Genomic DNA, 124,775 nt, shown 5'->3' with positions numbered 1-124,775 from the left:
GCATACATTTGGCCACCAGGTGGCGCTTCTCACCAGCCCTATAGAGTATCATTGGTGGTAGAACCTTTCAATTTCATATGTATTATATATATATATTATATATCAATAATATTGTAACAAAAGAAGATGTTTTGTTTGCATTTTATTTTAACCCCTTAATGGCAAAACTCAAAATGCATTGTTTTTAATGGGTTTAAGGACAACGCATTCTCCTTAAGGGGTTAATAACTATGGTTCTGTTTGCTGTGCTCGTTTCCGGATCCAGTATGCATTTTCTTTCATCTTCTTTATTTTCTTTACTAAGTTTGCAATTAAGTTAAAATGTCTGTTTACGGAGCGCTGATCTCCTGGCTGGCTCCCTGCAGCCGATATTAAAATCTATTTTCAGATCGCAACAACAACAACAAGAATGATTATTTCATAAAGAGAGCGTAATACGGTAAGAAAATGGAAAAAAAATCTGATATTTTATACAATCACGGGGCTATCTGTGTGCACAAGAGGAATTAACATTGACCTAAAGCTACCCAAAGGCTGCCAATTGGCCAGTGAGAACGGGACATCTGTGGTTTCTATGTTCTATATCACGTGTGATAGTTTTGCATGAAATGGCATAAATATCTCAATTTGACATGGGGTTCAGTTTTAACTCCCTGATTTTACTACCCTGTATGAAGGGCAAATCCCAGTAGGCATCTAATGAGGTTCTTGGTAAGCCTCTGCTTGTGCCTGCCTTTCCCAAGTTCCCCTACCTTCGATCTCCCCAGCTTCTCCATCTATTTACCCCTCTAGGACCAGTTTCTGTGCTCTTCGGAGAAGCCCTTGGACCCCCGGTTTCATTGTTTTACTAATAAAATAATAAATAATTGACATATTTGTGACCTGAACTTTGTGTTTATCTGAGTCCTGTCAGCTTTTCTTCTCGGAGAAGCCTGTTAAGACTGACCCTCAATAATTCAATGAGTTAAACTCTCCTGGAAGCTTTGGCTTTAGTAGATAAGCCCCAAATGTTAGCCACCAACACATGGGCCAACTTTAGCTAGAAATGTCTTAAAATAACAGCTGGCTGCACATCTGTTCTGAGGTTTAATCATTGGCCCCCTTGGATGAGAAGATCTGTTGTTGAGAATTTGCAGCTGTTGGTGAAACTTCATCATCTAGATCCAGTGGTTATCATGATGGACAAGGCTGACATTTCCATGGAATTTGGAAAGCCATACTCTTGGGTCTCTGCAGAAACCCAACCTAAAATCATGATGTCCATCCTGAAATCACGCCTAGACCTGGTTCCCCTCACTGGCCTTTCTCCCGATCTTGGCTTATTTTCCATAGATGATGGTGGCCACACTGTGGCGTCTATCCATAAGACTCACAGGCGCCACTGAATTTATTAAAGTTTTCAAACCATCCAGCAGAAGACACGGAATTGGCCGATACAATCGCTGCTGATGTGCCGTAGAGGTTTGTGTTTTTTCCAGCATACGTCTGTGAATGAAAGTCTAGTCTAGGCCAGATCGGTCAAGTTTTTAACTTGTCTTCTCCACTCATAGTGCCCAAGGCGTCCTCGCGGTGACGTACAATCCGATTACCCTTCACTCCATTCTGCTAAATCATTCGGTTTTCTATTTCCCATCTTGAAAAATAGTATAGAAGGAGTTTCTCCGATAACTTTGGAGGAAAGTTGATCATTCCATCGCCTTAACATCACCATGTGTTATGGAAGACCAGCCTCAAAGAGCGTCCTCTTCAAGAAGGTTTGGTCCTCCATGATACAAAGTTAATAATTTTCCATATAAGCTTAAATGTATTTCTTATATAATAATCGATGGACTTTTTTGGGTTATATGATCATAGAACAGGCATTTAGGACCCTGTTCATGAATTTAAATCATGCTTCGATGACCATGTTCACTCAACAAAGAAAAGCACATATATATCTATAAAAAAAGAATCTAAAGAATCTTCACGGCTCCATTTAATGTATAGAATGAGTACCAATTCTGCATCAATAAAGGACCCTGCTGAATATCTTGTGGACATGTTCCTAAGATCTTATTCTAATTTATTATTAAAACCTAAATATACAAGAACATTTATTCATCTTTTTGAGGTTTTTGTTACATTACTATATTTTATCTTTAACCCTGGCTCCATAGACAGCCCTGATATGTTCTCCTTTTCTGATCGTATTCCGTCTTACATTGTAACTATGTCAAATAGAGACATGCCTTCTCTGCTGAGAGACCTTTCCCAATGTATTTCTAATGCTCAGTTACATATTTTCAGGAGCTAAAATGTTTATTAATGTTGATCACATGGTTCTTAAAAGCCCCTATAAGCCTCAGACTCCTTTTCCAACTTCATTGATAAAAAAAAAAAAAAAAAACACAAAACTTTACCAAACTTTAAATACTGTGTATTTTCTAAAAAAATAAATAAAAAAAATTAAATAATAATAATAATATGTTTTGGACAGTAATTAAGGGCATCCTATACTGTATTGAGGCCAATATAATATATCAACATTTAATAATTACGTAAGTTAACATTTTATTGGTTTATATATTTTTTTCTGTATAACTGTATAAAACACATTTACTTTTTTATTTTTTTACACAAGTTAATTTTTTTTTTTTTTAGTAAATAGGGGATTTTTGCTCATAAATAATTGAGCGCAGATGTTATGGGGTAAGTGGCTGCTTCAGGACAATAAAATGTAGGGGTCCAGTGGCAAACACTGAATATCATTATGACCAAATAGGAAGACAATGTATTATTATTATTATTATTATTATTATTATCATCATCATCATTATTATTATTATTATCATCATTATTATTATTTTTGTTTTTTTATTGTTATTACTATTATTCATAGTAGCAATAATAATAATAATAATATTTATAAATATATTATAAATATAATATATTTTATATTTTTTTAATATATTTTTTTTTATATATATTATATTATGTCTTTGTTAATAACACACTGATATAACAGTATGATAAGTCTTTTAAATACTCATAGGTCTCTCCCTTCCATCCTCTGACGGGGTCCAATAGAAATGGGGGCTCCAAAAAAACTTTTAAAACTTTTTTTATCCCAAGAATGGGATTTTCTATCTATCTATCTATCTATCTATCTATCTATCTATCTATCTATCTATCATGTATCATCTATCTATCTATCTATCTATCTATCTATCTATCTATCTATCATGTATCATCTATCTATCTATCTATCTATCTATCTATCATGTATCATCTATCTATCTATCTATCTATCTATCTATCTATCTATCTATCTATCTATCTATCATGTATTATCTATCTATCTATCTATCTATCTATCTATCTATCTATCTATCTATCTATCGGTGACCCATTTTGCTGTGGATGACCGGTGCATGGCTCACGTATTATAAATGCATTACCCGGTGGACCGCATTTTGATTATAAATATTTGTTTGGATGATCCATGGGAGGTTCACATTTTAGGCACATATTTTCCAGTGACCGACATTTTTCTTAAATATGAGCCAGCGGCAGTTATTAACAAATTATGTTTGAGTAACGCATACTTCAGTGGTGAAATCCATTAACATAATAATTATTTCATGTGAACCCAGGAACTCTGAGAGGAAGGAGCTCCTGCAATTCAACTCTCTGACCTGGTTCAGTATCATATTGGTTTTAAATGATATGTTGGCATCAGAAGCATGGAGCAGCTGCAATTAATAAAGGGAGGGGAGCGGAGGTTCCTGGAGACAATTTCCAATTAACAAATCACATAAATAAAACTTGGGTTTCTATATACAGAAAAATAATAAAAAAAAATAAAGATTTTAATGGTTCTAAAATTAGAAAGCTTTTAGTAAAATTAGGGAAACAGAATCAGTTAAAGTGATTTGCAGAACGTTGGAGAATCGATGTCCTGAAAGTCACCCAGGGTTCCGTCGCAGTATTGTGTGGCTTTAACCTTTACCTTTATTGAGCCTCAACGTCTTGATGAATGATCAAATTCAGGAGGACTTTCATGTGTTTGCTAAACCCCAACTGTTTGGATCCCAAAGCTCTGGGGTGAGTCTCGGACACTTGGATCTCTGCAAATGAACTATTGTAAGTATTTTTTCCCCCAGCCAAGATTTCTAAAATGAAATCCCCTTTTGGTTCAGTGAGGACCTGGCTGATGGCCTCAGTCTAGATATCTCCATGTCGAGGTACTGGGGGAAGCATCGTCGCTTTGTGCTTGAGCTTATCAGGGTCCTAAGATGTCGGCAGGTTCATTCATACACACAAGCTTGGAACGTCAGTCTATCCCAATTTTTATGTTATTACATATATATATATATATATATATATATATATATATATTTAGATAGATTATAAATAATAATAATAACTATATATATATATATATATATATATTATAAATAATTATAATAAATATTATTATAAATAATATATATACCGGTATTATAAAAAATAATATATATATATATATATTGGAAAAAATAACCTTACCTGTCATGAGTAAAATAACATATGAGTAAAAAGAGTAAAGGCAAATTATGGTTCAACAAATAAATAGTATACATTTAAAAATAAATAAAAAAAAAGGTCTTTGGGATACAAAATAGCCTTGTATATATATATATAGGAAATACTAATAACAATAATAAATATATATTAAAAATAATAACAATAAATATATATATATTATAAATAACAAAAAATAAAATATATTTCAGTAAAGTAAATAATAATAAATAAGAGTACATTTGCAAAATGGCAAATTATGGTTCAACAAATAAACAGTATACATTTCAAAATAAAAAAAAAAAGGTCTTTGGGATACAAAAAAGCCTTGCTAGGCCTGGTCATGAAGGTTTTATATCAGATTTTTCAAGGTGAGATGAAAGCAACTTTATGGATCCATATAAATGGCAAATGTAAGGCTACAGACTGACGGTGCTATAAAAATAAAAACGTTTATTGACATGGACGCTTATTGATCGGTTGATGTCTTTTTGTCTCTGTGAGCCGCGCATGGATTATTATGGCTTTACATCGAGTGCTGCCAGAAAGGGCCTTTTGCCAAATAACTAGAATGTTAATATCTTCTTCTGAAAAAAGAAAAAAAATGGCAAAAGAAGGGATTTAAAAAAAAAATTACAAAGTGACAATAAATTGTAAATTAAACATTTTATTTACATTTAATAAACTCATTATAATTCTTATTTATAAAATCCTTACATGTCCTTTAAAATGTAAAATTGCTTTAAGAATTGAATTAGATTGGAGTTCATAATTCTAATAATAAATACTATTATTAATACTAATACTTATATAATTAGTAAGGAGTAGTCATCATTAATATATAATATTATTATAATATATAAAACAAAATACAATATTTTTCAGCCAATGACAGGAATAAGAAGGGTATCTTGATGGTAACGGGCAGCGATATATAAATATATATATTACAGGAAGCTAAACTCGTTTAGGGAATTTTTGTTTAAAGACAAACAGGATGATACGTTTATTTATAATCGATCCTTTTTAAAAATAACAAAGTCCATTAAGTATTTAAGTGCCTTTTTGTGAATTCTGTGTAAAGCTGTATATTTTCCTGCCCGGGATAATTTTATTGTCCATCACGATGTGATATAATGTAGTAAATTAATAGAATTATTGATGTTTGCTGCTGCTTCATACATTGCCTCGAGAGATTTTGGTGTACCCTGTTCTTTAAGCCAAGATACTCCCTAAAATTAACCAAACTTGGCAACGTGGTTTTATTGCACATAAAAAAACAAAACACAAATGACTCAAATCTGGCTTTTAAGTTTTTCTGCATATAATGGTAGTATTATATATGTAGCATATACAATATATATATATAATATATTTGTACATATATGTATATATATTTAAATATATAGTATATATAATATATATATATATAATATATATATATATAATATATATATATTATATATATATATATAATATATATATTATATATATATATTATATATATAAACTATATATAGTATATATATAATATATGATATATATATATAATTATGTGTGTATATGTATAACATATAAAATATAATCTATTTCTATAATTTATATATTCCATGTGAAAATTTTATCAACGTATCTTTCAAAAATCGAGTCATTTCTACCTATTATGTTATTTCCCCGAATATACAGAAAACTATTTATAGAAGATGAATATTATGATAATATTATATAAGATAATACCTGTCTGGTCTGCTGTAAAGACTCAAACCTTAAACCTTGGTCTTGTCTTAGATTAAGGAGCCAATATATGTGTTAGCCTCTACCACTTCTGCTGTGAGGCTGTTCCACTTATCTACCACACTCTCGGTAACGTAAAACCTCCTTCCATTACTTTTAGGCTTCTCATCACAAGTATATATATAATGCTGCTTGTACGCCAGACACCTTCCAGAGTTCCCAAACATGCACCAAAAAGTTTCCCTTAAAGATAAAAACACCTCTATCAATACATAGTCCTTAATATTACCTTTTTATTTTCCAACAGAACAATTTTCCCCCAGTTGGATGAAGCTCCTTCTTACTTCCGAAGCAATAGTAGTTGATAAAGGTCATATAGCCAAAGGTCTTGATTTCTTCGCAGACCACCAAAGCACTTATATCTACAGTTAGGGCCGTGAAGAATAAACTCTGCTTCTTCCAGGTATGACATCATCAGTTGATAAAGAAAAACTCTATATTACCATTATCTATTCCTTTGAAGTTTGTTGGACACTCTTGAAATCGTTGTATTTAAGAGTTACTTGCAGGATAGAATTTCTGAGCCTTTAGGGGTTTAAGATTCCTTCCCTCAGCGAGGCTTTTCTGAATTGGACCGGTCTATTCTGCAACAACTTAGTATTCAATGTCTACTAGGAATTCTTTATACCGTATAACCTGTTCTGGAGCAGAGAACACCCCGTCTCATCAATAAACGCAAATATATCTTTGGGTACATCTACAATGTCCATTCCTAATCAATTCAACAATTCACAGATTGTTTTATAGACGACGTCCTTTAAGAAGGTTTGCTGGACATCTTAGATTCCCACTGGCCACTGAGGCTTGTAAAAACACTGGAAGTGTTACCATTAATGAAACATTGTTTATATGTTAATCAAAAAATAGAAACCCATTAAAAAGTGAGTACACCCTTCACATTTTTGTAAATATGTTATTATATCTTTTCATGTGATAACACTGAAGAAATGACGCTCTGCGAGAATGTAAAGTAGTGTACAGTCCAGGGCCGGTCCGACAATGGAGCCGAGTGGGGGAACCCCTCCAGGCGGCACTTTTGAAGGGAGCGGCACTTTGCCGCCCCAAGCCCTTTTTTTTTTAAAAGCAAAAGAGAGAGAAAGGGGCGCCGAGTGGTTTTCGCTTACCAAGCTGTCAGTACCTGCTCGGCGCCCCTCTCTCTCTCTCGCGGCGAGTCTTCCTGTTCGGTCTCGGTGCCGGCTTCGGCTTGTAATGCTGAGTGCCGGAAGATTTCCGGCGCTCAGCATTACAAGCCGGTACCGAGACCGAACAGGGAGACGGAGGGAGAGGAAGGGTAGATAAGGGGGGGGGGCGGCATTTTAAAATTCGCCCCAGGTGGCATTTTGCCTTGGGCCGGCCCTGGTACAGTCTGTATAACAGAGTAATATTACTGTCCCCTCAAATATGACTCAACACACAGCCATTAATGTCTAAACCACGGCAACAAAAGTGAGTACACCCCTAAGTGGAAATGTCCAAATTGGGCCCAAAGTGTCAAAATTTTGTGTGGCCAGCACTGCCTTAACCCTCTTGGGCATGGAGTTCACCAGAGCTTCACAGGTTTCCACTGGAGTCCTCTTCCACTCCTCCATGACGACATCACGGAGCTGGTGGATGTTAGAGACCTTGCGCTCCCCCACCTTCCTTTGGAGGATGCCCCACAGATGATCAATTGGGTTTAGGTCTGGAGACATGCTTGGCCAGTCCATCACCTTTACCCTCAGTTTCTTTAGCAAGGCAATGGTCGTCTTGGAGGGGTGTTTGGGGTCGTTATCATGTTGGAATACTGCCTTGCGGCCCAGTCTCCGAAAAGAGGGGATTATGCTCTGCTTCAGTATGTCACAGTACATGTTGGCATTCATGGTTCCCTCAATGAACTTTAGCTCCCCAGTGCCGGCAGCACTTATGCAGGCCCAGACCATGACGTTCCCACCACCATGCTTGACAACATGGAACGACAGCCATGCAGGCCAATTGGATGCAGTGTGCGGCGTATGGTCTGAGAACTGACAGGCTGACCCCCCACCCCTTCAACCTCTGCAGTAATGCTGGCAGCACTCATATGACTATTTCCCAGAGACAACCTCTGGATATGACGCTGAGCACGTGCACTCAACTTCTTTGGTCGACCATGGAGAGGCCTGTTTTGAGTGGAACCTGTCCTGTGAAACCGCTGTATGGTCTTGCCCACCGTGTTGCAGTTACATTTCAGGGTCTTGGCAATCTTCTTCTGGTGGTCTATTCCAGGTGTCTACCCCTTCGGTAACTTGAATTTTATCACATCACCACTCTGTCTTCCACGTTCCAAACCAGAGCCCCAGCACCCATCTTTTTATCAGAAAATGCTTATCTCTTGGAATTTAAACCGTCCACTTACTATCGTGTCTCCCATCTACCGTCTAGTGTTTACATCTTTAGGTTTCTAAGTCTGCCCTGGTACCACCTTGTACCTTATACCATTCTTCTTGTATCTCTACATGTTGAAAAACGCAATTAAATAATTGCAAAACCTCCTGCTGTGAACACAAACCCACAACTCTAATTAAAAATTGTGGCCAAACAGTTTTGGTCGCTGATGGATTATAGGCACAGAATCTCTGGGTCCTATAGGCAATAGTAACAGAACTTGGCAGCAAACAGAATGTAAATTGGTTATGAGGGGTACCGTGACCTCCTGCCCTCTGCTCTTTCCGCTGTCCTAGTCCGTTTCTAGACCTAGACTTAAAACACGTTGACTGGTCTTCTCCTACCAGTCCCCAACCAGGGACTTCAGATAATGAAGGGGGGAATAGGTTGTTTCAAACTATGACAAGTTTGGAACAAGTAGAATAGGTGAAGGCTGGCCAAATTCAGTATAAAATCTTGGGTCACATACCCAGGGCAGGTAGAGGTCATGATCAAGTCCAGGTCACGGTGTACGCAGCTGCACACTAATAAGAGATATATGAAACCAATAAGACGAAGAGGTTAAGAGAGACCCAAGAATGAGCTGAAAAAATATCAGAGAAGGAGAAACAGAGCTCTTTAAACCGCAATGATCTCTAAGAGGTCTCTAAGAATTGAAATAGGTATAGAAGCAGAACGTTCTGGCGTGTACAGGAATCAGAAAAAAAAAATTTTTAAGGTAGAAATGAGATGCGTAACAAGTATATTTAGAATGACAGAATAATGCAGGGAGGGACAGAAGCCTGAATTTCAAGCTCTCTCTGCTGCTCCGTTCCAGCTCCTTTCACCAGCCTTTGCTAGAATGACCGTATTCATCTTTTTCAAGCATCCTCTTCAAAGAATGTCACCAGATTGTACCAGAACACACAGATCTTACACTGGTTTCTACAACATACTAGAGTCTCTCCTACTGGAAGGCACATAGCAAACCTACCTCAACCATATGTATACTGGAAGAAATGTATAAGTGAGCTGTGACATATATAATGGTTAGATATGGAACATAAATACTGATTGCTCCATCCTAAATATTTGTGACAAGCCTTTTTCGGAATGTTGCGAAAGTCCCCGGTGTTACATTTTCATTTCTTTATGTGCAAGAAACATATAATGTGTCGGTTTTCATTTTTAGCCTAAATGTTTCTTGACCCTGAATGATCCATATGTAAAACTTTTATTCCTAACAGATGGGTTTTAGTGTATAACACAAGTCCCTTAATCTTAAAATATCTTGCTTTTCATTGATGGACTCGATCGTCTCCCCAGGCAGACTATATGGGCAGAGCCATAATCTCAACGTTTGGGTCTGGTGTCTCGGCTGATCTACGTATCTTCGTATAGAGGACCTACGCTTCATGCTTTGGGAGTCCTTCCAAAGTCCATATGGATTGGTATTGAAATCTACTATGAACATGGAGACTAAATCTTTGATATCACATTTTTATTATTGAGATGGAGAAGAATTCTGCCCGATTTACCAGAAGATCCCTGCCGTCTTCTTTAACGATGCTGGCACCTTTTGTCGTCATCATGTGTCATATCATAACATCATTTTACTGTAAGCCTTTAACATTATTGGGTTAATGTATATAGATAGAGGCTCGTTTACTTTCGCAAACTGTGGCTTTTTACCCAATTGTAATTCTATGGACCTTCTGAAGTTCTCCAGAACTTGCTTTTACAAGGCCTTCATACAGGACAGACCCAAAATATATCTTCTATTATGTAATAATATATTTATAGATAATTTTTTTTATTTTATTTCCATTTTTTTAAGCATCTGATTATTCTAGTGACAAATTATAGTGTTCTAACATCTTCGGTTTTGCTCTCGTACTTATGTCCTCCTAGTCTGTCCTCCATTCTTCACCTTTGTCTTCTCACCATCTATCACTCTCCTGGCTTTTTTTTTTTTTCTTTCTTTTGACGTTCACCCGGCGGAGCGATGACTTGCTGTTCGTATTATACTTCTGACTGGCCAACACAAAACCAGAACCGGCGTTCGCCAGCTGAAGAGTCTATTGTGAGCTTCACCAGAACAACCAGTCTCTTGTCTTTCGCCCCGGGGCGGGAGGCGAGATTGTTAAGCAATTGATGAGCATTTATAGAAAACCAGATATAAGTAGTACAATCTGTACAGCTTCTAACCCAGTATCTATACAAATACCTGGAAACACTTAGGAAGTTAGACTCGAGTCTCAGCACTTTCACACCTGTATTAAGGTCTTAAGGTAAAAGTAAGGGGTTTGTATAGGTTTTATGGACTAAATTATTATTTATCCAGTAAGGAAAATATGTTGTTCTCGTAAACTGGCTGGAACCCTATCGGAGATCAGAATACATCACACGCATCACACGTAATGCTTTGATCGATGACATCATTAACTGTCCTTCTGGCTTCACGTATGGTGCGTCTGAGGTCAGCTCAGGCTGGTACCGGTCCTTGGTGTCTGAAATCCAGCTAGGAACGGTGGGCTCTATTTTGAGGAACACTGGATTCAAACATTGTCTTTATTTTGCATGCATTATCTTAAAATGTTATGTTGACGAAACCAACCTGCCTTCCTAGCAAACCGCGGACCATATGAGAAGACAGATTTGTGCCGGCAGAAGTAGGGATGCTTCTTGGGCTCAAGGCTGGAGGGGCCACCGACCCCAAATGCTCTCCTATTTTTATTAGCGAGTGTCAGAGACACAGTTTGCCTACGCAAACCATAAGGTTCGCCCACACACTCATGCTAACCTAGCAAGAATAATAAAATAAGGCATATAAAAATATAGAAATATATTAATGCCTACTATGCACGTCTTAACCGTCCTACAAAGATGTATAGCAAGGTGTTTACCAGATATATGGATTATTAATCTTTTTCTCTTGCTCTAGGAAGACAATCGTGAATCTTCCTTCTGTGCAACAAAGTAATTAGTAGCTTGATTGGATGTTGTTAAAAGTAGACACTGGTTCAACTGGAAGGATCCTGGTGAATCCAGCACACAGATGCACAGAAATCCTATACTTGTGGTGTAGGTGGAGTCAGAGGGAGTGGTGTAATGTATATATATACTGGATGTGGCTGTATAGAGTCCAGCAGCTTTTGGCAATCACATGCAGGATTAGTCCTGATGTGCCTCTGCTCACAAACTTCCATCTCCTACCTCCTTGTGCCTCTGCCCACAAACTTCCATCCTCTACCCCCTTGTGCCTCTGCCCATAAACTTCCATCCCCTACCTCCTTGTGCCTCTGCTCACAAACTTCCATCCCCTACCTCCTTGTGCCTCTGCCCACAAACTTCCATCCTCTACCTTCTTGTGCCTCTTCTCATAGAGTTTCATCTCTTATCATCCTGCGCCTCTACTCATAGAGTTCCATCTCCTACCTTATTGTGCCTCCGCTCATAGACTCCCACTTTCTGTCCCCTTGCTAATAGTACATTATATCCTGATGTGTTTTGTCTCCAGAGGCTCTTTATTCTATCCCGATGTTCCTCTTCCTATAGAGTGCCATCTGCTCTACCCATTTAGCAGTCTTGCAGAATTTTTCCACTTTTTCTGCTCTTAGACTGTTATTTTGTTGCTCTGCCTGCGCTCAGTGTTATCGCCGTCCAGCTGCCACAAGAGATCTGTAGCGGCTGCCTACAGAGGTTGGACTTTTCATAGAAGCATCCGCAGTATAACAATGCCTCCACAGGTAAGGGGAAAACCGTGCATCTGATAGCATTCTGTCTGCCTGTAGTACCAATTGGTTTCATGTACATTTTATTGCATTGCTCGGGATAAACCTTTAGAGCTTAAAATGTGATATCCCTAGATCCCATCGGTCTTCACGCTTACATCTGAGTCCAGTAGACTGAGTAGACATGCAAGTACCCTCTGGTGGTTTTTGTTACCAAAAAGCTCACGTTTCCCTTTGAATGGCTGCCTTTTGTGGCTTCTGTAAAACCTACAAAAGAACTTAATCTCTGGACATTGTTATTCATATAAACCGTTTCTCCGCACCTTTCCAACTGGCAGGAGCCTCCTGATATATACAGCATCAGCATGGATGAGAAAAAACCCAAAACCGAAGAGAAAAAGAAGAAAAGCATTTTTAACAGAAAGTCAGAGAAAAAAGTGGAAAGCCTGAAGAAAGAACTGGAGATTGTAAGTAAACAGAGAGGAACGGGCAAAGGCGAGGGTCAAAATGGCTTAGTTGGTACAATAGTCTACATGTCATGGGAGGTTGACTTATCAGTACAGATTCGAGGACCGATTGCTAGACAATACTGTTTTAGATTAGTAATAAAATAATGTAACAATTAGTTTTCATCATAGAGGAGTTGGAACAAGTAAAAGGCAGTGTGATACAATGTTGTAGAAACCATCATTCCAGAATACAGTATCAGTGTTGATATCGGTAGGATCTGGATAACGATAAGTAATAGTTTCCGTATTCGTCCGGTAGGGTAACCTGTTTGGCAGGATCTACAGAGATAGTAAAAGAAAAGATGTGAAAGAGAAGCTCGAGGTATCCAAGAAAGTCAATGTTCTATTCATTTCTTACAGAGGGACCATACTTTAACCATACAGGAACTGGAAAATAAATATACAGTGGATGTTACGAAGGTAAGCCAAGATAATGTAATTGTCCTCATAAGGGTGATGACCTTCCACCCTATTTATTACTTAAATGTTCTACTTCTCAACACGTATCATTGTCACGTATTAACAGTATCATTCACGTTGTTCGCAATGCGGTATACATTGTCTGTTCTCCCAGAGTTGTTTGTTAACGTTTTTCAATGCGGGAATATAAGTCGGTTATGATGTTCTGTATGATGACTTCTCTTTAGGGTCTGGGTCCTGAGGATGCCCAGCAACGTCTTAACCGAGATGGACTCAATAAACTGACTCCTCCAAAGGGCACTCCGGAAATCGTAAAGTTCCTGAAGCTGATGGCCGGGGGCTTTTCCATTGTCTTCTGGATTGGGTCAATATTGTGCTTCCTTGCCTATGGTCTTCAGGCTGCACAGGACCCCACCGTGTCTAAGGATAATGTAAGAAAGACCGATTTACCCTATACATTTTCAGCTTCTACCCATTCCAAATGATCACTTTTGGAGAATATCACCATTGTCCATACATTGTATCAAATACACCATCCGTATTAAGACTTAAAACCCAAAGCATCACACATTGGCTGTCTATCCACATTTACCTTTAAATACTATTTTTAGTCTTTAGTTCAGACCATTTATCGCGCCAACATAGTTATATATAGTTATATAGTTATATAGAGTGTACAGAATACTGATTTTGCTGCCTTGTAACTCTTGATATCTCCGTGTTTCCAGCTATGGTTGGCAATCATCCTGATCGCAGTTGTGGTGGTGACAGCCCTTTTCGCGTATTATCAGGAAGCTAAAAGCACAAACATTATGGCCGGCTTCAAAAACATGGTCCCACAGGTAAGAGGAACGTCCTCCAGAGGAATATTTATCATAGGATTGTAGGTAACTGTTGTTTCTGTTGTGCCACAGCAAGCACTGGTTCTGCGTGGTGGGAAGCGTATTGAGGTCATTGCGGAGAAGCTGGTGATCGGAGACATTGTATACATTAAAGGGGGAGACAAAATCCCTGCCGATGTACGTTTCTTTGAGATCCAAGGCTGCAAGGTGAGGAACAGGCGGGAAAGGTCAACTGGGTCTTTGGTTGCCAGTGGCACATAGTGGCAAATCTAGTGTCTATTTCCAAAATAGGGAGACTTAAAAGAAAGATATTCCTAAACGATAAGTATTATTATTAAGCAACGTAACATTGTGACACATTCCATTCAATCCCATCCAGGTGGACAACTCATCTCTGACAGGTGAGTCGGAACCACAGCCTCGATCCACAGAATGCACCGACGAGAATCCTTTGGAGACCAAGAATCTGGGGTTCTATTCCACTACGTGCTTAGAAGGTATGTTTTAATCTATAACACCAAGGTAATATAGCGTGACCATAGCTGACTATTCTAACTAATAAGGAACGCCTTCACTGTAACGTTTTTCATCTTCAATCCCAGGAGCCGCTTGCGGAATTGTAATCAGCACAGGAGACCGAACAGTGATCGGACGCATTGCATCGCTAGCCTCGCAAGTCGGAGATCAAAAGACCCCCATCGCCTTGGAGATTGAACACTTTGTACAGATGATCAGTGGCCTTGCGGTGGGAGTTGGAGTTGTCTTCTTCATCATCTCCATCTCTATGGGATACACTGCCCTTAATGCCATTATATTCTGTATTGGCATTGTAGTGGCGTACGTGCCCGAGGGATTGTTGGCCACCGTCACCGTAAGTTTCCGTCATATCTTTGCCGCGTCCGTCCTTAACACCCACCCAGTGACTATTTTTGAAACTGTTCATAAATGTTCCAAGAAGGTTGATCGCTTCGTATATTTGACAGTAATACATCCGTGTCCCATTTTAACCATCACATGTCTCATGAAATGGGATTGGTCCCTCAAGATCCTTTACAACAGAAAGCGTTATTGACAATATCTTCATGCCATGACATGTAGCTCCATCCGTAGGTCTGCCTCTCCCTCACCGCCAAGCGCATGGCCAAGAAGAACTGTCTTGTGAAGAACTTGGAGGCTGTGGAGACTCTTGGATCTACCTCTGTCATCTGCTCCGACAAGACCGGCACTCTTACCCAGAACCGCATGACGGTGGCGCACATGTGGTTCGATAACATCATTCACAATGCAGACACCTCTGAAGATCAAACAGGTGAGACCCCATGACTGCGTATTAAAGAACCTCAGTGTGATTACGCTATAAAATGGGACACCAAAAAACAAATTCAGCACATTTCTTTAAATTGTGAATATAGAACGCATTTTGTTTCGCTATTGAATACTTTTTTTGCCCCTTACAAGCAGTAGATTGTCAGCTCTTCTCCCTCAGAATACGGAAGCAGAATTTCTCACGCTGCCCTGAAAACCTTGTTTAATTTAAGTGTGCTCAGGAGCATACGGTTTAGTGTTGTTGTGAAGGGTTATGACGGACTGGTTCTTAATTAACTGGTTCATGCTAGGACGGCACATGCTGGTGTACTACGTACAGGGCACAGGGACCCGTAATCTATTGTCTCTTGCTTTTTAGGTGACTTGTTTGATCAGAGCTCCCCCACCTGGCAGTCACTGGTCATGATCGCTACATTGTGCAACCGTGCCGAATTCAGCTCAGACCAGGAGGATATCCCCATTAGTAAGGTATAGTACATATATATATCATCTTCATACACAGTCGCAATCTGGCTCACTATTTGGCTTTTTTAAGGGGTCGGAATTCCTAGGGAGGTCTTTGAATGGTTGCTGTGTCTGTCTTTACAGAGACAAGTCAACGGAGATGCCTCAGAAGCAGCTCTATTAAAATTTACAGAGCAGCTTTTGGGGGGCGTTATGGAGCTGAGACAACGGAACAAGAAAGTCCTAGAGATCCCATTCAATTCAAGCAACAAATACCAGGTAAGTGGTATCTCAATGCTACCCTTCCCTCATTCCCTCTGTGCCACAGATACCATGTCCTCTCCAGCCGAATGATCATGGTGTCGTAATAATCACCACCTACATCTACCCTCTTCAATCTTCTTATTGTGTGCTGGATTCCATTCCAAAGACTTTCTGCCCTTGCTTACATCCTTTGTTCTTCTAAATCTTCTAATTCCGACCCAAACGTCACCAGGTCTCCATCCATGTGCCAGAAGACTCCTCCAAGAATGGATATCTGCTGGTGATGAAGGGAGCCCCAGAGAGGATATTGGATCGATGTGACACCATCATGATAGGGGGCCAAGAATGGCCTCTTGATGATGAAATGAAGGATAACTTTCAGAAAGCCTACTTATGCCTAGGCAGTCTTGGGGAGAGAGTTTTGGGTAAGAGTTAATCTTCAAATGCTATTTTCCTACTGATACAGTATTCGCATTACCCCACTCATGAAACAGTATACTATCGTCTCTCTCCATACAGGCTTCTGCCAGCTACAGCTCCCTGCTTCCACCTATGGGCCTGGTTACCCATTCGATGCCGATAACTTGAATTTTCCACTGAGCGGGTTGTGCTTCGTGGGGCTTATCTCCATGATTGACCCACCTCGTTCCAGTGTTCCAGATGCAGTCATGAAGTGCCGTAGCTCCGGCATCAAGGTAAGTCGCCAGAAGCCATCAGTGATACTAGAAGATTAATGAACCAAACACATCCTAGCCACTTCATCCTAAATATACAGGTCTAGGAATAATCCTCAAGGTGACAATCATGGTCTAACCCTTGACCATGGAGTTAAATAGAGGGCACTAGTGTGGTGTTTCAATGATGAGAATGCCCAATTCCAATTCCAGTTATTGCTATTGTAATGATAATGAGGAGTGTTGGTGGCGAATAAAAAAGTGGCACGAAATAATGTAGGTTTGGGAAATCTTAATTAGAGAACCATGATAATCAATAATCAGAATATACTGTAAATGATAAGAATCTCATAGATTGGGGGCTACAAGCAGTGTGGCAATGTTTTTATTTTGTGATGATGGTCTCTGGCAGATTATCATGGTCACTGGGGACCACCCGATTACTGCAAAGGCAATCGCACGGAGCGTGGGAATCATTTCAAGTGGAAGCGAAACAGTAGAAGACATCACAGAAAGACTAAAGATTCCCATTGGAAGTGTCAACCCCAGGTTAGTGCCTCTTAATTATCAAATCCTTTCTCCTCTCTCCCTTTTACTAAGATTTTGTTCCTAATCTTTGTCCCAAGCGATGTTAATGGGTCAATCCGAACATATTGCCACCTCAACCGATTTTCTCCCCTTTTTCTGCCATGTATTTGTTGTTCTTCACAGGGATGCAAAAGCCATTGTGGTGAATGGTGCTGAGATCGCTGACATGACCTCGGATCAGTTGGACGATATCCTACAACATCATCTGGAAATAGTGTTCGCCAGGACGTCGCCGCAGCAGAAATTACTGATTGTTGAGGGATGCCAAAGGCTGGTGAGTAGAAGAGGTAGTAGGAGGTCAATAAAGAGCTACCATCGTCTCATAATACGAGGTCCGTTGGGTAGGGCTTGGCTGGTGTTATCTCGGGTGGAGTGTTCCTGGTCATCTTTCTTGGTTCCTACTATTATGACAAAAAAAGAAATGGGAAAATAATATTATTATTGAAATTAAAATGTCTTATAGTTACACAAGGTCCCCCTTTCCCTGTAGGGATCAATTGTGGCTGTCACCGGAGACGGAGTCAATGACTCTCCGGCCCTGAAGAAAGCTGATATTGGAGTAGCCATGGGAATTGCTGGATCAGACGCAGCCAAACACGCAGCAGACATGATTTTGCTGGATGATAACTTTGCCTCAATCGTCACAGGCGTGGAAGAGGGTGAGTGGTCTATTTCTGGTGGGAATTTCCAAGATGTCCCCCAAAGAGCCTCTTCCTCCCACCACATGGACTCTATCATTTAAAAAAAACATATTTCAAGAGAAGACAACATTCTTGAACGTAGTCTACAAAGCACCATAACCACAACATACAAAACTCCATATAATAACACAAAAAATCTAATTTTCTATCCCCATGGTGGCCTTGTTTGATCCATCACCTCCAATACTATGCCTAAATATATACATTGTTTTCCATGCAGGTCGCCTGATATTTGATAACTTGAAGAAGTCCATTGGATACACCGTGACCAAGAACATCCCTGAAATGATCCCCTTTATGGTCTACGTTATCATCAGTTGCCCCCTACCCCTGGGCACCATCACTATCCTCTTCATAGAACTGGGCACTGATATTGTAAGTACATATGGCAGGGCACATGGGTTATAGGAGGGTAAGGTTGAAAGGTATATAAAATACATAAAACATACAGGTCTTAAGGACACCATGTCTCCAACAGATAAGTATGAAAACTTGGAGTCTGATTTGCTCATTGAGAACATTATATCGGACTATTCCATTGGTTGCTATGGTGATACGACCATTTTTCAAACAAATTTTATTTCAAACTCACTATTTTATTGAAAGCAGCTTAAAATGTTTTTTTCCAGGTTTTTTTTTATTTTTTATAAATACAGGCCAATCATTCATTTTTTCAACCTTAGCCATGGTAAACATGGCCTATACCTTACTTCCCATTACTACGTCTCATTTTGTTTTTCTAAAACCCTTCGTTTTTCTATATTCTCTCCCATTGTATTTAGATCCCCTCCATCGCTTTAGCGTATGAAAAAGCAGAGAATGACATCATGACTCGAAAACCCCGCCATCCTAAGAAAGACCGCCTGGTGAATCAGCAGTTGCTGGCGTATTCCTATTTCAACATAGGTAAGGATCAACCCATCTGTACCTGCGTTATACTTGAAAAGGGTCCCTGGATACCACGTCTCATCCCCCTTAACTAGACAGTCAGGACGCTCTAAAGTTTCTATGTACATCTGCTCCCCGTAACCACTAAATAACCCCTTTGCCTCTCCACAGCTGCCATAGAATCTTTTGCCGGCTTCATGAATTACTTCACCGTCATGGCTCAACAGGGCTTCCTTCCAGGAACCCTGTTAGGACTCCGAGCTCCTTGGGAGGACAAAAATACCCAGGAACTGGAAGACAGTTATGGACAGGAATGGGTGAGGGACCTTTCAAAAAAAATCCAAAGCTTCCAAACTCGTGTTTGATGTTCTAAGATGTTCAGTGTAAGAAAGATGTCACCATTTAGACGGAATGTTCTGAAACGGACTGGTGGACATGGGGTCTTCAAAGTAGCCTTCTTATTGATCACTCCTTTATCACACAATGTGTACCAATGTATATTTATCAATATATTTTCACATCTTACATCTCTAATATTTGTTCCTCAACCGTGACCACTTTAAGTAAACCATGAGTAAAGACACCCGACCCTCCTGTCTGTCCCCTCCAGACATATACCCAGCGGTTATACCAGGAGTGGTACTGTTACTCTGCCTTCTTTATTGGCATCGTCAGCTGCCAGATGATGAATACTGTGATCCGTAAGACGAGGAGGAACACGATCTTAAACTGTAATTTCTTCAGGTAACAGCCACACCGCGGAGATATTTCACATATTTTTTTCACATATAGAATTTGCAAGGCGGCAAGTGGGAAACCATATGTATCGGCATCAAAGCTTCGGATTATATGCACTTAGGAAAGAAAATTGCGTTTACTTTCTTGGGGGGGGGGACGCATAGAGTCACCCAGTAACCACCACTGTATAAGTAAACACATAATCTCAACGTATTGTCAATGTATAGAACTATCATTAATTTTCATATAATTATCCCAACATTAAAAAGTATATAGGAAAGAGTAGTTCTAAATAATAATAATAATAATAATAATAGTAAAGGCTATCATTACAAAGGAGGCGTTAAAAGGTTGTCCTACTGGCCATAATCAGTATTGCAACAGCTCCCTTTATCCTTCTTTTAGCTAATTATGCAAATATATATATATATATATATATTTTGTTGTTTTTATTTCTTTTTCCTACACATTTAGTCAATAATCTTCATGCTTAAAATTCTATTCCTTCCCACGCAGAAATAAGATCATCTTCTTGGGGGTGCTGTCACAAATTGCTATCGGTGTTTTCCTTTGTTATTGCCCCGGGATGGATGAAGCGCTACATTTTATGCCCTTAAGGTGAGTATTTGATACGGTAGGCATATACCACGTCTAGCCATCTGCATCTCAGTCATGAAAAGGACCCCAACATGTTAGCCAACATACTTATGACTGTCTACACATTACTAGATGTACACAGTTCAATCCCCAATTTAAACACTAGGGGGCAATAGAGCACAAGAGCATTGTAAGAGCGATGTAAGAGCATAAACCAATAGAAATCCATACAAAAAACCCTTTTACTGTGGTTTTTGTACTCTCATTTTCCACATCTTGGTAAATTCTTTAAGGGCAAAAAAAACCTAACCTTATTCTTCTAGAATTCTTCTTCTTTAAATTTTTTTTTTTCTTCAACTCCCATTTTCACGATTTCAGTCCTTAAACCCTGAGGGGTCACAGGACAAAAAACCTACACCATCCTGAGGCTTCTTTTTTTTCTTTCAGGGTCGAGTACTGGTTTGTGACCATAGAGTACACCATCCTCGTACTGGTCTACGATGAACTAAGGAAACTTCTCATCCGAAAATTCCCTGGCTGTAAGTTTTTTGTAAATGTACTAAAGTAACAATGTGCAAGAATGATACCCCAAAGAGCCACATCACGAAACTAAAAGACGCTACGGAGCCACAGAAGAAAAAAAAACACATACACTGGTGTGACAAAAAAATAAAATGAAACTACATATATATATTTAGCTGTATATGTAAACATGTTTACATGTATGTAAAGATATATCTGTAAACTTATTTACATATATGTAAACAACTGTATACACACACACATAAATATAAAAATATTTATAAATATAAATATATATCTGTGAACAACTGTATACACAACACATAAATGTAAATATATATTTGTAAACTTATTTACATATATGTAAACAACTGTATACACACATAAATGTAAATATCTATTTGTAAACTTATTTACATAGATGTAAACAACTGTATACACACACATATACATACATTTAATTTTTTACACATACATTTATATATAAATATATTTAATTTCATTTTTTTTACAAGTTTACATATATATATATATATTTTACAAGTTTACATATATAAATAGATAGATATATGTGTAAAGTTTTTAAAAGCCAGTATTTTATATTATGTTTTCATACCAGATGAACTTGAAGATTAATAGATTTTTCTTTTCATATTTTTTGTTAGTTGCAAACCTTGATATGCGTTTATATATTTTTTTATTTTCTTATAAACTACATTCTTACATATATATATATATATATATTTATAATATATATATATATATATATATATATATTATAAATATGAATTACTGGTAAACACTTAATACTTTTGTGTTTTTGCAGCTTGGGTGGACAGAGAACTTTACTATTAAAGACTGTTTGTACCCAAGAGGTTGAACTGCTGGAAAACTTTCTCTGAAAGAAAAAAATACTTAAAAGCCTCTACTGTCATCTTTATGTATATTTTGTATAATTGTATTTAAAACTGTAATTAAAAAAAGCTAATATTGCATGTTGTTTAATAGCTGAATAATAGGAATTTACAATAAATTGAAATCCGTCGGGTGATACTCTGAACTCTTTCAGAATCTTGTATCAATGTGAGAGGCTGTGTGTATGGAGAGGTGAGAGGCTGTGCGTATGTGTGGTAATATTGATTATGGCCACAAGATGGTGCAATTGAGTATATGTTTTTATGTATTAATGCATTTATTCGCCGGTTGTCAAAAATTGTTGGGTTATGCACTAAAAACTATTCAGCTTTGGCAATTCAGTGTTAAATGAACTACCACTTAGAATGTGTACCATTACATAAGTTATGGTGGGTAAAAGGTGATGGAAACCCTTCCACTTAAATTTAAGGGGTAGTAGAAGTATTATTAAACACTCATCTACAGACACCAGACAAGCCAGAAGGCTTGTTTTTCCCTCAGAAAACTCATGATGCTTTGACAACCACAAGGGATTCTGGGTAGGCACATGCAAATAAGGTTAACAATTATCACCTTTGCCTCTATATCCACTTTATACATGGATCCCTTGAAAATAATTGCCCGCTGTACAAGACAGCCTTTAGACAAAACTCGGGAAGAGGTACAATAGCCAGATCACCACTCATGGACAGCTGTTTCGTCCTTCATGGGACTCGTCAGCATGACTCCTCTATGTATATATATATATATGTGTGTGTGTGTGTGTGTGAGACGTATATATTTACCCAATGGACTCACGAGATATGTTACTTCTTATTCCTTACCCGCTTATGTCTGTTAATTTATACACGGCACACAGCTGGAACTGTATGAGCCGGAGAGTTCCACCAACATACATCTGTTTCAATCTTGTTAGATCTCATCAGTGCGAGAGAACAGCAGCTCTGATCCTTACTGGTAAACCAGCAACGGTAGACAGCCACAGATTCAGTACCATCAAGTGGAACTTTACGTACGATTAACCATTAACGCTCAATCCATTTTAATATGAGAAACTAGGCTACAAAACAAACAAACATATACACACACATACACATGCATACTACAGATTATGGATAAAGTGTCTCAAGTAGCTTTAAAGTGCAAGGAGCAGTTTTGGATACTTAGAAATGAGCAGTCCCATTTAAAGTGACAGGTAAAGAGTTAAAAGGTTTCTAAATTTAATACCAAGGCTATTTTCGTCTCCTCGATTACAAATATTTTTATGCTCGGATGAAAAAAAAATAATAATAATAATAATCGTCACTCATCTGACCCCCAGAACTGTTGGATTGTCGCTGGGGCTGGCTAGCGGAGAGTATACCACATGGGCCCAGGTAGCGGGAGATGTCTTCAGCTGAACACAAGAGGGGCAGGGGAAGGGGTTAATGCATAGGTTGGGATTTGGCAGAATACCCCCATACACATTCTAGGGGGAGGACATGAAGGGACCACTCAGCTAAACCTCTAGGTAGTTGACGTCAGCATTTCTCCGAGCCACGGAACCTGTAAACATTTGGTTTTATTTTATTTTTTTACTCCAGGACCACCCAGACTGTATTAGTATTATATCCCTCACTGGAGTCCTACGCACAATCCAGTGGAAACTAACGAGTCCTGTGCTGTGTAGCGACTCTGGGGCAATGTCTAATCAGAAAGAAAAACACAACGTAATCTAAAGTCCCCCCGGGAAAGATTTAACGAGCAGCCACAAACTGGAGTTAACGAGTCGCTTTCCTGGACTGTAGTCTAAGGCAACAATAGAGCCGGGGATGGTCATCCATTTGTGGGGATAACAGTCCTCCGAAGAGCTCAGAACGCTACGTAGTAGCTAAATGTTAACTACTACATGAATCGCTGTTCAGTAATATCCATTCTTTCGATGTTTATCTATGAGCTGCCGAAATACGGTCCTTCAATATTGAGCTGAATAAAACTAGAGACAGTAGAGATTCTGTAGACTCACTAAAGGCCGTCAACGTGGCAGAATCCTCGTTTATATTCCTCGAAACCCCCCTTGTCTCCCAGAGGATAAAGTTTATCAGAATGCTCGATGGCTGCAAACTATGACTCCAGGAGAGAAACCTGCCCGCGGTGGCAGGTAGCTCCACCATTGTCCCATCATGGCCTGATCATGGGGAGATCCTCCACTACTGGTCCAGGGAGCTGTGAAATCAGTGGTGTCCCGCGTTGGCCGCTTGAAACGTTGAAGTTATTCCTCTGCTCCACGTTCACCATGGACTCACAGCTAGCCCTAGATCCAGGCTTTCCATCAGGCAAACTGGGCACAAGCCCGATGGCTCTAACATAAGGTAGATCCCGTCCCATAGTGTGTCACCACCGCCTCGTTCCTGATGGGCACGCGTCAAAGGTGTAAGAGTGTTTCTATCGCTTGCTGGCCTTAATGTACCAGGGCTATTTTTCCTGCCCTAGTCCATCCCATAACCGGTTAATTTCAGCCTATAAATTTGGGGTAATAGAGCCCTCCTCGAAGCTCCTTTTTGTGAGAGGAGATGCAGGAGGCGAATGGTTCTTAGGTCCACTGTCAGAGGAATATTAATATGTCCTCTGAGCAGACAAAGCCTAATAATTAATTATGGAAAGTGGACGATCCTACGATCCATCAATCAAAGCCGAAGGGTAAAGAGAATTCCCAATGTCAGTCTCCCCTGATACCCGCCAATCTAGCCTTGTGCATTCTTTGTAGACATTTTCAGATCATTTAGAAGATAAATAGGCGGTAGTCGTAATTCATTCCAAGACCATTAAGTGCCACATGAATTATTAAGAAATATATTTAAATTGTTTCTTTTTTTTTTTTAATTAAGACATCGTTGTCTCCGTTCTGAAAATAATTACTCGTTTTTAGTGAAGCCATAAAACAATGTCGCCAATGTCGCCGAGTCGTCCAAATGTCATTTGAAAAATGGAAGGGTCTCATATTGTTTTGAAAGTAATCGCCAATAAATCTGGCGTGTCTTCCAGTTGACCCGTGGTCGTTCTCTGGAGGGATGGCTATTTCTGATGCGGATGAAATGCGAGTCCTGGTCGCATTAATCATTCGAATCCCGCAGGAATGCAATGAGGAAACGCATTCGGCTGCTCCGTCCTTTGGCAGTCCACTGGTTAAGGATTTGGAATTCTCGGAATTCCAAGCTTTTAAAGTATTGGGAAAAAAACACTGATGTGCCTGACCTTTATAAACGGGGACTTCTCGGCACAAATTATTTATAATTCCAACGTTCCCATGGAAAAAAAATTTGCTCCAATAAACTCCCTTTATCTGCAGAACTGGAGGCGGCCATTGTTGTCAGTCATGTGATATTTTGGGGGACTTTACCGGCTCAAACACCACACTGAGCTGATGCTTTATGGCAATGCTAATGAAGTCTGTTCCTCCATAGACGAAAATTGGTTAGGGAGTCCAACTGGGTGATTAAGACTGAGCCGTTCTATTGTCAGGGTGTTTGTCTAGTAGATCGGGGCTCCGATAACTCATACAAATAGCGAATATACTAAAAACATACAGAAAGAGCTGACCTTAACATAATTTAAATGATAACCCATGGTGTCCTCCGATCTTACCTGGTGAGTCATCGCTGTCTTAAGTGTTTTGAAACCGGTCTCAAAGGGAACTAAACAATATGTAAAAACAAAGAAACACCTGTACAAACCTCAAAGCAAGCACACTCACCCTAAAATTCCAACCATTACATACTGATGAAAAAAGAAATTTGATGAGCTGTGCATTTTGGTTCCTTTGTATTATACATGAAACTTTATACTTAACAAAACCGGTATCTTCTAAAGGAGGGGTCACTGTCACCAGACTGACAAAAGCTGATGTTCTAGAAGAGGGTATAAAGTGTCATTAAAGGGACCCTGCAGTGTCACACGAACCATGGGATATAAGAGGGGTAGGCATGATGGATATTTCAGGCATGTTAATAAATTACGGACACACCTTATACTCAAAAAAAAAAAGAAAAGAAATGGTGGGGTGTGTGTTTAGGGATATTATTTACATGATAATGTACAGAAAGGGGAGCACAGCCTAAATAACATAAAAGGCATTCAGATTCCTGGGACGCTGCAAGAATAATGACCAATAAATACATAAATAAAGAAAGAGTCACACTATATGGACAAATATTGCTTAGACCGCCACTGTGCACCCCACCTGGCACACAGAGAGTCTTGCTTGGGAGTCTTAGTGTGTTAAGGTGCAGTTCTGTCCCACTGATTCAGCTCCTCGGTAAGCAGTATAGCCATGAAAAATTAGATAATCTAAGTATCTAATTATATATAATTGAAATACGATTAAAAAACACATCTAAATTACTTATATCTGGGTTTTTTTGCCCCTCCAGGAATAATTTTAAAAATGTGTCCAGTTTAGGATTGCGAGCTGTAAAGAATCCACGGAAACCAAACTATTACTACAATCACAACGTCAGGTAAGTTCATATTATTTTGTGGTATTGCTGTATTTCCGTTTATCAGACGTTCTTGACATAACCCCCCCTGAGTACAGTTCGTGGAGTTTGAAACGCTGCCCATTTATCTGCCATGTTAACGTAAAAAAAGCGTTGTTAAGTTTGCGTGAAACGTAAACATTTACCCAGCCAAATATGCGGAATGATAAACCCTGGGGTCTGTTTTATGGTTAAAATGTCATAGAGTAAACTCTTTCCTTCCAGAACTACCACCCAGGTCAACTAAACCGCTTGCTTTCAACTCCAACTGTGTTCATTAGAGTCATGTCTTAAAGGGACTCTCCAGCTATTAGATCCACTTAGATGCATGGTGCCCCCCAAAAGCCCCCCCAGATGTATTTGCCCCGTTCCCCACTAGTTGCCATGGCATGTACTTATCAGTTCAGACAACAAGCCCCCAGTACGCATGCACAGAGAGCCCTCCCAATATTTTCAATGGGAGCAACCAATCAGTGGTGAGAATTGATTGGACCACAGAGGAGACAGAGAGCTGCAGCTTCTCCCTAAGTTAAGTAACTGATTTCCTGCAGACATTTTAAAGTATTCACCAAATTCTTCATTGGTGAAGTGGAGAGAGACATTAAACTGCCCCTGTAATCCTAATTATAATACAAAAAAACTATAGAGAACAAAATAATAAAATAAAATTGCAAATATATTATTATTATTATTATTATCTTATCATTGTTTTTTTATACACCTCTGAGAACCTATTATTTTGTACTTTAGACGACCGGACACCAGATGAGCTGTGATGGGAACACAGGCTTCCTGAGAAACCAAAATATTATCCACATTCCACATCCAGGTCGGCAGGTTTAATTCACACACGCCGCCTCGTTTCCCCCTTTCTCACACCCTGACCAGTAGTAACGTCAGTTATTTTTTTACTCACAGAATAAAATCTTCTCTCTGTATATGCTTTCTATATTATTTCCATCTGATGCCTCTTCTCTTCTGTTTGCTGGGTATGAAGCAATCACAGGACCTAGAACCAAAAATGTCTTATGATGTCATCAGGCCCTAGGTAATGCCCTAAAATTAGGAACCCAATGACAACAGTTTTAAATACGCGTAGCTAGCAACAGTCTCGATTTTGGCTTATTTCCCATTCATGAGGACTGCCATCAGCTTATCATGCTTACCCTAACAGGGCATTGAGTATGCATTGAAAAATGGAGAAAACTGGAGATTTATGGACAAATTTGGGGTGGAACAAAGCGTTAAGTCACACTCACCTGGATGTGAGACACTATGCATTTAGACTATGGGCTACAGTCACAACGCAGGGTCTTCATGCTGGTGGTGGCCCCTTACTGTAATATTACCCCAGGTAAGTAGCCTAAGTAGTCTTGTGGATACACCTCGGGACCATCAACAAAGCAAAGAAGAATAGTCTAAAAGCCGGACCCCCGGGGTATCGCTCTTACAACCCCTCTTAACCCATCTGTATGTGTGCCCACTCCCTACTGCTGCATAGACAGTAAGCTCTACGGGGCAGGGACCTTTTTTTTTGGAATATATTCATACCTATTGTGCCCCAATCTAAAGCTGTAGAGACTACTTTACATATTGTACGACGGCACTTGTTGCGCCCTCCCTGTTTATTATACTGTACACTGTAAAGTGTCCAATAAATCTGTTGGCGCTCCATAAATAACAACGCACCTATGTCCTAGAGATAAAAGAGAAGACTCTGAGCGGGGATTTTATGGAATTTCCCCCAACCTGCACATGTTTATAACAATTTATCTTCGATGCCGAGGCACGGCTTACTGGAAGGGTAGTCTATATAGATTAGTCGGAATGATGAATCGTCCAGGAGCCTCGTACGCCGGTCGCCATGCTTTAGCGGTGCGCCATATGTAAATCGTCCGCGTTGGTTTTATATTAAAATGCATTTGCCTTCGTACCTTCCTACCCTTTGAACTGTTTGACCCCTTACTCCTTCCATAACTATTGTCACAGATAAGCCCTCCAATGCGAAAAAAATCAACTTTTTTTGATCAGACGTCTGGGAGGACATTCTTGTTGCTAAGCAACCTGTTCAGAGTCTGCGGCCATAGCAACTTACAGCTTTCGAGTGCTTGACAAGTGCAGGGATCCTGTAAGAGGGGGATATAATGTTGAAAAGGGGATGAAATAACAGCGTGAGATGGGATCTGAGAGGGTAATTTCAACGGAATATATTAAAAGAAGAGAAATGAATCCAAACGGCATTAGAACACGATGATTGCGCTTTCATTTGAAAGGAAACGCAAATGTTTGCATGCTAAAAAAATTCTAATTTTAACCGACGTGATTAACATTTTAAAGGAAAATTTAAAAGTTGAAAAGAAAACACTAATTCTAAGGATTTTTTTTACATTTTAAAATTTAGCCTATCCCAACTCCCAAGGCTCCATCTTTAGAACGTTGGGGGACATGAAAAGCAGAGCATAGGTAGACCTCGGCTGGACAGCAGAATGGAGTGGCCAAATTGGGACTCTCCCACGCAAATTGGGACAGTTGGGAGGCATGAAGAGCCAAGGCCGCCGCACCATTGCCAGTCCAACCGTAGTGCTATGCTACGCTCGGGGCTTATACAGAAGATTTTTGGCCATCAATTTTTTTTTCTTGTGTGTTTTACTTGCGGTACCCCAAATAGTCACTAGGGTGTGACCAAGATACCAGGCAGCATAGGCTGGATCCTTTTTATGCTCCTTTATAGTCTTTTTTTTATGTGACCCCTGCAGGTGTATGTGTTTGGTTACATCATTAATCAGTAATTAATCATTGATCGGTATAATCATTAAGTCTTTTGTCTCCCGAATGTTTTTTGTAGACTAAACTATTACTGGACCACAATAGCTTGGCATTGTCCTCTGGGATGAATGTTGTCAGTCCTCCCCTGTGCTCTGCATAATTCAGCACAAGCACACAGTCCGGATAGCTGACCTAGTTTCGTGGAAATCATAGTTCAATGTTTTTCATTTTGACGAGTGTCCTTGGATCGGACGTAACATAAAGCATGGGACGTTCTCTCCCTCCCCGCTTTATCTCATCCTCGTTGTTAATGTACTGATGGTGCTTTGCCAAAAATACAATCCTCTTATTTCCCTGCATTATTCATGTTTTCTTTTTATCGTTATACTTCGGTATTTACTCCGAAAGCTCCTCGAGTGTGAATTAATTATTGATACGCTTAATAAATGTTATGTTTGTGGGCTGATAATGCCTCTTGTGGCATTTAATGATGAGTGGGAAACCTTGTATCAGATATGGACTGCGTTTCTATCCTCAAGAGACGAGGAGATTAATATTTAATATGATTTTGATTTTTTACCTATGATCTGGTATAAGAAAGTCTATCCTAAAAGCGGATGAATAAGGAAAACAAAAGAACGGGAAGACAGAGCTGTTCCAGAGACTGCTGTTCTCAAGACCAACTGAGAACCATCATGACCTCCTGAAAGAACTAGAGCTCTTGGTGACCTCTTGGGTATTTGATATTATTAAAATTAATATTTTCTTGGGAAACAAGTGACTTTGTGATCTAGACTATAGAGCTTAGAATATGTACCGCCTTTGGCGTCCCATCACCTCTAAACAAAGGTGTCCTCTTTGGAGCTTCGGATGCGAAGAGGTAACGCTGTCTGAAAGCGGTGGGACCAACGTTCCATCCACGGTATGAGCTTTGAGAGTGAAATTCTTATTCATCAAGTCAAAATCAATACTAATCACTGGTATTTCTTTCGACTTGACAAATGGAGGTTTTACTCACAAAGCTTACCTTGTCGATGGGCAGTTAGCCCACTAATTAACTCTTTACAAATCAAAGATTCCATCACAGTGACTTCTTCATGTTGGTCACTCAAGGTTCTAATAACGATCCTTATGGAAACCATGACTTGTCAGGGAGGTGATATTTTGATCGGAGTCACCTGTATTCAATCAGTTGTGTGACCCTGAGATCCAGGGTCAAACGCTGAGAGATCTCAGGTAAGAGGAAATCTAGCAATACCTTTGTGTTGACCACGTGTGGTGGAGTTAGCTATTCCATTCCACCAGCAGGAGTCCTTAGTCTCTTCTATTGAGAAGCTGGGAAGAAGTTTTGGTAGACTCAATACCTGAAAGGGCTCTAGGGGGATTTAGTTAATCCTATCAGGATGACAAGATGAATAAATAAACAAACCTAATGTCTCAGGGAACAATCCATCAGTCCTGGATAATCTCATTCCATTCCTTTCTGCAGACTCATTTTCTGTGGAGATACACAATGCTTAGATCTCCTGATGGTACCCAGTCCTGGTACCCAGTCAGAGGTCCATGAGACATAGACTGATAAGCGGTAAATGACCAGGTTTTTTTTTTTTCTCTAGTCCGTTCTTTACAAGGGTAAGATCTTCTTACCGTGATGAGAACTAGAACTGAGATTGTAGCTCAACAAACACCAAACGATATTATTTCCTTAAATATACAGATTCAATCATCAAAAATAATTAATAAGTGCAAAATTTCAAATTTAAAAAAGTGAAAGCCATCGATGATGTAATCGGCGAACAGGGATGATGACCAGACGAGCAGGAAGGATGTGGATGAGATAAATGGAGCAGAAGAAAGTCAATGATGATAACTGATGGATCAATGTGATGAGCAGGAAGGATATGGAGGTGATGGGATGAGACAGGGCGAATAACATGTATTCAATATCCACAAGGGAGTCTTCGGAGGTGGCGATGAGTGAAAATCAAATATGTCGGCGGGGTCACAATTTATGTCTCTCAAAACAAAGGGGGAAGGGTGGCAGGTTTGGCTTCACTGATCCCGAGTACAAAGATTGAAAAAACCCAATTTCAGGACAGATACAAATTAGAAAAAGTAGTAAAAGCACAGTATTGAGTAGTCAAAAAAAAAAAAGCATGGAAGCCGGTGCAACACACACCTCCTCTAGGAGAACGCTTATGGGTTGTAAGCAGAGTCTTCAGGTGTCCAAGATGATAAATATCGTGAAGCCCATTGGTCTGGAACTTATTTTTCCCATAGACCGTTGAGTTATAAGTCCACGGTACAAATCTTACTGCAACACCGGCCTTAGATGTAGGCATAATAACCCCAAGGAAGGGTTTCTGCCCCAAGTGATTGTTCTTTCTTCTTTACAGGTTGAAGAATGCTTATTATATAAGTTCCAAAGAGCTTCCATATGCGTTCTTCATTGATAACGCTGCATGGGACGCTATGTTTCCGTTTAAAGGTCATAGTAGCTGCATAACACGCAATGTCACGGGCCTCAAACCACATGTATGCATCATGTTAAAACGGAATTAGCGCCAGCTTCAAAGATCTGGACTGTAGCCCTGAATTCTAGGACTATAAATTTTTGCATCCCAGAACCTGGGACCCCAAGTCAAGAACGTCCCAAAGTCATGATCTTTCCCGAGGGTCCACTTCTTGGCATGTCAGGAAACGTGCAAGTTAATCGGGAGTCATGAAAGCAGCCATTGATGCCGCAGCTTACAATGCAGGAAACCAGAGCAGAAATAATTCCGTTCCAAAAACAGAACCCGGCTTTATTTTTCTTACTGGAAAAGAGCTGGGAGTTCTTTGTACTCCGTCACCTGAAAAAAACGAGGAGGAAAATGTGGAATTAACAGTGGAAATGAATAACACTTAATAAAATGGCATTCCGCACTAAAAAGCATTAACTATATAGACGGGAGTCACGTCAAGCCCCCGATCACATGCCTCTCAATCTGGTTTGATGACCTTACTTGACCGTGTGGGTTTTTGGTGATCATTTGAAGGTCTCAAAGGCTTGTCTTGATTTTCCACAGAAGTTACCAGATGCCATATGCCTATCCCTCTGCTGTATTAACCTCTACTACTTCTGCTGGGAGGCTGTTCCGCTTATCCACCACCCTCCCAGTCAAGTAAAATGCCCCTAAATTACATCTAAGCCTCCGACCCTCAACTAAGGAGACAATGTATATTTGGTTACTGCCAACACAGGCTTCCCGCTGCTAATCATGAATGGCAAAAGCACTTAATAGTGGATCTGTCACTTTAAACGCAGCGACACCTTATAGCTCCTCACATTAAATACATTCACATATAGTGATAGCAAACAATTAAAACAGACAATGTGTGTTTATTAGAAAACAGGCTTATACGATGGGAGTGGATGGTCTTATCTCGCTGCTTTCATGATTATTACTATTGTTATCTCTCCCTTATTGTTACGTTGCTGATTGTTGTTGATTGGTTCAGGAAGCCTCTCTAATGATGAAGGAGGAGAAGAAAGGGAATTGCCACAGCGTCCCCCCTCTGTTTCTGTTGGGGGTAATCGCCATGTTGAATCTGTGCCATCAGGTAAAATGGTCCTCCTGGGTGCTTGTTTGCTCTTACACATGGTGACGGAATGACAGGAGATTAATCTGTGATCATCATACCTGGGAACTCTCAGGGTTTGCCCTGACTCTGACAGTTTTTGCCCCAATCTCAGGGTGAAGGGGCAGATTCTCGGGGTCACACAGTCTGGAACCGACTCCTTTCTACCCCCCCACTGTGATCATATATAAGACTCCCAGTTGGTGCTTTTGCTCCCAGTATGTTATGGTTGATATCCCTGCTTGAATGCAGGTGACTCAATTAAGTGTATCTTTAACTAACGACAAGTCAAGGTTTCAATGCGGACAGTATTAGGGTCTTTTGGGTACCACGTCTTTTGGGTGAATCACTACATTGACTCTTCACAAAGGAGTTTTAAAGGGTTAATATTTTAAGAGTCTCCGGGTCGGTTCATTTAAGAAGTTCCCAGGTGCGATCAGCAAACCATAACTCAAATCGACAAAGATCCCACAGATACATGAACACAGCCCCGCACATACAAGACACACATTGGTGCATACGCACCCAACATACACAAACAGGTAACTCTGAACAAAACCAGATGCATCAGTACAGAGATATGAACACAATACCCCCGTCTTCAATGAAACTGCCCATCCTTCATAACATTTCCTTCCCACTGGAGACTCCGCGGGGGGTCTTTGTGCTGCGCTGGGGCTCCATTGTGTGAAGGAAACAGATAATATGTAATAACGTTGCTAGTTTAGAAGCCACGACCCACACAATGGGGAGCGAGACAGGAGAGGGGGCAGAAGGAGGTGTACGAGGGGGAGTCCTGGGGTGAGAAGAAAACTGTTTTTTTACTGGAATTTGCCCCTCACCCCTCGCCTGTCTCACCAGCTCACCCGTAAGGCAATTGAAATAAGAGAGGGGAGTTTAAGACTTTTAATTAAGGCCCTTTGTTCGCCCAGTCCAAGTTGTCCAACACCATTAACTATTTCATTGTGATTTTAATGATCAAAAGACGGCGATGATAGAAAGATGGATCTCTGATTTCCGCGATCGGCCCGCTAGGAAGCCCGATCCGCATCATCTGCCCTCGCGTACGTGCCAGAGGGGGCTGCTGCCAAGGCCAGAATTGGCTTGGACCAAAAGGAACGAGGAAAGGGAGTTCATGCAGAAGGATGCAGAGCAGGGAAGATGCGCGTTGCATGTAAATTGGTTACAGAGGGGATGCAGCGCGCATAAATCAGGCTTCGCGGAAACGTGTATTGTGACGAGTACCGGGGCAGGTTAATGCGTTTGGGCCGATTGCGCAATAATCAGCATCAGGTGTTCGCTCGACCATCAGCCCAAGCAAAGCACCCGCGAACACGGCATCCTCACAGCCAACGATCAATCCCAGTGCCCATGGAGTCTATAATGTATATATTTATAAGTCCAGTTGTATTAATATTATTGTGATCGCTGGTTGTTTATCATCCCGTAGTATATTTATACTATCGATTGCTCTCTATAGCGCTATCATAGTCCGTGGCGCTTATTCCTTTGGCTCTTTTACACTTGTTTGTTGTTGTTGTTTTTGTTGTTGTTAAACCACTTTGCATTCCTACACAATTTCTTTTATACACATGTCTAGCTGGACCGTTGTCCATGGCATCCCCCCAAGGGCATGTAGAAGGACATTATTAAGGACCTGTCAAATAAGTTATTAAGTTTTTTGTGATGGGGGAAGGGAGTTTCACATGATACATTGATTAAAGCAATTATTATTATTTATTATTTATTGTGGTATATAGCGCCGTCATATTCCGCAGCGCTGTACAATACTTTTGAAAGTACCGGCTTCCGAGTATCTGTTCCCTTTTTTTAATGACTGCTTTCCTATCTGGTCCTTTTAAACAAACATGGTAAATGGGTGTCTGTCTTTTTAAATGGTACAGAATTTGCCCATTACGCTGTCATAAATTAAAAGGCCAATGTATTAATTACGGGACGTAATGGTTTAATTACCCAGCCTGGACAGAATAACAGATCTATGACTATATACTATTCCTGGTCTTTACAATAATGTAACCGGCTCCAAAAAAGCCAAGGGTCACTTAAATTGTCTTGATTCCTAAAAATAAACAAATGGAAATCAATCAAGATAAGGGGGGCTTTGAATAACAAACCAATGGAAGAAAAAAGGTCACTTGAAGGAACTATCTATAAGTTGTCACTGTATGTTACTAAACAGGCTTTTTGGGTACTTTTTTTTGGCCAAGTTATGTTCCTGAGCCGAGGAACCCAGCGATGCAATCAATGCATGTAGGATTAGGCTCACTAGGGACTGAGTTATCGAGTCTTGATCCTTTGTTGAGCTAAACTGAACACCTCCAGAGACAAATTATTGGGAATTCCCATCTTGGAACTCAGATCTTGCAGTTTCGAGAGGTGGGAGGGAGGATTGGTAGGATGCATGTATATGTGTTTGTATATATGTATGTGTGTGAGCATGGATGTGTAATTGTGTGTGTGAGCATGGATGTGTAGGTGTGTGAGCATGGATGTGTAATTGTGTGTGTGATCATGGATGTGTAATTGTGTGTGTGATCATGGATGTGTAATTGTGTGTGTGAGCATGGATGTGTAATTGTGTGTGTGATCATGGATGTGTAATTGTGTGTGTGAGCATGGATGTGTAATTGTGTGTGTGAGCATGGATGTGTAATTGTGTGTGTGAGCATGGATGCATAATTGTGTGTGAGCATGGATGTGTAATTGTTTGTGTGAGCATGGATGTGTAATTGTTTGTGTAAGCATGGATGTGTAATTGTGTCTGTGTGTGTATGTATTTGTAGATGTTTATGTGTGAGCATGGATGTGTTAGTGGATGAGATGGAGTGTGTGTAAGTATGAATGTGTATTTGTGCGTTAGTGAATATGAGTCAGTGTATTTAACTATGTGTGCCAGAGTGTATGTTGGAAGGTGGGGGAGCAAGGGGCAATGATGGCACAGACCAGCTGTTGAAGTTGCCCCGGGGCAATTTTCACACAAGGGCCCTGTGGTTTCTAGTTACACTCCTGTCTCCAGTTGCTGTTGTACGACAATTCCCACAATCCTTAGCTGAAGGGCACCCGGTCACATAGCACATGAAGATCATACGAGTTCTAATTAAACAACAGGATTAATCCTGCCTATCGGATACTCCCGATACCTCGTTCCAGCCTTTGGCTTACTTAAGAATTTATAATATATATATATATAAAAGTTTCTTTCTGAATATATAAATATAAAGTGTTCTATAGCCGGGTGACTCTGTCCTGTCTGTCAGTAAAGTCAAAACAAGGAAAGATCGATACTAAGAAACCAAATGAACCGGATTTGCAAGGATGAAGGCACTTTCTCGCTCTGAAAGCAGGTAGGGGAAGCCAGCAGGATGATGCATTACAGGAAGGCCCATGGAGAGAGAGAAAGGCAGCTTTTGTTATTCAAATATATTATGTCTACACCGCATACGCTTTAACCCTTTCCGGGCGCAGACTAAAGTCACCAGCGATCCCCATGTAACCAGGGATAGTTATATAAACAAAAAATGTATGATCGGAGGATTTTATCCCTATTGCGCAACGCCACGGAATATGATGGCGCTATGTAAATCGATAAATAATGATGTCAAGGTCTCGGGTGAATGGGAAGCTTCTCGGGGTCACACAGTCTGCAGCGGACCCCGGCTGGAATCCCTACTTGAATACAGGTGATCGAACTCTTTGCCTCCTGACAAGTCATGGCTTTTAGTATGACCGTAGCGAGGACGATAGAATATGTGCGATGGGCTATTAAAGGGTTAATTTTTGGAATGATCAAAGGGCGGGCTGCAGATAAAGCAAAGGACGCACATGATTAATGATCGTAAAAAAATGAACCGATGGATTTGTAAGAGAAGAGGGATCCGATACTGAACCGGCCAAAGCAAACCGGACACCTGACAACCCTACATGCACAATGCATATTTAATAAGTATCCTCGGTTAAAGGGACCATCTGGTAACCCGGCGTCACCCCCTAAGCCTTCAATAACCAAAATTAAAGAAACACTTTAGACGTAGCAAACAACAATCTAAAATACACATATTTTTGCCCCTAAAAGTTTTTTTTTATTAGTAAATTACCCCCTTATCTGGGCTGGATTTTTCATACGGCACTCTCCCCCGGGGGTCAGCAATATGAATTGTTCAGTGATCTTTAGGCCTACGGGTTTCCAGGAATGTGATCCCTGCTCCTTTATGTGCTTCTGATGTTGCCGTAGCAGCAGAGATCCTATATGCCTTTCCTCGGGGGCGGGTCCTTTAATGAGACTTTTGTGACCTACTGATAGCTTTTTGCGTAACTGAATAATTAAAAAAAAAAAAGAATATTATTTATGTAAATACATTTTTGTGGTTTTTTTTTAAATATATATTTATAGCCCCAAAAAACAAAAGACACCAATTTTGGTCCAAAAGAAGCACCTTTCCTTCTAAAGAGGGCGTATGATCATGTGACGAGCTTGCTGAAATATTTTTAAAAATTTATAAAGTACGTCAAAAAGAAGGCTTTTTCCACCCGCTGCCATAGTAACTCTCGGGGAAGCGTTGGCAAGGTTGACAGTAGGCGGAGCCAGTTTATGATTGACATATGAAACATCATTGCGTTGTAATGTTTCATGACGTGTACGTCTGTGGAGATTATTTCTCTGAAAGTTTACCCCGGGGCGGAAATTCTTAGTTTCTGCCTATTTTCGGATTTTTTTTTTTTCTTTTTGTTTACTTTCAAAAATAGGTTTTTTTTTCTGTTTTTTTTTTTTTATTATTATCTGACAGCCTTACAGGTTCCTAGACGAGGAAGTATTAAAACCTGACAGCCTGTGCACACGAAAAGCCGGTATAACCAACACAAAGTCATTTACCTAACATTTGTATACATTTCATGCGGGTGTGACTGGGGGCGACGGGCGGAAGCTGGATTTATTAAAAGCCTTTCAGGCGCCCTACTGACAAAAAAATAAATCCCAAAGTTTTTAGTTTTATTACTGGGGAACATGCTCATGCAGATCACAAATCTAAAACAATATAAAGTCTGCTTGTCGGGACTGCCCTGACCAAATCAGGACAGTTGGCAACAGTCAAACGACGCTGGGGAGATCAGTAGCCGTAAAGGGCCACTAAAGTTGCCGGATTCCCGGATGACACGCCAACGAGCGCAATTAATTGTGATTATTTCTGGTTTTCTATAGCGCCATCATGTTCCGTAGCGCTGTATGATTAATGGCTTATTTAAGTGGGACGGCAGCTTTAACCCAAGTGACCGGCGCAGCGTACAATGCGTAGATCTCGTCTGTTATTTTGCTTGTTTGGCCGTTGGAGAAGGCAAGCGGTCTCTGAGTGGCGGCCAGCTGGATGTCTCTCCGACGGGACGCGCTCGGTTGTCTCGGTAACGGTTGCCTGTGTCTCTTACCCCAGACAACACCGAGCAAACAGCCCGGATGCACGGCTTTTATTAGTAGCCACCGTAATAGCCCCTATAAACACACCTAAACTAGCCATTAAAACGCAGTCTCTACATATACCTGCCAAGTGTCCCCATTCAGAAGGAATAGTCCCCATATGAGACCCAAATCCCCTTTTGCCTCCTCGATCCCCCTCTTTTCTAGGAGGTCAGAATGTTCTATTGCCCTAAAATCCCCCATAATGTGTATAGAAACAGCAGAAAAGTCTCACTAAAGCCATTTCCCTGATTACCCCCTAAAACAAAAAGCTTTCATCTACTTTTTGGAGTTAATGAGCCCCCAGGCTAAAGAGGGGCTTTGGTTGTCCCACGTAAGCGGACCATTACCGTCCACGCTGCGCTGGCCACAGGTACAATATCCCTTTCTAATCATCAGTCCTTCCACCAAACTGCGACGAATGACTGACCAAACGCCCGGACCGTACAGATCTTATCGGCTTCCCTTCTCGGGCAGCGGATTTCTTTGAAAGTATTTAAGAGACTTTCGTAACATGCCTTAAAAAAAGAGACCAAGAAACAGAATCTGGCCGCAGATCAGACCCATTCGGCCCGTCTAGTCTGCCCGTTCTTCTTGCTGTAAGTCGTTGGTCTCGTCTTAGATTCAGCAGCCATATATCTATCCCATGCATGTTTAAAACCCCTCACTGTATTACCCTCTACCACCTCTGCTGGGAGGCTGTTCCACTTATCTACCACCCTTTCAGCAAAGTAAGACTTGTGTTTTCTCCTTGATTTCAGTCTTGGCCCAGGGGCAAAAAAAAATGCGTATCCAGGCTGGAAAAAGGAGGTCTGATAAGACGTGGCTGATCGGTTTCACAGCCAGCTGTGCAAAAGGCAAATCATTGAGCCGCCGTAGCTGGCGGAGGAGTTTTATTAGGAGGAATAGGAGCGGGGTGTGTGATAGGAGTGGGGTGTGTGAGAGTCACGTACGGCAGCGGGCGGTCGCCGGGTGACTCCGCTTTCAGGCACGTTACAGGAAGTCGGGGTAATGAAGAACGTTCTTATCTCAGCAGGGTAAATCCTGTTAGGTGAGTAAGAGCTGACAAAGCCAGGGGAGTCTCGATGACTTTTAAAACCAGGGGTTCTACGCAGCAGATCAAGCTTTGCCCCATAATACACTTCTGCTGTACATACAACTACTACATGCCTCCCAACTGTCCCACTGTGCGCGGGACAGTCCCGATTTTGCCACTCTATCCCACCGAGCTGTAACTCTGTCCTGGTTTAGGGACAGTGGTAGAGCTTGGTGGGACAATGGGATGCCGGACCAAGGGATTGCGTTCTCTGGTGTCTGGGATACTGCGCATGTGCTGACAGTCTACGTCCCGAGGGTAGAAGTTGGGAGGTATGCGTGTAAAAATATAAGATTCATGGCCGTCTAGTTTGAAATGGGTAATACAATAAGCTGCTTTGACGGGGAGTGGGGTAAAAGTCCGAGTCCTGAAGAAGTCTCCTCTCACCGACCAATCGATGGACATGACCGATATATTACAGTTTGGGCAAATGCCAAGTCGGAGGCATCTGGGTCAGAGACGAGGGTATCTTTAAAGCTCTGGCTGAGATCACCGTAGACTTTATTGTATGACATCATCGTTTTAATACGGACCTGCCCAGCAGCCTATGAATCTTAAAGATCTACAGCCAATCTACGAGAAAGGGCCAGCACTGCTCTAGACTCAATATCCTCTTTACATTACTGAATATTACATTCCACGTGCCCCTCCCCCAGCCTGTAAGCCACGTAAAGCCTGTTATATACCTCCGGGAGTTATAATATGTCCTTTTATGGTCCACCTGTGATCTTAGATTCCATCCTATGTTCCTGAACTGATAGGAGAGCATCAAGTGCCGTCCCGAGACTCATCCTCAAATCCTATGGTGTTTCTGTTTCTCATTAAAGATAAACTGAGATTTACTTTTATTGCTTGAAATTCAGAGTACGCGCTGGTGGGAAACCAAGGCGCTTGGTGGCCAAATGTATTTTCAAGAATGCCGGCGCAGATAACTGTTGTGTTCTTAACCAAGTCAACGAGGAACATGGGATTGATCAAGGTAGAGCTTTGGGTTCTACAAAATGTTCTGATGGAACTAGCCATTGTCGTTCTTGGCAGTCATTTGGAGACCCCTTTGTGGTAGCATGAGAGGAACGTGGGCATGGCTTTTGGTGGAATTTCAAGGGGCACAAGGAGGTTCCCTCCGACTCGGCCTCAAAACTCCTGCGTCTCCTTCTCCCACATCTCCTGTGGTCCTCCTGGAGCAAGCACTTCAAATAAATATCCTGATGGACAAAGAGGGCAGTAGTCCCTGCTGTCTGCTGGTGGACCACCAATGACTGTGCCATGGGATCTGTCCACAGTCCGTATGGATAAGTATCAAACCAAATGCAGAGTTGTGGCCACGAATTATTCCATGTGGCTATGGGGACGTTATTTACACACACTTATATATATTATATGAATTTGTGACCAGTTGGTAGTTATTTACTAAAGTACTTCATTTAAATACAAGGTACCTCCCAAGACTGTTGAGGCTTCGATATCTCATCGATATTGTTTATTCTGGAAAAAAAAACTTTTTGCAAAAAGCTACGCAAATACCTGAACACAACGAGATGAGTTAAAGAACACATTATGTTCTCGCTCAAATGAGTGAACCTTTGATGACATCATACTTAGAGATCGTCTGATTCAGGATATCATTAATGTGTCATCACTGAGGCGTGGCGTGCGGACAGTCCAGGTTCTTCTTCTTTCCTGCTTTTTTATGTCATCACCCTTCCTCTTTAACAGCAGGCACCTATAAAAATGTATACTTCACTTCTACATTAAAATAATGACAATTAATGAATTTTATGCCCCAAATCTGGTTACTTTATATATTTTGTTTATAATTCCTCAGCATTTTAAACAGATGCCCTAAACAATAAATAGAATAAACATGGAATAATAATTGTAAATGGGGTTAGGGGGTGATCATGGCAGTAAGGGGTGCATGAGGCAGACACATGCCCCAGCAATTTAAATACCCAGAGGTGGGCATTTGGGTTTCAAAGGTGTGGTTAGGGGCGTGGCTAATGGGGGCATATCTTACCAAGACTTTTATTGAAAGTTACATGTGATCAAGTCATTTAGATGATGAATTGTAATTTTTTTTTTACACAATTGAATTAATACACATATCTTGTGCTGTTGTTTTAAGGCTATAGAACCCTGCGATGCCCTCATACCCAGCAAATATTCAGTGCTCCTCCAAAAGAGGGGCATCAGGGGGAGGAAAAGGGAACAGAGGGATTTGGGGTCCAAAGGGGGACTGGCTCTCTCAAATAGGGACACTTGGGAGGTTAGCCCCTGATTTCAGTTCAGCAACATTGGCACTATTTCCAATAACACTCAGAGCTTGATGAAACCCAAAGTGATTTATTGATCAGCCTGGTTCTGGGTTTCTGTTTATTATAAATGATCTCACTCTCACTCCCTGTGACTGCCTTTGGCATTACTACCCATTAAATGGCCCCAGGAACACCCCCTCACCCCCCCTCTTCCTAGTATCACAAGCATACTCTGCATATAATACCCCAGCCAGGCTGAATCACCCTGCAGTGTCTCCCCCAACAATAGACTGAGAAGGGTGTATGTTTCCCCCTCCAGCGACTAAGTGGTTAATGCCTTTGAACAGGTGAACTGGGTGGAGCCATGTGTGAAAATGGTCAGGGTGACGTCACCCAACTGGGAGCAGTTGGCAGAGTGAAACCAGATAGAGAGAGAGAGAGAGGGAGAGAGAAGAGGTGCGAGCCACAGAGAGATCAGGGCTTAGTGAGAGGTGGAGGTGAAAGAAGACACACAGAGAAGGGGAAGAAGATTTACCCCCCAGGAGAAAAAAAAAAAAGGGGGACAGTGATCCCAAAACCAGAGCAAGACCCCCCAGCTGGACCCCCTGCCCTGAAGATGCTGCTGTGGCTGGTTCTCTTTGGGCTCTACGGAGGTGAGTGGCAGCCGCTGCCTGGTTTTGTTACAATGTTACTATTTAATAATCTGAATCTAAACATTCTTTAACCTTTCCCGTGCCGGAGGGAAAGGATCAGTGCCTGGCTTGCGCACTCTGGCATCGGGTAAGGTGCAGGAGAGGGTGCGATCGGCTTCCCCTCCGCACCTCCAGGGGTTAATTTACTATAATATTTTTAGTAAGCTATGTGCGGTATGGGTTGCTGTCTGTGAGACCAGGCTGTCTGGCTGGAACTTCCCTTTAAGCTGGAGTCACGGGCACAATATGGCCACTTCTACAACCTGTATGTCCAGCCTGTTACATATGTCCATACCTGCTTCTGTATATAGTAACCCTTTAGCTCCCCTGTATTCCTATCTATATGTGGCTACTGTGGGGCTCAGGGGTTAACAAGACCCCTTTTAGATTGTTAGCCCTTGGATCAGACTCTGCTTCTGTACTATGTGTGTGCTTTTAATTAACATCAGTTACAGTTTCTCTGCTATTATTCTACTAGGTGGGCTTGCTGTCCTCCCCAGTGGCTATATAAAATGAATACACATTCAACCCAATTCCAGACTTGCTTTTATCATATCATATCATATATCATCATTTTATCATATATATAATATATATATATATATCTCCCTTACTATAATTGCATATCCCTCCATGCACTCTTGTAACCCTTAACTTTGCCCTTGTCATTCCCAATCACCACGATGTGCCCACCATGTCCCAACAGCTGTTAAATATACCCACCATGCAGTCACCGAGTCTATAAATACATTCTCCCATCGCTATATCATTTTACCCCAAACATATTATTTATCATCCCGTTATCTGTCTGCATTTTGTGCTATACACCTTTTGCCAATGCTCTTATACCCTTTCTATGATCCATCGCAACTTAAATACTGTGCAGGGCCCTTCTCGCCTTCTTCATTCTGTAAATCAGGCATTACTTGTAATGTTCTCTTTACCCATTGTACAGCGCTGCAGAATATGATGGCGATATATAAATCGATAAATAATAATCTCTCCACCAATGCAATTTGCATTGATAGATTAGTATCGTATACGCCACTCGCATTGCATACTGACCTGTCGTCTATATATTCTTTAACCCACAATGTATTGATTTACCTCTAATACCCCCTTATAGGTATTGGCTTATATGTGTGTGTGTGTGTATATATATATATATATATATATCTCTATATCCCAATTATTGCCGTCCTGTCTTTAGATCATATATATCGACCTGTCCCCCTATAGAAGGGGGAGCTAACCCGTTCCCCTCCACTTTGCCCCAGTCTGTCCCTCTCTCACCCTGTGGAGCTTGACTGGTCTATGATGGTTGAGTTAAGGAATTCTGGGAATGCAAGAGTAATAATTAAATTTGGGGGAGGGGGCGGACTGCCTTGTATCAGGAGGGGGAGGTTATTGTATATATGGGTGAGAGCAAGGAGGTCAGAGTCCCTTCACACACACACTCACTCGGCACACACAGTCACACACACACACTCACTCAGTCACACCCAGTCATCAGGAACTATTCTATCACACTGATTGCATTCATCCCCCCCCCAGGGACGGTCACTCTCACCGATACTGGATGCTTTTAGTCTCTTTTGTTATAATACAATTACCAGTCTGGGGTGAAGTTGCTACGGGGTTAACGGCTAAGCCTCCAGTCTCCATTGCAGCTTGTTGCTATTAATTGGCACGGAGCCGGGTCTTGCCCAGGTGCAACGGAGCCAAATAAGTATGGGCAAAATATTGGGCATGAGCTTATTTATTTGGCCTAACCAATCAAAACAATGAGAAGGGGAGCGGGACGGGAGACCAAGGGAGGGATTTAAATTTAACTCCTTCTGTGAATGTTTCATTCCCCCCCAGCCTTGTCGGTTTCCTCCAATCTTATTGATTGGTGGTCCGTCGACTACTAATAATTTATAATGATTATAATTGATTTTTGTCCCTTTGGCTTCATGTTCAAGGTCCTCCGGCACATAAAAAAAACGGTTGTAAACGGAGAGACGCGTACAATGGAGGAGTCATGTGATATGATGGCTTTGCTAGAGAGAAACCTCAGTGACTGTCAAGTTCAGCGAAGACGCATGAAATTATTTGTGTGTATAAATTATACAGACTGCTACCCTGCAATATGTAAAATGAATTAGGTGGCCAAGCCGACTTTATTATTATTTTATTATGTTCTTTTGTACCTGGTGAAGGTTGGGACTATCAAGGTGCTGGATGGACGCCTAGGGGCTTGACTGCTGCCCCTATCAAAATAAGACTTCCTAGAAAATAACCAATCCTAGTGCATGATATGTTTTTAGGGTGCCCCTAGGCATTGTTTTGCCCCTTACGTATACCAATATTACCCGTTATAGGTGTATAGGCAGCCAAGATTCCAATCCCCCCCCAACATGTTTGGTTATACCCAGTGTATAGGCTACTGCCTACCGGTCAGTACCATGGACAAGGCCTTTTGACCCACCAATATTGGGCACCTGTTGAAAGCCGTCCGTTTCTTAGATGAGGTTGAACTCGTTGAAAGCCCTGGATTTGATCTATACATCACTCAGTGCCTTTGTGTTATAAATGTCACTGAACATACATCCACCCGCAGCGAATGTAAATGGCCATATTGCATCATCGGATGAACTGTGCATGCGCGTGAGATCTGCTTAAGGTCGAATACACCTTTTTTAGGGCAGAATAACTTGAGCTTTGTAATGATCTACTTGGCTAAAACCACGTATACCTTCACAGCTTCTGCTCCGACAATCAGATGGTTCTATGTCATCTATAAGAAAGGGGTTCATTTTTCTATATAAGATATGATTTTCGAGCAACCTGTAGATAGAAATTTAACAAATCTGATAAAATCTAGAATGTAGAAAAAAAAGGTTTCTGCTTTGAAGGGGCACGCAGAGGGTTATTTGAAAAAGAAGAGGCGAGATGAGATGCTCGGGTCAAAAGGAAGGACGTTTGGGAGTTACCCAGAATGTATAGCTGTAGTATTTGCTTATAGGGATACGCCAACAACTTCCAGAGCTTTTCAGCAGACGATAGAAGGGCTTCGTGTTCCTCTGCAATCTGGTTTAAATTAGGGGTAGGCGTCCCTTTAAAAAGCCATAACCAATGTTCTGGTATCAGGTGTCGTGTTGTGGAATACACCTTCCAGCTGGATAATCTATTCTTCTGGTGTTTCATATTTTCTTTGGCTTTTTAACTTTTCTTCATTCTTGGGCTTTGTACTATCCTCCCAGACTTTTGTCTGAAAAGCCCAAATACAGCCGTGTACAATTACACAGTTATAATGGGGGGAGGGGGGGGGGGCTGGGGTCCTGACATGTGAGAACTTTCTTCAACCATAGCCCCCCCTTCACTTTCTCTCTCCCTCTGTAATTTACCTCTCATCACTACCACCACCACCATCACATCTCATTGGTTCCTTTCATCCGGCTCTGCTTGGACAACCTCCCACGGTTGACCATCCTTCACCCAGAGCAATGTCTGCATCTCCCATTAACCCTGTTGGGTTGTGTGTTTCCCTAGAGATGCCATCACCCCATCACTCTCTTCAGCTTTATTTTTCCCTGCAAACCGCCCACCCCCCCTTGGCTTTTACCTCTCTCCTGCCAAGCCCCCACCCCCACGTTTTTGTTTGAATCTTCTTGCCCCCTCCTCTCTCTCTAATCCCCACTCTCTGGTCCTTCTACCCTCGTCCCTTTGCATGTCTCTTTTTTTTTTTTTGTGCTCTCTTGTTTAATGCTTCGTTGATCTCTGATCTCATTCTTGTTGTAGAGAGGGGGGTAGAAGCAGAGGGAGGGGGGGGTTATCTGGAGAGGGGTCCCCGGTTCCACCAAGAACTGAGTCTAGAATTAATCACAGATACTTTGTAGCTGTACTCAGAAAGCTACAAGAAAGGAATCATTCTTGCCGATTAAAAAATATTAGATGAATGTTTGCCCGCTGGGCTTACAATCTTAAAAAATACGCTGAGCTTTAGAAAGGAAGGATCTGATAACCCACACAATACATTGTAAATTGTATAAATTAACAAAGCCTTGCACCATTTCTACAGTACCGTATATAACGTACCATGAAACACGACTCAAATGACTTTTCCTTAATGAAACATGTCGCCTGGTGACTCAAATGGCTTTTACACGGATAGCCGTCATACTGGACAATTAATATAACCGCGGATAAGATGCAGAACACCATTTCATATAGGAAATACAGTATACAGGCGTTATATGATGATATACAATATGCCATAGACTGGAATGCTCAGGGTATTGGCTTCTGGTTGGTTCTGGAGGACCTTCTCACCACCAACCTAAGCATTATGAAAGATAAAGCGCTTAAAGGGACAGCCCGTGGAGTTTCTTCTAATGTTTACTTCAGGCAAATGAGATGATTGGATCCTTGTTCCATTGTACAGCGCTGCGGAATATGATGGCGCTATGTCAAGTCCTAATAATGTCCCATCGATTGGCTCGCTGGAAGAAGCTCACCGAGGTCCAGCCGCATGGTATTTCTCACTCAGTAGACCCTGTAACGGTTGTTCCACTAAAGAGAAACAGATCCAGATACCGCTGAATTCCAAAGATAACGCGGTGCTCGGGAGATGGAAGTGTGGGGTGGCTGTGTTAGGACTTTGATGGAACCAGAAGAAGATAAGTCATGGAAGGAATGTGAGGGAGAGCGTCTTCCCCGGCATTCAGCTTTATCAGCGTGTGTAATAACCCTGATACTATGTTGCGATGATGATTGTGAATTCTAGAATCCCACTTCTTCCTATTAATCGGTTTCCAAGATGTATAACCAACATGGTTTAAATAACTATAGGGTTAATGTGATCACCGTGGCTGCTTATGGCAAAGCCACTGTACGGTCCAACCCCACAGTATACATCTTCAACACGTCATCATGTGTGTTCCCCACCTTACCTTATAACGCTAATTACACAAGCTCACGGGTCGTATAAACTCCAGTAAATTGAGTGGCTTGGGATGATCCGGTCATTCATGATAAAATAGGCAATCATAAAAAAGTAACTTTTATTTAAATAACAGCTAAAATAATTGGATGCGTTCCTTTGTTACAGCTTTTGAGTCACTAAATTAGTTTAGAGAGACATTAAAAAAAAATCCTAGTGGTTGCATCAAAGACTCCGTTGTGGTCCTTAGTCGATCTCGTCTTAAATTCAGAAGCCATGTCCCATGCGTGTTTAAATTCCCTCATTGTATTAGCCTCTACCATGTCTGCTGGGAGTCTGCTCCGCTTATCTACCACCCTCTCAGTAAAGTATAACCTCGGGTTTTAGATTATGGCCTCTCCTTCTACTCTTATGTAATAAACCTGTAATGAGAGACTGTTGATGTATTCCAGACTTCTTTGGGTGTCAAAACAACCTCTGGCTTTGAAGATTCTACTAATGGAGGTTGGAGTCGGTGTTTGTTCTGTCGCCCGACCCTTTTGCCACAGGCTCTGTAGGATAAAGGGAAGGGTTAATTGGGTTATGGGCTTAGATCTACCAAATATGCTCATTTCTGGAATGACCGATCATTGGTTTTCTTCAGCAGGACCGCGCGGCATGGCAAGTAAACCATGTGTTTGCCGCACATTTGAATTCCCCCAGCTTTATTGTTCATTACACATTTTCCCTGGCATTATATGCCCTCCTTGCCGGAGAAGCCCCCAGTTACCCCCTCATACTACAAAGTAAAGTAAATCTGCAACTCAAACTTAAAGAATAGACCTCTGAGGTCTCAAAGGCCTGTGTAATTTTTTTATTACTTTTTACTGGACTAAAATATAAATTTTGACTAAAGACTCCATGATCTCTTGATAAAATGGTCTCATCAATAAGCTCCTTGTTACGCAGTTTAACGGCCTTATAGCCCTCAATGTTACAGAAAATTAAATTCTATAAAAAATAAGATTTTTTTCAAATAAAAATAAAAAAATAAAAAACTTCTTACTGTGTTTATAGCATATCATGGAGTCGTTGAGTCTCCATTTTCGTTTTTTTCCGCCTCCTGCAGTAGTTCAAAAAAAGTAACAGAAATTTTAAAAAGATACAAACTCTGCAGCCAATCAGGAGCAGGATGGTGGCTGCCGGCTGTCCTCCTCCTGCCAGGGGCTGCCATGGTAACGTCGGAGACCATCCAGTGTTCTATTACACGGTTACCTCCATGACAATAGGAGAGTTTTTCCCTGTATGAATTACTAATCAAAAGTTTGGGGTCACTTAGAAATGTCCTTTTATTCTTGCAAGAACAGCAGATTTTCCCCATTAAAATAACATAAAATGGATCAGAAATCCAGCGCAGATGGGGTTAACGGTGTAAATGACTATTATAGCTGGAAACGGCTGATTTTTAATGGAATCTCTTCATAGGCGTACACTCCCATCACTCCTGTGTTCCAATGTCCCTTTATCACTCCCATCACTCCTGTGTTCCAATGGCCCTTTATCACTCCCATCACTCTTGTGTTCCAATGGCCCTTTATTACTCCCATCACTCCTGTGTTCCAATGGCCCTTTAGCACTCCCATCACTCCTGTGTTCCAATGGCCCTTTATCACTCCCATCACTCCTATGTTAAGTTTAAAAGGCTAATTGATGGTTAAAACCCTTTTATATTATAGCCAGAAACGTCCTTGTTTTCCATGCAAACAGCTCAGTGACCCCAAACTTATATATAAGTATATGGTTTGGCATTTGGCTTTACAAAGCCGCCCCATAATTCTCTGCCCATTTTATGTTGTCTTGAAATCTTAGTTTAACAAAGCCTCCCCGGAGTTTAAGCTGTTTACCCAAACCTGAGGCTTCTTTATTGCCCCGTAAATCCTGGAATGTCTGTTGGTTTCTGTGGGGTCTTTTGTTCTCTTTACGGTCGCCATCCTATTATGATTTTATACACGGTTACCCCGTCCGATTATTGCAGCGCAGAGACCTATTTCAAACTATTACTGGTTTGGAATTTCTTAAACTTTTATGCGCTTTTCTTCCGCCCCGTTAAGTGTTCTCCCCTCTTTTAAGTTGCTGATTGCTGTTGATTGGTTCAGGCAGCCTTTGTAAGCATTGGGGTTAGGAGAAGAGCGAGAACTTCGGGACAGGAAATTTAGCTGTGATGACGACTCCCATTTAAGGTTAGGGTCACACCATTAAATTTAAGGGGAGGGAAAAAAGCAAAAAAAAAAAAATATTAAAAATAAATGAATATATATAATGCCGTATAATTTAATGCTTTGAGATATATTGCCTTCATCTTAAATGCTGACTCAGCGGCAAACCTATGTACATGTCTAAATAACAATTATATTAATAGAGAGGGAGTAAGCCTGAATCAGAAGCAGGGAGGCATGATTTCATTTCGGTGTCGGCTCCGTGGCTGAACGATTCATTTTATGAAAGGGCAGTGGTTAAAATATATTTATATATATGAGGACAGGCTTTGAGCAACCCATATCTGTCCGGTCCTTTTGGCCATTCGCTCCCATCACTCCGAGCTGGTTGCAGGCTGAGTGAGGGAGACTTCTGTACTGGTACAGAAGGTGGAGACAAGCCTGCTCTTGTGGGCTTACTCTATTACAGAAGGTACGGCCCTGCTTTGGTAAGGGTGATTTAGTTGTAGAGAAGGTCCTGGGCAGAAGACCTCGAAGCTTGGGGGGAAAAGATGGCTTCTTTATAAAGTTTAGGCTGGGGGGTATTAAGAACATAGCCGGTAGACTTCTCAATATCTCAAGGGAATGAATCAATGCTTTAATTGGTACCTTGTTTGAGGGAAGAACACATTTTAAGAGCTCTTTCACAATGGAGGTGGCAGGATTTGGTGAGCACTTGGATATGAAGGAGAGCGCAGTCTAGTAAAGCCATGGCAGCAACCGTCGGCTGTTGAGTAGATTGTGGATTTGGTGATGGTGACGCCATAAAACTGGGGAAAGAAGGTGAATATCCAATAGCTCAGTGTCTGGAACTGGAATCCTAATGAAGTTGTGTCCAGGGGTGGGATGGGGCTTTATCAGTACCCAACTGTTGCTGTTTGGTGATCAAAGCTGAGATTAGGAGTAATTAGCTAAGCACTGCTTAGAAGAGATACTCCTTGTTAGTTTAAAGGTTGAGAAATGTTGTCATTGCAGGCCACGCCAAGTCTCTCAACAGACAGAGCTTTGTGTTACCCTGTACATTTTATCATTGTCTTTCGGAGGTCTATGTTTGGGGAAGACGAGTAGCGATGCATTAATATTCTGGAGACGTCTTCCATGCAGAGTGCGAGTTGCGTGGCTCTGCGGAGAGGCATTGTCTCGATGCATTGTCCAGATCCCAGTTGGTTTGTAGGCCTTTTATAGATGACTGTTAGAGTTTGTTTATTCGGTAGCTCCCGGGCTCTAAGTGCCTGTTTCAGCTATGAATGACGTTGGTTGTGTTAACCATTTGAGTAGCAATTGGTTCCATCGATACTCAAAGCGAAAAAGGTTACTTGCCCAATTTTTCAGTCGAATGAACAACTTAATTTTTTTTTCCGGGTCTTTTTTTTTTTTTTTTCTTCCATAAACAGTAATAACATCCTCTGTTATCATGATTATTTATTTATTATCTATTTCCCGTGGGAAACCAGTCTTGTTTTCTAGAAACCAAGTATCCAACGTTGTCGCAACAACTGATAAAATTACAGAGACCTAGAGCTGCTTGAGCAAAGCCATCATCACATGAAAATATTAAACATCATTAAAAATAATAATCACGAGCACATGTTATCCAGTTAATACAGTACTGTCCAGGATACTCATCTGATTCCAAGGGGTACCTTATTTAGTTGCAGAACGATTTTTGTAGGGAATGGGTGTAGCAGAAGTAACCCTAGTAAGCTTGGTCTATCGCTGATAGTCGTCATCATCATCATCGGTTGAGTTAAAGGGTTTTCTTCTTACAACTCAAGCACCACCATCTGTCCAATGGGCGATGAGTTGCCATTGGCCATTAAAATGATGGAGCTTGTACGTGAATGAGGTGGGAGTTGGACTATCGTGCATTAAAGTGCATATGATGGCTGTAGTGTCCCTTTAAACTGTGGTTTCAGTGCCTCTACTTTCCTAACAGCAGCTGGAAATTCGTGATGCCCTTTCAGTGGTGAATCAGGCGTTATTCATGCACTCCGTGGGAGGAAGTCGGATGAGGCCGAGGTGGCAATATCAGCAGAAACACGCTGGTAGCTTTCCAGAATTACAACATTTTATAAAACCTATCCCCACTCCATAACACAAGCACACATCTGCCCTACCTCCATTCCTGGTGTTGGCCATTGTTACATTGTCCTTAATTCATAGACATGTTCCAATAGTTATATGGGGTTATTGGCCATTCTATGAAGGGTGTCTCCTAATATATTAGACTAACATTTTGTTTTACTATCCCCTGACTTTTTACCATGTTGACTTAAGGCTATCCCTTGCAGTGTTTTATTGCTTACCTGGAAAGCTTCCAGGTGTCCTGTATGGGAGACATGGATGGATGCGGTAAACTTGCAGTATTTCCGAGTACTTCTATACCTTGGGGTTCCAAATTCTATAGATACCTTTATCGAGCGGCTCGAGAGAAATTGGACACACAGACAGGAGTGTATGCATGATACAATCTCTGATTGTATTGCGTAGAAGAACGTATATTTATACCCATCTAAAAAGCGGTTGAGGAATAGCAAACATTCCCAACATTGAGCAGTTATTACGATTATATGGGCGTATTTGGCATATCCCTTACTGAAGCATAATCGGGTTAAATCATGGGTTCCTGTTTTACTACTCGAAACTCACACATAGACAGTCTCTAAATTATTATTTTATTTTTTTTTAACCATTTGTAACCGGTGGTAGCTGTAAGGACCTAAGGTCAACAACGTATGGCTCATATGTAGAATACCAGTATACTTCCCCAATGGTGACATTGAGTTTGTGTACACAGGCGTTTGGTTTCTGTCTAGAGGTTGTTAATGTGTATTTCCTGGGTTCACCTGCTTCAACCAAGAATTTTAACAGCGATGTAAGTGGCCCTTTACTGGGGATAAATAGTTTCTGGGTCATTTGCAAAGAAGAGGTTCTTGGCCCATCTGATGTCTTATGATAAGCCTATGAACCTGAAACTTATGTAGGTGTAAAGATCCAGCTAGAAGAATCTGGACTTAGAGGTCAGGTTAGACCACTTAATTAAGCAACAGGTCACCAAAGTGGTAGTACATGGTCCAGTGTGCCCAAAAAATAATTCATTAAAAAAATAAAATTTAAATGGGGAAAAAAACCCTTTTCTTCCTTTCCTTTTCCTGTGATTATTTTGATAATAGAGTCCATAAATGAAAGCATAAAAAGGTCCTAACGCTTTCATTCCGGGCCTGCGTTCCTGTCGGCACATCTGTTTCTATACTTTGCTGCTGAGATGGGAATCCATATGTTCCGCTGTGCGAGACGCTGTTCCCTTCACTGCTCCATTTAGTGTAAAGGAGCCGTTGGAACGCCATGAAACATGCATCTTTTTCCCTGAGGACTTGCCAGTTTGGGCAGTTATGTTGTTGCTTCATAATTACCGTATGTATACGTGTAGTTACATGCTTGCCAGTGTACAGATGTTTGCAGTAACACCCTGCCCGAGGTGCGCATGGAATTGTCAGCTGGGAACTGCAGTCTGGTTTAGAGATTGCCATCATGGCCACGAATTTAATGGACTTGGGAAGGTTCCGTCTGGACCTCCAAGCCATAGAGCGAAATACATTGAAATAGAAAAAATACCCCCAAAAAATACTAAATACAGCTCTACGTCTCCAAAAGGCTGAATTACCCAAAATGTGCTCCTCAAAAAAAACTAATATTGAAGTGTCTTCAAGGTAATGTCCTTCTATCTCTGCACATGAGTCGTAATATTGTTCCTCAGCGAGCCTTATTCTCTCAGTCTTGCAGGCTCAAGATGTCACCACAAAGGACAAGGTGACTGGTATGTTGGGTGGAGAAGTCATCCTGCCGTGTACGTTTACCAGCAACGATCCATCTGTACACGTAAGCCAAGTCATATGGAGAAGAGACGGTGTCAACATGGCAGCGTTTAGCCCTCAGCACGGAACGCACGTCCAGGACAACGTACGGATTCAGTTTGTAGACCCAACGCAGACGAGCGCGGCAATCCGCATCACAAAACTCCTTGCCACGGACGAAGGGGAATATGTGTGCGAGGTTACCACCTTCCCCGCAGGAAACCGCTTGGCGCGTACCAGTCTGACCGTTCAAGGTAAGAAAGCGGAATTCAACCGGGCGTTACACATACAATGCACTACACGGCTTTCCATAAAGTCCTTCTGTAAATACTATTTAGAACGCACCGTACAAAGTTTATTTTTTTTATGGCTGGTCTGACTAATGACAGGAGCTCAGTCCCACCTGGCCACCATATTTGAAGTCGCCTCTATACTGAGGTCAACTTTTGTCAGGCAAGGTTGCTTTTTCTCCTATACATCTACTAGCTAGTGGCTAGCCCAGAGTACAGATCAAATTTTAGACACTGTAGAGAGAAAGCTGATGTTGAAATGTTTTTTCTCAGCTTCTTAGTTCTAAAAGAGAATTGTTTTATTGTAGGGTTTAGTAGTAAAGAATGACAAATTGACTAGTCTAATCCGAAGACTTTTTACTCCATGGGCATACGGTGGCTTCTGTCTCACACTCTCTACCCTTCCTTCTATCCGGTCCAGATCGTCTATAATGCATATATTTTCTTACTCCTAACTTGTAGCCACACCGCAAAACTCAGCTGAAGCTGTATCGGTCGTGGCCAGCGATCAGGAGATGACCGTTGCCACGTGCAAGTCGGCCAACGCCAGACCCCCTTCTCGAATCACGTGGCAGACAAGCCTCAACGGCAACGTGACCACAGATACAACGAACAACACGGATGGTACATTCACGACAATCAGCAACTTTAGGATAACACCGGCCTGGACTGCGGACAAAGCTAAAATCATCTGTGTCATCACCTATGAGTCAAAGGAAACGCCGATTCCCTTGGTGTTGTCCGTGCAATGTAAGTATTTACCCAGTAAACAGTAATACCCCCCCCAGCACTGAAAACTGTAATAACCCCCCCTAGCTAATGAAGTCTATTCCTTCATAGACTTTCGTTCATCAAAGTGTCCGTCAATGTGACTAAGACTGAGACATTCTATTGTTTGCCACATTGTTCACTTATTGTACTAATATGCTACAAATAAGTTACGTTTTCTTGATAAATCTTGGGTTTGGGGATGATCTGTGTCAGCTTCACTTTAATAGCTATGGGGCAAATCTTATTATTATTATTTTTTTTTTTATCGATCCAGCATTAACCCGAGATTTCTTGCAGACTCCCCCGTGGTTACCATTGAAGGATACGATGATAATTGGCACCTAAATCGGAATGGAGCTTACCTGACCTGCAATGCCCAGGGCAATCCTCCTCCTACAGAATTCACCTGGAAAACGTAAGCCGCTAAATATACCCATCTCTGACCCGACCCCAAATTACTTAAAAGCTCCTCCATGGATTTTCCAAAGTCTTTTTGGTAATTTAGTTCTACTTTTGTCCTTCATGAAATTTCTAAATGTGGGTAACCAGCATATCGGCCTATTGGCAGTGACGTACGTTGAGATTCTGTAGGGGAGCAATTTCCAGACCAGTCTAGTTTAGGCTTCTAGATTTGGACTTGGCTGACGGTCTTCTCTTCGCAGAGCTGATGGGTCGCCGCTTCCGGAATCCGTGCACGCCAAGGGCAACATCCTGTACGTGGATCAGGTGGATGAACGCGTGAACAAAACCTTCTTGTGCGAGGTCACTAATGCTCTTGGGAGCAGAGCCGGCCATCAGGAAGTGGTAGTCAGAGGTAAGTGGAATGCCAATGCATGCGTGTGAGCCAAAAAATTAGGCCGCGGCCTCTGGCAACCCATCTGATGGGCGCTGCGGTTCTGATCATTTCCAGACAGCATTTCTTGGACTGCCAGACATTCCCCATCATCATTTTAAACCGTATTTCCTCATCTCAACCCTTCCAACCTCCATTAATTTAAAGAAGACCCTTTACAATCAGTATTGTTCTTTTTAAGCCCCTTCTATGCATCTATGTCACATTGGCTTTTGCAGCAGCTGCCTGACATTGAGAACTGCTCACTAAGCCTGCTGCTCTTCCCATAATCCTGAAGCTTCATTTATATTGCTTGGTTTAAAGTGTCGGGCATGGTTTCTGTCCTTTTTTGTAAGCATGGAAATGTCCCACCCTGTCCACCTGGGCAAGAAACCTCACTTCTTACAAGCAGCTCTCGGTAGGCGTCGCAGTGAACTCAAGATCTATGAAGTTCAGCTGTAGACGTCTCTTTAATAATGAAGTAATCCGCAGGGGAGTATCTGTTCTGTATTTTCTAGAGCAGGGGTTCTCAAACTGCGGCCCTCCAGCTGCTGCAGGACTACATCTCCCATAATGCTCCTTCAGCTAAGGGGCTGGCTGAGGAGTATGGGAGATGTAGTCCTGCAGCAGCTGGAGGGCCGCAGTTTGAGAACCCCTGTTCTAGAGGGACCCAGAAGCAGTTTCTGGCTTTCCCTACGAGATACATCTAAGCCTGCAGTCGCTTGTTCTATCTCGTTTGTGATATATAAGTGTTTGTGCCGGCCTCCAAAGCAGCGTATTGGGGGCTAAATTAACCAATAAGTACTCCGTACTCCATGAAGGAAACTGGGACATGGGGTCTATCATGTATAGATTTCCTTTTAATTACTGAATTGAACCAGGCAGTAATCGTATAATAATTCCGCGCTGACTATTCACTAGACAAATATATTTGTAGCACGAGAATGAGCAGGACTCGGTGTAGTGACTTTGTCCGTTGGGTGTTGTCCCGTTTAAGGTGTAGTCACCCTTTGTCACAGATACCTTACACAAAGGTGAAATATCACGTAGTGTTACGCGCCCGGGGCAAGTTGGCCGTGTCTGGAAATGGGCTTAGGGCGGGAGACGTAAATAAACCTCGCGTGTATGTTTTGACCTTTTTCATAAATTAGGCGTGTTCGGGTCGCCTTCTATTAGTTATTTGTCCGAAATTTCTCGGCACGGTATTGGGTAGCTCTGGCTTGTTATTAAATGGGTGTCAAGTAAGTAACAATATCCATACTAGAATCGTAGCAAAGTGCAACAATGGTTGGACTTCCTGTGGCACTGGCTGGACTGTATCCGGGTGCTCTGGACAGTTGGCAGCTATGGTTGTAAAATGCAAGTTTAACGAACATAAACACATCATATTTGGTCAAGTTACGGCTAGTTAATGGAAGTAAGAATTGATGGGATGAATGGGGGCCAAGGGTATGTGTGTAGTGGGCCGATGCTACAACGAATGTGAGTAATATACTATAGCAAGAAAAAATGGGTATATTGGGTGAAACTAATTGGATCAAACCAAGGTTACTCTGTAGTTTCATTGGAACAGAGGAGGATACATGGTAGGTGTTCCAGCAGAGGTGGTAGGGGTAATACAGTTAGCCTGTTTCTTTTAAAACATTTAATTAAAGAATGAACGCTCGGATGTTTAAATAGGCCAGACTATATTCCTCGTTCCGTATGTCTTCTGATCTGCGGTCTAATCCCATGTTGCCGTGATTTTTTTTTTGCTGCGTGGGTAGGCTGGCTGTTCCGTGGTATTTGCATGAAAGCCTCCAGGCTTAATCCGTGTTGCAGGATGCCGCTCGGTCTGAGATCTACCCCCCCCGTACAATATTTATCTGAGACGTAAGAAAGCTTCTGCATTCTAGCAGTTGTGAGCTACAACCCCCCCCATGCCTGCCTGCAGATGATGGGAGTCTGCAAGGACCAACATGCCTAAATAGGGTTCCTTGCCCCAACAAAATAAGTGAAAGTTGTGCAGTCGCTATAGCCACCAGCCCATTGCTCGTGCTATTTAACCACACATACATCGCCTCCGTTGTATTCTAATGCAGGCGCGGATCGCTTTGCCAAAACGGCAATCGCATCAGATATGCCCCATGCTAGTAGTCTTAATATGTAACACCTGCCGCCATTGCTAGCTCCCAATTTACGCCCTATGAGGCGTTTAGCGCGGACAATGGTTGGCGGCCGTATTACCGCTTATCCCACTGATAAAATAAGCACGTTGGCAGGTATCATTGGCAGCTCCTCAAATCTGCTGAAGTGAAGCCAAGGCGAACCTAGCAATTTGCAGTCACGTTAAGCCACAACCTTTAATGCTTTAGCTCCGGCACACAGAAAAAAACCCATCATGGCTCCGTTTTGTTTATTTTCATTCATTTAATTGTTATAAAATAGTCCTTTTTACCCCATTTTTTTTTTAAATGGGCTATCAAATGCCAAGGCTGAACTTTGCTGCCTCCTGAGTAGGAGCCATCGGCGAACTCCATGTTCACCGCGGAGCTGGGAATTCAAGACCATGAACCCTGAACCCAAGTCGCAAGCTTGTTTTCCCCAAGTGGAACATCTCAAGAGGCTCCATAGCAATTTTCAGCGTATCCATCAAATTAGCCCTGGAGAATCACAGGTTCCTTAAAATCATTCTCAAGGTCATTCTGAAGGCAACACCAACATTTATTCCATTTCCAACAAGACCATGCTTCCTGGCCGAGGGGGAAACGGTTATAAAGAGGAAAATGAGAACGTTCTCGTTGTCCTTAGGGCTTATCGGTGCTAAGATGAGTGGTTGGTTCGGTTCTAATTGGCCGATGGTTGACTTTGATGTCACCCCAACCAACGTGGAGCTGGGTTCCACCACAAGCAGGGCTTCCCGGTGTCAAACCAGGAGAGATCACCACGCTTAACTTTAATATTAATTTCATGTTTTACTAAATTAAGGTTTTTGATATGTATTTATTTTTGCTTGTATTATATTATTGTAATTTTTTTTTTTTTGTAAAGCATCAACTAAAATCCTTTTTAAAAATAAATATTTTATACTTATAAATATAAATACCTATATAATGTTAGTCCTTTGTCAAGTAAGAAATCTGGAAACGGACCTTTTTGTGGTCCAGTGAGAATGGTTAACCCTATCCGCTCGAAGGTTTCCAGTGCAATATGTGGCAAATCTCAATGGCTTTGAATGAGGTCATGCTACGTTCCAGTAAGACGTGTGCCGTGTATTGGGGGGGGGGGGGGGTTCAGATTTAAATCAGGTGCAGCATCGTGATCTAGAAAAAAAGCATCAAGTTTTTTTTTTTTTGTTAAAAATATGTATTTTATTGCAGATATTGTAAGTTTTATGCTCCCCCCCCCCCACATTCTCCATTCTAATTTTAGAACAGCGGGCCATTCTCGAAGACCTGTGCATGTTGTATGTAAACAGGCAGCCTGATCAAAGTGCTTTCCGTGCGTGTAGATGCGAGCCGAGAGCTGCTCAGTGATATTAGAATGGGGGATGGGCGCGGGATAAAGAAAGATGGAAATCTCTAGCCGTTAGAACACAATTCCTCCAATTCTGCGTATTAGAGCAGAAAGCATAAGTCCTGCCACGAACACGCTACAGGTTCGCCGTCTCCTACTAAACAGGCAGTTATTTATTTATTTATTTTTTATTGTTGCGTAGAAAATATTTACTTTTTTATCCGCGTGCAGCAAATTAAAGTGCCTTTTTTTTCCACCATTTATTCTTTCCAGAGCTGCCTTGGTTTTTTAGTTATTTTTGCACTCTGCATAATATTGTGGTTGGTAACACTTTTTTTTTCTTTTGTTGGCGCCTTAATTATTTGGGTCAGATTAGTGTTTTTTTTTTTCTCAGCCCGCAAGAAAAAAAAAAAAAAAAAAGAGAGAAACAGTTTCCTTTTTAGGTGCAGCTGCCGTTCCATAATTCCAGCAAATTGTCTGGATGATGACGGTAATTACTCATCACTAAAACATGTCCTAGTTTTGCAGCCTTTTCTTCTGCTATAATTGATGTGCTGAACCAGATATCACATATTCGTGGCGCTCTCGATTCCAGCTCCATACAAAGCGCTGGCTGTTTCTGGTTAACTCGCTGAGTGCCGGAGCTATAAGCCGGATTTTGTCCCGCACATGCAAAGGGTTAATGTAACATATCAATGTTAGAAAATATTTCTAAAAAGGTATCCAAAATGGACAATTCTAGGAAACCTGGTGATCCTATTGGGGAACTTCCCAGGGTAGGCTACCCAAAGCTCTCCCTCACTCAGAGACCCCCGGGAAGTAGAAGTTCACCCGGAGACTCTGGGTCAAACTCCGAGGGTTCCCAGGGATGATGGTGATGTTTTCTAACCTGTCGTCCCATTTAACCTTTGCATTTTGAGTACAAAAATCTGCTATTTCGTTTATAGGAAGGAGTAGGAGGCATATGGACCTCTTCGGGGTTTTTTTCCCCCCAAGTAATGTCTTTTATAAATCGTCATCGACCTTCCCATAATAGCCATTTGGAGATCTTCTATGTATTAGCCCAGTCGTGCTTTTGTTGCCTTGGAGGCTTAGGGGGTTTGTGTGTTGGGGGGGGGGATCCAGTGATCTGGATTCGGTGATCCAGTTTGAGGCATTATCCTATGCTTCGTAAGGAAAATGGCTAAAGCCGTATTAGTCCAAGAAAAACAATAAGTCTTGTTGAGGTGATAATTTATTGGGCCAACACAGAAAAAGTAAAGGAACATAAGCTTTCACGACCTCAGGTTTCTTCAGAGCAAGATGTGAAGAAGAGGCCTCCGATGTCCCAAAAGCTTGTGTTACGTTCTATCTTTTTTTCTGTTGGCCAAAAAAATGTATCGACTTCACCTGGACTCCTATGCTTCCTTGCTTTGTTCTCTCTTTGTTTTCTGAGCCCCCTACCCTGGCCCCCAAAAAATAAAAAAAATATTCTAATTTGTCTGTCTGGCTCCTAAATATTAGACATCAGTCAGCCCATTTTTCCTGCATGTGTTTTCGTGGTTTCATTATTTTTGTTCATCTTTAACTAAAGAACTTCCACCAAAACACCCATTCATCTCTTTCCTGTCCAACTATCCCCCCTCAAGTGACCTTGTTATCTCATCAATACGCATAACGAGACTCTGCATCATGATACAAGCCGACCGTACTGACATTATACTCTAATGCTATGCATCATTTCATAGTTGCTTGGTTTGTGCATGCTGTTGGGGTATATAGAATATCGATTTGCATACATATGGGGTGGGGTACTGGTTATGGGGGATGGATGCTGTGTCGTTGTGTGCTCGGGCAGGATATAGAATTGCTGTGTTTTTCTCATATCCAGAACACGCTGTGAGGACGCAGACAAACCACGCGGGAGCCATTGCCGGGGGGGTCATTGGGGGGGTCCTGGTCCTACTTCTTCTGGCTGCCGTCATCTTCGTCGTCATCAGGAGGGGTGGTATGAACAGCTCAAAGGGACGTGGATCTTACAGCCCCAAAACCAGAGTGTTTGGCACCGGCAAACCTTCTCAGGAGTTCGCCTACCAGGATGATTCTGATCTTGACAGACCACTCAAGAGTCAGGGTCCCATGAGAGACAGCGGGCTGAGTCCTTCGTTGGGTGAGGATGACGAGGACGAAGAGGAGAGGATGAAATATAAAGTCTTGGAGGATGAGGAGGAAGAGGAAAAATTTAATGAAGTGGGTCCCATGTTGCAACTCAGACCACATCCTCAACTTGACTCCTATCTGGATGATGACATGGAGTCTCAAACTGATGGCTCGATCATCTCCAGGACAGCAGTATATGTGTAACCATCCAGGTGATTTAGACTACAGTGTCTCTTTACTTTCACTGGACTGCAGATTATATACATCTTCTCCTGGACACCTATACAGCAGGACATGTGAAACCGAGCCAAACTCAATCATTTGGACTACATTGTCTATGTCACGCCATACTACCATTGGTCACCAGGATTACAATATGAATTTAAGTCCCACCTCCTTCAAACCGATCCTCCAGTCACCTGAGCTGCAGGTACGTGCAATATCTTCATTCTTGCAATAAGAAGGACCGCACTGTGTGTGAAGGCCTCCTTCCGCTATCTCCTGGAGACCCCACACCTCCTTCCATGTTCTCGCTCGGACACACAAAATTATCAGGACTTATGATGGTCATGTAGCACCTTCCCCCTCTCCACCAAACCTCCACCAGTGTTCAAATCCCTACCAGCCGCTCACTTGGACTGTTGAATGGCTAACATACGAACTTTCCTCAGTATGGACTTTTTTTTACATCTGACTATGCCTTGGGGGGACACTGGCTGTGTCTGGGATCGTGGTAGGCGTGATGGGGAACTGCATCCTCTCTTGCAGAAGCTGCATTTTTTTTGTTTGTCAGGAGTGTGGGGACCACCTACAATTTTGGAGGGACGCAATGTATGCCTTTTGTGGGTTTGCACTAAAAGAAATTAAGAGGGGCTGATGAAGGATTAATGTGAAATAACTTGATTGGGTGAGAAGGAATTTTTTTATTTTAATTTTCTTGTTTTATTTTTTGTATTGCTGTAAGATATAAACATTTTAATAAACATTAAGTAAAAAGAATTTTGTTTGTGGGATAAACTCCGTTTCCATCTGCTTCCCATACTCAAATTTTGGAGCATCATTGCCTCCCCCCCCCCCAATCGATGTGCATTTGTTTTTGTCTGACCAATCAAAGGACTCGTATAGCATCATGTGTATTAAACTAAGTTTTCAACTTTTCGAAATTACCTTCTTTCTACTAACAAAACAAATAGTAACAAATTGCTCTTTTTGCATAACCCGTACCTGGGGTAAATGGGCAGATTCTCAGGGTCAGACAATATGGAGCTGAATCCTTCAACTTTTTGATTGTGTGAGGAGAACAAGCTTAAAACTTCTTTGTTCTTGATCAAGGAGCCCTTGTTTATAAAAATATCTGATTGGTTTCATTCCCATTCTTTATTTCCACCATCACTTGAGGAAAACTAGGACTTTCTCTGACCCGATTGCCTTTCTGAAACCAGGGGGTCCAGTCAGTGGAGAAGACCTTGGTCCAATGATAACAATGGCTTCCACATAATAAACCAAAGTTACTTTTAAAGTGTTTAGTGTTATCTTTAGGCATGACCTACAGGCAACTTATTTATTAAAATATTTTTATTTTTTTTTCATTGGTGGGAGCTTTTGAAAAACTTTCAAAAATTTTCATCCTCTGCATACGCTTTCAGTACACTTAATGAGTTATATGTTAGATTAATCACGTTTTCTCCCGTGGAAAGGAATGTTCTTTTTCTTGCTAAGGTCTTGGCAGAAGCTGAGAAAATAAAACCCGGGTCTGTAATTTTAGGCATTTTTGGGAATATCAGAAACACCTGCTGAAGGAAAACATGTGCGTGGCTGAAGTCTCGAAGCAGATGTCAAAGCCGTCCACGGTCTGTTGATGGATTTTCTCGTTTGGCCCAGCCGAACAGAGTTTGGTTTGGCTTGTGATCACACATGATGCGCACACGAACGCCTCCCAAATGTTGCTCTGTTTGAAAAACATTAAAATAGTCCAAATTTTCATTATTTATAACAATATTTAGTTGGTGGGATTGAAGGGGAAAACATCTCCACCTAATTCAACTTTTGAGTTTCTATTTAACTTATAAACCCATCATCCAAGATAGGATTTAGTGTTGTGACCCCAAAACTCATCCTGTTTCTGGAGGGTGACCCAAAAACTCATCCTGTTTCTAGTGACATCCAAAAGAACCTATGGGTTTAGAATTTGGAATGGGGGGGGGGGGGGTACCAGACCAGCCAAGTTCTTCCTGTAGCAGAAGCTCACTCTGCTTGGACTTTCCTAATGTATAGTGAAGTCAAGGAGGACAATTCTCTTGTAAACTCCTCCTTGTGTCCCTCTGAATGAGGTGCTACAATCCCCCAACTTCATTTTAGTTCTCCTTCTAAATGTAAAGAAGAACCTTGTGATGCTTATGGAGAAATACTTCCCCAGAGAGCTCCTTATGATGATATTGACTTTCTAAAAGTAATCTACGGCTTTCTTATTCACCACTATTGAGGATTTCTGTTTCGTACATGGCGTTGTTGAACTGATCCCTACAAGGTGAAATCAAGCCAGAAAAAAAGTTTATCATGCAGGAGGACCTCTTGCAGATTTCATTGTCTCGCGTACTGAGGATGAAGGATACAATGTTATTCCTGTTCTTCCTCCTGTTTGGATTATAGGTTCTCAGATATAATAATGGGAAGCACCTTGCTGTAGTAATTAACATCGCGGGCAAGGGATCGAATGCCCTTTTGCCCCTGGAAACTGGATATAAAATTATAATAAATGTATATGTGTGTGTGTATATATATCTGCCGTATGGGAAATTCAAGCCCATCTGAATTATATATTGTCTCGTCGCCATGTGGATGGAAATGAAAGCCTGCTTTGTAGCGAATGCTGTCTGATGAATGTATATATTTATATTTAAAATACATCTGTATACGTCTGCGCCAAACGAAGGAGCAGATCTCAGAAATGGAAATGATTCAAAAATGTTCCGAACGTCTTCCCTCGTTATTCTTGATTACAACAGTCGTCAGAAGTTGATTTTTCTCGAAGGGACTTGAAACGCGCCTACTGGTAAAAGTATAAATAGTCATTTGAGTCTTTCTTTGGCAGACATTTATGTTTGTAAAGATTTGGCATCCACGCTTATCTACGGTAAATATGTTGGTTGTTTTCTTTTCTCTCCTGCGTGTTCAGACCAGTGGTAGGGTTTGTGTTACACGACTGTCTAATCAATCATGAAAGTTCCTAAATGCAGAATACTAAAATTTTGGCCACCCCAAGAAATATTCCATAAACTCTTAGGGCTTGACCCGGAGTCTCATGGTTTTTTACCCCAATCTCAGGGGTAGATTCTCAGGGTCTCACAGTGATCATATGATTCCCAGTTGGTGCTTTTGATACCGGTGTGCTATGGTTGATATCCCTGCTTGAATGCAGGTGACTCAATTAATTGTATCTTTATGTATCCATGAGGCCATTTGGGTAACACATTTGGCGAGTAACTACATAGAATCTAAACAAGGGTTAATGTTTCAAAGGTCTCACAGTCAGCTGATTTAAAAGTTCCCAGGTACAATTAATAGTATCTTCCCCAATGGTCCCATTTTCCTCCCTTGATGTCCTTCCTTTCTAGGAGCTCAGGACATTTTCATTACAGGAGGGAGCTGTCGGGAGAGTCTTGGTTTCAATTCATTGTGCATTGTTATGGGCCATCCCTGGCAAGTGTCTCCTCCATGAATAATGCATAGTTCATTCATTCGCATTTAATTATGCATTATGCAGGGCCAGACAAGCCTTTCTTGCAGCACAAGCTCACCAGTGTTGGCTTTTTAAAATGGATAACGAAGCTGTAATTCCTGGAAAATTGTAATTTTTAGGATTCTTTCGATCTTAAATGTTGCTTTGTGCGTTTTAATATAGTGCTATATGAAATGGGGTAAATAAATCAAAGTTTCCTTGCCCGGGTAAAATATTCTCCCTTCTATTTTTTAAGAGAAGGTTATCTGGGTTCATGTGTACTAAGGCGTTAACCTCCATGGGACATCAACATCTATGCGTGGTTCTAATTCTATTCAGCGCATGCGTGGAATGAAGCCAATTCCTAATCCTCGTCTTATGACTCCTCTGCCAACTCAGTAAATGTTCTTGTAGGAAGCGTTGCCTTAAAGGCAAATTTCACTTTTACAGATGGTTGACCCAGAGTTTAAATGCCACCCTACAAGCATTGCGTGATTTATGTTTGGAGTCTATGGAAAGTCCCTGCTGCTTGTGCTGAGCTACGTGAAGACATCTAGCGTTCTGTAATTAGTTCTTCGCATTGGTATCATAGTCTGAGATGAGATACATTAGGATGCGGTAAAACCTGGCTGATACCAGTAGGAGATCTTTGGAAATACCAGTAGAGAACGATATAAAATATTGGATTTTAGACTTTAAGACGGTAAAATCATCCATGTCATTATTTCTGTATGATACTAATTTAAAATAAAAAATAAAAAACTTACAGGAGTTTCAAAAGTAGAGTCCTTTACCTAAAAAGTCTACTAACTATGCTCTTTCTATCCTCCCCAAAACAGAATTGCCCCACGATGGTCGCTTTACATGTTGGGAGGTATACATCGCTACTATAAGTTGAAAGCAGCTCCGTAGTGTACATTTGCCCAAGTTGTCACATGGACCCTCCTGCCGTTTGTAGGAGTCACAAAGAATAAGTTGACTTTTGTCAAGTTTTAGCCTCCCATTCAGGGTTTGAGTTTGTGGCCAGAAAAAGGCAGTAAGACCTCGATCCTGTGCAAATGAGATGTAAAATATAAAAGCAGGCTGTCTGGAGGTGGAAGTGTCTGGCAAACTCCGTTTCAACCTGTTTCTTTATTCACAATGTACTGGTTCTGCTCAAAGACGCAAAATCACGTAAAACTGGATAAAATAACCCAAAAGATTAATTTATGACTCAGACTTGAAGTTTTACTTGTCATTTCCTACTATATGATTTAGTATAATACTAACCCACAGATTTTGGAAAATAGAATTTGATGGCAGATCAGACCCATTCAGGCCCCATCTAGATCTTAAGCAGTCGTTGGTCTCGTCTTCGATGCAGGAGCCATATGCCTATCTCATGCATGTTTAAATTCCCCTTTATTGTATTAGAGTTTATGATATCCAGGTTTGATGCAGGTCCTAAATGGATCATTCACTAAAATGGGAGCTCACAGGAGACAGTCTTCTGTAAGAAGGGTTGGGCTGACCATGCGTAATTGACCTGGAGTCTCCAGGTGAAGCCCTGTTTCTCCAGGGTCAGTTGTGTCTACCTGCTCCCCACTATCCCTGCCTCATACCTTCTTCCCCAGAAGAGTGAGAGCTCTGGCTATCCCACCCTGAAAAGCTTTCAGATACGTGTATAATGAGGTGTCTTCCAAGAAATCTCACTTATTTAAAAAATGCATTATACAGGGTTTTCAAGGCCGTTAGTAATCTAATTTCACAGTTTACTTTCAGACTTGTGTGTACCTCAAAGCCAAGGAGATGTATTTTAGAGGATGTGGTTAGAGGTGTCACTAGTTCACACGACCTCACCGAAACATTTTTTTATTTTGTGAACTAATTGTGTAATTTAGTACAGAATCTAGAAGAATGGATTTTATTTACACAGTTTAATAATATGTATAGAAACCACAGAATTAGTCTCTTAAGATTTGTTTGACACGCCATCTGTTCTGATCTGTGAGTTTGGTACTTTGCAGAGAAACCGAACACTTCTGGAGCAGGTGCCACGGGCGGCATCATTGGGGGTATCATAGCAGCCATCGTTGGCCTGGCGGTGTTGGGCACTGTGTTAATGATCTGCCGGCAGCAACGGAAAAACCAGACTGCAAAAGACGAAGAAGAGTGAGTGCGAAAAAACTCTTATCTCCCCATACATGTATTCATTTCACAGAGAATATGATGGGGTTTAAGGTTTCGAGGTTTCTAGAAGACCAACCTCTGTCCGGTAGGGAAGTCACCTGACACCAGGCTGTAAGGAGACTCCATACACAATTCTTCTTCAGTGCTTTCAACTTATTTTCTTACATCTTCATTAAACCTCCTGGTAAGCTCTTTTTACTCATTGTCTTATAGATTTGAGGGTCCTCCAGAATACAAGCCACCTCCCCCAACCCTAAAGCTGCAAACGGGACAGGTAAGAGGCTTGAGTTGGATTACCGAATGACTCCTCTTTTGGCAGAACAATGGAGATCGTTGCTTCGCTCTCTCAAATGTAATTTGCACAGAAGCACGAAGAGTAACATATTTTTTTTTTATTTTTTGTCTGCACAGGGCAAAGAAGAAGAGCTGCTTCAACTGAAGCCAACAGTGCAGCACATTGAAACTAAAGACGAACTGGAATCGGTAATTAAAGGACTAGCCGTTATTCAACTTCCGCGATACACCCAGTTCTTGGCCTAGAATCTCTCTGTGAAATGACCTCTCTCGGCTTTATCAAAATCAGGTTCCACCTCACCTCAATGTGTCTAGGGTTTAGGAATGCATGTCCACCATAGGAAGTCAAGATGTCCTACATGAATTAGATTCCATCATACTTAAGCAATAAACATTCTCAACTACTACAGGGGGGCCTGTACTCAATAGAATTCTCACTCACACCACCTAAGAGCTTTGAAGAAAGTCTTTATTAAGATCTTTTACAGGATCCAAGAAGCAAGCCTGGGGTCTTATGTTCTCTCTACAATTTAACTTCTTAAATTAAATCTACCCCACCATGTGGTAATATGTGGTAATATGAAATGGGAGATAAGAACCATTCAGCCCATCTAATCTGCCCCTATTCTCAGACCTTGATTAGTCCTTGGCCTTGTTTTAGATTCAAGCTAGCTTTATGCTTATTCCATGTATCATTGTATCTTATATTATATGTTAGGAGAGGGAGTGTTATCAATAGTTATGTCATTGGAATTAAGAGGGATAACAGGAATGATGGAGTCAAGGAAGGTTGTTTGTGGTGCCTACAGCCCTTCATGTGATTCTAAAGTCTTCGAACATCCATCTTTCTTTTTCCCAGACGCCTCCCAAGTACCGCCAGCTGTCTGAATCCGAGTTGCCATCAGCATTAGACGACGATTACCGAGAAGAAATGAACCCCATATACAATGAATTGACCTTTGAAGAACCGGGGTCCTATCCTAGAGACGAACAAGGCTTCATGATGTCACCAGCCGTTTACGTGTGACCGACAAAACGCCAACCATGCTTAGTCTAGGAAATGCCAAAGTGATGTTGAGTGTACATGCCCCGTGGTTAAATTGTATGTTTAAACAGTGTTGAGACTTTTGGGTTTATAATGACACGGAGCTCGGGGGGTATGTATGTGCTGCGCGGTGTGATATGATTTTATATACACAGAGATATTAAATGAGGTCGAGGTACTTGTGTGCCTGTGTGCACACAATGGAGAATACAAGTACTTCTTTTGAGGTGTACGATTGTGTAGCCACAATGTGTACCATGTCTATAACATCTACAATGCATGGGTCTCTATTGACCCATAGTGCAATATGGATATACCCCAGTGTTGCTGGATAACGGGTTGTCTGTATGGACTGTGTTGCAGCATATGGGTTATCCGGCAATAACATGGAATATGAGGTCATATACGCATAACACCGTGTGCTATGTGTTTATACATAAACAACCCCGTGAGATATGGGCTTCTCAGACAATGTTTTGTATATAGGTATGTGTGATAAGGGTTTTCCTGCGCAAAAGACGACGTGTGCCGGAATGTACATTCCTTGGGGGGGTAAGGAGAGGGGGGACATGTGACTTTAAACATGTAACATAGTATGGGCTTGTTACAAGGTATTAATACTGTGATTACTAAACTGTGTTTAGTCCTGTACAATTTCTCTGATTCAAGTGGCTGTATATCAGCTCTCTATTTTTGATAAATCATTAAATTCTCTTTTTTTTCATATTAATGTGAGATTTGATTTTTTTTTTTGTGTGCAATTGTTTAATAAACGTAACTGCTGAGCCTAAGCAAATGATTCCCTACGGCAGTGCTCATGAAGTCCGTTCCTCCGTAGACTTTCATTAGTCAGAGTGTCCGACTGTGTGGTTAAGACGGAGCCATTCTATTATTTCTCACTGGCAGTATGACAAGGAGTCAAAGGGAGAACCAGAACTCATACAAATGCCTGAGAAACAACACATTTTTAAAATTCTAAATTAAGTATTTCTCTTAGGGACGCCCCCTTAAATCTTTTTAATTAAGGTCACTTAAAATCATTGAACTCGGCTCTGGGCGAATTAACAAACAAGATGGAAAGTAATGAATTTGCATATGTTTATCCTCTGTTTGCAAAGCAGATGCCGGCTGGGTTGCGCTGTCCCTTTAAGGGTAATGTGGCGTTAATAACAGATTCACTGCGGCTTAAAATTCACATTTCTAAAACCGACCGAAGTGCTCGAGGCCACTAGATTACATTGATGAAGCACGAAACACATTAAGTATGCCCAGTGATGCTGGCAAGAATGTATCAAGGGACATGTTGCGAAGGAAGCTATCCTTTATGCAGGATATAAGCCAACTCTCTTGAATTTCCTAGAACAGTCCTTGGAACTTCTGCTAGCTAGATTATTAGGGTTAACGGGTTGTAATGTTTCCCAATGTCTTCATTATAGGCAGCATTTTGCTTGAATTCATGTGTTTTTGGATGCGAGTGCCGTTTCTTTTTCTATTTAAGGCAGCTCTATGTCGGCTCTGAAATAGCTTTGGTTGGCTCCATGCTGTTAGTACCATGGGAACCCGGTGAAGAGATACAAGCACGCTGTGATTATCCAGAGGCAACGTATTCCTCGAAAGGGCTTTAATTAGTAACAAATACGTATGGCGTACGGAGAAAGGTCATCGCTATAGCGTTATAAGGACGCTGCCAGGGACAGACAAATAGAAGCACTACAATCTACAGCTGCCGTAAAGCTCGGTGGACCTTAGAGTTGCCTCCTTGATACACTATGCAGTCTCAGCGATGTTTCACCGCAAAACCATGCTTGGTAACGCCGAGTATAAACCATGTTCCGTCGGTCGTTCAGGTGTCTGCTTTCTCAGTGTTGGCCAAGAGTGTCCGCATCCATGGACTGGGGTCAGTGGGAACCTCATGATTTGCTACAGGAAAGTGTGTGGGGTTGGGGGATTAATATCCCCCCAAGCGACAGGTTCCCAATTTAAGGGGCAAGTTCAGCCAGTTGGGCCAAATCACGTTTATTAAAGGAATATCTGAATGCGTCGTGGCCTCTCATCAAATCGATGATATGAAGGAGCTGCAAAGGGACAGCATGTAAAGGACCCAGTTATGCTGCATCTGCACCCCCTGTGAAAATATATAGAATTGCATGTAATTTAAAATGAAAGCATTTTCCCTAATTTCTTCCAGTCCAGGCAGTCCATCCTGACTCCTGCCGCCCCTGGGACATAACAGCCTAAAGCTTCTCCAGAGCTACTGATATCACTGGGTGCCAAATGATGCCTCTTGCGCTGGCACCTTTAATGGTTGGCCATCGTGTCTTTGGCCCAAGGCCGGGTCCCAGGCAGTCGGCTAAGGGGGCCTTATTATTATTTATATAGCGCCACGCAGTCCGTAAGAACCAGGACCGACAGACTAAGAGGAGCTTGTATATTAGGTAAACAGGTCCCGGCTCGCAAGGTTACATCCTTATGGCTTATACCCCACGTGCGTACCTGGGAACTTCCTAAATCAGCAGACCCAGAGACTCTTAAAATATTAACCATTTGATAGCCCGCAGCGACTCGCCAAATGGCTGTAATACCGGGCCTTGTGGAAACCTTGACTTGTCATTATTTAAAGATATACTTGAGTCACCTGCATTGAAGCAGGGATATCAGCCATAACATACCGGGGGCAACTGGGAGTCTTATATATGAATAGTGTAGAATACGAAGGAGTTGCTCCAGACTGGGTGACCCTTAGAATCTGCCCCTTCACCCTGAGACTGGGGCAAAACCTCTGAGACTCCCAGGTATGCCCACATGTGAAGCATAGTGGTTCTGAGGCATAGTAATGCACTGATGCTGCTGTTCTGAGGATCCTATGATTTCATTGTCTTATTAAGATGCGCAGAAGATAACTTGGCCCTTTGTCAAAAGCCACCTAGGAGTTGCGGTTGCTAGGAGACTGTTGCCGGTCTTGAAGTCCTCTGAGTAAATGCTGTAAACACCGAGAGCAAACAAGGGTCCTTTAAATGCACCAAACAGGCATTTAGATCTCCAGAGCACCACGGGTGGTACACATAACCAGAAAAGTGAAAAATCATTAGATCGCGTTACGGGGCATTATTATTTTTTAGCACCAAGTTGACATCTAGTTGGTACAGTCGGCCAAAGATTGTATATTTAAAAACAATCTTGGATCCAGATCTCCTTCTTCTCCGCACACGAAGCATACCTCCCAGACGTCCTGGTCGGTCGTGATTTTTGGGCACGATCCAGCCAAGCTTACGGGAAAAGCTTCTCAGTCACCACTGGCCCTGATTTCAGTCTCTGTCAGATGCAAAGGCTCAGGACCGTAGATGGTTAAGAAACCTTTACTTTCAAGACATCGTATTTAAAGGTGGTTTGCGACTAATTGACTCAAATAAACCTTAGCATTTCTGACTTTGTCTTCTCTCATCTGAAGGCATAATCACTTAAAAACACAGAAACGTTTAAGAACATTTCTCTGCGTCTATGGTCACAGTGGACCACCGATGGCCGCCAGTCTTCCTCTTCTGAGATTTTCGAAGAAAAATGCAAACACTTCCTTCCCTCTGCGGCTAAGAGGGGAACCACCGATCTCTTCAATGAAAGACTGCGGGAAAAATGCTGAACCCACCAAGAAACCAAGGTGACATTGGTCTCTGCCGTTGCCTGACATAAAAACTCATCCAGCCATAAACGTCAGGGCCGGTGGAGAAAAATAAAAGGTGACGGAATGGTCTTGACTTGATGTACCCCTTACAAGTTCATGATGCCCCCCCAGATTGCACCTTCTTTGAGGGCTCTGAAGCACCTCTGGCTTCTTGTATCTCCAGCCTTAAGGCAAGAAGACCAAGTATCTCCATCTCACAAGGTACCACCAGCAATCCATGAGACCTTGTGACCTGTTGATAGCCACTAAGCCCCAATAAGAATTATGTTTATCGTTTACGTAACTTTTTAACAACCATAGAATTAAAACTTCACTTTTAACGGAATTTATCAACAATGAAAGTACTGAAGGCAAAAATTTAAACTTTTATAGTAAAAGGAACCAACCCTATTTTACATATGATGGACAGGGCAACTTTCCACCGATACTAGGTGAACGGTGCGTCAGGACTAACCGGTCTGAATACAGGACAGTTCAGACAAGTTCATAAGGATAGTGATTTAGGAGTCATAAACCACAGTATGGAAAGTTGGGTTGGTTCCCCTAACTGTGTCTAGATTTTCCGCAAGAAATGTCCATTTTTTTAGTCATTCAATTAAAATGTAAGTTTTTTTTCTTGGGTTATTTTTTTCTGAAGTAAATCGTGCTTCTGAGATTCAGATCGAAGTGAATAAGTTGCCGTGTTAGGGCCACAGTATCAACGAGGTACCCAATCTTTTTCTTGTGAGGCGCTCTCCCTACGAGGAGCCATAGGCAGCCGCTTCCTTCCCTCTCAGGGGATGGCTGGATCTTCTAGGGCCCCAATACAAGAGGGGTCCCCTAAAGTCTTCAAGAAGTGGTGCCCCTGAAAAAAAGGGCAAAACAACACAAAATATTGTATGTTTTGCGTGCCACATTTTGGCCCCATGGTTGGTATTATAAAAAATTACCCAAGGCCGCTAGCCATAGGCCAGGGAGGGAAATTTAAGGTTTAGTGGTTAATTAGATGAGTTGTTTTTCTTACTTATTGCTTCTCATGCATCCATTCCATGCACATTATTGGGTCTTTAGGGCTCTGTAACCCTCATACCCAGCAAGCATTTAGAGAAACTAAAAAAGAGGGGGGTATCAGGGGAGAAAAAAGGGACAGAGTGATTTGGTGCCCAAGGAGAGACATTTAGTATATGCTAACACAAAGCGGCATCTTAAGTGTTAATTTGTTCATTAATTCGCCGAACACGCAGCGCTTCACTTAATGCAAATATTGCTATTCGCTCAATATGTCCCCGGCCATCAGTCACGTTCCAATAATGTCATCATTCTGCGACAAGCTCAGTGACCCTGACATCACTCTCCCCATGACAACCAACCCAAAGATGGCTGCCGAGGTCAGGTAGCGCGTGGAACTGTGGGACGGCTCACATGACCTTGCCCTGCGACCTCGGCGCTGGCACTAACCAATAGCACACCAGAGCTGCAGTGTCACTAACCAATCAGGATAAACCAGTTAGCAAGCTAGGTAGCGCCACACTAAGCCGGCTGATTGACAGCAGCAAGCCGCCAATGAACTATTAGAGAACAGGCGGAGCTGCGTTTGTCTACCAATAGCCGCGAGGAATGGCCGGGACTGTCGCGCCGTGCGGTTAGGCTGTCCGTATCGTGTGTGACTGTATGTGAAAATCACAGGGAGCGCAGGAGAGAGGAGAGGAAAGGTGAGGGGCGCCCGGGAAGGATTAAATAGGGCCCGGGTAGCCAGATAATGGCCCACGGGCCAGAAGTGGCCCGCGGGGGGCATATACAGTGCGGACAATGAATGAAAGGGTTGATAAAAAGAGATTCTATGGGAATGGTGATGAGGAAAGGTTGGTAATGGTGGGAAAGGCACCCAGAGGGGGCAATTCTCAGAGAGGCATCTACTCGTAAGGGGAACATACTTGGGGAAGGGGGTGATATAAGAGCTGATGGGCTGTTTATTAGAATAATATTATTAAAAGTACATTTCCTCCGCCCCATTCATTTGTAAAATATACAGGATTGTCTTTACAAAGGAAGGCGATTGGAGATTCCCACCGATTGCCTTACATTAATCTTTTTGCACTAAAATTTAGTAATATGGCCCCCGGAGCTGCGCCGATGCGTAATTATTTACCTTTCTAATGAAGAGGATGAGAAACGCATCATCAGACCCCTTCCTATGCGCAGTTTAAGGAACGTATTTCCAAAGATTCTTCTGTTAATGAATGAAAATAGAGGATCTGAGGAGCAAGTGAATGAACCCTGGAAAAAAATGTGTGCAAATATAAATGTATTGTTTATTATTGTTATGTAAATATGAATAATATTGTTAATACTTAATGATAAACATAATTGTTTTAATACAAACAATGTAGCATATCCTTTGTAATGCTGATCAGCACCCGTTGTACAGCGCTGCGGAATATGATGGTGCTATACAAAACAATAAATAATAATAATCCGCAACGTGGCTTGGCGTAATGTAGGCACTTGGCTTGCTGCTTAAAGCATCTGCAGCAGCCTCCAGGGTTACGTAGGTATCGGGCACCTGTAATGATGGAGACAATTAATGAATGAATGAATGAACAGCGAGGGACAATGAATGAACAGTGAGGGACACTGAATGACTGCGCATGCACAAAATAAGGCGAGGGAGACTTACAGTAAAATGAGCCTGGAAGTTTCTCTTCAATGATGTGGATCTTTGTAAAAGTGAGAGAGGAGAGATAAGGGAGGAGAGCTGCGTGCCCCGGAGAAGTTCCAAAAGAATGAAATTCTGGAGGACAATGCATGATGACGTTAGAAGTTTATATTTGGTTCTTGGAGCAGCAGGAGTTTGGATAAAGGTTTGGGGCGGCAGATTAGATAAGCAATAATGTCTGCAAACTGCAGTGGGGAGCTTGAGCCAGGAATGCCAGAAATGAAGGATAAATGCGAATGAACTAGGGATTTGTGGAAATAATCATTTGCAAGCAGGATGAGAGATCATAAGAGGGGTGAAAGTCAGGGCAGCATCCAAGGTGATGTGGTGGGAGTAGTAACGGGCAAGCCGAGCGTCGCAGAGTGGGGGTAACTCTTTTCTATATGGTGCACGGCGTTACAGGTAGCCGTGGGACCCACAGCTGGAGATAACAGATAGCCCTGTAGATCGAGAGAGGGCATTACTGTGTCATTCACATATAGGGGGTACTAGAAGCCAAAAACTTAATTTACCAAAAAAGTGTAATAAAGAAGACGAGCCACGTGAGCCAACCGGTGCCTAACATACTTCGAAAGCGTTTCAACTAAATTCTATTTATTTGACAGTCGATGGCTGGTACGATTCATTCTCCGAGAATTTTCTTTCTATAGCCAAGAAACTACATTACATCAACCCCCGTTACATATAAAAAAAAGGAAATAGGTCATAGTTATGTATTATTTTAATTTTTCTCTTTCATATTTTGCCTGTAAAATGTTAATAATCATAAGGAGCTTCTGCCCTTATAAGGCTAAATGCTTGTTTGATCAATTTGGTATTAAAGTAGGTGTTTTGGGCAAGTTGAGAAGTTTTTTTCCCCAGGTATTCCCCTATGACGCCATAGGTGGTGGGTGACCCCCATAATTAAGGCTTTTGTGTCCTCGGCTAAATAGTAGATCAGTATTAGTTAGTATCAGTCTCTCGTGTGTCTCAGTAAAGTTGCCCATCTGGCTGCAGGAAATGTTTTCTATCCTTACGTGTTGTTTTGTCTCATCACGAAGGTAAAAATGGGGAATGTCATGGCAGCAAGTTCTCCTGCACCCCCTCCATCAGGATCCTCTCCAAACCCCGGTCTAGTAAATGTTCCACCAGGCTTCACAATGCCCCCTGTGACTGGGCTGACCCCCGCCGCGGACAAGAAGGAAGCCCAGGAGGAACGGCTGCCTAATCCCGGTACCTACGAGGAATGTCATCGCAAGTGTAAAGGTGGGACCTGCGTGCGTTCGCTTCGCCCTTCATTCTTTACCTAGACAGACCCTCTCCCTGTACCCTGCTGCGAGAATGGCTCGTGCATTGATCCTGTGGCCCCTTACTGTGTGTCAGTCTGATGAATGGTCTCTCGCACAGTAAACGTTTATTGCTCATCTCACTTTTTTTCTTTTATCTTTTCCAGAATTATTTCCCATGCAAATGGAAGGCGTGAAACTGACCGTAAACAAGGGCCTGAGCAACTACTTCCAGGTATGGGGGTACGCTGAGGTCTTTGAAGTGATGGCGTCCAACTAATGTCAAACGAAGTGCTTATGGAAAAAATCTTAGCTGAACGGCAAAGCAGCACAGAACTTGGATACTTAAATTAATATGTATGTCGTTACACAGTAGGATAGGACAATAGATTCCAGTCTGAAGCCCCGGTGCCGTATGTACGTGGGGCCAATGCCCTTGGTCTGATCCAGTAAATGCCCCTAGACCACCCACATACCAAGCTGGGTCTCCTCGCCTTTTTGCTGCGTGATCTCGTGACTTCGTATCCTGGCGTGTGAAAAATGACACTGCTGTTGCAGGCCAGAATTGCCTATAGAGGTATTTATTCATCGTTTCTGCCCCGTAGGTGAATCACACGATCTCTCTCAGTACCATCGGCGAGTCCAACTATCACTTCGGAGCGACATATGTAGGAACAAAGCAGCTGAGTCAAACAGAGGTGAGAATGCTGCGCTGCTCATTACTTATGTGTGTGACGTATGAACAGGAAAGCATGAAAGGTGGTACCTGTGTAATAATATTGGCTGATGGGCAGAGATTCTATGCAGCCATAAAACAATCGACAAATATTCAAATGACGAGTAGCACGTTTAGACTCATGATTTGGGAAATGTGACTTCTCACCGTGACAATGTCTTTTTGTCAGGCTTTCCCCGTTATGGTCGGGGATTTGGATAATAACGGCAGCCTCAATGCGCAAATAATCCATCAGCTCACCAGACACGTCCGGTCGAAGATTGCTTTGCAGGTAACGTCCGCATCTGACCTCTTCCTCCACCTTTTAGGATGTATTATGAGATCAATGCTTCTTTACCACTGAAAACACACTGGGAGCGTGTGGCGTTCTCCTTGCTACCTTTTCTCATTCTGCTCGATCTTCCTTCGGTTGGTGTCATTTACCTCGTCCTCCTTCTTTTTTTCAGACGCAACAGTCCAAGTTTGTAAATTGGCAGATTGACACGGAATACAGAGGAGACGACTTCACGGCGGCTGTTACGCTAGGAAATCCAGACGTGTTGGTGGGATCTGGTAAGGAGGTCTAAGAGCATGATATCTACGCCGGCATAGAAAAAGCTGGGTTTATGAAGTGCCAAAAGTTTTCGTAGCACTAAGAGAACATAATAGGAAATGGAGAACAATGTACAAACTAACAATAATATGAACAACATAAATTCTGGTACAGAAGGATATGAGGGCCCTGATCTTGAGAGCATAGTCAAGGACAACAGACTACTTCTGTAATGGGGTCTTAAAGTATGTCATCTCTATCTTCAGGTATCGTGGTTGCTCACTACCTGCAAAGCATCACTCCCAATCTGGCATTGGGAGGAGAGCTGGTTTACCACAGGCGTCCCGGGGAGGAAGGAACGGTAATGTCTTTGGCTGGAAGATATACAGGTAACAATTACAAGTACGCCAACTGTTTTCTTGTCTACTTCTTAATCTACTGTAATGTCCAACTAACTGCTATCTGTTATTCTCAGCTCCAAACTGGATCGCGACTTTAACTCTCGGTCAGGCAGGAGCCCACGCAACGTACTACCATAAAGCCAACGAACAAGTACGTCTTTCAAAAGGGGCAAATTAAAATAACTGTTCTGTACGATTATTCCTCCTTTTGTTAAGTTGCTGATTGTTGATTGGTTCAGGAAGATGTGGGAAGAGAGAACTTGTTATGAGAAAAGCTTTTTTCATCTCAATAATTTTCTGCCTTCTCCCTGCAGCTTCAGGTTGGAGTGGAGTTCGAGGCAAGTAGTCGGATGCAGGACACGAGCGTCTCCTTCGCTTATCAGCTGGATCTCCCCAAAGCGAACCTTCTGTTTAAAGGTAAAAAAGTTGGTCTTTAGCCACAAGGGGGCACAACAGTCCCATTCCCCTTGCAAAGCTCACTCTTATATGCTTCCCATTACACCAAATTATGTTTGTTAGCCCCTAATGCTCTAATCCTTTTTTGTTGTCTTCATCCTTCTGTCTGCTAATTGTTTATATTATAGTTTTTTTGCCTGTAATTTTGTCTTAACCACAGTTCCATCTTTTATCCCCAGGCTCTGTTGATAGTAATTGGATAGTGGGGGCCACATTAGAGAAGAAGTTGCCGCCATTACCTCTAACGCTTGCCATGGGCGCCTTCCTTAATCACAAGAAAAACAAATTCCAGTGTGGCTTTGGACTGACCATCGGTTAACATCGGCCTCCTGTACAGCGCTTGTGGTCTCCCCTTCCCACCCAGACATGTGGCCTCTCCACCTGCTTGTCGTCTTCTCTACTCCTGGTTTCCAGATTCGCTCCTTCCTCCCCTGACTCCTGCCAGGCACACATTTTAAAGTTTGTTTTATCTTTGTGGGTAGGGAGGCAGTGAATGGATTATCTGTCGTATGGATACTGGGTCCCTGGGTTGGAGGGGAAACTGCCTTTTCCTCTTCTCCTTCCACGGTCTCTGTTCAGTGGGCACTGTCTTTCTGTTTCCTCCACAACATGGTCTCTCTTTTGTTGTGGCTGTCTGTGTACCCTCATCATTTATGTTTTGTGAAAGACTGTGTTCTTTGAGTTGGGACTGTCTCTTCCATCATTTTCCCCCAATGTGCTCCTTCATTCGTGTCTTCGTTCTTTTACTGGTTATGATCATGCCCCTCTGGGTTTGAGAAGTGCCATCACTAGGTTAGGTCTTACTGGGACCCACCTAGGCCCTCTCCGACCCTGTGCTGCTGTCTGAGGGAGAGGAGGTCTAAGTCCTGCTGCTTGTGCCCCCTCTATATGGAGTGTGGATGTAAATCATGTTTATAAGTTATAAAAAAAAACAAAACACTGATCTTTTACACAAAACAGAAGTGAAGCCCAAAGCAGAGTCATGACTGGGCATATTCAGCATCAATAAAATGACTTCTGCACAGGGCTTGTGGCTGGAGTGTTGTTATGTTCTACTTGTGTTCTCTTTCGTGCCAAAAGTTCTAAAGCGAAGCTCAACATGTGTGATGGTTCCCCCTTAATTCATTCATGCAGACCATTTTTATATATATGCTTGTTTTGGGGGGTGATCGATGCCACTTCTCGTGTCCCAGCCCATTGTGTCTTCAGGAAAAGAAGGTCCTGATCGCCAACTTACCGGCAGATAAGAATGTCCTGCTCCATCGGTTTACTTTTTACAATTAGATAATAATAGATATGGATGGTTTCATTGAACGATTGTGTTTTGCTGCATGTGATAGATATGAAGCTGTCAATGTAGAACATATCTTATGTTGGTGCTTCATATCTGTGTTGGGTAATAGAGGTGGCCCCATGGCTTTCCAGCTGTAATTAGATGACCAACATCTCCCTACTAATTATCAGGAAAGCCCATGACACAAACTGAGGAGCCATGTGCCTATTCTCTTTAATGTTGCATTCCAAAATTCTTAATAATTCCATTAAATACATTTTATTTATCACATCACAGAAATCGCAAAGCTGTATTAACCTTAAACCACTGGCTAATGCGAAGGCACCAACACTTGTGTCCTAAGTCTAAAGACTTAGAAGCATTCTATTTGAAAGTACTGTATAAAATGTCTTGGACCCACAAAGTATAATGGGATGAGGAGTAGCAGGCCCTGTGCATCACTCCAAGATGGGACCAGCTAGACATTAGAATTTGTGAACATGTCCCTAGCGTCCCCAGGAGCTACCTTACACTTAGAATCTTAGAAGAACTGTCGCAGACCCGCGCACGCTGGACGTCGTCTCCACGGGACCGGCGTTGAGTCGTTGGATATATTCTGTGGATAGAAATGGTTTGTTTAGAGGTATACATTAAAAGAAGTCTGGTAACCACCTGTACATATTTACCTTTAGCGACTATGCTTCTATCTTAAGGGGACTTCATTTCTCAACAGGGATGAAATGAACATCTGAGCGTAGCCGATAGAGGCAGATTTCTCTGTCCAGTCTTTTCAATTAGGACTTACTCCAAAGCAAAGTCTTGGAAAGTAGGTCTTGGAGTCTTTAACCGCACATCTACAGTCCGTGAAGTAAATACCTCTCGGAGTTATCATTACACGCAACACGAGCTTTACAATGTACACTGAGCGTGCTCAGTCTTGCAGAGCCCACCTTGCTTTATAGCCTGCCTTGCTTTATAGCCTGCCGGTGGCATTCTAAGATATGCTAAAAACAATTCCTGACTTTCTTTTAGTGATATATTATGTTCTGCGTGTTCTCAAAACATCCAGCTGTTATGTTGGCAAATCTGTTTACAGATGGCCCTCCATGTAACCTGGAGCGCACGCACGCTATGCCAACCGCATATTTCATTCCTCCTGCTAGATCAGCTCCAGTCTACTGTAGGTGATACTATTGTGTAGTTGAAGCATCTGGAGTAACAACAGCTCACCCACGAGATCCAAACTGCCTCTGGAAGCGACATCAGCCCAAGCTCTGTATGTCAGGAGCTGCACACAAGCCAAAGATCACTGTGCACAATGCCAAGAGTCTGCTGAAGTGATGTAAAGCCACCGCCACTGGACTCTAGAGCAGTAGAAATGTTTTCTCAGGAAGTCTGATGGACGAATCTGAGTTTGGGAGATGCTACCTACCGGAATGCATGGTGCCTGCTGTAAAGTTTGGCGGAGGAGGGTTAAAGGTCTGGGTCTGGTTTTTAGGGTTTGGGCCCCTTAGTTCCAAAAAGACATGGTTTAGTGAGTTTGGGGTGGAAGAACTCGAGCGGCCGCACAGAGCCCTGAACTCAACCCCATCGAACACCTTTGGGATGAATTGGAACGGAGATTGTAAGCCGGGCGTCTCGTCCAACATCAGCGGCTGACCTCACAAACGCTCTACTGGATGAATGGGCTCATGGAGCGGAGGCTGTTATAGCCGCAGAGGGGGTGCAATACCCATGGTTTTCCAATGCAATGTCCAACAAGCTCATATAGGTTGATGGTCATATGACGAAAATAATGTACATGAAATACAGACACATATAAATTAGTAACATATAAAAAGGTGATAATGTGGGGCAGCATTAATATCAGCATTACTAAACTTGCAGTAAGTAGGTCATAGTAAAGCAAATTTGTTAATTCTTCCATTTTACAATTTTATACACTAAATAAACACAAACAAATACACTGATTGGCAATAATTACTATTTCCCCACTTACAATGGGCAAGTAGAATGAATGCTGTACTGTGTGGGTAGCGGGTAGTGTTCCAGCTGCAATCCTTTAGTTTGATCTGTCTGATAAACTCATCAATCGGCTAAGCTCTGCCACGTCTCAACTTCAAGTGTACTTATTATCTCTGCAGGGCAAATTCCATACATATATGAAAACACGCTCAGTAAATCCTGTATTTTCAAAGAAAATTGATAAACAAGAGTAATAAAACTACATAAAGCAGAGCTCTATATGTATACTGTGTCCTTAAAAATGATTGATCACGGTTTGCGCTCACATGCCTTTAATAATATTATTATTCTTTTGCATAAGGTTTTCGCTGGATTAGCGATTTTAATTGAATGGTATTCCTTTGTTTTATCGGAAGAAAACCCCCCAAAACATTCAAGGCATTAATAAAATGTTAAAGATACATGCTTAATCCTGTTTTTGCTCCGATTCATTTTTGTAGTACCCAAGGCGATGGCTCATTAGTCAAAAGTAGCTGTCATCATAAGAAGGGCTGGAGTCACCTGCTGTAAACAAAAATTCTAATGTATTAACTATCTTTCAATCAGAAAATTCCATAGTGACTCATAAAAACCCAAAATACTAATGTTTTAGGGACAAAACGCTGCACCAAAGCGTTCATATTCACGCTACACCAAATTATAGCTGGGAGAGCTGGAGTTGACTTCCCTATATATCATGAAGGTCCAACCCTAGCTACCTTCTGCTGAAAGAAGAGCTTGGCCAGTCCGGTATAACATGTAGCAAAATCAGTGAAATGTCTCCATGCTGTACCACCATCTATGTCTGGATCACTTTGTAATGATAGGAGTCATGCTGTACCACTGTGTTTCGATCACTATATAATGATAGGAGTCATTCTGTACCACAATCGGTGTCTGGATCACTGTATTATTTCACGATTCACAATGTAGCCCTGTTAGTGTCTTAATCACTATATAATGATGGGAGTGATGCTGTACCGGTTACATTGTCTGTCTGTTACATTGTACAATTTACGCTGGCAAGCTGTTTAGTGGCAAAGGTTTGATTGCAAAGATGGCCCTGACAGGCTGTTTGGGGACAGAGATGGCACTGATTAAATGTTTGAGTTACAAAATGGCACTGATTAAATGTTTGAGTTATAAAGTGGCACTGGTAAGTTGTTTGGGGGCAAAATCTGGCACTGTTGAAAGCGAGTGACATGTTACTTGGTGAAGTTGGGGACCCAAATAGGTGGAGCGGTTGCCACAGAAAATGGGGAGTTAGCAATATAGCCGTACCCACCTGGAGGCGACAAAAAAATGATTGCACCCAGGCAACAATGACCCTAGGCTCGGGCCTGATGCCTAGTCCAGGTACTGCCAACTAGCAGCAACCGCAACACCCGAAGTCTCAAAACTTCACTTTTCTTACAAAAAGAGTTGTATGAAAAGTCTGATTGTGAAATCACTGGTTTAAGGCACCAGTCATACTGTTTCTTAATTCTAGCATTATGGTGGCTACCAAGTGGCTATCATTTATATTTCACTGTTCTGGAGCTTGTCAACTGGAGACTTTATTCTACTTTGTTTCATTTTACATCGTGCGACGCAATGCGCTGATGTCTCAATACTTGAGAATGTGACTTATTTACATTTGTAACCAGACTGGAAGTTGTGCATCATCTGATATCTTGGATTTCTAAAGACATATTCATCTATCTGTGACCTTTCACTTCCCAGCATTTTATGGGTTAACCAGGAGACAAGACAGCTCGTTCAGTAGACTTTGCCCCTTCCAACCAATCGCTGCTTATGTGTCTGCCTCCAGCCTCAAGGTGAAGGAGCCGAGACCCTTGCAGCTCATCGCATGCAGCTTATATAAAGAGACAGGAGCGACGAGATTCCACATTCGTAGGGAAGGTGAGTGATGTCAGAAAATACAGAATAGATTGGGTTGGCAGATAACTCTAACAATTCTAAAGTTATATATCATGCAGAACTGATTGGATTTCTCTCTTTCAGAGCAAAATAAGGACGAATTATGAAGTTGACGCTCCTGTTGTTAACGCTTGGGCTCCTGGCAGGTAATAACCTCAACAGATATGGTGTTGAGGAGCATTAAGGTTCTTGACGATGGGACAGCTGTTTTTAAGACCATTATCAGAAAAGTAGAATTATATACAAAATGCAAATATGTATATATTTTTAATAGTCTTTTACATGTTACAATAAGTTAATAGCTTATTAGTTTAGCTCGGCCACAAATCCATATGGGACCCTAAAGATTTAGGGAATGAATAATGTGGTGGGGCTGGCCATGGTGGAGCTCCAGGTTTATTAGGCACCATCCCTATGCATGTATTCGATTATATGTAATGTATGTGCTAGTGATGCCTGTGTGTATAGAGCCGTGTGTATGGAATATGCGTGTATTGGGGGTGTATAGAGTTTGTTTGAGGTGAGACTTGTTTAAGCTTTGCTGAAGCTTGCATCTTGGTGGAACCTCAGTAGAGAGTCTCTACTGATGGTCCATGTAGGTGAGGGTGCAAACTCTAAATATACAAACAGGATGGTATAATCTTGTAGAGAAGTAGGAAGCAGGGGTTATTGGCGTCAAGGGATGACTTATATGCAATAATAGGCGTATAATATAGAAGGATAGCGCCAGGTGTGTGAAAACTAAGATGTTGGGCTGTATAAGAGAAGTAAGAAGTCATTATGAAGTTCCCCAATAGACCTTAATATATGGTGGTATTAAGAATTGGAGACCCATGCATTTTAGGACCCTATTGTATTGATTGGTGTAAAAGTTCCAAAACATGCTCCAAGTGGAAAGTTTATTTTGGAGGAACCGGTATTTGTGGAGACATGGTAGTCAACAGTGACAGCAGGAGGTTTTCTAGTATTATATATGTAGGATAATCCAGATAGTGTCATGAGGGTTGCAATGGGTTAACCTGTGTGTTACTCAGGGGTGGAATAAGGATTAGTGGGGTAATATTCATGTTTCTATCTCTAATAGGGTATCAGATCAGATTCATTGCTTGATTCAGGTGTTTTATTAGGATGTGATTTATCTTGGTAGTGAACAGGCAGTGTAATGCGGGAGTAACCACCATCCTTCTCTTTCTAAAGGAACCCAGGCCAGGTCTCTTTTCAAAGATGCACCCAAAGCAAAATGGGAGACGGCCCTCGACAGCTTCTGGCAGACGATCAGCAAGATGGAGGAGGCAGCGGATGAGGCCAAGACACATATGAGAGACTCCGGGTTTGGCAAAGGACTGGAGTGAGTACAGAGACATAAACTGAGTATCACAGAGGGACAACTTTAGGATCTGGCGTGAGAAAGTTATAATTAACCCTTTTTTGATCCCGGGAGGTGTGAAAAGTTCAGCAATACTTAGTTTAGTTATGGGAAATAAATATTTAACTGGTATCTTAAGTGTAGGAACGTGAATGTTATGGGTTCTGCTCAGTAGCTGATGGGGCAGTCTGTGATACTTGTGTCAGTGACCCCATTCAGATTAAAGATGGGCTTGCGGTTGTTATAAAACCTATATCTGGGAACTACCGTGACAAGCCAGTATTACTGCACATATACCTTTACCAGCACCTATGCAAGAACCATTATATACCGCCATCTAAATGCCTGGGGTCTTCATCCAATACTACTTACTCATAGGCATTAATATACGGTATTAGTTACCCAATTCCTCCATAACTCCTCGTATTGCTCCATCAACCATTTCCCCACTAAAGGTCCAACCTTCTCCTGGCAGCCACATTGAATAATGTTTTACAAGGACCATTGTGGTCTTCATTCCTCCAATAGTCTTCAACCAACAATGCCCCGTACCACCTCTCTCTGTAACAGATCTAGTTTTGACCTTGTTACCTTACCAAGGTACGATCAGTTCCAAAATCCCCTACGCACTTTGATTTGTTTTCTAGAACAGCCCAAACCCCCACTAGTTCAAAATAAATAATAGTGGCTGATGTTTTCCTTTTAAAAATGAAAGGAATTGTTTGTTTTTTTCCCCCGTGATCTGACCCAGTTGCGAAACCAGAGAAATTTCTAACCCACCTAATTCTTTCAAGATCAGGGAACGTTCTTCCACATGTGGAGACCAGCTCCTTTCTCGTCTTCGTGCCCCGCAGGACACAGAGACTGAAAAACTCCGCTCAGCACTTTCACATAAAAAACAGCCGTACATGGAATGTTCACATTATAAGAATTTGCTGGTTGAGACATGTTTGTCGAAGATGGATTCAGATTTCTGTGGCCTGGGGGGTTTAGTGAAGGCTATTTTGCCTCTCCTCAATGTCGCAAACATCTACCCCATCCCACAGTCCACAGTAGCGGAAGCTTTACTTTTTGCATCTCACATCTGTTTTGTGTTAATACAATATACGCTACACAAAAAAAAAAAAAAATCCCTTAAAAAAAATCAGTTATGGCTAGTTATTTTTTTAATAAAACCATTTCTAGACTCCATAGCCTACAAAAAACTTCTTGTTATTTAATTATTTAATTAAGTTAATATTTTTTCAATGGTTCTATAATTTAAAGCATATTTTTAATGATAAATCTTGGTAAACCGACAGCATGCACCTAATATCTTCCTAATTGGACGATTATTTTATTTATTTATTTTTTTATGTAGCAGATTTTTTGGAAAACGTTGTAGACAGGATAGTGGGTTTTATACTTATTAATGTCAAGTTCCTAAAAGTGACATTTCTCCATTACTACGTTCTATCGGCAATCATGGTTGCCTAAATATTTAGACAAAAGAACAGCCATGTGTGAAATTTGGATACACCCCAAATCTCATTGAAATATCTATTATTCTTTGCTTTTCAGTGGCCTTATCAAAGATACTATGGGGGAGCTAAGCAATTATGCCGATGAATTAAAAAGTAAAGTCGGGCCGATGGCTCAGGACGCACAACAGAGTTTTAATGAAGATGTCTCGGCTATCGCTGACAAACTCAAGACAGACATGGAGGATACAAAGTCTAAGGCTATTGAGTATGCAGGGGACCTGCGCTCAATGTTTGACCAGAACATAGAAGACATTCAGGGAAAAGCGAGCACATACATGAAGAAGCTGAAGAAACGTCTTAGCAAGGACGGAGAGGATCTGAAGAAAAAGTTCAGCCAGTATGGGGATGATATCCGCAAGAACGCGGAAAAAAAAGTAGACAAAATCCGCAAAAAAGTTGAGCCCTACGTGAAAGACCTGAAGGAGAAAGGCCAGAAGGGCCTTCAGTCTCTGAAGGATACCATGGATGAGCAAGGAAAAGCCCTCAGAGATAAATTTGCCTCGGTGGCTAAAGACGTGCAAAATAAGGTTAAGAAGATTGCTAATGATGTTAAAAGCAGCATGGACAAGGTAGCGGACCAGATGAAAAAATGGTTCAACCCATCCGTTGATAAACTCCGCGACCAGCTGCAATCTATGGCCAAGAGCCTGCAGCCCAAGGGTAAGAAGAAGTAAGGTTCTGACATTCCTCAACATGACTTCAAGAAACATCTGCATTCAATACCGAGAGCCAACAGCCCAATGGCATGGTGCTGGCTCAATGCAATAGCTCTTATTCTTGACTTTAATGACCTCAGCATGAATACATTTGAGGAACACGGCATACCAATGACCAGAAGAGTGAGGTCAACTCCATGGCTGTGGCTTGGTCTTCAAGCTCAGGTTACAGAGAAAAGACATTTTAGCTTTAAGCATTCTCATCCTCTCTTATATGTTACAAATATATGCAGTAAATAAATAAATCAAGCATCTTGCAAATTCTTCTCAAAGGAAACACAGCCTACAAGCTAAGCAATAAGTACGAGAAGACAGGTCAAGTTCAAACAGCAAATCTGTCACTCATAGTTATCTACCATCAAGGACAGACACAAATATGTGTCCTGCATGCGAAAGCTTGTGTCTGCACTTTAGCAGCCCACGGGCAAGACGTAACACGGCCCGAGTACTCAAGTTCTTGTATCTCTGCGATAGAGTTCTTCAACTTTAAGACATTGCTCTTAGCTGCAGCTTGGAACTCTTATAGAATGCTGATATCGCAACATATTATACATAAGACTTACATGTTGTTTTTATATATTTACCTTTGTGTTAGTACATACAGACTGCCTTCACTGTCTCTCTGCTGAATATATGTTGTTCAATGCAATGTTACCTTTTACAATAAAATAAACAGACAACGTATCCCCAAAAATGGAGCAATCTGGTCGTTTTAACAAGAGTGTAGATGGAGGTGAATAAGATCGGGGTGACAGATCTTCTAGTCCTGGATAATACTTAATTTGATAGTTTTGAAGACATTTATCCATGTTATGAAAATGAGGGGCAACCAACACTTCTTACAGGCGACGCTGACTGGGGTTGGCTCTTCTTAATGCGTGCCAGAGACTGGAGGTTGAAATACTTTGACTCTCCTCAACGCTTCTCACGGTTTAGTGGATAAAGAAGCCTGGTGTATAATTGTACTGGTGACAAGGTTTTTGTAAAAGTTATCAACAGCTCATGGTGGGTCATTAGGGTGTACAAACATATAGGTGGAAGGGAAGAGGTTCGTGTTGGCTTGGCCTACTCGGTGCCCCCTTTATAATCAAATTGAAGTGAATTCCTGCCCCGCTTTTCCCAGCCACCCCAACTTCTGGCCCAGCTCTTCTCCCTTCCTGATCACGAATGAAGACGGTGTTTAAGGATCTAGGCTTTGGCTCAGGTCTCGCTCCCAAAATCCACAGGATGTCAAGATGAGCTGAAAACCAGGCCGTGTGTTCCTTAAGTGTTTTATGTTGATGTCTACTCTTGAATGGCTCAACACCCTAGGCAACAGCAGCTATTCTTTAGGTCCCACAAACAGCTTTCGTGGGCTGTTTTATTATTTTATTAGTCTTTTAATCAATGTTTCGGCAATTATTTACTTTTATTTCTGTTTGTAGTAGGAAAGAAAATGCTTACTTAAGGAATCTTAAGTATTTGTTCATAGAAAAACTGATCAGGACACGCGGGTTCATTCGGCATTCACTTGCCTTGCAAGACCTTTCACAAGTAAATAGAGGTGACCTTACATAAACCACAGGAAGTTGTAGGAACCATTTCCTCAAAGTATATACATGGGGATGATACAGAGGAGGAAGACAGGATTTTGGGGAGGTTCTTTGGGAATTTTTGCCCATTTATCCAGTAGAGCGTTTGTGAGGTCAGGGGCTGATGTTGGACGAGACGCCCGGCTTGTAATCTCCGTTTCAGTTCATCCCAAAGGTTTTCGATGGGGTTGAGGTCAGGACGGCCAAGTTCTTCCTCCCCAAACTCATCCCACAGAAACTCCCCAACATCTTGTGAAAACCCTTCCCAGAAGAGTGGAAGCCGCAAAGGGTGAACCGACTTCGTATAAAAGTCTATGTATCTAGAATGTGATGTCATCAAAGTCCCTGTTGGTGTAACGGTCAGGTGTCCCAATACTTTTGTCCAGATGGTGTATATATATATATATATGTGTGTGTAAACAGAGAGAGATAGAAGGCCCGTGTAGAGGAAGCAGAGTCTGAGGCCGTGATAGAGGTTACGACAGGTTAAACGCTGGCCTGCCGCTCTGGAGGGAGATCAACAAACAGCCAGTAGATTATTAGTCATAAAAAAGCATGATTTAGAACACAATGTTAAGCAACTTGTCCAAAGGTTACTTTGCTAACATTCGCCTGCTCCAGTTTTTAAAGGGGCTTTTCCTAAAAAAACATCCTCAATATAATTATACGAAAATATCCCAAACCCCCTGTAAATAAAATACTAAACACAGACATGTTATATACACTTATTATATATTATATTCAGTTACGTTTTATTTATTGAGCGGATTCCGCAGCGCTAATACAATAGGGGGGTAACAAAACCATGAAATGGACATTAAGACACACTGGTACACAAATAAAGAGGGTATTGGTCTTGTGAGCTTACAATCTATTTGTGTGCAAAATAATTAGGTCATGAAGACGTCAGGAAACCTGAGGTTCGTTTGGTGAGGTTTAAGAAACGCAAACTTAAGAAGGATATCATAAATGGTACAACAATTACTTTAGTCTATAGGGGAACTATAGGGGTCTGTAGGGGGATTTGGATGAAGCAATGCCGAGGTCTTGCCTAATACATTCTCTCTGGCAAATGGCCTGGCAAACAAACTCGCCTCTGATAAAGGGCCCCGGAGTAATGGTTGGACTTCAAACGCTGGCCGTCGTCCTACTGCATTCTGATCAACAATCTCTCGAGCGCACTTTACTATTTGATCACGCAGTCAGTGCTTCTAGGGCTGCTACACTGGGCATTTATTTCCGGGGACAAACATAGATTTTTATGACCGGCCCCATATAAAGTACCACCGGACATTATATAGAATGCATATAATAAAAGGGACTTAGTTGATTAAGTAACCAACCCACTTACGGACGCTTCCATACTAGATATAACGCTTTCTACAAGGTCCCATCTTAATTGTCTATCCCATGCATTTTTAAACGTATTGTATTAAACTGTACCACCTCTGCTGGGAGGCTGTTCCATTTATCTACCACCCTCTCAGTAAAGTAAAACGTTCCTCCGTTCCATCTCAGCCTCTGGCCCTCTAGTTTTAGATTCCAGCCTCTTGTTCTAACATTTCTCCTCCTTTGAACGTCTACATCCTTCTGGAGATGGGGTCTACATGGTGGGTTTGGATCATTTCCCATCCAGCGTTCTTTCATCTCTCCTCTTCCTCATTCAGTCCAGGGTCAGTTAACTCAAATTGGCACCCGATATTGTAATATTTCCCCTTTTTACCAAAATGAAAGTTCTGGTCTGGTCCTTCACTCTTTCTTCCACCTCGTGAAAGTCTATCCCATCTGCTCCACCATAACCTCGCTCTTCCTAATAAACCCGTCTCGTTACTAGAGGTCACTCATCTGTCACTTTGTAACTTTTTCTAATGCTTCTGATGTTCTTTAAAAACTTTTTTTTAACTCATACTTACAATTATTGCCATATCTGGGAACTCTCATCGTTTGACCCGAAGTCTCGGGGGTTTTGCACCAATCTCGGGGTCTCAGGGTGAGGGTCACACAGTCTGGATCTGACTCCTTCCTATTCTAGCATGCGGTGATCATATATATTGCTCCAAGTTGGTGCGTTTGATACCAGTGTGTTGATATCCCTGCTTGAATGCAGGTGACTCAAGTAAAGGGGCAAAGGAAATGATAAGAAGTCAAGGAGCCATCAAGGGTTACTATTTCAAGAATCTCAGTGTTCGCTCATTTAGAAAGTCCCCAGGTATGATTATTACCTGTGACCTCCCCATATTCTACCTTCTTTAACCTTCCCTAGGCCCTCATTGTTCATTCATGCGCCTACACCCAGAACCTCCATTCCCAAGCCTTGTTTTATTGTTACGCTTTCCAGAGGTCACACCAATTTTCTTTAGGGATATTATTTTTCGCCTGACATTTCAATGCAAACACCAATTCATGCTTGTATTGAAAGCACCTTTCATTCTCTTCTTCCAGTGACTAATCTGCTAATCCTATTACACACAAGTGTGACCATCCCCCCAGAGCAACGTATTATTTACTGATAAGCAACACCTAACACTCTAGCCGATGCAGACAACAGCCCCCATCACTCACAGCCAATCGTGATTGAGTGTATTGGATGTTGTGGCATCTGGGGTATCGGTTGTTACCTATATTATTACATAGAGGCAAGGCCAGATTAAGGTAAATGGGGTCCTAGAGCTGTTACAGCAGGAGAAACGGGCAGACTAGACAGGGGCCGAATGGGGCCGATCTGCCATCAAATCCAAGGTTTTAGATTCTGCAGCACATAGTGACGTGGAGGTACTCTGTCTTTGTTCTGGTGGCCTTTACAAAGAATGGTAACCTAGAACACACCTGGAACCACCCAGAATGGACATGGAGATGGTGGAGGGCTGGTATCCAAAGGTCTAGTGAGCAGGACAGGGTCATCACAATGATACACCGTAATGTATTCTACATCGAGGGCACCGAAACCAGGGGAAAGATACACTCCACTCCACTAGGCAGGCACATGTAGCCAGCGGAGAACCTTGTAACATTATTTGGCTCCTGGTTTTATCTTAGGATAACCTTATTCCTAGCCCCAGTATGTTTAAATACCTCTACCACTTCTGCTGGAAGTTGAATCCTCTTATCCCTCACTGTCTTGCTGAAGAAATACTTTACATTAAAACGAAGCCTTCAGGGCCTCTCATTTCAGACAACAGCCTCTTCTTCCAAGACGTCTCCTATTTTGAAGTTTACCATCCTCCTTTAAGGTTTAACTTTGTTGATTCCCCCAGAGTATTGGAATGCCTTCCACTCCCTCTCTCTCCTCTCCTCCAGGCTATACGTGCTGAGAGCCTATAAATAATGCACTTCTTTGGTCACACTCCGTAATATCTATCACTTTTGAGATGGGATCTTGAGTTCTGTTTGCAATACAATAGGTGGGGAAGTGTGTAAGTTAAGCAGGATAAGCCAAGCTCCATGATGGACCCATCTCAAGCTAAGATGGACCTCTCCACCACATAAGAAAAGTCACCATAAGTGGATGTCAGCATGCACCAAATACTAAACCGGTTGTTTGGTGCGTTCCCTTTTTCCCTTCCAGTACAGCACCGTAAAATACCGCTTCTCTGCCTTTCGGCTAAGATGAAGCGAGTACCTGTGAGAGAGGGAAAGCTCGGTTCTCTGGCCTTAAGGCTGAAATAGCTTGGAGCCCCAGACAAGCAATACAAGCTGGGGCATAGAATGGTGACTTATTTTTGATTTAAATGTTTTTTTTCACATTTAGTATTTTTATTAATCGCTGACATAGTATTTAGCATTTTTGACTCACAGAAAATGGCCAAGGCAGACCTGATCCCCCTAGGACTTTTTTAGGTAGCCCTCGTCAGTGGCCACTTTGCCCAGGTGACATTTTCAGGGACCAAGAAGATCTGGCCCTTCTGCATGCCTTTGGGCAGAAGAGGGAAGGAAGGGGTCGCATGTCCCTTTCAGGAGTTCGCCCCCCCCCAAAGAAAGAAGACTCGGGGATCTGGTGTCCATTCGTGACCCTTAATTGGACACTTTTTTCACATCAAAGGACTGAATAACATTTTTAATTAATGTAACCATTTGATTATATTATTATTATTATATTATATTATATTATGATCTAATTGTCTAAAGTTGCTTTCATGCCAAATGGTATTTGACCTGCGTACGTACATCAGCCTTTGGTGCTGATAAAAGACACATCATCATTGTGGCAGGCCACCAGGGAAGGACTGGCGCCGGTCCACCTAGGGGGCCAAGTCCAGGTACTCGCCTCACTAATAAAAGCTGCCGAACAGATTTGGCAGGCGAGGCACTCAATGTGAAATGTATTTACAGAAAGAGAACACACAAGAAAGTTAAAGAAACCCATAATTTATGAACAAAGGAGGTCCTCATTTTCCCAGAGGACCTCTTACTCAAGGAGCCTTGGTGGCCAGACGTGGAGCTGCAAGTAAAAACCATAAAAGTGCTTCAGGTGGTGGCCCATAATGTCAGAGCAGATCAGGAGCCAATAGACTCTTGCCAGCCTCGCCAACCCTCCCACGCAGGACACGATAGAGCAAAACCCTCCGAAACCAACAAGTCGAGGAATATGTTTGTCACCAGTAGGTCTCCCACGTCACTTAGGTGAAACAATGGTCGTTGGTGGCCGTGGGAGGCTCCTGTTTTTGTGAGTGGGAGGCATCCCATGGGAGGTTCCAGAGGCCATAAGAGGATGTTTGGATGTAATCACAGGATCAGAAGCATTTTATCCTGCAGAGAGGTGAGTCTCTACCCAGCACAATGCTGAAAACCCCCTACTGACCTCTATTTACTTTATTTAACTTTTTTTGTGATCTGCTGTGAAAGTTTCGGTAGTTTGAATTGTCTAAGGGTTTAAAAGGGTTAAAATTTCAAAGCGTTTGATGGTCAAATCATTGCGAAAGTCCCAAGTATATACGCACCCTTTGTTATTTAGGACATCATTCCGCTGTGTGTTATTAATTTTAAAAGAAAATAAAACTGCAGCACGCTAACGGGCTGATTGCATCATATCTCTTTATGACATCACACGTTAATGTTCTTTTTTTTAACCCTTGTATTATGGCTGGGTTTTGGAATTAGAATTTCCCCTAACAAGAAAAAAAGTTATAATAAACAACTTTTCAACATATTGAAGGGGCTATTTACTAAGATCTGGAATGTTCTGAAATAAACCAACTGAATTTAGAAGAACCCTTTGTTACGTTTAATTGTCCACCCACTGGGACGGGGGATTAGTTAAAGGAATTTCTCCTATAGTGATTAGTGGTCACGGGACAGAATTCCTTTTTTTGTGGGGGGGGGGTTATAAATCTATTTTTATTGGTTATTTGCTTAATTTCCTTACGGATTTTTTCCCGTAGGACAAACAAAAAAGCCCCCATCTAAGTTTAGGTGGCTAGTTAGACATCCCAATTACGGACTTGTTAAGTTTTAATACTGGTATAGGTGGCTAGTTATGGGTTAATCCTTAACTGGTTAGCTATAATTTTTTTGAAGAAATTTAGTTGTTTTTGTTGGTTATCAGATGAATTCAATGTTCCTTTGTTTGGCTTTCGTCTGTAATTAGCAGATTAGTTTGAATTGGATACGGGGGGGTGGTTGAGTGATTAGTTAAACACTTCTTTGTTAGTAGAGTAACAGGGTAATAATCTAGCATAAAATTGGCTTTTTTTCATAAAACGACCTGTTTACATGAAGTTCTTTACATTTGGGATCGTACATGTTATAGCCATATCATGATAGCCATATCACGGGGTTTACTTGTCCATTAGTGACTTGACTTGGCTGAAGGCAACGTATCCAAGGAGTGTGATATGTGATATGTATATAAATAAATAAATAAATAATTATATTTCCTTTAGAAGTTTTTTTATACTTCAGTTTAATCTTTTTTTTTTTTTTTTAGTTTTTTTTTTCTAGTTTTTGTCTTTCTCCAGAGAAGATGAAGCTGTTACTAGCGGTTTCCGTGATCGTGGTCGCGCTCTTCGTAATGGCCGGTACGTTTCACATAGTTAAAGAGGGGCTGTCGCGTTCTATATTGTCCCTGATCCTAGATATTGTACAACTTTATAAATCATATTTTATTTTCCTTTTCACATAAGTATTCATGTAAAATCACCTCCATTATTTTTTTTTATGTATTTTTCGATGTATAAGAGAAAGACCATGTTATATATATATATTTTTTTTTTTTATTTAATCCATATTACATTTTTAACATAACATTTTGAAAACCAATCTGACCCCCCCAAAAACAAAAGAGTAGCATTTAATAAGCTATAGCTCTAAAGTAATGTAAACTGGAGGTGAGATATAACTTTCTGCATGGACTGGTAGGAAATCTTAGCTGAAGGATCATAGGCTGTCATGGCTATGACTTTGGTGGATGTAGGTGTGATGTCAGAGCGGAAAAACATTATTTTATAGCTTAAGAACAGAAAAACATAAAAAGTGTTTTTTTTACATTTTTGGTATATCGGATAAAGGTCTCCTTTGGGTGTTTTTCTTGGCTTCTTCTGGATCAGGATACACACGGCTACTCGGAAGGGTTGAGCCTGGTGCACTTTATGACCAAGTATGATAGACTGATTTAACTTTTGTCTTCTCCTGGTCCAATCAGGCCCCACCTCAGCCTCGGAAGACTCGTCTTCCGTAAAAGACCATTTTGAATCCTTCGGTTCCTCAGTTCGGGAATTCGCAACTAAAGTGGGCGAAAAAACAAAGACTGCATTTGAGAAGCTCCATAAGAGCGAATTTGCTACGAAGACAAGGTACTTTACTTCTTATTAGTTATAGTCCCAAGGTTTAGTAAATATTTAGCAGATATGTTGGTTTAACACCTTCTAATTCTTTATCTACACAGGGATTGGTTCAGTGACACATTCAAGAACGTGAAGGAGAAGTTCACGCCATCCTCTTAAATGAGAAAACGGATCCTGCTTCGATGACCCTCTACCGCTTTCCCAATGTTCTCCATTAATAAAAAAATATTGTATAAGCTTCGTGTAACCAACCGTCACAACATGGCCAGTAAATAAACAGGATCCGTATCATCTGAGTGTATAATTTTTTTTGTAAAGAAGGGAAATTGGGGTAGATTTGGGTTCTCTACACGGTAAAAATGCACAAAGTTTGTGGTGGGGTAACAATGACCAACCATGAATTTACAATGAGATACAACTCTTTTGTAGCATTTATTATCTTCTAATGGGTCTTCTCCTGTGATCCCTCCATCTCATGCTTTTACCTAGAACGGGAACATCAGGCTCGGTCCTTGAGAGCCATGATCCTGCCAGAACTTTGCTATTTCTTCTAATTAATATATTAAAAAAATAGTATTTTACCAAGTATTATCCTGAACACCCGATGCCTCCATGGACCTGGGAAACTGGAGTTGGATATTTCCTAAAGCAGGATTATCACACAGTTTACAAGAGATGAAGTCCACTTGGATCCATAGGTCATCACCAGTGTGGAAAGGCTTATCATAACCATTCCTTATCTCCAAACATGTCTTTATTGAATAATATTCTATAATAAAACTTAAATATGTTTTATGACATCATCTTTCTAATGAACTATTTATATACACTATTTATATATACTATGACCATGAGCTTGCCATGAATTCTATATTTTATGGAGACAAATGAGTTGGGACTTGATGCCAGTTGTCTCTCACTCTGCTCACCTTTGACCATGACAGACCCATTTTTGGTCTTCTGCTTTTTAAAGTTAATTTGTTCCAGGGGTACGGTTTACAACAGTTGTGTCAAAAGGACCTTGTCATCTAAATGGGGTTGAATTAAAATTTCTACAGATTTCTACAGATTTCCTCCTTCGGAGTCTACGGCAAAGCTTAGGATCCACCTGGGAAGCATTAAAATCCCATACCCCTAAGTCTTTATCTTGTGCCCCCAGATCCCTCTGTCTCTTTTTCCTCTCCGTCAACAAACAATTTCAACAAACTGTTATAGATTGTGATAGCTCCGCGTTAGATCAGAAAACATTTTTGTTAGATTTAGTCTAATTACTGAGATAATGAATATTTAATGAGGGGGGCTGCCCCCCCTCAACTGAAATTTGGAATAGTTTTTATTGATTTTGGTAGTAATTTGTTAGATCCGGTAAGATCAACTGTTTTTTTTTTGTTAGCTGTATCACGCAGGAGGCGGTATTCATAATCCTATTTTGTATGCGGGGGATGGGATGCCCCCCCTCAACTGAAATTTTGATTTTTTTTTATTGATTTTGTATATATATATATATATATATATATATATATATATATATATATATATATATATATATGTGTGTCCTCTCTGCTGTACTTTGCACACAGCATTTTGTAACATTTAAGACCAGTAATACCCCCACACCGATAAGGACACGGTTTGCTGATCCTACTAGTATATATCTGACAACGGGCGAGTCGGAACTGGTTTGTAGTGTAATGGGGGAGGATAACAAGAATGGCTATGATCAGTTCTTTTACGTATTATCATCAGTGACCCTCAAAGAAACACAAAACATTAATAGTTATTAGAATAATTACATGGTTTCAACCATGATAGATAAGTGGAACAGCCTCCCAGCAGAAGTGGTAGAGGGTAATACGGCGAGGGTATTAAACATGCATGGGATAGACATATGACTCCTGAATCTAAGATGAGACCAACGACTGATTAAGCTTTGAGTCTTTACAGAAGGAAAACGGGACACTAGACGGGGGCCGAATGGGGCCGATTTGCCAGTTTCCATGTAATATATTTTCCCTTTAATACATAGTTTGTTGGAAAAGTCTAATTGTTGGCACAGAATTTCCTATTTTTCGCAAAAGTTCCACGTTGTCTGCAATAAGGTCAAAGGTCTTTTTAAAAAAGTGACTATTTTTTAACGATACGTTTTCCCAAACCCCACGACTTTTCTATACTTTTTGTAGAGAGCGTCACTACAATTAACAAATCTACTAAATAAATAAATGGATCCCCATTATATATAATTTCAAACCTTCTCCAAAAGCAATGCATACAGAGTTGTGAATATTCAACTTGCTGTAGGGAATTTCTACTTTACAGAGGTAGTAGATACCCGAAACAGACTCCCAGCAGATGTTTCCTGATGCATCTGTATGTGTTAATGTATATTTGTTATGCATGTGTTAACTACCCCATATGCCTATCCTATGTATGTTTAAATTGAGCCGATTCCCAGGGAATACCAATCAAAAAAACACCTATCTAAGGCATAAATATCGGAGATTCCATCATTCTTCCTAATTTTTCATGGCTATATTGCTTAGCAAGGAGCTGAATCAGTGGGGCAGAACTGCACCTTAACACACTAAGACTCCTGCAATGTAAAGCTATATATATGACCAGTGTAAAGAAATCCCCAGTGTTTATGCCTTAGATTAGCTGAATTCTTGCTTTTTCTTTAATAAATAATAATAAATGCAATATTTATATATTAGTTATATTATTATTTGTAACAATTTCTAACATAACTATTTGACTTACAGCTTACAATCTACAAATATATATTTAGGATGCTAGTTTAAGGGGGGGGGGACACATTTTGCTTATACGGAATATAAAAAACCCCCACATAATTATGCTTCATTCACAATTTTTTAAGCTTTGTCTTTGCTTTATTTGCTTAAAAAAGTCAAGGACTGGACATTGACACGGATCAGGAGATCAAAAAACTGAGATAAGGACTGAAATTAGACAAGCGACAGAAAAAGAGAGAGAGACACATCCAGGAGACAAGAGACAGGTGAGTGGAACATTCCGAGGAAGCAAAATAAGGCAGGAACGCTGGTCTAATATTGGGGTTTATTCACTAAACTGTGGGTTAGAAGAAACATTTCTAGTGGCCTATGTACCAATGCATGGTGGGGGGTTTAGGGACAGAATGGATCTTGTGTGGTATCTGGTAAGAAAAACAACAAGTTAGCTTATCTCTATAACTGGGAACTTTGTAAACGAGCTGATGCCGAAACACTTCGCACATTAACCCTTAAATAGCCCATCATGAAGAATACTGGTCCTCATATCAACCATAACATACTGGGAGCAAAATCACCAACTGGAAATCTTATATAGGATCAACCCTGGGTGCGTGTAGGTATCGGCCAGTTAACATTAGGAAGGTCACAGACTATAAGATGGCTAAAAGACCCAATGAGATTTGTCTAGAGTAGTTAAATGTCATAAGTTAATGTTGACTCAACAAAGACCAACGGGTCACAAGCAATCCTTAGCGATGTTTATATGCCTTCCACATTGGCTTTACAAATCGAAATATTTTGTTAAAATACATCAATAATGGTGTCTGGTGGGCTCGACCTATGCTTCTAAATATTATATGGCGCAACAGACTAAAATAGTAGCCAACTGTGACCTAGACACATAGGGACCTCTTCCTCTTCCAATGTTTAGAGGTAACATCTCTACCTCCCTCTAGTGGCGAGCAAGGGTAATTACATCCAATCTGACCAAATCTATTGCATGACCTCTCGTTCCCAGTAATGGTCAATATACAAGTTTTATCGACTGGAAACCAGTGACTGAGAAAGAGCCAGACCACAAACACTGGTATCTGCATATTACATCCTATGATGATGTCATGAGAGCATCAACAAATGCACAAATGTGAAGTCATGTCAATACATAGCATACAGTGTCATAATATTTAACATTTTACTATTTTGTATTTCACAGAATCCACCACAATGAGGGTTTCGATATATATTTGGAGTTTGGGACTGTTGTGTCTTTTGGGTAAGCGCTAGATCCCGGCCCTCTGTTCTTTATAGTTAATTAACCCCTTAATGAAAAAGCCCTTACACATTTGGGGTCAAAATGCATTGTTTTCAATGGGTTTAGGGACCGCCTGTTATCCTTAAGGGGTTAAAGATGCATGTTACATGCAAATTGGGTTTTTCTTTAATTTTTCTTATTTATTTTTATCTTCCCTTTACTTTTTTGCTCTTTGACATCCCCTCTTCTTCAAGTTTTTTTTGCCCCCCCCCCTTTGTCATTTGGGTTTTTTAGGTTCCTCTCTCCCCTTTCTGGCTCTTTCTTGCTTCATTTTGTGGCTCCATATATCGCCTTTATCTAATACCTGGCCCTTGTATCTCGATTGAGTTCCTTGTGTGTTCTGATGTCATCACCGAGTGGAAGTGTTCACAGGTGATGTCAGCACACATGGATTGTGCAACTGTAATTACGACTTTTTATTTGTAGAGCATCAGCAGAGTCTGTAGCACAATTACAATTACATTTAAATTAACAATATACAGGAACGGAAGCATACTTAAGACACAATGGTACAGAAGTAGAAGGCGGCCCTGGTCTTACAAGATTATAGTCTATTATACCAAAGATGTAGATATTTGCTGTAATGTTAAATCATTACTAGTTCTCAGCTTCCCAGCAGTAAAATGCATAAATTAGTTTTTATGCTTGTATAACCCCAGTCTAATCTACTGGTTCTCTCTTTGCATTTTTTACACCTGTGCTTCAGAAATATGGTTATTTTCTTTCTTTTTATTTCTCTATTCATTGCGTGACCTCACACTCTATTATTGTATAAAGGGTCACACGTTTCTGGGCTCCCCACCGAAATGCAATCCGATGACTGGAGGGTCTCCACCATATTAGAAAGCACATTGGATCAGTACGTAAAGCCATACACGGGACCTTTGGTGGAAAAGGTCACAAGTTCACCACTATGGAATATGTTTGGGTGAGTAGAACAGTAGTTCTTCTAATAATCAACCCTTTTTGTGACCCGTATACATAATTCTAAGAATATTGGGTGGACTTGAATGTAAAAGATCTCTTACTCGTTGTTACTGTATTTTGGTGTTTGTAGGAATGCTTTTAATAAGGTTCAAGGAGCAATTAACCTTACTGGAGAATACTTGCACACATACTATGAGGATCATCTGAGATACTCAACCGAGAACACCTTGCAGTGGATTGAGAATAAGACACAGACTTGGGTTGAGTCTGTGCAGAAGCGTTTCAGGAAAGAAGACAGTTAGAAGGTGCCAACCTCAAGAACTCAAGCCAACCATAAGTCAAACAAACAGCTAGTTTAATAATCTGCAAAATATCCCCAAGAGATTGGCCTATGAAGTTATTCCCATCGGAGAAACCCTTCATACGTCTACGGACTTTCCTTTGGAACTGACATGGCGGGCTGGAGGTTGTGAGTCAGCTGGTGGCCATACTCATCAGCTCCTTAAGATACCTCCTTGTCAGTGTCCATATCGATGACCTGCCCAACTAAAATGAACGCTACCTTCCTTAACTTCAAAGGCTAAATTAATTAGTCTGAAAAAATATTGTTTAAAATGAATGCCATGTATTGAAATTTGCAAAAATAAATAAAGTATACAAAAACCAAAATACTGTCTGCGCTTCTCACCCTAATAAAGTTGGCAACAAATATATAAACATAATATAAATGAGAGGTTTTGGTTATATGAGTTGGCCAAAGCATAATTAAGCTCACCCGCCGCGTCAAGGCACACTCTCAATAGGGTGAGAACCTACTCTCACCTCCTACATAGTGGGCACACAAAGCAGTTTATACTGCTACCAAAACCAAATTAATGTGTTGGGGGAGGTGCAATTAAACCTCCTCCCATTTAACCCCTGGACAGCAAGCTGCAACCAGACTGATGAGGAGCCAACAACCTCAAATATGTGCAAACAGGGAAAAGAAAAAATGTCGGGGCGCTGAGCTAGTCTCAGGCTCAAATAATACAAATGTATAATATGAGGCCTACCAAACAGGTGTAAGCATGCTGCAAATACAGTGTATTGGCTGTACAATGTATACAAAAAACAAAATACTGTCTGCGCTTCTCACCCTAATAAAGTTGGCAACAAATATATAAACATAATATAAATGAGAGGTTTTGGTTATATGAATTGGCCAAAGCATAATTAAGCTCACCCGCCACGTCAAGGCACACTCTCAATAGGGTGAGATCCTACTCTCACCTCCTACATAGTGGGCACACAAAGCAGTTTATACTGCTACCAAAACCAGATTAATGTATCGGGGGAGGTGCAATTAAACCTCCTCCCATTTAACCCCTGGACAGCAAGCTGCAACCAGACTGATGAGGAGCCAACAACCTCAAATATTTTGATATTTTAATCCTATGATCCCTTTGACCATGGGGTTAAATTTAGCCAACGGTAGAGGGAGGCAATTTTTGAAATCCTGATGAAATGCAAATATTCTTTAAATCAGCCATTTAGCCTGTGTGGTACGTGAGTAACCATATCATCCCTGGAGCGCCTTGCATTTTTACTGCAAAACTTTTTTTTTTGCTGTAAAAGTGATTTTTTTTCTCCCTTTACCATCATTTCTTTGGGATTGTAAGGGGAAAGAATGGTGTGTGTGCTTCTGTGAGTGAATGTATGGAAAGAATGGCGTGTGCTTCTTTGAGTGAATGGAGATATGAAAGGCATGTGAATGGTCAGTAATTAGGGTTGAAGCCTTGACGTGGCATTACTGCTCACGTAGGAAGTTAAATTATGGCACAAAAAGTACACATTTGCAAAAACGACATCCCTTGGCGCATCAAATGAGCGGCTGCATGTGTTTCTAGTTCAAACCTGGAGTGCGCAAGACACAAATGAACATGTCGCTATGGTTAGAAAAAACATATTTTCTAGCCAAAGCGACATATTCCATCATTATTTCTGCACTCAACTTTTGTCCTAGAAATACATGTAGCCCCTCATTTGAAGCTCCAAGGGGTGTAGTTTCTTAAAATGGATGAATTGTCTGAATGAGGGAGAGCATGAGTTAATATGTGGATGATTTGTCTGAATGAGGGAGAGCATGAGTTAATGTGTTTGTGTGTATCATAGATGTATAATTGTGGAAGGGCAAAGATGGCACTAGCAGGATGTTTGAGCCTTGGGGAACAAGATGACTGGAGTCAAGCTATCAGACACTTTCAAATCAGTGGTTATGCCATCAGACGCTTTTTCTTTAGATTGGCAAAAGGTGCATTAGACCTGGAAAAGTGATAATAATCATATAATGTTAAAATTTTTAGTGGATTTTGCAGAGTTCTCACACAAATATATCTCCCTGCAAAATTAGTATTTTTTTAACCCCATGTAGAATGTTGAAAAATGACGGTTGCTGTCTACTGGGCTGATATTTGGGGCACTATAGCTTTAAATTTCCACAGTAAAAATGCACCATATTCTCAGAAATAATAGAGGATGGTGTGTTTGAGATATTTGCACTGTAACTGAATTGGTCCAATGGAGGAATTTTTCTTAACCCTCTGTAGATTTTTGAAAAATCCCATTTGCTATGAATTGGGCTAATATTTGGGGCGCTATAGCTTTAAATTTCCACAGTAAAAATGCACCATATTCTCAGAAATAATAGAGGGGCATGTCTTTGAGATATCTGCAGTGTAACTGTATTGGTCCAATGGGGAATTATTTTTTTAACCCCCTGTAGAATGTTGAAAAATGTCAGTTGCTGTCTACTGGGCTGATATTTGGGGCGCTATAGCTTTAAATTTCCACAGTAAAAATGCACCATATTCTCAGAAATAATAGAGGGGCATGTATTTGAGATATCTGCAGTGTAACTGTATTGGTCCAATGGGGGAAATTTTTTTAACCCCATGTAGAATGTTGAAAAATCCCATTAGCTGTCCACTGGGATGATATTTGGGGCACCATAGCTCTTAATTTTCACTGTAAAAATGCACCATATTCTCAGAAATCATAGAGGATGGTGTGTTTGAGATATTTGCACTGTAACTGAATTGGTCCAATGGAGGAATTTCTTTTAACCCTCTGTAGATTTTAGAAAAATCCCATTTGCTATGTATTGGGCTAATATTTGGGGCGCTATAGCTTTATATTTCCACAGTAAAAATGCACCATATTCTCGGAAATAATAGAGGGGCACTTGTTTGAGATATCTGCAGTGTAACTGTATTGGTCCAATGGGGGAATTTTTTTTAACCCCTGTAGATTTAAAAAAAAAACCATTTGCTATGTATTGGGCTAATATTTGGGGCGCTATAGCTTTATATTTCCACAGTAGAAATGCACCATATTCTCAGAAATAATAGAGGGTCACTTGTTTGAGATATCTGCAGTGTAACTGTATTGGTCCAATGGGAGAATTTTTTTCAACCCCTGTAGAATGTTGAAAAATGTCAGTTGCTGTCTACTGGGCTGATATTTGGGGCCCTATAGCTTTAAATTTCCACCGTAAAAATGCACCATATTCTCAGAAATAATAGAGGGTTATGTGTTCGAGATATATACAGTGTAACTATATTGGTCCAATGGGGGAATTTTTTTTAACCCCATGTAGAATGTTGAAAAATGACGGTTGCTGTCAACTGGGCTGATATTTGGGGCACTATATCTTTAAATTTCCACAGTAAAAATGCACCATATTCTCAGAAATAATAGAGGGGCATGTGTTTGAGATATCTGCAGTGTAACTGTATTGGTCCACTGGGGAATTTTTTTTTAAACCCCTGTAGAATGAATGAAAAATGGCAGTTGCTGTCTACTGGGCTGATATTTGGGGCGCTATAGCTTTAAATTTCCACAGTAAAAATGCACCATATTCTCAGAAATAATAGAGGGTTATGTGTTTGAGATATATACAGTGTAACTGTATTGGTCCAATGGGGTAATATTTTTTAACCCAATGTAGAATGTTGAAAAATGACGGTTGCTGTCTACTTTGCTGATATTTGGGGCACTATAGCTTTAAATTTCCACAGTAAAAATGCACCATATTCTCAGAAATAATAGAGCGGCATGTGTTTGAGATATCTGCAGTGTAACTGTATTGGTCCAATGGGGGATTTTTTTTTAACCCCATGTAGAATGTTGAAATACGACATTGATCAAGTACTGCGCTGGTAATTGGGGTGCTATATCTTTAAATTTCCACAGTAAAAATGCACCATATTGTAAGATATTATATAGGGGTGTGTGTGTGAGATATGTGCAGTGTAAATGTGTTGGTCCAACGGTGGAATTTTGTAATATATGCAGAAATGTTATAAAAGGTAATTTGCTAGATATGAGCGGATATTTACTTTTAATTTGTTTAATAAACGTATCTAATTTTGCAGGGAGATATATTTGTGTGAGAACTCATTTCCAGGTCTAATGCACCTTTTGCTAATCTAATGAAAAAGCGTCTGATGGCATGACCACTGATTTTAAAGTGTCTGATAGCTTGACTCCAGTAACAAGATGGCACAGGCAGGGTGTATATGGGGCAAAGATGGCAAATCTTATGTGTGTTATCTGGGTGCTGGCCAGGTTCTATGTGGGCAGCGTGGTTGGGGTGTGCAACCTGTGATCTATCCCTGTAATTTAGGGGGTTTTAAATATACCTTTAATGCCGTGTTTTTATGTGAATTCCAATTGATCTGTACCTGCAAAGCTTGGTTTGTGTGTTCTTCTGTAGATCCATATCTGCTATGCTATGTTTCCATACATTATTTATGTATACCTGCAAATACAGGGTTTGTATGTCTTGTTCAGTTGATTAATACCTGCAAGGCTGTTTCCATGTATTAATTTGATCTATACCTGCAATGCTACATTTCATATATTATTATTGTATACCTGCAAATACAGGATTTGTATGTCTGATTCTGTTTATTTGATATATACCTTCAGTGCTGAGATCACAAGTGAATTTCAATTGATCTATACATGCAAAGCTGGGTTTGTGTGTTAATGTGTTGATCTATACCTGCTATCGGCAGCAGGGTCTAATATTTATATATATATTTATATATATATCGGCAGCAGGGACTAATATTAGGCTCTGAAATCATTTAGTGGAAAAGTTAAGGTATTGTGTTGTTTAAAGGATTTTAAGGATTAGTCGTACTAAATTGTGGCTTCAGGCTTCCCATGTTGAATGATCAAGTATTGTATTGTCCAATAACAAAAGTATAATTCCATAGCACATTACTTTTGGCAATATATATATATATATATATATATATATATATATATATATATATATATATATGTGTGTGTGTGTGTGTGTGTTTTTTCAGTGGTATGATTTAATGGTGGAAAATATTAATGCCCCCCCAGTTTGACTGTGGTATCTTGTGTGCCCCCTATATATTGTTTCTAGAGTCGCCACTGATGGAGAGTAATAATCCAACTATGTTCAGGGGAAAAGGGGGAGCCTACTTCACGTCTTTGAGGAGGGGTAGATTGGGAAGCAGTCCTCTGCATCTGCTGCTCCCATCTAGGTTACTGATTACATTATATCAATGACGTGACATCATCAGAACTTCTAATTCAGATACCGTTGTGAGCACACAAGTGTAGGCCTCGGGGGCTTTGTTCCCTCAACTGCTGGGAATCCTCTGCCATAACCTCACAGACTAGCATTAACCCCTTAAACCCATTGAAAGCAATGCATTTTGAGCATTGTACAGGCTTTGTCATTTAGGGGTTAACTAATATCCACCAACCCCTGATCCTCAACCCACTACGGAATCCACCACCTCCCAACACCGAAAATCAGAATCGCTAAGATCCAGAAACCACTACCCCCCAACTCCAAAGACTATCAGCTCCCTATACACCCCAAGTCTGTGACCTCCAGCCAGAGCCGGCCTTAGGTGTTCTGGCACCCTGTGCGGACTACTCCTCTGGCGCCCCCCCATCCCAAAAAAAGAAAGGAATAAAAACTTGTAACAAAACCCCAATCACTATATACTACGCCAAACATTGATGTGGTCTAGGCCTACCACTTAATTGTCTGGCTTAGTAGTAGGGATGCACCGAAACGAATTCTGGACTGAAACCGAAAGTGCAGCATTTACCTGGCCAAAACCGAATATGACCCCCCCAACACCATAAAAAAATCTAACACTTTTATTTAAAGTAACACACCAAAATAGGAGAAAACAATTAAATAATATTATATATATATATATATATAAGTCCAAAAATAGTTACCGGCACTCCAGGGACTTTCCAAATAACCACACAAACAACTTCGGTTTTCAAGTCTATATATATCATATATATATATGATTAACAGCAATCACATTCCTATCATGCCCAGGCATACCCAGATTCCAGGATTTACTCGCAGACTTGGCATGATAGGAGTATGATTGCCCTATCTACCCCTTCTCACTCTCTTCTGCCGTATCTACCCCTTCTCACTCCCTTCTCCCTATCTACCCCCTTTCCCCTGTCTCACTCCCTTCTCCCTATATACGCCCTCCTAACTATCTACCCTTTCCCTCTTTGAAGTTCACTTACCTTTCAGGAGTCCTGCGGTGGGGGTGCAAGGCCTCTGCCTCCCAGCTCTGCCACTGTATGGAACAGTATAGAGTGATGGGAGTTATGATGTACTTTTAGAGCATAATTAGATCATGAAAAAGACATTGGAAATGGTACAGCATAACACCCATCACTCTCACACACTTACCAATCCACACATATACTAATCCACACGCATACCAATCCACACGCATACCAATCCACACGTATACCAATCCACACGTATACCAATCCACACATATATACCAATCCACACTTACCAATCCACACACATACCAATCCACACATATATACCAATCCACACATATATACCAATCCACACATATACCAATCCACACACATACCAATCCAGACGTATACCAATCCACACGTATACCAATCCACACGTATACCAATCCACACGTATACCAATCCACACGTATACCAATCCACACATATATACCAATCCACACATATATACCAATCCACACATATACACTAATCCACACATATATACACTAATCCACACATATATACACTAATCCACACATATATACACTAATCCACACACATACCAATCCACTCTCACTGAATGCTTTCCTACCTTTCCTCTTTTCTCCTTACAGCTCCTTTTCCTCCTCTTCGTTCTTCTTCTTCAGTTCTTCTGTCTTCTTCCGGGTCAGAGGGCACGGACAGCGGTGGGCGCGGCTTCAGTGTTGTGCGCCGGGATCTGACAACAAACCCCGGTGCACAGCAGCTGTTGCCGCGCGGATCACAAGGGAGCGGTATCGGAGGTCTTTAACAGACCTCCGTCTCCCTTGAGTGATGTTAAGCCGGTTCAAACCGGCTTAACATCACTCAAGGGAGCCGGAGGTCTGTTAAAGACCTCCGATACCGCTCCCTTGCGAGCCTGCTCCTCCAGCGGCGGACATTACTGTCCGTCTCTGGAGGGGTGCCGGGTGCCCCCCTGATGAGCGGCACCGGGTGCCGCTCGCCCCCCCCCCCGCCACCGCCGCCGCTGCCGCTAGGTACGCTGCTGGCGGCAGCGGTACGCTACGGTGGCGGCGGCGCCTCCTGGAGTGTGGCGCCCTGTGCGGTCGCACAGGTCGCACACCCCAAAGGCCGGCCCTGCCTCCAGCTCCAGAGAGGAGCATCTCCCAAATCTCCCAAATCCAAAGTCTACTACCCCAAACTCCATAGACTCACTTCTTCCAGTTCTTGAGTCTGCCATCTCCAGCTCCAGATACTAGCCTTCTCTCTTGCTAAAAGCTAGAACTTCTTAGCCCCCAATAGACAGAGCAGGGTCTCAAAATGTATTGGGGTCAGTTTACTGACTCTTGTGTTTAACAGAGGGAGAAACCGGCAGCACCTCTCTATTCTAAATATATGTATAATATTAATGGTCATTCTTTTAATCCCACTATATGATGGCTTGAATGCTTAAAGGGAACCCACATAATCTTTTCTGCAGGCAGAGCTGGACTGGCCATCTCGCACACCAGGCGAATGTCCAGTGGGCTGTCGTCCAATAGCACCCCATACACTTAACATACATAAAACATAACGTGTCCCGCCTGCCATATCTAGCCGTCGGCTTCACTTACACCATTAGAAGGCTGCTGGAGTTAAAATGCTAGTCCTGTCTCATTATCCCCAAACCAGCCTTGTCTGTATCGTCAATAGGGTTCCCGGCAACGTCCGCCAAGTAGGCTTTTGTTACACGAAGCAGAAAACGTACAAAAATTTTCCCAGTGTGAGTTTTCAACAGTAAATCCCATTCAGGGTCGCCTTTCCCAGCCACGGTATTGTCACCAAACAATTTTTTTATAGAAGATGATTCACGGTATTCTAATATATTTATTAAATTCATATAATTAACAACCACAGGACCATAAGAACAAGCACACGACGCACACACATAAAATAATAGTAGTAAAGTAAATAAAATGTTTCTGTTTCCCACGTTTCCCAGACGTGCCCCAGTTTAGCTTTGGTAAAAGGAGTAGAGGTTGCAGGTCTCATTCTGACCTCTGAGCCTCCGATCGCCAATCTCAATGTTTGCTTGGACTTGGAACCTCAGATCTGACAACACATCAGGAAAAAAATAGATATAAGAATCTAACGTAGGAGTCTGGGGATCAGCAGAGGAGGTAAGAATGGAAGGAGGCAAAAGGGGGAGAGAGAACTGGCGAATGCCAGAGGATGAACTGGGTTCATGGGAATGTAAAGGCGGTAGAGATGTCCTAGGGTTTGCCAGCTTGGGTGGGGTAAATATGGGGCAGCGAAAAAAAGAGAAAAATAATAAAAAAGGGACAGCTAGAGCTGGGGTTGGGGAAAGTTAATTTCATGTGTTGGGTTTGGCTGGGATTGATGCCTCTCTCGGCTCGTAGTGCTACCTCTATTACTCCAGTACAGCAGTGCCAGGCTTTGTGGGCGATTCTGATTTTTTTTTTTTTACTCGCTTATCTTACAGTTTGGTGCTGAAGAAAAGCCAGTCGGTAAGTATTTAACCCTTACAATTGGCTGTCTAACCCTCTCGGATTTTTAACCCTTGTGTCGGGCGTTAGGTAGTCCATCCTTATGATTCATAAAGGGTTAAAATCTAAGAAATACTGAAGCCTATAAGAATACAAGAAGTTTCTTTAGCTCAAAAATGGGATATTACTGGTGTCGTTTTTTGGATCCAAAACTATTTTTCATATTATTTATTTATTTCCTTGACTTTATTATTTTTAAATCTAGGCATTATTTTTTTGTTGTTGTTTGGAAACTATAGTTATTTTCTTGTTTTCTTCCGAATGTGAATGTTAGATTCTTATTTAATATATCAGTTTAAATGCAAAAACTGTTGATTCATTGCGGTAGAGTAAACAACCCTCCCCAAATGTACATATGATTTCATATATAAGTCCTGACACTGTTATTATATAGCAAAACTAAACATTTGAAGCAAAAAAGAGAGCCCAAGGCTTATAGCAACATTGACTTGAAGAAGAGTCCTCCAACTAGAAGACCATTGACCACCTTAGGACTTATGCCATCAGCTTCCTATTATGAATAATAAATTATCAAACATTAGTGTAATTCAGGAGACAAAATAGTCATCTGATATTTGATACATTATATGTCAAAACTTATACATATATATACCTCAATATATCTACCCCAATGTAAAATGATCTAAGCCTCTGACCCTCTAGTTTTTAGACAATGTTCTAACATGCCTCCTTGTTTGAAGCAAACTTCTCTCCAGCACTTTGTTAAATCTTTTTTATATATTTAAATCCCATTTGAGACAATGGAATTGTACTCCACAACATTATGCTATATTATAATCCTCGATACAATGTACGCTTGATGGAGGAGGATGACTCTGTGCACTTTATTCATTAGGTCCTGGAGAGGTATCACTCAAAAAAAGCCATGAACAAAACACAACTCACAGCCGTAACCCTGATGTTACTGATTCTGAGCACAGGTAAGTACTACTGCTGCAGCCACTTATACTGAGAGATCTTGTATTGGTACCACAATCATCTTAACCGTTATATTATAAATAATAACCAATATAAATGTCCTTTATTACAGTTTTTAGAAAGTTTATAAACATTGATTTCAACCCACAAAGTAATGGCTTGGTACAGGTACCTACTATTCTAAGCCATCCCCAGCTTGTTGCTATTTTTTAAATATGCTTCCAGTTTTTCAACTCCCATAACTGAGGGTCAATTGTGTTATGAAAAAGCTGGCGGATAACCTCTAGCATCACAGATATTTCGCTCATGGACTTATTTAATGTGTTTTTAGAGTACTTTTTAATGGCGTTCTCTTTTATTTCGATATTTCCTTCTCCTTTTTAATGTATTTGTTACGTTCCTCTTTGGTTTTTTTCACAAGCTGTCTCTGTTCCCAGGGATTGAAAGTTTCCGGATACAGAAGCGCGAGGCCACTACGTACCTGTCTCAGATGCAGGACATGATTACCAACTCCTGGGAACAGGTGACTTCCAGAGCACAGGAGCTCATTGACAAAGCAAGGAACACCGAACTAGAGAAGAAACTGAGGTGAGGGTTATGTATAGGGACAGAACGACTATTCGACGAGACGGACAGCATGACATACATAGCCCAGGGACACCATATTAGCATGCCAACGTATTTTTACACCATTCCATTGGCTGATATGGTGGTAAGACCCATTTTCAACATAACCGGAAGATCCAACATTCTTCCCAATATCATTGCGCAATTCTGCATGTTTCGTCACAATATTAAGATCTCCCATTTCATATTCATCATAATATTAAGGTTCCTTCCCGGATACATTTTTTTTTTATCAAGGTCATAATCATAGAATCTGCCGGCAGATCGGCCCCATTCGGCCCCCGTCTAGTCCGCCCGTTTCTCCTGATGTAAAGACTCAAACCTTAATCAGTCGTTGATCTTGTCTTAGAGTCATACCCACATGCTTCCCAAATGTTAAGAAATTTTAAAACAAATATTATCCATAATATTATTCAGAATGTATAATAATATAATAAATTACGGTGAGTTTGCGCTACATAGAGAGATCATTCCTCTTTGTAAGGTTTGAAAGGTTCATCACATTCAGTGCAAAGGTCAAAAGCTCACATAATCTCCAAGGTATAAAGATTCCCAACTTACATAAACACAAGCCACATCCACCCACGTTACAAGCGGTGCAAAGGTTTAGGTTCATGTAACCGAGATATAAAGTATCTGACGCCAGTGATACTTTGTAAAGTACAGTCTTCATACAAGGTGTACGGTACTCTTCTCCTTCCGCATCAACATATCTTATACTCACTTAGAACGTTATTGTTAGTTTTCACCGTCCCCTTTGTAATAGTGGCACATAATGAGCTACCTGACATGTAGGGCAAATGCCTGGTGGGCCATTTGGCTGGTATGGCTCCATACCCCCTCGGCCTGCCACTCCAGGGGCAGAACGGGTGCTGCAATTTGAGGCTGTTGGTTGGATATGCCCAGCCACACGTTGTATGTGTAACGTAGCATGTGACCTCTCATATCCCATCGGCTGTAGTTACATCATTTGGTGGCCACAGGCCTTAAAGTGCCAAGACTCATCAGGTCTCATCATCGCCAGCCCGGCCCAGGCTAAGAATGTCATTTTAGTAAAGAAAACACTTAGTTGCAGTAGAAACTTTATACATTATATGTATTGTAGGTTCTTGTCTAAGACCTCAGTCTTTTTTTCACAGGGATATCTATGAAAAGGGCACCTCGGCCATTGGAACCTACTCAACGATCGCTTATGATCAGATGTATCACTTGTTGATGGGGCAATAAGCATTGGCTGGTTGACCACCACAGACTGTTTGAGGATTTCATATTATCTGATCCGTAGATATGACACAGAAAACGCATTTATGTGAGAATTGACACTGTGTATTTTTTCATGTTTTGTGCAATATCTAATTCTTGTTATAATCCCAACAAAATTAAATTATCTCCTTGTGGCTGTTTTTATTGTTTGTGTTGAAATGATTTAGAGTCTTCACAAAGGCATGGGTCTTTCCGGGAAAGACTTTGATTGTAATTATTGTGAATGATCATACCGGGTTATTAATGAAAAGTAAATTATGCTCAACATGCCTCAGAACTGGAATAAATATGAGAACCCCTGGGAACTCCCTGGGTCTAACTCGGAGTCTCTGGGCAAAGAACTGCTTTCCCAGGTCTTTGGATCAGTTTCCAAGCATGGGAGCAGCACGTCGGCCCGTCCCTGCCCATATCCCATCCCACAACAGGCTAAAAATATATATTACACACATATACTATAAAACAAGAAAAAAAGATCTTGGACAATCTTGGTAATTATATTTGAAATTATTTTAATATATTAAAAATGATTGATGTTGAATATTAAAAAAGGTAATTTCTTAACCGGTAACTTGTTTGAGACTGTTGGAACTGGGAGTGAGCGACATCTCTTAATAAAAATGATAAAAAAAAACAACAACCAGAGAACCAAAATGAATGGCGGCAAACACTTTATTTACAGGATGAGATACAAAAACGGATTTTCCATCTTATTGGTAAAAGTATTGTAGTTTTAGTACAAACATTTAAGTGCTAAAATTGTAAAGTTTAAGAAACCATATACGATACCATTTCAGCGCATCATACACCATAACACTGAATATATCCGCAATCGGTGATATCGTAACGGATTATCGTCTTGTGTCATCTCCGCAGAGCGCAGTACGTGTCTAGGGATTTGAACTGTAGATCCTAAAATAAATAAGTATAATTGTGTTACCATCTATTCTGTGTCACAGATCTGACGTTAATTAAAAGGCCCCACTTTAAGGGGGGGGTAGGGAAAGGGGTAAATTCATATGGGGGGATTCTGCAGAACCCCACCCAATGCATCTGAAAGGGGTCGCCATATACATTTAATGCAGATTCTTAGCTATCGTATACTTTGAAGTGCATATGGTGCTGGAGTGTCTCTTCAAAAAGGAAAACCCACCATGTAAGATGAATCCTCTTGAGCTTTGTTAACCTATTAAAAAAACACAAGCGTTTATTTAATGCGGGCAGACAGCATACAGACAGTATGGAAGAAACGGGACACAGAAACAGAAATCTCTTTCTATAGTAGTGGGGTGTAGATCTACATTCCCTATGGACAATAAAATCCAGGAAAATTGTTATTATGGGTCCAAAAAGACCCCTCGCATTAGGCTGGTCATTGAGTGTGTGACCAGAGCCTCGTGATCCCTTGATGGTCCTCAAGACCTTGTGTTAGCAGCTACCCGCTAATTTGTACGTAAATGAATAAGTGTTTGCCTCCAGTGTTGCCGACATCAACTGACGGGGACCAGTTGGAGCAATGATAGTCTCTCTTGAGCCTCACAGTCATCCTCTTAATCTTTCCACTTTTTTTTTCCTCATCCCCATCCTATCCTGATCGTAAGACAAGGCCAAGGAAGTCATAGGTTCTGAGGCTTTGCAAGAGCTACAGAAGTGACCGTGACGATGACCAAACGGATGGTGTCTGTTGTGTTTCTTTGTTTCTGTGCTTTCTGCTTTAACATCTGCCCTCGATCACTAGAAACGTCTCACCTTTCCAGCAAGAACCACATTGTAATAGTCGGCAGATGGGTTTTGACGGTCAACAGACGATCCTACAAATAGACATCATCAAACATAATTATGGGTTACTCCTTATTAATGTCCTGCATGTGGTCATTTATTTAATTCCCTAAATGCTTCTATTTCTTCTGTAATATTCTCTAATACAGTGCTGGGGGAATGTAAACATGAATGGGGTAGACATATGGCTCCTGAATCTAAGACAAAACCAATGACTGATTCGGGTTTGACTAGATGGGTGACTAGATGGGGCAGAATTGGTCTTATATGACAGCATATTCTATTTCTATGATTGATGTTCCTGGAACAGCAGACCAAATAAACATTAAAACAAATAGCCAGTAACAAAGGGAATTCGTATTCATGGAACAAAAAGGCAAAGACATGACTTGGGCACTATATATTAACATACCGCAAAACATAAATAAATAAAAAACACAGGAGACATGAGGTCGTTGGAAAAATGAAGGCCACAGCGCTTTATTGCTGTGACAAGTGCAAGAAAATACATTCAAAACAAGAGATAGGTTATGCATCAATAACATGTAAATAACCAATAACATTTTGTAGGGATATCCCGCCAAATTCCAAACGGAGACCGTTGGGTCGGAACACCCTACCCCTCAAATTCCCCCAGGGACTGAACCCGTGGAGAAATTAAATGAAACATGAATGTTGGTATAACAACCATTTTGTAAAATTCAGCATACCTATCTCAGAAATTCTGCCCTACATATAACAGACAGATAAACAGGCAAAAATTGTTTGTTTTTTTTTTTGTTTTTTTTTTAGGGAGGGAGGGCGGGAAAATCTCAGGTTTATCTGACAGGATAAAAGTTTTCCTGAGAAGTGGCGGGAAAACGGTCCCTAAATAGCCACACAAAACCCCACCCACAAGAATGTGGGACCCCATAGGATGTCCCCTAGATGACCCCAGACTGGCCAGCAAGCTCATAGTTAATATAGGCCCAGTCATGCAGCCCTTCCTCTTAGTATACAGGGCTTGTCTTGAAGTGAAACTGATTTGTGGGGCACAATAAGTTGTCCTCATAGTGATTTAAGAACGTCTGCTCTCCGGCTCCCCCTACTGGTTCCCGGCTATGCCCACCCTTTATAGTCTGGATCATTACCTGTCTGTTCTTCTCTCACCGGACTTCGGAATCTCTTATACAGAAAGGCAGATGCGCTGATTATCAGTACGACTCCCAGTACTGCCCCGCAAACAATTCCAGCAATAATCACAGCACCGGTTACATGAAGTGATTCCGTAACACAAAAGCATTCTGCGTATATAAATATTTATGCAACAAAATATCAGAATGATCATAACTGACATAAAGGGGCTACTTCGCTAAAAGGTTAAGTTGTCAGTTAAGGGTTAATACTACTGACTCGACTTATGGAACATACATTTATTTGGTTAATTCTGTAAAGCAACCGACATATTCACTATATTGCAGACAATTTCAACAAAATGCGTTAAAATGCTTAACCCAGGAGCTACCCTGAGTTTTCAATAAGCAGTAGTGGCGGATATTCCTTAAAGGATCGCCTGCCTGGTTGGATGGGGGCTTAAAATTAATATAAATGCTGCTAAACTGGCAAACACTTCTTAACAAATTAAATTCAAATTTTAAAATCTCTGTCTATCCCCTTCCTTGAAGTACCCCAGTCAAGGGGGTTAAATACATCCAATTCACTTTGTGCCAGGAAGGTAGACAGCAGGGGTGTAACTATGTACCACAGGGCCCTGGGGCAAAAATGTCCCCACCCCACAACAGCTGGTACGCACCATCATTGCCCCAAACAACTTATCTGTGCCTCCTTTGCCCCTTGCCACCTTCCAACATAAATCCTGGCACATATATGGCGATATGCCTACACAAATTACACACACTTAATCATACTCGCTAACACATACATTCACATGTGAGGGTAACTGGGTCATTTTCCTTGGGCTGGGAGGTGGACGCTGTGATTACAGGTTTACTGACTTTCTCTGTGGATGAAGGAGCGAGACAGACATCAGGTCACGCAGAGCATCACATTGCAATGCGATGGTTCTATGCATTATATGAGAAACACAGAATAGGATGGCAGATAAATACGATTTGCCCCATGATTTGTGATATATACAGACTCCAGTTGGTCCAGGCAGCTTTTGTAAGGTGTGGGTTGAGGAGAAAGGATAAGTCTTCAGGCCGGGATATTGATTAGATAGTGGTGACCATGCCACCGTGGATCGCAGATCTCAGCTTCAACGAGGTGAACTTTTAAGATAAATATCCCTAAAAGAATTACACAGATTTCCCAAAAAAGCACAAACTATAGGTAGTTTTCATGAATGAATAAGCAAAAAGTTGTGACAGTGACAGCTTCTGTTTAAGGCAAGGAATTAGAGGAGATTGTTGAAGGATTTTACAGGAGACCACAGAAGTTGGTTTCTATGTCTGCCCAAGGTTGAGGGATGATGGAGGTAAAAGAAAATGACCCACAATAATAATAATTGAGACATAATAACCTGGCCGAGGTACTCATTCATTGACGCATTTGAATTCGTTGGTCATACGTAACAGATGCCAAAAACTTACCACTCACAGTCACAAGTACATTGGTGGCAGCTGTCTGGAGTGTCACCGAGTTATTCGCCACACACGTGTAATTCCCCCGGTTTTCTAAAGTGACTTTATTAATGCTGAGTTTGTTCGAAATTTGGTTTTGTATAATTGAGGGAGCCCTGGAGACAGCTAGGCAGAAAGGGCAGCATGACATGGCCTGTGATAGGCGAATGAGAGGGCAGTGGGGTCAGCTAGGGGACACTGGTTGTTGCTGGGCAGCCCACCCTCACTGATTGGTGTATGGGCATCTGAGGTGTTTAGGGAACATTATATAAACAATGCACACAGCATCACAGCATCACAATTTATTGAATTTAGAAGGAAAGTTTCCCTCCCTCCCTCCCTCCCCATGTTTGTGTCTGTTCTGTGTTTCGGTGTTTTTCGTTGTTTTGTATTTCATCAGGTTGTGTTCAGTTCTTCCTGTACGGGTTTCCAGCCAGGCGGAGGCAGTCAGCATGAAGAACAAAGAAAGTAACAGAAAATTGGAGGTGCCGCACGGCAAAAGGCGGCAGTTTTGGATGTGTGTTTTGTTTAAACGTTCCCTAATGGGCTGGGTCCCTGGGGAATTGTAGTTAGCCGATCCCCTTGCTATTGGAGACTTTACGGCTTGGGGGGAATTGTCGGCCTGTGTATTAAGTTGTTTATGTTTAAGGGGTACTGTTCTTTTCGTATATTGTTTATGTCCGGGACTGGCAGGGGTTACATTTTAGACATTTGTATGGCACTCTGCCAGAGTATAATCGTGTGCCAGTCCCGGTTTTATCTTTGTTGTTTGTGTGTCACAGTCTGTCTAAACGAATAAAGTGCTGTGGCCTTTTCACATTCCAAAGATTAATGTCTTTGCGTGTTTATTGGGTATGTTATCAGTAGCCATATTCACAGTGCCTATGTCATGCCATTGTGTATCCAGCTGTAGAGGGGTTGAGGAACAGAGTTTGCAGAACAATCTAAACGGAGGGAGCCACCTTCGAGGATGTCTGTGGGACCTGTGATTGATACGCTCTCTGGGCCGTCTGTAATCACAAGAGAACCCCAGGTAGCGCTTATTGAATAAAAATACAACGCACGGGAAACAAAGCAAGACAAACATGGGTTTATATTACCTAGAAATCACGGTGGATTCAAAGAGCATCATTTATATCACAGACTGACAAGAACTGGGAGATTTTTGGACCTAGGTGGGCATATTATGAAGCCGATCTGTTTTTTTAGGGGGATCCATAATAGCTCATTGAAGTTCTATATAAATTGCCCACAACCTGGGGCACATGCTATACATTTTTAACCATGGATCCGGGGGATTCTGTATCCCCGTTTAATATTAGGAGTCTCCAACACGACCAATTGGATTACATCGACATCAAAGATCTTCTCACTGGTTTTACCGCCGCATGAGAGGTGCTTAACGTCAGATGTCAAGCAGTGCTTCTTTACACCTCTCTAGCCTGTAAGGTCCAAGTTAAGTTTAAATTCTTAATTGAGATTGTAACAAAAACATGTACCGTGTACTGTCCATTAAAATAGTAAAAGGGCATCATTACTTACAGTTTACTGTGACTGTGTATGTGTCGCTAGAATCCTTACTGATGGGGTTTCCAGCCTCACAGTAATACCCCCCTGTATCTGTACATTTAATTTTCGGGAAGGTGATGCTCCGGTTATCGGAGGGCTGCTGGACATCAGAGGGTAGGCCGGCTCCACGGCGCCCCCACTGGATACTCTCTGCGTTTACCGTGTCACATGTGAGGGTAACTGGGTCATTTTCCTTGGGCTGGGAGGTGGACGCTGTGATTACAGGTTTACTGACTTTCTCTGAGAATTTTACAAAAGAAAAATGAAAAGAACATTGTCACAGAAATTGAATAATTTGAAAAAATTTCCCCAATCATTGTTTTTTTAGTTGATAGTTTTATCTTTTTCTGATCATCCATTCCTGCTTCTATTCACATATCACACAAGTACTCAGACCTTGCTCCGAGGAGCTAACAATCAGCCAGGTAAACCTGAATAGGAAATATTTTAACTCCAAAACCCGTTTTGGTTGTTGCTCCTCTTCTCCCCAGTATTTAGTAAAACAAAAAAATATTTGTCGTAATTCATTTCAGATTAAAGATGAATTTCTTTAAGCAGACAAAATCTGCCGTATCAAAACCTCCATCAAATGTGAAAAGATAAATATTCTCCGTATTCTAGGTTTGTTTAGGAGATGCATCTGTAAATATATATGTAATTTTTATAATCAGGAATTGCTAACAATAGGAGTAAATTATTATGATTTTTCTATATTAATGATATAGATAGTGTGCATTAGAGCATCATTGATATAGGTATTACTTACCGTACACTGTCAGGTTCACAGACGCTTGATGTAGCTGAGCATCTGTCTGTACAGAGACTGTGTAATAACCCCGGTCTGTGACCAGTAGATCAGAGATCAGTAACGATCCATTAGGGAGCCCACTGGCCCGAGAGAAATACGGTTTTCCTGGAATCTGGGGGGGGACTGAACTCGGGATATATACGAGAATTTGATTATCAGCATCTGTGGTTGGTCCTTTAAACCAGTTGAAGGTCAGAATGGTCCCAGTGATTCCAGTAACACTCAGTGTGACCGACTGACCGACCGCAGGATACTGAGGAACCAGCTGGATATCAATCCCACCGACCGGCTCCATCCACAGACCCAACAAAACTGCAAGAGAAAGACAATATGCACTTGAGTAGTAGGGTGACCACATATCACAGGTTGATGTTTGTATGAATAGAACAGTATTAGGTCCCACGCAGGCACCGGGTGTCCATGTGACCCCCCAGGGATGAAGCTCTCAGTTCTTTGTCCTCCATCCCCCTGACCAACTTAGATGAAACAGCTTAGTCAGGTTGCAAGTTGCATCTTTGTCCAACTCATGCTGCAAAGTTATATTTTAACAAACTTTTATCTACTCGGAATTTAATACATTTTGTTTTATCAGAAGACTAACCAGGTCTGTTAATAATGATCCTGCAGGATCTGCCACAGCACAGAGGGCACCACATCATACAACACAACGCGACACAACACGACACATTACCTGTCACCAGCCAGCCCTTCAGTCCAATGACCCCCGATACCGTCCATCCCTTACGGATCATGCTATAAAGCCGTATGTTTCTGCTGATTTGAAGGACTTGTGCTTTTTGCACCATAAAGAGGATCTGGAAGTGGACAGAAAAAAATAAAATAAAAGAGGAAGCTTGATGACTTCAATAACATTTCTGGCCAAACTTTCACAATTTCCCTTCATTAAAGCTGAGTTGACATAGTTAAGGGCAATGTCTGCTAAGCATCCCGATAATAATGCCTATTGATTTCTTGTTGAAAAGTTATTATGATTAATATCTTTGGGCAACGTGTACTTGGAAGACCAACCACATATCCCCCATGTTGGCTTCTGAGGTAAAAACAAAAACAAAAACAAAAAAAAAAAAAGAACAATTAAAAAAAAATAAAAAATATTTAGCATTAAAAAGAGTACCAAAAGTTATCTAACACTTGGCCTTCATCAAACGCTGACCACGTTGTTTGGGAAGTACTGCAACTAGGCTCACACCATGGCTCTGCAGCCCCTAAAGAGACCACCATTTCAATGTCCCAGATAATAATTATAAATTATCTGAAAGTGTGGAGTTAAGTGGTGTTCACAAGGTACAGTATGGAGCCAACACCCAATGACCCTTCCATCGGCTGTCTTCTTTCATAAATGTGTAGCATATAAGTGTGTCTAGTAACGCAATTGCCCTCCTTAGTAGGGGCTGTTCCTCATTTGTCCCCAAATGCCTGTATCCATTTCTCCTCACTTGTGTCCCTCTTTCATCCTTTCTTTGGCTACTGCACCGATCCACCCAAAAATAAAGCATAACTCGTTAAATTAGATGTGTGCGAAAATCGTGAATGTGAATAAATGATAGTAGTTTTATTTCCGCACGAGTGACGACGTTACTTTCAACCCAATAGGGTTTTTTCTCAAGCCATAAACGTGCAATACAAAGGTCAGTTCTTACATATAGATAATATATCATTTGTTTAAGTCTATATGACACCAGATAAAGTAACATGGCTCACTTATAGCAGGCAAATGAATGAATCAATTAAAAATCACATTTCTTAACAACTGCTGGCAATGAAGTGACAATTTAAGACTCTTGGAACTGTGGGATTAAGTGATAGCATTTAATAAAAATAAACAAAACATAATACATTGACTGTAAATATAATAATTACAATGACCATAACAAAGAGTATCTTATGATAAAAATGTCTGTATCTCAGTCTCATCGCTGCAGCTCAGTGTAAGAGTCCTGGGAGTGAAACTGTAGACCCTACAAAAAAAGAGCAGAACATTGCTTTTTAGTATAAAGAATAGAAAACATCTTCCTCGTCTTCCATTACTCCGAATGTCATTAATTATCATGATCGTTTTTAGGTGCCCTGGAGCTAAACGTTCCTAATGTGAAGCCATTATGAAAAGGGCCCAGGACGTGTTCAAGTTTTATCAGTGTAAGTTCTGATGGATGTCTCTGACTTTGAAGGCCTTCTCCTTGACATCAAGGAACAGCTTACCGTGTACGATGGAATCTCATAAACCGCTTCCGTCTACAAATGAAGAAAAACACTTATGTCATGTGTGTACGTGGCACGCATATTGTAGCCATGAATTCAATTTTTTACCTAATGAATAAGATGGCATTTAATATGAATTATTTCCTTAAATGGATGTCAATTTCATGAAACAACCAGAGCTGCTAGAGCTGATCTTCTGATCAGCACACAGGCTGCTTCAGTTACCCTTTAACATTGGCCATATAGATATGGAACACGAGTACAAGATAACAGGAAAAAATAATACAATCATACCTCTCTCACCCGTGAATTATTAGGTTGATTGTAAGAAACAGTAGGTGGCATCTGTCTGTGAGTGCTGGGTCCTAGAGGTCAATCACAGAAATAATTAGGACACCCCACTCTTCTATATCTATAGTTACTTTGTTAACTGAACATATCCCTCACAAATCCCTCTGTCCCTCTTTCCTCCCCTGATGTCCCTCTTTCCTCCCGTGATGTCCCTCTTTCCTCCCCTGATGTCCCGCTTTCCTCCCTCTTTTCTATGCGCTCAGAATGTTAAGTCAAAAGCACCTAACATTTCTACCTTTACGTCTTAATAAGTTCACCCCACTTTTTTTGTATTAACAATCCCCATCTCCTACACCGTGCCCTTACCGTTCCGAATTTCTTTGGCTGGAGTCATGCATCTTTTATACAGAAGGATCGTTACGCTGATAATCAGAACAATTCCCAGGATGGTCCCGCAGATAAATCCAACTGTAACTGCAGTCCCGGATAGTCCATTTACAACGCCCCGAGCCCCAGCCGTTGTGGAAGTTTCAGTAATTTCTGTGACGGGATTCTCTGCAAAGGGACAGGTGTTTCACAGTAATTATGATCAATTGAAGGGACAAAAAAATCATGTTATTGAGATCGTAAGAAGAATAAATATAAGTGAATAATACAAGGTCATGGGAGAGATGTGAGTCACCTACCCCAGCTTCTTCTTACATGGTCAACGTTTCTCTAAAATAACCTCTTCAACGGTCTCGGCAGCCTCTGTAGGGCTTCTCAGACAACCTGGGCTTATCTCTTATCTGAGTTACTTCTCAGTAAAAAGTAGGCAGTGCTTGTATTAACTTCTGACTATAGCCTCAGGCAGAAGTCTCAAGTCAAAGTTGACTTATGGTGACTTTGACTGAAGACTCTTTCTTCTCCTTGACCAATGACGATAATATCCGTTACCATTATACATTTTGGTTTCATTCAATAGAAGTAAGCATTTCAAATGACCAATATGTCATCAACATACCAGATACTCAGGACCTTATTTATACAATCTGATTTCCATTCCTTAATTCCTTTAAGATACCCTCAGGCAAAAAAAGTAGCGTTTGAAAGAAAAGATTGTCCTTCGTTGCCGCTCAGCCAATAGTTGTTGTCTACACAATGCTGGACAATACCCAATTTACCAGTAACCACAACCACAGACTACCTAAGTAGATCATATAACCGTATTCACAAACATTATGCCATTATCAATCAAAATGATTAAAGAGGCCTTTTAATAAACTGCTGTATGCTCGCAAGAGCAGGGCTCTCCTGAGTCTTAACACATATTGATATTCTTGTGAATTTTGTTGATTTTAACATTATTATTAATATTTCCTCTCCTTTATTGTAACAAGGATAGATAAAAATGTAAAATTCTTAATTACAGTCAATCATATAAAGCATTATACACATTACAGAGAAAAACTTTACATGGTTTGATGTTTTACCAAATATGATTACCAGTGTCAACCACTCATGACGTCTGAGGCCACCAAAATAGTTTTTTTGTTATGTTGCCCCAATAAGAGATATCAACTTTTATCTATAGACTCTATATTGGGATAACTATAGATTAATAAGATCTTATACGTACCATATACAGTGAGATTTACTGAAGATTGCTGTTTCCCATCCAGTGCTTGTACTACTATTGTGTAAATATCTTGGTCTTCAAGCGTGAGTTCTGAGATTAGCAATGAACCATTAGGGAGGTCCCTAAATCGACCTAAAGATGGGTCTTCAAAATTCTTTAGGAAAGGTGCCCCCTGGAATTGTAAGAACAATTGGTTAAGTGATTCACGGCTTGATCTTCTATACCAGCTGATGGTTAGAGTTTTTCCAGAGATCCCAGTAACACTGAGGGTGACCGACTGTCCAACCATGGGATATGGTGGGATGACCTGGATACTAATCCCACCAACAAGTCCCATCCACAGAGTGATCCAAACTGGAAAAGAAACAATATGGATGTCAGGGATGCTTCAGTGGCTCTTCATATCTAGAGGAGCTGAATGGACTTATCTGCATTGCCAATGATAGTCATCAGACTATTTACATGAACACGGAATACTTGAGTATATTAACCCAACACGGAAAGATCCAATATTACCTGCCGGTCCGTAGCTCCTAGAGAACATTATTCGATCCTGAGAGAGGAACATTATGATTTCAATTCGATTCTGAGAGAGGAACATTATGATTTCAATTCTGAGAACAAGCTTTCACAATCTTTTTCTCCTTCAGTCTATTAAGCTGGTAGATGAGTAATTTTAACCCCCTCCTGTTCCTCACTGACATAGCAAATTTCTCCTGGAAAAAAAAGTGTGACTGCATGGTGGTAATATGTTGCATTTCAAAGGTTTTACCGGAGTCTTCTAAGAAGTTTTGCCTTTGAGTCTGTGAAATAGGTCCATATGGGTTCTCACGCCACTTAAAAGCCGGAGACCCTGCTCGTTTTGTACGATATATATATATATATAGAGAGAGAGAGAGAGAGAGAGTAAAGTTCTTATTAAATTAAACTCAGCACACTTGCCACTTTATTCTTCGATATGAAGATTTAATCACATATAAACAACGCATAACACACAAGGTTATTTCTTAGCTGAAACAGATGATATAAGTAAAAATATGATATTTTTTTACATTTCAAAAAGTGAACAAAACATTAAAACACATTTCTTACTCTCTGTTGGCTAATAATAACATTCTGTAAGTCCGGGGTGATGTTTCCACTTTAAAGCATGCTCCGGTGCACTTTTGCGTTTTCACCCTTGCTTACAAAAGTATTTTCAGGTTCTGTCTCTGCTCAGACACTGAACCTGTAAGTAGAGTCTTATCATAGCGCATGTACACATTTCGAGCACTTCTGCTTTAATACTAATGGTACTATTTAGTCACTGTATACGGGGAATTGGAATTTCAGTTTCGTAACTGGTTCTTCCTTCCTAATAGACCGTCGGTCTAAGTGAACAAGGAGGCTGACACATTTTAGCCATTGGGTAATCTTTTTTCCAAGAGGCGTCTATCTGTTAATACACATTTAACAGCAAAAGTGCGATGAACGTGATGAGACTCAAAGGTTTATCTTAAAACATGGTTGTTGAAGACTTGAAGATGTTGAAAAAGAATAACATTCTTCTTGTCTTGAGGTCATTCCTTCAGGTCATTGTAGATTTCGTTGCTTTCACATTGTAGATCCTACAAGAAATATTATGTATATCATTAACATAGTCTGCATTTGGTTGACTTTATGATAGAGCTGAGATCCTTTTTATATGTTCATGAATTGTTCTTCCTCTTCTAGGGAACTGGACCAAGACGAGTATTGTGGTCGAGGTTGGCTTAAGCCCGTTGTGCCTTCCCTTGACCTACTGGGAATGAAACTGACTTGGAAAAAGCAATGTGTGCCATTGCCTACTTATTTTACCCCTCTCATACTTAGGTTAGGTAGTCTGTGTCTAAGTCATATATAAATCTCATAAATATGAATAGAAAAAAACTCACCATATAATAAGGTTCCTCATTAGATTCTAGATCCTAAGAATTAA

General features: G+C 41.2%; 4 protein-coding genes across 4 annotated transcripts; all 4 read left to right on the top strand.

Moving 5' to 3' along the window:
* The first annotated feature begins 12,793 nt into the window (after nucleotides 1-12,793).
* Nucleotides 12,794-21,820, top strand: LOC149275555 (potassium-transporting ATPase alpha chain 2-like). Its single transcript, XM_089504596.1, has 22 exons — nucleotides 12,794-12,919; nucleotides 13,322-13,381; nucleotides 13,609-13,812; nucleotides 14,110-14,223; nucleotides 14,296-14,430; nucleotides 14,603-14,720; nucleotides 14,826-15,094; nucleotides 15,334-15,532; nucleotides 15,908-16,017; nucleotides 16,138-16,272; nucleotides 16,490-16,682; nucleotides 16,777-16,952; nucleotides 17,344-17,480; nucleotides 17,643-17,793; nucleotides 18,010-18,178; nucleotides 18,441-18,595; nucleotides 19,003-19,126; nucleotides 19,280-19,425; nucleotides 19,719-19,852; nucleotides 20,363-20,464; nucleotides 20,891-20,982; nucleotides 21,792-21,820. Exons 1-22 carry the CDS (start codon nucleotides 12,818-12,820, stop codon nucleotides 21,818-21,820), a joined length of 3,054 nt encoding a protein of 1,017 aa, XP_089360722.1. The 5' UTR covers nucleotides 12,794-12,817.
* A 5,849-nt stretch (nucleotides 21,821-27,669) lies between these two features.
* On the top strand, nucleotides 27,670-68,038 carry LOC149275554 (nectin-2-like). The gene is made up of 9 exons (XM_089504585.1): nucleotides 27,670-27,748; nucleotides 53,207-53,557; nucleotides 54,056-54,343; nucleotides 54,662-54,779; nucleotides 55,027-55,178; nucleotides 66,555-66,699; nucleotides 66,931-67,004; nucleotides 67,136-67,200; nucleotides 67,871-68,038. Exons 1-9 carry the CDS (start codon nucleotides 27,670-27,672, stop codon nucleotides 68,036-68,038), a joined length of 1,440 nt encoding a protein of 479 aa, XP_089360711.1.
* A 7,438-nt stretch (nucleotides 68,039-75,476) lies between these two features.
* Nucleotides 75,477-78,139, top strand: LOC149275553 (mitochondrial import receptor subunit TOM40 homolog). The gene is made up of 9 exons (XM_089504603.1): nucleotides 75,477-75,675; nucleotides 75,863-75,930; nucleotides 76,301-76,393; nucleotides 76,601-76,702; nucleotides 76,878-76,983; nucleotides 77,230-77,352; nucleotides 77,439-77,515; nucleotides 77,679-77,781; nucleotides 78,000-78,139. Exons 1-9 carry the CDS (start codon nucleotides 75,477-75,479, stop codon nucleotides 78,137-78,139), a joined length of 1,011 nt encoding a protein of 336 aa, XP_089360729.1.
* Nucleotides 78,140-83,120: 4,981 nt separating this feature from the next.
* LOC149275552 (uncharacterized) lies at nucleotides 83,121-111,879 on the top strand. The gene is made up of 8 exons (XM_089504584.1): nucleotides 83,121-83,163; nucleotides 84,215-84,365; nucleotides 85,944-86,576; nucleotides 94,148-94,207; nucleotides 109,023-109,047; nucleotides 109,943-110,027; nucleotides 110,463-110,613; nucleotides 111,792-111,879. Exons 1-8 carry the CDS (start codon nucleotides 83,121-83,123, stop codon nucleotides 111,877-111,879), a joined length of 1,236 nt encoding a protein of 411 aa, XP_089360710.1.
* Nucleotides 111,880-124,775: the final 12,896 nt, after the last annotated feature.

The sequence above is a fragment of the Sceloporus occidentalis genome, unplaced genomic scaffold (genome assembly GCF_023333645.1).
Source record: "Sceloporus occidentalis isolate IW3139 unplaced genomic scaffold, rSceOcc1.0.p SCAF_280, whole genome shotgun sequence".
Classification (NCBI taxonomy): Eukaryota; Metazoa; Chordata; class Lepidosauria; order Squamata; family Phrynosomatidae; genus Sceloporus; species Sceloporus occidentalis.
The sequence above is the reverse complement of the archived record's forward strand: the minus strand, read 5'-3'. Positions and strand labels throughout refer to the sequence as shown.

Excerpts from the sequence above, each read along its gene's own strand:
- LOC149275555 (XM_089504596.1), top strand. The coding sequence starts at position 12,818 with ATGGATGAGAAAAAACCCAAAACCGAAGAGAAAAAGAAGAAAAGCATT. Across the intron at positions 12,920-13,321 it reads TGAAGAAAGAACTGGAGATT|AGGGACCATACTTTAACCAT; the intron begins GTAAGTAAACAG and ends CATTTCTTACAG. Across the intron at positions 16,683-16,776 it reads TCTTGGGGAGAGAGTTTTGG|GCTTCTGCCAGCTACAGCTC; the intron begins GTAAGAGTTAAT and ends CTCTCCATACAG.
- LOC149275554 (XM_089504585.1), top strand. The coding sequence starts at position 27,670 with ATGCATTTAGACTATGGGCTACAGTCACAACGCAGGGTCTTCATGCTG. Across the intron at positions 54,780-55,026 it reads ACAGAATTCACCTGGAAAAC|AGCTGATGGGTCGCCGCTTC; the intron begins GTAAGCCGCTAA and ends TTCTCTTCGCAG. Across the intron at positions 67,201-67,870 it reads CTAAAGACGAACTGGAATCG|ACGCCTCCCAAGTACCGCCA; the intron begins GTAATTAAAGGA and ends TCTTTTTCCCAG.
- LOC149275553 (XM_089504603.1), top strand. The coding sequence starts at position 75,477 with ATGGGGAATGTCATGGCAGCAAGTTCTCCTGCACCCCCTCCATCAGGA. Across the intron at positions 75,676-75,862 it reads ATGTCATCGCAAGTGTAAAG|AATTATTTCCCATGCAAATG; the intron begins GTGGGACCTGCG and ends TATCTTTTCCAG. Across the intron at positions 77,516-77,678 it reads ACCATAAAGCCAACGAACAA|CTTCAGGTTGGAGTGGAGTT; the intron begins GTACGTCTTTCA and ends TTCTCCCTGCAG.
- LOC149275552 (XM_089504584.1), top strand. The coding sequence starts at position 83,121 with ATGAAGTTGACGCTCCTGTTGTTAACGCTTGGGCTCCTGGCAG. Across the intron at positions 83,164-84,214 it reads AACGCTTGGGCTCCTGGCAG|GAACCCAGGCCAGGTCTCTT; the intron begins GTAATAACCTCA and ends CTCTTTCTAAAG. Across the intron at positions 109,048-109,942 it reads TGCTGAAGAAAAGCCAGTCG|GTCCTGGAGAGGTATCACTC; the intron begins GTAAGTATTTAA and ends TTTATTCATTAG.